The sequence below is a fragment of the Bradysia coprophila genome, chromosome IV, assembly GCF_014529535.1.
Source record: "Bradysia coprophila strain Holo2 chromosome IV, BU_Bcop_v1, whole genome shotgun sequence".
NCBI lineage: Eukaryota > Metazoa > Arthropoda > Insecta > Diptera > Sciaridae > Bradysia > Bradysia coprophila.
The window spans coordinates 12,350,427-12,494,605 of record NC_050738.1 but is presented as its reverse complement, the minus strand read 5'-3'; the positions used below and the strand labels follow the sequence as shown (position 1 = coordinate 12,494,605).

At 33.8% G+C, this 144,179-nt stretch overlaps 4 protein-coding genes and 1 long non-coding RNA gene across 9 annotated transcripts; all 5 read right to left on the bottom strand.

Annotated features, from left to right (window-relative positions):
• Positions 1–542: 542 nt before the first annotated feature.
• LOC119066305 (zinc finger protein 26-like) lies at positions 543–3,315 on the bottom strand. 2 transcript variants are annotated; one of them, XM_037168689.1, is made up of 6 exons: positions 3,129–3,315; positions 2,677–3,065; positions 2,316–2,555; positions 2,192–2,255; positions 1,976–2,127; positions 543–1,190 (listed from the first exon to the last, which is right to left on the bottom strand). In XM_037168689.1, the coding sequence occupies exons 1-6, from the start codon at positions 3,133–3,135 to the stop codon at positions 666–668; spliced, it is 1,377 nt and encodes a 458-aa protein (XP_037024584.1). In that variant the 5' UTR covers positions 3,136–3,315; the 3' UTR covers positions 543–665. The 2 variants fall into 2 exon arrangements, with proteins under 2 accessions (XP_037024584.1, XP_037024583.1); XM_037168688.1 differs by having other exon boundaries at positions 2,677–3,315.
• Positions 3,316–3,706: 391 nt separating this feature from the next.
• LOC119066306 lies at positions 3,707–6,381 on the bottom strand. The gene is made up of 3 exons (XR_005085730.1): positions 6,370–6,381; positions 3,997–4,002; positions 3,707–3,797 (listed from the first exon to the last, which is right to left on the bottom strand). It is a non-coding gene; the product is annotated as an uncharacterized LOC119066306 (long non-coding RNA).
• Positions 6,382–28,681: 22,300 nt separating this feature from the next.
• LOC119066304 lies at positions 28,682–29,463 on the bottom strand. The gene is made up of 3 exons (XM_037168687.1): positions 29,393–29,463; positions 29,019–29,330; positions 28,682–28,957 (listed from the first exon to the last, which is right to left on the bottom strand). The coding sequence occupies exons 1-3, from the start codon at positions 29,456–29,458 to the stop codon at positions 28,733–28,735; spliced, it is 603 nt and encodes a 200-aa protein (XP_037024582.1). The 5' UTR covers positions 29,459–29,463; the 3' UTR covers positions 28,682–28,732.
• A 29,250-nt stretch (positions 29,464–58,713) lies between these two features.
• LOC119066303 lies at positions 58,714–119,226 on the bottom strand. 4 transcript variants are annotated; one of them, XM_037168685.1, is made up of 9 exons: positions 119,094–119,226; positions 109,566–109,975; positions 74,522–74,642; positions 73,241–73,328; positions 66,828–66,963; positions 65,803–65,936; positions 63,373–63,495; positions 63,011–63,200; positions 58,714–61,205 (listed from the first exon to the last, which is right to left on the bottom strand). In XM_037168685.1, exons 2-9 carry the CDS (start codon positions 109,624–109,626, stop codon positions 61,093–61,095), a joined length of 966 nt encoding a protein of 321 aa, XP_037024580.1. In that variant the 5' UTR covers positions 109,627–109,975; positions 119,094–119,226; the 3' UTR covers positions 58,714–61,092. The 4 variants fall into 4 exon arrangements, with proteins under 4 accessions (XP_037024580.1, XP_037024581.1, XP_037024578.1 ...); XM_037168686.1 differs by lacking the exon at positions 119,094–119,226 and adding an exon at positions 118,694–119,076; XM_037168683.1 differs by lacking the exon at positions 119,094–119,226 and adding an exon at positions 116,657–116,810.
• Positions 119,227–130,538: 11,312 nt separating this feature from the next.
• Positions 130,539–137,126, bottom strand: LOC119066045. Its single transcript, XM_037168268.1, has 5 exons — positions 136,931–137,126; positions 136,243–136,557; positions 134,892–135,955; positions 130,851–131,288; positions 130,539–130,784 (listed from the first exon to the last, which is right to left on the bottom strand). The coding sequence occupies exons 2-5, from the start codon at positions 136,547–136,549 to the stop codon at positions 130,539–130,541; spliced, it is 2,055 nt and encodes a 684-aa protein (XP_037024163.1). The 5' UTR covers positions 136,550–136,557; positions 136,931–137,126.
• Between the last annotated feature and the right edge of the window lie 7,053 nt (positions 137,127–144,179).

The following is a 144,179-nucleotide window of genomic DNA, read 5'->3' as shown; positions in this document are numbered from 1 at the left end:
AGGACTTCGAATTGAGTGAGGCCGAAGAACAAACGAAAATGTTATCTGACCTGATTGCAGAGGAGATAACAATTTTTTCGAGTGGTGACTCACTTCCATTTAATCCATTAAATCCATTTAATCCATTAAATCCATTTAATCCATTAAATCCATTTAATCCATTAAATCCATTTAATCCATTAAATCCATTTAATCCTTTAAATCCATTTAATCCATTTAATACCATTTAATCCATTTAATCCATTTAATCTAGAAATGAGTCACCCCTCGAATTTTTTATTAAAAAAATATTGCCTTTCCGTCGCTTCCCTTTTTAATTTTTTGTTCTTTTCATTCAGATTTACTGTGACGGCAAATGAAGGCAAGAGAGGTATTTAATTGATGTTCGACAGTGTGGCAGATGATAGTTGTTTCTACAGGAATTGTCAATTCGTGGACTCTATCCGAAGGCTGCCTGTTCTCACCTTAATGTTGAAGATTTCTATGTTTTCACCACCCGAACACACTCAATCAAATCAGGAAAAAGATTAATGTTGTCCAACTGTTGAATACACTCTCTTTTGTAATTGTAAAAAATTCCCATCTCATTTCCCTATTTCAACGACTTTTTGTACATTTAATTTGTCAATTCATTAAAATATTAAATGGATACAACTATAAGTCGTTTATTTAATGTTAGATATTTCCGAAGTGAATACGACATCGTCATCGTCGTTATCACTTTCGAGTATTTCGCTGGAATCGTTTTCATTTCGTTTACCCTTTTCAGTAAAGTCGACGATTCTGGTCGCAAGCAAATTTTCAACATTTGATAGTTGTTGACATGGGTGATCGTTTCGATGATAGAAATCGTTCAACGATTTCAAATTTTCAACGAGCACCAACGGTTCATTTTGTAATATTTCCTGAGACTTTGCCGGACTCCAATTGGATAAATAAACATTCGCCGGATCAGTCCATCGTTCAAAAATGAAGTGCTTTTGCATGTGATCATGCAGGTCGCCAAACGTTCGAAAATGTTTTTTGCAAACATAACATTCGTAGGAGAAAGTGTTAGAAGCCTGGACAGACGTGGCTTCAATTTCTATATCCATCAAATTTTCACTGACTCCTTTATTGAAACGAGTCTTCATAAGATGATGTTGCAAGTTGTCATTTTTTCGGAACGCTCGTTTACTTAATCGTTTGATCTGTGAAACAGAAAATTACGCGATATTACATGGACATAAATAAGCATTCGATAAGCTTTCAGATTACATTCAATGAAGACCACACGGAACGAACTTTAAATAAAAGTGTAAGTTAACATCCCGGGTTTTTTCATAAGTGAGTTGGAGCAGGGAAGTGCTAACTTTCGATCGTGGGATAGAAGTTACTAATTATTACGTTAGTACGAACTAAAAACTCGTAAGATCGAAAGCTTAGACGAATTACACAAGATTAGTCTAAGATCGAAAGTTAAAATTAAATAAGACCCCAGTACTTCGCACGGGTCTAAAAATTGAATTTCATCAGATCGACATTCGAATATCGCGAAAGGTTGGAACAGTTTTTCGCCATATTATGCACCTTGAACAGGATATGTGTGAGTTTACCAAAGGAGACTCAAGCAGGGATTCATCAATGTTGGTGAAAATTGTGAAGAAAGATGGTCGCAGGAAACATGTTGGAACCGAAAAAATCTAAAACTAGGGGCGTCGATATGAGTTTCCTGAAGTGGTACCGGCAGGTGAATATGGCCTTGATATAATCGGCTTTATATTGATCAACGGAAAGAAAAACCAATTTATTTTAACACGATGTAGCATCAACATCACATCCAAATCGTCACGAAAAGGATGAACCAAACATCGCTCAAGATTGCAAGATTGAAAGACCAAGAAATACAATTTTGTGATAGGAGTTCAAATATGCCTCGAAAATACAGCCAAGAAAGTTTTCTTTGAATCGGAATTCACTCAAAAAATGGTTTTACCTGTCGCAATTTGTTCAATTGCTTTTTACGATCACCATTTAACACTTGCAGCTGGAATAATTTCTGATTTTTGACCAACGATATTTCGTTAAATTGAACGTTGCAAATCTTGCCAGTTTCTGCTTCAATTTTGTGGTCTTCCAAGTGTTGGGCTGAAATACAACAAAATAAAATTTAATGCGAGCGCAGGAGAAATTTGGTTGAATTTCTATGTACTTAGGTTTGTCTGAGCGACGGTTTTTTTGCAAATATAACATTGACGGTTGGTGTGCAAATGGTTCTGAAAAAATGAAAATTAAAATTTTTAAAAGAAGCGCAAATTATTCAATTAACTACTCACCGAGCCCGTATTTTCAGGATGAAATACTTTCTGATGCTGATTCAAAGTCTTTCGTGTGAACATAAGCTTACAAATATTGCAACCGTACGTTCCAAACGCATGAAATCGTAGGTGTTTAGTCATCAGACGAATAGTAAAAAATTCCTCTTTACAAAGTGAACATTGAAAATAAAGGTGGCTTTGGCTTTTATTCCCTGAAAGTGACATCGTCCCAGTCATCCGTCCAGGTGCCATCAGGCTCTGAAAATGGAAAAAATATTTAATGTAAAATTGTATTTATTTGGGGTAAATTTGTCACCATCAAAACTGAAGCATCGAAAATGAATTGAATATTGTAATATTGACATCATCACTTTCTCACCTTTGTACTATGTACCGTGTAACAATGTTTGATTGAATGTTGGTTGAGTTGGAACGTCGTTGGGTATCCTTTCCCACAATCACCGCAACAGAAAGTAGTTGTTTCCGGTGTTTCGGATATCGCTTCTTGGTCAACAGCTATTCCGACCGTTTTGTCATGAAGCCCATGAATCTCAGCACAGGATTTGGAATTGTTTTTGAGTTCATTGTTGCCATCAGTATTAGCCTTACTTGACAAGAATGGCATTTTTTTTGAGCAGTAAGATTTAGATGCATGATTTTGAAGATGGTATTTTAGCGCAGCTAAATTATGAAATTTCTCTGGACACTCGTAGCATTGCATGTAAGCTCCGACGTTTTCACGACATTTCTGAGATAACGTGAGATGTCCTTCGAAAATAATAAATTCTTTGAAATCTTTACAACACACAGAACAATGGTAGTGAGACGCACGTTCCATTATTAATTTGATATTTAAATAAATGACAATAAGATTTCACTTAATGTATTTAAGCTTTGCTGACAATTGGATCGGGTTGTTTGTAGAATTTAGAAAAATTTTAAATAATCCCCAAAATCTCTCACTGCAATCACTTTAATAATCGCATCACAAATTATTTAATCGACTATAATCTCCTCGGGTTTGCCAAACTGATGACAGTACATCACAGTGAATTGCATTACTTTGACGATTTTGTGCGCAAACTAATCATAGCCAACCTCACAAACGCGGAATTTTATTTAAATTCCAGAAATAAATTTTAGAATTTTTTTTGTCTAACAATTCAATTCTATTCTTTTCCTCGGCTCCAAATATAAACATTTCTCGGTTACTAAAAGTGTTTAATCAACGCACTTCAAGCATGAGAAGCATGAGTGGTACTCTAAATAGGGTACTAAAACTGGACAGTGTATAGAACAACTTAATTTGGCAGCTGTCATTAATAGCACTTTTGCTTGATGTGCGTTGGTTTAATTTAACGTTCCATGAGGATATTTTCTATGTAACTGTTTTCTCACAAAAATATTTCAAAAACTACCTCTCTTTGCGAAGTTGGCTGTGTTTAGCTTGCACACAAATTTTGGCATGCGATCGCACTGTCCATGGTCAACCGAAGAGGTCTATATTGGAATGGATAGGAATACTTTGACAAATAACTAATAATTATTTCCCACGTGAACTTGTGAACTTTTATGTTGCAATGTGTGAGAGCGACGAACATTTTGCATTATTGTGCTTTTAGCGTGGGTACGTACGTTTGCTAATTCATATGTTATAGAATCTTGTTCGCCTGTGTCGATGATAGCAATTTTTTTTTACATTTTTCTTCCTCTTACGAGTGATTCAAAATACTTTCTGCCCTCTTAGCAAGCATGAAAAATTTAATACATCGAAAACTGACTTTTCTGTCATTGTCCTTGTGATGTAAATAACTATTATTTTTGACACGCCAAGTGCGTGAATACGTTTATAGAGTAAGCGAATTCAATAGCGACTGCGAATCATAGGCATTATTCGGCACATTTCAAGTGAATGCGTTAAGTTTCAGTAATTTTATTTGAAATTACAATGTCGATATAATAAAGGAGTCCACTGGAAAGGGCATCCAATTTCGGTAGGCTGTTTTTATAAAAGAATCCCTCACTTGGCTAAGCAGACCAAGCGGCCGGAGGCCACATTTATAATAATTTAAACATTTCTCTCCATCTCTCTACATCAGTATTTTACCTATATGAATACAAAAAAAAGGTTGTTTAAATAAACATCATCGACTGACTGTAATAAAGTCATAAGTCACGTCGGTACATTACATGTTTTATATTGTTAAGTATAGAAATTTTGTGTAAATAACACAAGTTTCCTCATTCTGCCGCACGCATAAATAGAAGAACGCTTACACAGAGATGTGTTGAACACATCACAAAGTCTAGCTGTTCAAAAGTATAAAGGTTTGACCTTTACGTTGAGTCTCATCGTAAAGAATTTTATCACTTTTCATTTCATTACCGCACTAGTGCAGTAATATGTCAGTTGCGAAAACAAATTCTTTATCTGAATTATATAGCGATTCAAAAACGTCCGATTCAAGGTTGAAATCAAGCAAGTATCATCTAACCGGAATGAACAGAAGGTAAAAAACGTTCACATTTTAATTTGCTTGTTAGGAACAATAACGTTTTTATCGGTAAGACCAAAAACTCGCTCTTCGATCCTCCACGCAGTATAACAGTATGTGGGAGTAGAAAACAATTATATGAAGTGCTATGTTTAGCATCATTCTGATTAAAATAAAATATTCAGAGGAAATATGTGGCCTTTACAACTGCTATATGTTTAAAATTAGGATAGGATAGCAAAACCTCGAGTAAAATATCAACGAAATTGATTGGAAATGGTACTCAACTTGTTTTTTGTTGTTATATTTTCGAATTAAACCGAAGATATAGGCAAAAAAAAGACTACGTAATTTATTAAAAAGCTATCAACAAACCAATAAATTTTCTTGTGCATTAGAATAATTTTTCCATCTATTATGGAAATAGATTTTTCATTATAATTCAGTTCAATAAAAAAAATAAACAAAACCAATAAAAAATACCAATCATAATACACAATAATCATACGATAACTATTGAAACTTTTGATATATTGACCTAGAATACAATTTTTTTTGTGTGTATAGTTAGTATATACATATATTTTAGCGACTGGGAAATATAATGTTTATATATATATTAAAGCATTGTTGAGTTCTGACAAAATATAAAAAGAAAAATCCTTTTCACAATATGAATATTTAATGGTTTTGTTTTCTGTTATTTTCTTGTGTGTTCTGGTTCGGTATCACGATGGTATATGTAAGTATTATCATGACAGTTGATGTTCTAAATATGTACTCTTCGAGAACATAAAATTCAACATAAAATTGAAATAAAAGTTGAATGTATGAAAGTAAAGTAAACAAAATAAAACTGATTAAATTTGAGCGTAACATATAATTAAAATACACTGGCTCCGCCAGCCATAACACTTATTAGATTTTATCTGCCACTGCCATCTCTTCAGAACAGATTAATGAAATCGAAAGTGAGTATATACTCCTACACTGGAAACAAACCAGACATGGACTATAAACTTTGAGATTTTTTTTTATTAAAATGATCGGTATTATGATTGTTCTTGTATTGGCTTCAGGCTGTTTCACTGGTAAAATTTGGTTTGTATTGAATAAAAAGCTAAGCGAAAACTCAGTGAGTGATAAGAGCGAAATAAGAGCGAGATAATCGGTCAATCGATCTGTAATTGGGACTAACGAAAAATACACTAAAAATAGATTGGTTTGTCAAATTTCATAAAAAGAACTTAGATCGTTTTACATATTTTAGATAAATACACATCCTAGTACAAAATTTTGGCAGTTTCAATTTTCCAATATTCTCCCATTCCACGGATATTCCTCGAAAATATTCCATTGCGGCATCCTTGCCTTCTTTATGAACTTTAATGGATGGAAGAGTGAGAGAGAATATTGGAATATTGAAACTATGGCCGAAATTTTCTACCAGACCACAACAATCCCTGGAAAAAATGTACTTAAATGTACTTAAATCGATTCCAAAACACAGGGAGATGCGGGAAAACAGGAAAAGTAGGAAAATATTCAGTTTTTCTTGATTTCTCTGTTGTACATACAAACTCGATTTACTTAAAAATTAAATATTTTGTCATATTTGACATATCGCATACCATGTTTGAATCTAAATATCCAGAAATGTGCTTGAAAAACTACTGCAAAACAAGCAAACCACGTTATTTTGCTTGCATTCTGGCCAATAGCTACTGATCGACAAACTTGATTTTCATTAAAATTTAATATTTTGTTTCATCTCGTCAATACCTTTCATTTGACACACTATTTTTGAGCAAAAACATTCGGAGCTATTGGCGAGAATGCAAGCAAAATAACGTGTTTTGCTTGTTTTGCAGTAGTTTTTCAAGCATATTTCTGGATGTTTAGATTCAAAAATGGTATGCGATATGTCAAATATGACAAAATATTTAATGTTTAAGAAAATCTTGTACAACAGTAGCTATTGGTGAGAAATCAAGAAAAACTGCATATTTTCCTCCTGTTTTCCCACATCTCCATGAAACAAAAGATTTACTCACCATGATTAGCACCGTTCCATTAGCTCCCATTCCTTTACCGTTCAAGTTCAAATGTTCATTTATATGTTGGCTGGCTGCTACATTGGCTTTGTGATCAACATAATGTGATTATTTGTGATGATTTTGAAGTACCCCCTCATTCCTACTAATTGTTATAACAATTTCACAGGCAACGCAGAAATTTCAATAATACAAGCAATAAAACTGCACAGCCGTTTTTCACATAAAATTTTGATTGCGATTTCCATACATCATACAACCATAAAAAACTCAGCGGACGCTCACACCACCATTTTTCTTTCGAAAATTTTCATAAGTCTTGATTTCCACTTACGGAAAAAGCACTCCGTTATCTCACCGTTTACTTTTTATACAATAGAAAAGAGGCGCGGTCTAGCTGAACGGAGGCAAAACGGAGTAGTTTTTTTTGTAAGTGGAAACCAAGCCTTAAGTAAATGTTCATTTACCAGCAACTTTCTTGGCGATGTGAGCCGTGCAGGATTTTGGCACGTACCGTGGTGCATAAAAAAAATCTCGACCACTCACTATGAAGTTCGATATTCGGATCGAAATTCGACGTCGGAATTGACCGGTCGTACACAATTTTATGTTGGATTTCCATATATACATTGTGTGAACCCCATTTTTTAATAACAAAAAAAATCGCGGACACATTAAGTGTCTTGATGAATAAAGAAGTGTTGAGCTCTCGTTGCATTACCGTGGGTGAATCAACAAATCTGCAATATTGTTCTAAGAGTAACTTTCGTAGGTGAACTTTTCCTTGAATATGACCTAAATAGGACTGAACTGGCTGCCTGACGGCTTATTGGGTGAGTTTTTAAGAGACAACCAAAAAAATTTTTTGCTGTACCGAACTGCCCGATCACCCAAAACCGAGCCTGAACTTAGGGACTAAAAAATAGGTAAATTGATTGAAATATTTACATACTGAGTGAACCAGGTCACGTAGGGTCTAATAAGGTGTCAAAGGAATCAGGAAAACTTAGACATCCGAGTCATTCCCTCGAATCGTCTTTTCACTCTTCGCTTTAGGTAAACTTTTCGAAAAGCTTTTTTTGTCGATAAAAACCAATTCACCGGAAGTGTTGTCCCCAGGACTATACAGTTGCATAATTTAATAAAAGATTCAATTGCCAACAAAGCTTCAACTGGATTTTTTTTTGTTCAATCATCACATCGTGTAAATGTGTCATAGTCATGTTCCTAACAACCACATACATAACATTTACATATCCATAATACAATGGATCATAATTTTCAATGTTTTCGTCGAGTAAAAAAAAATGGAAAACAAAATCCGTTGAAATGAAGTGATGACATTAATTTGAATGTTACGTTAAAACCAAAATCATTCCGATGTATAAACACTGTGTTTTTCGCTTACCCTCAATTCACAACACTATTTTCTTGCTGTTGTTGGTTTTTGTTCGGTTTATTTATGTTTTTATTTAATTAAACCAAACCAACATCAGTAGAACCACATATCGAAACAATCGAAACAACAACATGTTGCAGACATTACTCAATCAATCACTTTTTAAAATGTATTATTGATAGAACTTATTGAATTTACCAGTTTTTCATTAGATTTATTTGGCATCATTTTTTCCCTTTAAATCAGTTTAACCTTTTCCATGAAAAGTGGGTGAAGGAAGAACGAAAGAAGAAAAAATCACCGTGTTGTGCGGAATAAGGGGGAATAAATCGAGAGGTTCGTTTTTTTATATTTATTTATTTATACAGGAACACACCACAAGACCGACAAAATTTTCAAATAAAGTAAAATATATATAAAGAGGGAGGTTGATAAATCAGTTTCATTCACATGTAAGTAGATCAATCTTCTTATACCTTTGCTAGATGTTTCGGTGGATAAAAGTAGATAATGCGTTCCATAGATTGAGGTAATGATGCTTAATAGTGGATATATATTTCATTTTGGGCGTTACACTGAAAGTTCTCGGTTTTGTGACGAAGAATACTCTTAAATATGTGAAACGTAATATTGTGGATGTTCGGCTGTAATACACATCTTGTCAGCGATTTTTTTTTTGATCACATGCTGAGTGGTTTATTGTCGTCATGAAGCATTTGATGTGATTACTGCGAGAGATATTTATATAGTCACGTTAAAGGTATTCATAATTGGATCAAATGCAGCTACACCTAGTAAAACTATGATGTAAACATCTTTCTTTTTAAACAAATTCCACTTGTCCCACCCACAATCCCTTTTATGTCCCTTTGAAGAACGAGATTTGTGAACAATGTAAATCTAGTGCTTCGAGGTCAAGACATATTAAGTGGATAATACTTTTGTGGGTTGAAGAGTCGAATCAAGAAAACGTTTCCAAAATAGTTTTGTTGGCTGTAGTTCTTTGATTGCAATATCAATTTGAAATTAAGCAGATCCTTTGAAAAAACCCTAACGTCAAGTGTTGCATGAGAATTTACTTGGTGAAATGTCTTTTGTTTGTTGTTTGTAAATTACTTGATGATCAATAAGAAAATGTGATTTCCACTGCCTAGAGATCCTAAAGCCACACAAACATCCGATTAAAAATACTTTGATCAATGGAAGTAATAGACCCGATAATAATACTGGTCATATGCTTGCCGTCTGTAACAGGTTAAGAAGTTCATAATAATAATGCTTATACTGAATATAAAAAGTTCGCACCGCCACCATAATCATCAAAAATGTTTATTTTTGTAATGAACTGTTAAATTAGGAAACGCTAGTAATTCTACCTTCAATGACTTTAGGTCTATAGGTTTATGGACATGCAAGGCAAAAGAGTTCGCACGGGGCTAACTTTGCAGCTATCTTCTGATGCTGTCTAGTGGCTTTGGTATGCACAGCAAAGATATGAAAATAAGGGGGTTAAACAAAAATGAAAGGAAATTTAAATCAAATAACTAGAAACATGAACATTTCCACTAAAACTGTGCAGTATTGATGGCTTTATTTAAAATAGTTGTAGTGGCATGGAGATAAAGTCAGCGGCTCTGTATTTCGCAATGATAAACTTTAAACCCTTTTTAGCTCAATTAGTGTAAATTGAGAACATTGTGGTTGAAATGGTTTTGATGAAGCTAATTATAGCCTGGTTTGAAGCATTGGGTTTTGTTGTCGGTCGTGGTAGAGTCGGTTTTAAAAAGATTTTATGTGAACGAATTTGATTTTTCTACCCGAAAATAATTGGAATTGTATATTTGTGTCGAATGATGTTGACCGTTGGTATTCACTAAAAATTGTGTCCAATATTTATTGTACTGGTGATGTTGGTTAGTCTCGTTGTCCAATTTATTGTGGTAATAGACTGAATTATTTTTCACTAACACAAACATCAATACGAAATGTGTATTCGGAAGCATATATTTGGGAAGTAACTAAAATAGGAAAAAGCAATTTTATCAATTTTATTGTTACTTTGTAATAAAATGGAGTTGTGTCTTCAAACTATCTGGCCGTAGTAGATTTAATGACAATTTTGAAAAACGTGACAAATTAGAAGTGAGTGAGCCATTAAGTGTCCACTCCACTCAACAAAAAGTACTCCGTGAGAGAGCCGTGAGAGAGCAAGCTCTCAAATAAACAAAGAAAAAATTGAAAAAATTCAATTTTGTCTCTCACACGGAGTACTTTTTCGTAAGAGGAAACTAAGCATTAGTTTCTCTCGGAGCAGGTGCAAATTAATCTCATTGTTTTCTAGTGACAATTAGGAACTTAATTTATACGAACTTTTCCACCTATTTTCCTCGTTTTCAAACAAAAATGAGATTTTTTCGAAGTTAATATCCACACGCGTGTGCTAATAGTCAATAAACACAATATTGTTTCAATTCATTTTTTGCACGCTTGTGCGAATTGTGTACATGTCCGATTTTGTGTCAATTGACTGCGTGCGGATAGCTACGACCAATGTTTTTATGGAGCGTTCGAGGAATTGGGAATTATTGATGACCTGGTTAAGATCCTCAAACCAAGGGTTGAATTGTAATTTTTTTTTTTCACTCAAGGCCTCCATTACTCCGGGAAAAAAAACCTCAAACTAGTTGCCGAACAACGTAAACATAACAGTTGAAGCACATGTTTATCCAATTTAGCTAGATTTATTCTAAAATTCCTCTATTACAAAAAGTCATCAAAACCATACAATACTGACACTTGAGTTTTTATTCGCGTCTGAACAACTTTATCATAGAATATTTTCCAAACAAAATTCTTATTTATGCTATTAATACTCGTATTTACTCTTTAGTTTGACTGCATTCACTTTTCACGCTTTCTTTCTATCGTGGAGTGGAAAGCCATCATATTTACAAAACCCACTCAATTCATAACGACTCAACCGTCTATACGTATCTATAGATCGTTTATATTTACAGAAAATCTATAGAAGTAGAACAATGTTGTGTATACTATATATACATCAGTAACACTGAAAAAAAGTCAAACGAAACGAAAATGCGCTCATGGCTCATGACTCATGTCATACATTTATTGTAACGTCGAAAAATGTGTGGTACAAAAAAAAGTTTGCAATTTAAATACTTGAATTATGGGGCCTGACTATGGAAGTGAAATTGTTTGCATTTTATATTGTAAAAGATGTCGAAAAATTTAATTTCGGGTTTGCGGTGATATATAAGTTATGGCCCTTTATTTCGGTTAAAAATAAGGGAGGATGTGTGTCGGAAAATAATAAATTGAACTAGCGGCACCATTTGATTTAAATGGTATTTGTATGTGAGTTAGAATTAGGCAAATTTTAATATCAAGACGCTTTTATTAATCGTACGTTTTTGGACGTTGACAACTTAAAGCTTCAGCAGTCTTCTGTTATTTATCTTAAAGTGAATAACACAGACACAGCCGAATGAAATGTTAAGATGTCTTGTGACAACAGTTGATAAATAGAATCATTTATTCGTGCAATTTGGATTTCAAAAACAGTTTGAGACTTATAGGACAGTCTTGCATTTTAGTGTAATTTTCTAGTACTTCAATTTCAAAATTTTACCCTACTCCAATCGATTCAGACAAAAGATTTTAGTGCGGTTGTGGTCGTGTTTTTTTATTTTTATTTTAAAGTGGTGCGGGCCTCCTCGATTTCCCTGTATGGTCAGTCCAACTCTGTGTACAGTAGCAGTAATATTTGGATTGTATCAAACATTAGCAGATTCGACGCATTGATGAGTTGTTACTCAAAAAACAACACTATAAAGTAACCTATTCCATGAATTGTCATTTAAGCACTAGTGCGATAAAGAACGCATATAGCAAACTACACTGTAGCTCCCTCAAACTGTAATTATCGAATTTGTAACGTTTCTGCTACTTACTTTGATTTAAACATGATCAACATCGAGTTCAATCGATTAAGCAAAATCTTGTACTTCATCAAAAAGAAAAAAAGATTGTGCTATGTAAGGCCAAACAAATCACATCTAATTGCTAATTTTTCGTCATTGCTGGTACTTTTACTCTCTCAAACACCGAAAGTACGACAATGTTAATGAACCCTCGAAATATCATACAAACTCCAAAGATTTGATTGCTAATTTTTTTCCATCAATAAAATTCACTTCCATAGCACAGTCACAGTTCCGATGCATTTTACATCATCCGATAGAAATTTCTTTAAAAAAGTTTCCCCTTGATATCCATTGTGTTTGTGTATATGAATATGTCTAGACTCAGTGCGATGGCACTGGTTTTATTTTCGTATCTATATGTACGAAATACACACAAACAGTTGTATTATTCCCAGCTCTTCAATATCACCCCGACAGGCGCCACTTTGACGCCACCGATCCTGTGATGCCATTTACGGGGCTGTTCTATCTCCGTACACATGCATATTTTCATAGCTATTCGAAAATTGTATGTATATACGTATAACTAATCCATTTTTCTCGCTACATTTATGGCCACATAAGCATTCAAACTTGTCTGTGTGATAGTGGGATGCTGAGTCAGTGGGTTGTTATTCGAATTTTCCTTTGCGCGTATATAGTTTTCCTCTTCTGTTTTTTTTTTCGTTCTTAATAGATTTCCCATTCATGAATAATATAAAGAATTTATTTCGTAATAAATTGTTTTACATCCAGAAATTATGCGATATTATTATGGAATTCGGAGGTATGTGCATAAATAGACTACACATCCCATTAAAAGAAAATCTGTAAAGATGAAATCATATTCGTTGAATTTAAATTGAAGCTATTTTTAGACGTTTTCATTTAATTGAATGGATATGCAATACATCCAGATTAAAAATTAAAACGTTTGAGTGCCAGCGAAAAATGTGTGTGTACCAAATTGCTTTACAAACAAACAACCGACCGTCTATTAATTCGTGAAACTTGAAAGCTTATTTTCAGTCGTAAATACCTCGTGTAGTACCAAATACGTACCAAATGTAGACCCATGCGATGATATAAGAATCAAAGTTTCAGAGTTTCGCGAACACCTTAGGCAGCGAGCTTTAGATATGGTTAAAAAGACTAGCTAATCAATGTTGATTTTCGATGCATTGTTAGGGAATATTTTCACAAGTACATTTTATGCTATTAAATTGAATGATTTATTTTAATCTCTTCAAAATTCTTTAAATTATTGGTAGAACCTGACAGTACATTTTACCATTGTATCCTTTCATTTTCAACATTCAACATTTCAACACTAGCAATTGTTTAAAATGTAAAAGGATTACTTGCACAGTGCCGCCACATCACACGGACAAAACGGACATTTGCCTAGGGCGCAGCGATTTGAGGGCGCAAAATTTTAGGAAAAGGTGCTAATGTGTCGCTTCCCTTGTATTTTAAGATTATTGATTTAGCCTTATATTTTTGCTGTAAAATGCATAAGTTTTTTAAAATTTTCTCCTGCGGTGCAAACTTCATTTAATTTAGTTTTCTGCTGTACTATGACATTATTACGATTGAAGGTTGCAAGTTGCAAAAATAGTTATTTATGCAATCGAGGTGCAAAGTACTTTATTTGGCTCTAGATGTGCAATTATGACACGAGGCCGCAGGCGGTGTGTCATAAAACACATCGTGAGCCTAATTAAGTACTTTGCATTGAGTTCCATACAACGTTTTATGTCACAGAGGCGTATAAAGTTTGCAAAATTTGCATATTATGATGCTGATTGGCATAAATATCAGTTGATGAACTTATCTACGAATATTTTTAGAACAAATTTTTAATATATGGGGTAGTCCCATTTGGAAAAATGTTTGCCAAAGCTGCAATGGGTTGTGATATAGTTTCGTTCAACGAGAGGGGAATTTAGATGGCGTTGCGAGTAACTCTATGATAAATTTGAATAATCGTATGGAGGATGTGAGATTTTGCTAAATTTAAAAATTTTGGAGTACAGAAATCGAGGTTTTTGATTTTTCTCGTTATACAGTGAACGACATCTCAAATGTCTCACTGTCATTTTTTTCAGAGAATGTCATTGTGAATTTGCAATGACACAATGAAATTCTCAGAAAAATTTGACAGTGAGACATTTGAGATGTCGTTCACTGTAATTAAAAAGTTTTCCATCGTTTAAAAATAGTTTCAGTGAAATTTTTTTTTTTTTTCATGTGGAACTATTTTTATACGACAAGAAATATTTTAATTTGAACAAGAAAAATCAAAAACTTTGATTTCCGCACTTCAAAATTTTTAAATTCAAGAAAATTTCACAGCCTTCATACGAATATTCGAATTTATGATATAGTTACTCCTAGCGTCATATGTTACTCTTTCTACGTACATGCAAAAAAAAGATGGCGAAAATCACGACCCATTGTGACTAAGGTACTTAGATAAAACGAGAAAAACCGCGAGTTAACGCAACGTTTTGACAATAATTCAATTATTAGAAACACAATTAATGGCATTAAGAACCCTTGGACGAAATATCCTCGGTTAAAAAACGCTCTTCATTGCCCCGAATTCGCAGTTGAAAAACCATTGGAATGAGCTTTCACAAAGAAGTTTGCAAACTATTTAAACCGTGACATTTATTTGTTCAAAAATCATTTGTAATTCAACTTCGGCGAAACTTGTAAGCTGTGAGGGGGCCTACCGATGCAATGCAGAGTATCTTTACCTGCTCTCCGTTCACAGGTGCGTACGAGAACTCGTCAATTTTCAGAAAATCCGACAGCTTATATTCAGTTGTACAAAAACTGTCTGTTAAAATTAATTGTATTGATGACTGGTGACTTCTTTTGTTTTTTTTTTCGTTTGAAAATAATATCAAAACATGTTTTGCAAAATCGTACTTAAAATAGAATCTCTAACCTGAACGACATCAAACATGAAAGGAACGGCTGGTTAGCTAAAATCCATTCTAAAGATGACAGACGCAAACACAATTTAGCTGGCCCAATGGGACAACGAAAACAGCGATGCGGGCTAACTCAACATGAGATGGACGAAATTGCAAACGCAAGACCAGTAACTCGATCGATGGGTAGGTCCTAGACCTTAGACCATAAAGTTAACAATTATACGCTAACCCTGAAAGTTAGTCGGACGCAAAGATAAGGAAGTAAGAAGAGTCTCGGGTAGGGGTGGAAACATTTTTTATGCCTAGGGCGCCAAAAACCTGGTGGCGGCACTGTACTTGCAAGTTCTCGGAACTGAATTTTACGTGAGCCGAGCCAATGACAATCTAGAAATTTATATATGAAAATATTATCAGTAGAACCTGTAAATCACCACGGAAACCAGCGCTTCAGGGCTGTGATTACAATATAACCGGGATGACCATTGACCATTGGACTTTGAAGATTACCATGTGACCTAGCATTATTTTGTCGATTTCAATGTGATTGCAGTGTTGTTACTCATTAACCTATTAGGTACAGTCAGTGGCCATTTTGTAGAATTAATTGTAAAAGTTCTGTTTTTTTTTCAAATTTGCAAATACTGAAAAGTTTTAAAGTTTTAAAAAAATAGTTGTTTCAAAATATGGACAGATTATCATAAATTTGATGTTTGAAATTTCTCTGAATCTTGTTTTAATACACAAAAAGTCGTCACCAAAATTTGTCTAAATTCGCCAAATTCTTGAAACTCGTCAAATTCTTCTGAAAATTTCTCAAAATCGATGGAACATCATTAATGCAATTATTTGATTAAATTATTATTTATTACGAATATAGAGGACCTCAGCTTCACAGCGATACCAATATGTAGTGTTTGTCGGGATGGAATGCACAGTTTTCATCTGTTAAGTAGTCACGTGCATGTTGGAGTCCGGGAATCTGAGACATAGATTCAGTGAAACAAGGATTTATACAGAGGAAATTTTGATCTGTCAAGTCATGAGGAACACTAAAACTAAAACTTCTTCTGATCACAAATTGATTTAATAGCCTCAATACAAACAACACACACTCTACGGATAATAGCGGCAGAGTCGAAATTTTGCTTGATTTTTGCAAGTGGTTCCAGGTGGTTCCGGGTGGTTTCCGTGGTCCAATCGAAAAGTGAAGGTGCCCCTTATTTTTGATAATGAACAAGTCGTCCATACATCATTTTGTCCAAAAACTTCAAATTTAGCTGATATAATTTTGGGTTATTTTGACTTAGACTCTGCCGCTATTATCCGTAGAGTGTGTGTTGTTCGTATTGAGGCTACTTAAAATTGATGTGGTTGCTATGTGAATCTTTAACAGTGCAGAGGTCATATTTTCGGCTATTTATCATCAAATTTTTTGAAAGTCCGGAAGTACACGAGGGGTAGGGTAATCTCGCACACCACACAAATTCATGGTGTGCGAGATTCACCTCTAAGTGGTGAATCTCGCACAGTCATGACTTTTCGTTACATGTCGTAAAAGGACGCATACTATGATCGCGTGTGCGAGATTCCCCGCCACCGTACACGACCTCACATTTCCCATACATGCCAGTGTCTTCGCCACCTTACGAAAACGAAATCTGGACTACGAAACCCCATTTTTCGACTTTTGATCGCTTACCACCAGCCAGGTATGGAAGATCTAAAATATCTGAGATATCTGGTTTTGGGGTCTGGCCAGTAAGGCCTTACTAGGCATATATAAAAAAACCGCCGATTTCGGTCAGTCTAAATTTAAAAGAACCCCTCCAGGTGTTTCTGCCTTTTACTGCTAGTACTTACTTACAACTTCAATCGCTACCTTGTAAAATTTTCTAAAATAATAATTTTTGCAGTGCAAACGAACGATAACTTTTATCATTATAAGGGATTTCAGTCGTATCCAATTCACATAAAGTATTAATATAATCATTGCATTTGGGTAGAATGAGTTGGATTGATATCACTTATGATCATAGGTTGTTTACTATAGTTAGAAATGTCTAAGCGAAAAAACAACAAGAAAATGCAGCGCTTGATTTGCTGTTTTCACCAGATGTTTTCAAATTTAATTGATTGACAAAAGTGAAGTTATTTTTTTGGTTAGTCCAAAGTAAATAAATTCACTTCACAGTGTTTTCTCTATAACAGAAAAATGCATTCACAAGTTCGAAAGTTTTCTCTACGTTTAACACTGATGGTTAAATATTTGCGAACTTTTCCAATATAAATGCTCATTCGAATGAAAGAAAAACAAAATTTTACAGCATTAGAAGTTTTCCAGCAGAAAAAAACGGAATATGAAAAAGCATAAAAATTTTTAGAATTCGCCAAAATTGCCGTATCATACATTGTTTCTGGAAATAAATTTTCATCGGGATTTATTAAATGTTCTGAGGGAAAGCAGAACTTATTTTCGTTCTCGATTGTGCGGAATATGTAAACATACACACACAGGCGGCATTAACTTTGTGGAAATATGGAGAAAAATCAAGCCATTTTAAAGTATAATACGGTCTGTGGTATATGAACCAATGCAGACAGTATTTTCGGATGATTATTTTTCATTTTCATTTCTATTTTTCATGTTTTCGTGTATGGTTGTAACATAGAAATTTTGTAACAAAGATTTTGAAGCGAACTCATGTGCACATTATATGTATAAAAAGAAGGACATAATTGTAAAAAAAAAATCATGAAAAGGAAGCAAATGATTGTGGCATGAAAGGACGCCACATAGGAATCGCATGTGACATTTTAAATCGCATAATTCGTGATGAAATTTCTGGAATTTTTTCCGGTTCTTTTTTACTGTGTAAAAATGTCAGCATATAAATTTTCTGTAATTTCTTCTGATTTATATATCACCATATTTCTGACGGGGTCCTCTAAAGAACGAAAAATTTTCATTGCTACAATCATGTTCTGGTTTCTGTTTCAGATTGGGCTATATGTTCACTTCAAGAATTTTTCAGATTATATTCGATTGTTCTGATAAAAAAAAAATCGGTTAACATTTAACTATAGCACTTTTACAATGGCCAATTAAATCTACTACTTCAGTTCTTAAACAGCAATTTTTCTATGAAATCTTTTACTTCATTTGATCTAAGTATTTTCAAGAGATTGATTTCAAATATTTTACTTCATTTTTTAACATGTGTTTTGATATATAAGACCGCTTTTAGAGCTTTAGAGCTTTTTGTTTACTCCTGGAGTGAGGTGACAGATGACAGATGATTGCCGTTCGTAACAGGAAAAATATTGATGCAACTGTTGTAGCACTGTCTTTATTCTCGAGACTCGATGAACTTCCACCATCCACCAAAACAATACTTTGTTTCTATATATAAGAACATGGTCGGCCACTTTGTACATTCATTCTAATTAGGGATAACTGTTCGTCTCGCTGATTAACATTTCATGTTCCTCGGTTCCTGATATTGCTTCGCAAAGATGTGCATACGTAATGCATAAATCACAATAACTAAAGCATTTATACTGGCTCGAGTGTGCACATTTAATTATCCATTCTAAAATATCAGAAATTCAGAATTGAAATTTGTCATAAAATTAAACATCTTCTGGTGTTTTGTAATTTGATTTTGTTTTACTGAAAATACAATTTAGTGCGGAACGTGCCATTTCATTTAGTTTTGAAAGTTTTCCTACAAACCATTCCATATGGAATGACAAGACCTGCAATACACAGACACAAAAGCGTAAAACAAAACTTTCAACCGTATTTTATTTGCTGTGTATATATGGCTGTAACTTGAACATATGATGTACGACAACGTAAAGCATATAACATGAGAATTTCATTTTCTTTGCAATAAGATTATAACATGTGAAATTTGTTTTTCGCATATATATAGACACTCGAATTGAGGGTAAAGAAATGCTACGTAGGAAATAGTAGTGGCAAATTTCGTTTGAGAAAATTATGAATACCTAAATATGAGATTGAAAAAGTTATTTGAAACATTTAATCTGTTTACATCAATATTTCTGTATTTAATTAATTTTACTGCTGAACAATGGAAACAATGACTTCAAAAGCAGTCACACAAAGCCGATGTATCGCCGTAAAATTATTAAATCAGTTACAGTTCTTTGACATATCGTATTTAACATGAGTGGAACGCGAATAGACCGTTTTCGCGACATTTAACATACAGATGAGCAACGGATTAAAGATGAGATAATGGCCGCTGTGAAAAAATAAATAATGGGATCTAGCTAACGTCGTTTTATAGATCTCTTCCAAGCGCAGCTGCAAAGTGCAGTTTACTGTCAAACGTCATCCACAGAGCCATAACCTCAACGCTTTTCCATACATTTTGTCAACAACAACAACGATTGACATTTCGATGTTGCACTTGGAAGAGACCAAAGCACTGTCAAGCACCGAAGCTGACTTTGACATCTCTCAATTAGAAGATGATAGCCATTGTATGAAAAAGAATAGCCACCTTTGATCGGTTCAGTCCTCTATTTGAGTGACGTCAGTGCGTTGAAGAGACATATATAGCAGAATACATGTTGAAGCAAATGAAGTAAAAGATTTTCTTTCAATCAGTCGAAAATAATTGAATGAAATTAAGTAATAGATTCGCTGACTATCATAACGATACATTTTCCGTCATAAAATTGGTTTAATCCAGCTACATTTGACGTCCTTCCAATTCGAAAAAGAAATCCATTGTCGATGATCCACTCACTGAAAATAAAATCTACCAATTTTACCGTTGATTTGGAATCAACGGTCAAATTGGTACCTTGTACCAATTAATTTGTGCAGCATACCAACGATTGGTACGACTCACCAAGTAAATTGGTACATTGTACCATTTTGGAATGTTCATTCCAAATCAACTGTAATCTTTAGATTAATAAATTTCTTGTTTGTTTTAATTGATAGATTTTCCAGAGCAATTGAAGTATTAGATGGAGAAAATATACATGACTGGTAATGAAATACGAAAACATCAAAACCAAATATAATACACACCGTTCAAGGTTGAACTTGAATGTATAGAAGTAGAATGAGAATAAAAACGAAACCGAAAATACGCGATATAAAGCCGATCGTTCGATGTGCATCACGCTACTCGTTGATACGGAGAGTAAGCTCCGCCTTCGTATCAAATTCCTCTCATTGACGAATAACATAAACAAACTCCACCATTAAGTAAAACATCGCCTGGATCCCTAGACCTGTTTGCAAGGTCTGCTGAGAGAGAACTAAGTGTGGTTTTCGATAACTTTTGACGCGTGATATTCAGTGTTTTCATGGTTTGGCGAGTGTAAAATAATTTTCCTTCCTAAATGATTTGCACAGCAGCTAAAATTTCAACCAGCACCACACTCTATCTAGCTTCCTTGTCGCTTTAAATGCCACACTCAGGCTTTATTATTTACATACGATGCTACTTATTGATACACTTTACATCGCATATATATATTGGAACAATCCATGTTCGACGAACATTGTTTGTACATGATGGCATGATATGTATACAGGTACGGTTGGGCATTAAACATAAATCTAGGTATTGAAATTGTAGTGACAAAGATTTGTAAAATTAAATTAAAATTAAATACGTAATCTACCTATCTACCTAACCTACCTATCCAGTTGTAGTTGGAAATCTAATTAAGGTAATTAATGCTGTTATGTGTAAGTTATAATATGAAATTTCTGGTTCGACAGTGAATTTTAATTTGCAACATGAAATTGAAGAATTTTCTGATTAAAATGTGGATGAATTATATATGCAAATACATTTGTCGTCGTGTGTTGTTAAAATTTTATTATATTATTTAGATTGAACGTAATGATTAGAGAATTTAATATTTACTAGTGGTACGTGCATATTTACGTTTCAGTTCGTATTACGTATACGAAACGTTGATTTTGGTATAGTCATACACATATTTACCGCTCCACCAAGTGCAAGATAAAGCATAATGTTATAAAACGCTGTAAACTTATAATAGCGTCTGGCATTTCTCGGGAACTCGAGGTAATAAGACTACGTTTTTCAATTTCGTCGAATAAAAGAAAAGTTAAAATTTTATCTACAACAAACTGCTATTCGAATAAAATGTTCATTTTGCACATAATACACTGTGCATTCGCCCGGGATCCATTGTCTGTCTGTGCATAAATTTCAAGATTTCAATAAAACAAAACTTTTGAATTTTGTAAAAAGTTATGGAATGCGCAAAGTGCAGTACCCAATAAAAACGTATATTTATTTAACTGGCAAAGCTATTACTTCGCAAAATGAAGACCACGTTTAAAACATCGTTAAATTTAAATTAGAATTACTGAGCTTCTTTATATACGGTATGTGTGCTAGCTAATGTTGTTAGATTTAATTGACATGTTCGCTATACGCGTAGCCCATATTTTCCGTATTCCCACATATTGTGAGTGCCTCGTTGTCGTTACCATATTCGACAATAACGGTGTAAAGTTCAAGTATCTCGTATTCCAATCCAATATACCGATTCACATTTCGTGTATTTTATTCAATTCTAAATAATCTGTTGTATTGGTGATTCGTAAGTCTTGTCACATTACATCGAAAACAATCCTTTGATGGTTGGAATGTGTATGTGTGGAAGCTCAAAGCTTACAAAATAAAAAATATTCTGTAATTCAGCGCTATCGGATGTAGCTACCAATTAGAGATATGAACAGAAAAAAACTCGTTTCCTCTAACCGTGTTCTGTTGAAGTTAAATTTGATACTGTAGAGATATTTGGTTGGTATGGTAGGTACTCTTTTGTAGTGGATTTTTTTGAGTTAGAAAAGCGAACGTTGTAGTAATCCTCAATTACGGTAAATGGATAAGTTTACATGTATTTTTGATATGGAATGTGGAAGCTTTGTATAAAGATGCAGTTTTCATTCTTTGAGATAACGAACCTTATCAGCCATATTGTCGAACCCATATCGAAAACTTTTTGTTTAGAATAGTTAGCACAGATAGCGATGTAAAATAACGTTTGCATCCCCATTTAATGAACTAAAACTAAAAGAAAACATCAATCTGACTGTACGACAATATTATTTTTTATCGTGGGGGAGCAAGTTTCTTTCATGCTTTTATGTTCTAAATGGGACATTTATCATCCTCTCACACATACATACATGACATCAACATATAAATCATGCAGAGCATTATTTGCGTGCTTGAGCTTTATTGTAACATGGGTGCTTTGGTGCTTTATCAAAGGATCAAAAGTCATTTTTTAATTTATCGTATTAATGTTCACAGTCACAACTCTTTCCTTTTATAAATCCGGTTTCGATGCAAAGTTTTTCGGTGGCTATTGCACACAATAGATATTTATGCAACAAGTATCGTGTAAAGGTATATTAACGCACTAGATGTCGATTGTGAACCAGAGACGAAGCCGATGTTAACCAGACCAGATAAAACGCCAGCATTAGGCCTACGAAAGCATTGGTTAGAAGAGAGGAGAATGATGGTGTATATCTTTTTTACTCTTCTAACCAACGCATTCGCACATTTGAACAAATGCTTCGCTCCCCAGATCTAAACTATTTTTTAAAATTGTAAAAAAAATACGGGTCCAATATTTTAGCCTTCCGGACCAGATAGACACCATGCCAGATGAATTTGAGACTATTTCTATAAAATGAACAGGCCTAGCCAGCATACGATTCGTATGCATACGACGTTCCTATAATCAATTATTTATTTTGTCAAAATACTGAACCAATGAAGAGATCCTCGTTTTTGTAAATATATTTGGAATCTACATGCCACACAAAACCATGTGGCTATAAGACGATATCAATTTTTTCCCGGTGTTTTTAGTGGTAATCGGGAAAGTATTCAATTTTCCATACATTTTCCGATTTTCATGTAAAATACTAAAAGAACATTGACAATGTTAGGAGGCTAGTCATAGATTTATTCATGTGAATGTTAAGCTAATCATGATAAAAATCTAACTGTATTTTCAATGAAAATTTTCTATAAAAAAATTTGTTAAATTTTTCTTATGATTCGCTTAACATGCACGTTCATGCATCTAATCTTAGTATATTGGGATTATTTTTCACACTGTCTGTTAAGACGTTGATGTTGGTTGTTACGTTGTTACCAATTACATTGTACTTTGGTATTTCAGAGTGTGAACAGTGGCGAGTGGCCTATGTGAATGAGAGATCACTGATAAATTAAGAGTGTAAAAAACTATTCTTTCGCACTAGTGCACATTTTTGATTTTTTTTATATATCTATCGTGGACGGTAAATCACTTACTCACTTCGTTCAAGCTACAACTCGCTAAATTTCCTGAGATCTTTCCGCAGCAGATACGTATAGAACTTTTGCGAGGGCCTAAATTACGAGAAAAATTTCTTAACTTAATAGTTATTTGTTCTTTGTTATTTCTTGAGGGGAAAAAGTAGAAAATTTCATATCTAGAGTTCTTTCTGTCCTGAGTGTAGCGAGTCATCCGAGAAAATAAAATTGCCTATTTTCCCGACGATAAAACAAAAATGGTTCCAGAAGTTTCAGCTGAGATGAAAAAATGACTATTTTTTGTTGTGAAAACATTTTTTATACATGCTACATACGTCGAAAGTCGAAACCATACTTTTCATGTTTCAAGCACTATTTTTAATGCCCTCATTATGTAATGTATATATTATCACATACGCGCGGTGTTCGGATGTCAAAATTACTTAACTAGAAGAATAATTCAAAAATACTTCAGGTCTATGTTGTTGTCTCGTTTTCGCTTATGTGATAAAATAGAGTACACACTTGTCACTTGTCACGAAGAAGTCGAGGCTTGCCGAGACTGATAGTGACAAGTGAGTACTCTATTTTATTACGAGACAACAACATAGACCTGAAGTGTAATTTTTGAATTTTTCTTCTAGTTAAGTAATTTTGACATCCGAACACCGATAATATATATTACACACTTGTCACGAAGAAGTCGAGGCTTGCCGAGACTGATAGTGACAAGTGTGTACTCTATTTTATCACATAAGCGAAAACGAGACAACAACATAGACCTGAAGTGTAATTTTTGAATTAAACTTCTAGATAAGTAATTTTGACATCCGAACAACGCGCGTATGTGATAAAATCCATTACTATAGATAGCTCGGGATAAAAATTAAAAGTTTCGTTTCCGTGTCTCTAATACGCCTCGGATCAACAAAATCACATGAACACAACACTTTTCATCTTTATTCGAAAGATTTACTCTTTTTACCGTATAATAATCTGCAACTTTACGATACTACAAAGACGAAAGAAATAGTTCAATTCCGTCACAGAATTGCATAAATGAATTTATACAGCAACACATGTTAATATCACACACAAGAGAATGAACAAGTGATATTTGTGAGTTATAACTGAACTAAACAAATAAACAAGATTATGTCCAATGAAGCTACTGTTCTTTTTTTACGTTTATTGATTTGGGTTATTTATTTATCCTTCCTGAAACAGTAAACGCAGTAAACAGTGCCTATATTGTGGATAATGCGAAAAATTGCCCGCGGTTTATTGACACACTTTTTACAATGGCAACAGTTTTATTGCGCGTTTTTTTTTCGAACTCCCAGGTAACGATTAATGAATGTCGCATTCGAAGTATAGTTGTGGATTTCTTTCATCAGTTTAACCAGGTTTTAAGTAATGCAATGTAATTCGTGCACGTTATTTCCCTTGAATGTAACTTTTTTCAAACAACTAACAAAACAAATACAAAAATTCCCCTTATACAATGGATGTATACACAATATCCGCATCATTAATTAAAATCTTTCATTGTCAGACGTTTTCCGTATGGATTTTTTTGTTGTATTTATAATTGGATGGAACAACTTTTAAGCTCTAAATAAAAATACTGAATAAAAGGAATACAAATGGGGAATCTATGTTTGTTCTTCGTACGAAAAGTTCGATATGGATTTTGTGTGCACATTTTAAATATTTATTGGAACATTTGGAAGAACATCTTCATTTCACTTGTTTACACAAAATCCCAACGTCAACAATAATAATTAAAATTCATGCATAAAACAACATCAAACTTTTAGTCGTTCGGTACGGGCGTTCTACCCAATCTAACTAAGTAATATTTAAAGGTATAAAACCATTATTTCAATTTCAATGTAATCTTTTCTGTTTTATACCTTTAGGCTTATGAATAAGTAATAAGTAAATTAAATTAAAAATGTATACCTTACAAGAAGCCTCAGTTACAGAAGAATATTATATTTTTCGGGGTATAGTATGCACGCATATACTTATTATATTTTAAACATAACAAAAATGTTGTCTTTAGCATTACCGTATATTATTTAAAATTAGGCGAATATTTCCTTTCGAAAAAACATATTTTCCTCCTCCTTTTTTATTTTTTATCTTAAACGATATAAACACTAAAAAAAATACGGATCCGAAACGTCTCACTTGCAAAAAAAAAAAAAAAACGAGAACGTTGATTCTTAGTATTATCCACATTGTTTTGATTCAAATATAAATAATCTGCTGCTAAGTTGTTGGTTCATTTTGCATCTTCTTTTTCATTAAATCTCTTTGAAAAATGCATGCACTTGAGTATAAAGAATTTATTTATAAATCTTCTCTTACAAAAAACAAAGGTGCATTTTTAACATGAAAACGATTATATTTAAAAGCAAACGAAGGAAATAAAACGGCAACGGCAATTAACATAGTTAGGGCGCTAGGGGTAAGCCGCTCCTAAAATCTTGTATTAAAGCTTTCAATACACAGTGGAGCTGAACAACTTTCAATGTACATGAGAGCTATTCCCTTCATTTTATTTATACTGGATATACGAGCGTATATCCAGCATATCAAGTATATATGAATATATCGAGTATAATCGTATTAGCTTGACAACTGCCACCTGGAAGAAATTGATATTTTTTACGCGACGGATTTTGATCAAACAAAATGCCAGCGTGTAGCGCGAGATCTCAGGAGTCCGGCAAGGTAATTAGTTTTTTAATCAGACTAATTATCTGCTGAGCGATAAGACTTTGGAAATACATTGTTTTCAATGTGCAAAAAAGATTTTTTCCAGCAGATGTTGGTCTGATTAAAAAACTAATTACCTTGCCGGATTCCTGTGATCTCGCGCTACACGCTGGCATTTTGTTCGATCAAAATCCGTTGCGTAAAAAATATCATTTTCTTCTAGGTGGCAGTTGTCAAACTAATACGATTATACTCAACGCACTTCAAGCAAAATTGGTACTCTAAATAGGGTACTGAAACTTGACAGCGCTCCATACAAAATTTTACACTGTGAAAAGAGTGGGGATAAAATTTCATACAAAAAGTACTCTATTTGGCTTGGCAGCTGTCATAAATAGCACTTTTGCTTGAAGTGCGTTGTTATGAAATTTTATTCATGATTATGAAAGGACGTCACCTCACGATTACTTTAAGCTCACATTTAAAATATTTTATCGGGAGAGTTTTCCGAAAAAATTGTTTTCTTCTAGAGCTGTACCTGTATCTGTACTTTGATGAGCTCTGGCGTTTTGCAAATACTTCGTCCGGCTCTTAGCCTTTGAAGTTTGCAAAAGTTCTTGCAAGAAAAGTTTTCCTTTAACGAGTTTTGCAACTTCTTTTGCGACTATTTCAAGAGCAACCCGTGGTGCAAGCAAGATATAGACTGAAAAATTACTACTGAATATTTGAGTCACAAAGTTGGTAATAAGTAATACATTACATCCACCAATATGCAGAAAATACCTTTTGAAAAACATCACATAGAAGTTTACAGTGATCCAAATGTTCTCTCTGTTATTCGACCATAGTTGTGAAACACAGCGACACCTAACTGACAATTTTTCGCAACCAAACTGCTTAGTTTTGATTTGCTGCTAGTCTCAGCTTTCCATCAACATAACATTTGCCGTTCTGTTGAGGGCCGTTCTATTAAGGACCGTTCTATTGATAATCTACGACGAAAATTTAATCATGACTACAAAACAATACTCTGAAACATCATATTTAACAACGCGCAACAAGTCGCGCAATGTAATCCAGCTTTACATAAAAACGCAGAGAAACAAATAAATTTTCGATTCCGTATTAGTATTAGTATCAGATAGAGAAACGAAATTGGCACGAACGAACGGAAGTTCTCACACACACATTTTTTTATTGTAATTGAACTGTGTTAACGCTGGCATGATCACGAAATCGGAAAAAGCTGTCCCGCGAATCTCAAGAACGACTTACCCCTCTCTCGCTATAGATAATACAAATCAAAACATTTTGAATCAAAAGTCAAGTCGAGAGATTATAGTTACTCCAAATGCAAGGAAAATGTTGAATAAAATTATTGCCTATGGACATTAATCCAACATGACTTCGATTTACGAAATTAAATAAAAGTGAATTGGATGTTGGAATGTAAAAAAGTTCAAGCTATGTCGCTGTGACTTAGAATGTCAATATTTGTACATCCGGCAGGAATATTAATTAAATTTTAAATGAACTGAAAATATTAGAAAGAAAGAAACACGTTTCTTAAAGCACCCAATGGGAAGTCATAGCAAAACAACGGCGGTGGATTCGAATCGTTTCACTGCTGTACTGCTGTATATATTGCGCTATAACAAAAGCCTGTTTGAAGTTAAACACTGAATTTCCGTCGAAGGCAAGGTCGAAGGAATCTAGACCGAAAGTCGTATTGACAACAGTCAAGAACTTTCCCTTTGATTTTTCTATCTCCCAAAATAAAACCTGAGTGGTTATTCCAATATTGCATTTGGTGATTTTTAAACTGTTTTCGAAACTATTAATTTGCGGAAGTTAGGTACAAAATTTCCATAAACATTCCGTGGATTCACTTTCAATTGACCTCCATTAAGTGATTATTTTGTTGTGTGAAAATTCTTGCCAACAACAAATTAAATAGATTAACTGTTTTTTGGTGGCATTTATTTTACCATCCAAATTTGAAGTGTCCCTGATTTAAAATGATTTGAAGTGTCCATGTGCTAAATGCTTTCATCTCAGGTTGTAACGTTCGCCACTGACTTATCTTTTAAGAGTGACGAACCGGATAGGTGCTCTAAAATGACATTTTACTCTCCTGATCTTATAATTCTAAAATTGTTAATTGAACAATGTTAGAGATGCAGCACACAATTTAATACCTGTGGCGATTATAGCAACCAAGAGTTAACCTTTTAGAAACGACATGCGTATCGCAACAAAATCATTAAATTTGTTACTTTATTTGTGTGAAATCTATTACTTCGCTTTTTACGTCATACATGTCATACATAAAAAATACTAGCCGGAGCTTATCGCATATTCTTATCGTCATTATTGATAGCAGATGACTAGCCGGTTCTATAAAGTTAACTTCCCCTTTGCTTGTTTATTTGTGATTATAGAGTAGTTCCTTTAAATTGACTGACAGTGCTCAGCGTTTGTCTAATCAAAATTCCGGTTCCTATTTCGATTGGGTTTTCTTGGCTTTGTGGTTCCGTTCCTTTCATGCAATCTTTCAACGCCAAAATGTACTTCGTAATAAACGAGTAGCGTCATTTTTTCATTTATCGTCGCTAAATGTTTAATATTCAAAATGGCTTTCTTTCCTGCCATCATCTGGGGTAGATTTTTGGGATCGGCTTTCATGTCTTTGATGTAATAGAGACCCTGGAAAAATAGAATTTCATTCGAACAAAACATTTTGTACTAACCAAGTGTACAAGCCTACTTTCCGAATAGGACATTCTCTTGGAAAGTTTCCACTGTTTAAAAATAGTTTATACAAAAACTGGACGACAGGTTCATACGTCGGTTCACTGAATAATCGACATGTGTTGATCGTTCGTCTCACAACATCAAAATCATAAGTATTTCTGTCATTCAAATCAACCATTAAGCTCACGTCAGTCAACAGTTCGGCAAATTCTTCGAACACGTTGAGGTAGACAGTTAGACCCGTCAATTTACTAACGGTAGCATTGACCAACACCTTATCCGTTAAACTTTCATACACTGCCTTAGTGGACTGTATCTGATATATCTGCAAAAACAAAGTTTATTTTTAACTGCTCAAATGTTAAATGACAATCTCATTGAGAGTACCGTGCCTGATGTCGGATTTATTAGCAAAATCATCTGAATGCCACTAACAAAAAGCCAGGTTATCATAGTGAAAGCTTCGCAAAAAGACTGAAAGTAGGTGACTGTTACGCGGTGCCATTATTTTACGAATTTGCGATGGCTGTCTATTTCCTGTTATTTTGTCATAGTATGAATGAATCATTAAAACAAAATTTAAATCTCCAAAAAGATAAGCGGCGTATTTATTACGTTCATTTGAACTGGATTGATTATTGATGAAGATAATGCATTTAGAATAAAACGGATTGAAACGGGAAAAACATTATCTAAAATTGAGGTTGATACATTTCCGTTATTTTCCTTAATGCAAGCAATACAGAGGATGCAAATTTGAAAAATCGACAAAATAATTGACCATTCAGCGGTGGATATAAAAGCTTTTAAAGTAGAGAAAAATGATGAAAGAGAATTGATCATGAACCTAATTATTGAAATCATGCAGAAAATAGATTTCTTTGCTTATTTCAGAAGTTGCTGTTCGCGTATAGTCGCCCAAATGGCTACATTTAACTCTTTTGGAAAATAAAGTAACTATTTACATCCATGTAACATGGTAAGTAAATTCACGCAATTCAATGTGAATTTCAAGTGAACGAGTTGATGAACAAATGAACCGAAAAATACCACGCTTCCTTGTATGAAATTGACGCGGCGTTAGAAAGACTTGCGTGAGAAAGATTTTGATATTCGACCGCACTTACGGCGTGAATTGATTTTTCCTTCTACAAATTGACCTGAGAATTCGGTGGTAGGAAAAAATTGTTTTTACTGACTGTCCCATGCGAAAGTTGAATATTACATTTCAATTCGCGTCCTGCGAAAATAATCGATTAAATGTGGAATATTTTGGATTCATTTATCGTGAATTTTTATATGAAATTCAACTTTCACATGTTATCCGCATTAAAACAGAATACATTGGATACAATCATGGCCCTAGGTTAGTGAAGGGCCGTGACGCAAGTCCGTTCACACTAAAAAATTTGACAAACATTTTTTCCGCAGGACGGAGGAACATATATACACGAACTTTTTGACTTTTCCTTTATCTCGTTTGCTCCTACTACCCCCTATCCGATATATTAGATTTCAAAACTTGGAAATTTGTAGAAATTTGTATGAAGAAATGGATTTTCATAGATTTTTAATTTGATGAATTTTACCAACCTTTGTCACTTTGTTACTCTGTTACTTTGTTACAACGAAACTTTTGAATTTACCGGTGAATTTGGCTGAAATTTTCAGCGTATGTTAAGGACGTAATTCTAAGAAACTAATTTGAAGGAATTTTTATAAAAGCTTATAATTTCGGAGTTATGAGCGTGTTAAGCTATTGAGCTATGTCAGCTATAACTTTTTGATTTTCGTCAAATTTTCGTTTTTCGTCAAATGAAATCTGGAAGGTTCAGATCAAAGAGAAAGTTATAAAATTTTGTAAGAAGAATATTTTCGTTCAAACTGCACAATTTGATTGTCTATTATCTGCGACCAAATTCTAAAAAATCACAACTGACAAAACAGCTGAACGAACAGCATACCTTTTTGCGTGTCGAATCTGTAAGCGTCACCTACACCGATATCAGTTCTTTTGTAAGTGGATAGCAGGACTTGCGTCACACCTCCACTGTAAGTGGTTTTGGGTGATTTTGTAATACTCGCAAACTCCTTCGTGCATTTTGAGCTACTCTTTTTCGCCAAGTGTGGTTGTATGTAAGAGCCCAGGGCGAGAAATATAAACCGAACCCGTTAATTTCTCTTTCGCACTCATTGTAAGATCTACACGTTAGTAAGTGTAAGCGTTGCAGTTGCAAGTGATGTATTAAATTGGTCAATTTCTAAGTGAATATTTTAATGTAAACATGATATGATAAATCGTATGCTGTCAATTATGCAAAGGAACTAATTTTCAACTCGGTATTAATGATAATTCGGATTAGTTATCAGCCAAGTATGTTCGACATAATTAACCTAAGCTCAAATAGGCAATTTATAATTTTTCCGATTTTCGACTATTCGGTGTATTAACTTCATACAGTATCCAATTCCAATATTTACGTTCGGCATTCCACACATATCCACCGATTACCCTTTAATTTCGTTTAGGATATCATCATCCTAAACATTTGGATTTGAGAAGCAAGACTGAACAATCTGAATATTCATTTATGATGATTTTGGGGTTTTCGTATGCAAACAACGCCAGCCGAAACGTTCATTCAAAATCACAGTGTATGTTATTTACAAATTGCTGCGAATTTTCCCATAATACACAATATTCTGCTAAACCACACCGATTACAAGGAAATTAGTTAATTCAACAATTAATGAAACAATGTTGTTATACCACCCCTTTCGATCAACGATAGTTTCCATAATTCGGAAAGAATTTAAAGTAAAATCAAGCCCTAGGATAGGATGAACTTTAAAATAAGGCATCAGAAACAACTGTGTGTATCTGTAGTACATGTTGTTTTCATTTACTAGCACTTTAAACACGTGTGGGTGTAACCATTCATTTGATCCTTTTGAAGTATCGACATTGAATCAAAAGCATTAAATTCCGGTACCATTATTAAATTGTTAACAATTAATTACAAAAAAAAAAAATTGAAATTGAAATCATGAGAATGTATAAAGGTTCAACAAGTGGTTGAGCTACGTATATGATCTTATATAACCACTCCATCAAATACGTATTTTATGTGGAAAAAATTCGAAAAAGGGTAAGTATTTCTAAAGAAATTTTCATACTTTTCTATGTTATTCATCGATTTCGGTGCTGCTAAATTTTATATGAACTTCGACATTTTGGGGCAGGTCATTTTTCAAGGAAAAAATTTTCTATGCTTGGTATGAAAACATTGCGTTAGAGATAAGATTAGAGCGATAGCAAAACAGACCCAGTTCAAAGATCATTCTTACTCGTGGCATTTCTTATATATGATAACATAGACTAACAAATTAAGAGTGGTACAAAGGGCAATGCTTGAAATCTCGTTCAGCGACCAAATGACAAATGATTAGATTAGCAAACGAAGGTAACGGACGTACGTCATGGAACGAATAACGTCGCTTTGGAATTGAGCAGGACATATTGCTAGAGTTACCGACGATCGATGGACTAAAACTATTATGCAATGGCTGGCACTAACAAAATGATCAACTTTGACATCTATCGGAAAGGGGAACCAACAGCATCAGATTAGATTCATTTTGCTTAGAGACCTCACTAAGAGCCACTTACTGCCAATAACAAGTACAGTCTGGCAATGTGACTTCCGAACCACGCCTCGTAGTATGCAATGCTCTCTGAGGAAAGTTAGGTGTTGGATGGATATCTAGCCCTATTGTAGGCTAGACATATATAAACAACTTCATCGTAGTTGGGCTACGTCATACGAGTCATACGATCTTGAGTGAATTTTAGGACGTTATCAATGTGATGTTATCGCTAGAAAAATTCTGAATGGAATTATTTGACATGGGAATCGCTCACTTAGGTGGAAGGCTATTACGTAACCACAGAGCAATCCCGTCCGTAAAAGAAAAGGTGTGAAGCGAAGACGCAACGTTGTAGCAAGTGGCAATGAGCCTGGAGAAGTGATGATCTGTCACGGAAAAGGAAGAAAGTACGACCTCGACGGTATCGCGATGAAACCGCATACACAACGATGAAAGTTATAATTCTATAAGTGTAAAGATTTAAGATGAAGGCCAAAGATCGGCATTGTAGAGCAAACAAGTTCATTTGTACGAACCGATGCTGTCGCACTGTGTCGTTCTTATTATTTTTTTTAAACGCCTATCGAGACGACATAAAAGAGAATCCAACGCATTGCTTAATCTTCTTCAATGGGTATGGAATAAAATGTTTGATTTATTTATCAAACCGATATCTTTAACCAAGGATATTCTTAAATAATTGATGATGTGCTTCTCGAACGAAATATCTTGTCTACTTACAACCCCTAAACATGTTAGACGTTTGGCAAATATTCGCGTCGACATATATTGTATTGTCGAAAGATTTAACCCGATACATATAGTTGCTGTAGTAGAACGTTATTATGTAAATGTTTTTCCAAGTCAAACATGGAAAAGCCACTATTTTACTCGCATTCACAGTAAATTTTTTAGTACTTAGCGCAACAAGTTAGCACATTATTATACGGGCTGCGATAAAATATACGACCTGAGGGGGTGACGACATTATGAATATATATAAATCTAATGAATATACAATTTTAAAATGAAGTACATGTGAGCTACACAGCTATGAATCGATTATGTGATTCTCTATTTCTTTCATGCGTTTTTTTTCTCTCGTTCCTTTGTAAAAATAATCTGAATGTAGAGCTGAGAAATATTTTATTTCTGTTGCTGGTGTAGATATAAGATACGGTGACTAAAATGTCCCATTCGAAGAAAAAAAAATCTATAAAATGTTGCACTTTTCTTATTCGTTTCCGCTATTGAGTCGGTATATCACCATGAAATTACTTTTATATGTTTTCGTTGTTGCTGTGAGTCTATTTTATATTTTAATGCTAAAATAGTCTCACAATTTTTCCATTTCATTGGCTGGCATTGTATAGGATATATAGGATGTATTATATGTATATCTCCACAATCGTACTGTACCGGTTGTACTAACCGTATAACAAAACACAAACCAATCTGTCCATGTTCGTTATTAAGTACGATCTTATGCTACCTCAGTACAATATTAAACATATTTTTATAAGTTTATTTTATTCTTAGCATATCAAACCGTTACAGATCGTAACTCTTGGGAAATCTTCTTAAGATGGTACACACGGTGTTTTGTTGGTCGCTCTATGCTCTCTTACTTTCCGCTTATTATTATCATCATTTTTTTTTTTTGCTTTCTTTGCTGTGGCTGTTCATATTGGAGAATTGTTATGTGACGCTCCCTTTTTGTTCGATTTTCGTTTTATATTAGCTGTCTTTTCGAGAGTCTCCAACAAAATGATAAACTAAAGCCCAGAGGAAATGAAAATTAGGTTTTATATAGTTACACATTAAACGTGATTGTTTTCCTAAATGCTTTCGTTATATTCCTTCGCATATATATCATATTGTCCGGAAAAGTTACAGAAGTTTTATTGAATTCAATTCATGAAGAACGAGAAGCACACACACACACACACACACACAAAAATTGCCGAGGAATGTATGTGCGGTTTTGTCTTTCTAATGTTTATTTTATAGACTATTGGTCATTGTCATTGTCTACTTTACGGACAATAGTATACGTAAACGTAGAGTTTTCTTGTTCGACGAGGACATATTATATTATTGTCGAAAGTTACTTTTATCAACGTCCATTAAAGAATTTCCTGTTTGAGTGTATGTTGCACAGAGTTCGTTATGGTTTTCATCGAATAATGGCTATGATTGTTTTCAATTTGATTATACGAAGTGAGTGGATGTATAATGAAAAAACTTTTCTCCGTTATTAAACGGCAAGAAAAGAAGTGAAATTAATCTCGATAATTTCAAAGATCACGAAGTTGATATGATACGCGTGTGCACTGAATGAATAAACTAGGAAAGTCAATTCGATGCTGTCAACGAACATAATTGATTTGTTACCTTTCCTGATAACTGAAATGTTGTTATAGGGAAAACGATGAAAAGTTTTTCAACATTTTAGCCGGGAATATCTAGATGTCTGGTGCGGGTTCAAACGGTAAAATAAAAATATTTTGTCGCAGACGGATTTTTTTTAAATTATTTATTTTTAATGCAGACGGTCCTCGTCTCTGGGTAAATAATTAAAATTGTAAAATTAATTTGGTACCGATGTCTACCATCTGATACCAATAAAGACTCAGAAATAAACGACCAAAAATTTCACTAATGCGAATAGGATGTTAGGAATGAAGTAAAAGATTGCAAATCCATCTCTTGAAAATATTTAGATCAAATGAAGTAGTAGATCCGGTAGGAAAGCTGCTGATATAATTCCCTTCTATGAATAATTATTATTGCCTGTCAGAACATAATAGTAGACGCTTGGTTTCCATCAACCGCTAGACATGGACCAGAAATCTTGCAAGTGTTTTCCGAACAATTTTAGTGTTCTCCCTTAATTTAGTGCCGAAACACAGAAAGTGTTCTCCCAAAATTGCAAAATCCAAAATGTTCTCTGAGAAGTTCTAGGTTGCTACACAAGATTACTAACCTGTGCTCCTACAAGAACCTACAAGAAAACTGCAAAATTTTTGTTTCTCAGAATACTCTTAAAATTATAAAACTAATGAATGACATTTTACGTGTCGATTTGCTACAGAATCTGACGTATTTACTAGTATATTACTTCCGAGGTTGCAAGTTGTGTATTTGATAAGTGGGGTGTTACAGCCCTACCCGAAGGGTCAAATCACGTAAAGATTAGGCAATGTAAATGAAAATGAAACATGCCGTAACACGTACGTCTAGATTTTTGTTGTTTCAAGATAGGAAGTTTGTTTCACTAAAGTCTTCAGTGTTAAGTTCGTAAGAAAAAATAGTTTTTGAATGATGCCATCTCTTCCATATGCAATTGTGATAGATTGGTGATGGTGATATTGTGGCGACCAAAAACCGCATCTCACTTGGACTTGTACGGAATGTTTTCGTGCGAAATCATTTTGAAAGTGGATGAGGAAAGAGAAACAAGAACAAAATTTTTGAATAAACTCTACTAAATATTTTGTTAGACATGTACTAGTACTGTGCAGTAAATAAATCTCTATACGAACGCCACTTTTATTATGAGCAAATGTAAATAGCCTCAAAATTCTTTAAGAACTGTATTTCGTACTACGAAATTCGTAGTAAAAGTTGTAACAAGGTAGGCAACGTGATGATGATAAAGTTTATTTAAAAACTTTCATATCAACTTAACAAAAGTGTTAAAGTTCAGTTTTGTCCATGTTCTTTGTTTGACTTTTCAAAAAGCTTTCAGTGCTGTTATATTTCCCGAGTACACTCTCACCAAAAACTTCGCATACTACCATTACTGGATGTGTCTTACGTTTATACAATTTTGTATTAAGAAACAACGGACTTGAACTGAATTAAATTCTCAATTCAAATCTTGATATTATCGGATGCAAGATAGAAATAGGGGAAAAAACTTTTAAAGTTTCCGTGCTGTTTATAATGTAAATTAATTTGTTATTTGAACCAAGAATCGTAGAGTGAATGCATGCCGTGTTGGAGTGAGAAGGAGAGATAGAGAAAGCTTTAAAGTGTATTGTTAGATGGATAAACAATTTTCGAAACACTTTAAAATGTTTTGCCGCGTTTATATTTTCTTCATTTAATGACTTGACAGTTTTGTTTTCTTTGGCATGTGTAATCAAAATGATTTATTGTTCTGCTTGAGTTTTATGTCTAAAGTGATATTAATTGTTTGGTGGTAAAGTGTTAGAACGATTCACAATTCATGGAATGCAAAATTAATTTATCTCTTTCGTCAACAATTTAACCAACTTTGATTATTTTTGTCAGCGTGCAGACTGGTAACAATTACTTTTGTTATTGGCCAGGTATACTTTAAATTCTTACACCTGATTTTGTTTAATTGAAGCATAACTTCGAATTACGAAACAACTTTTGATGCGAACAACAACAATAACAACAATCCTTGGAAGTTCCGGACAAAAGCTGATTTGAAACCAATTTCCAAGTTTCGAAGAGATTATTCACGTTTTGCCAGTTTATTGAAATGCATGTTTAAACTACTGAAATAAAAGATTTCTAATAGAAGAAAGTAGAAGACTCGTTAAATGTACTGGGTAAGACATCTTTCGAAGGGTGGATATTTATACATTTCGTTGATAGAGGATTTGCTGAGGATTCTCTAAGAATTTTAATTGATTTTCTGAGGATAAAAGCTTTGAGAATTTCCAAGGATTTTCTTGAGTTTTCTGAGGATCAAAGAATTTTCTAGTTTTCAAAAATTTTCTCAGGATTTTATTTTGACAACGGATGTCTATGAATATCTGCCCCTCAATGGTTAAGTGGGTCGGATGCTAGACGCACCAAAGGTTGCCTTTTCTCTCTTCTCAAATAATTTTACTTTACTTTAAGCAAAAGTTTAGTAGAATTAATTCTGCAATAAAATCACAAAAAATCGTTCTCTTTCGAGTAGCACAATTAAAGTCCGATAAATAATGATTTTGTACGTTGCTGATGGTGTCTCAACAGCTTCAACTGTCTTCGTTATATTATTTTTGGCATCATCACATTTTCGATTTTCGTCGACGACAACAACATTTTGCCAAGTGGTAAACAGATTGTTGTTCACATTTATTATGCCCACTCCAGCATTAGATTTAATCTAATTAAGTCAGGGTATGAATAACACAGAAACGAACAAAACTTCGATTTCCAGAATATCGAAAATAAAATCGACTATGGAATTTGTTTAATTGGAGTAGAACAATCATCCACTCTTCCATGGTGCTTCAAAAAGTTTTCAATCATAAATACGCTGTTAATTTACACTCGCGCAAGCATAAGAGCTAAATCCATAAATAATTGCTTTATTTCGATATAGCAAGAATGAAAGTTAATGCCAACTCTTCAACAGCCAGATAACAACAACTTAATTGTTAATTCCTGTTCGACAATATTCTATTAATTATACAATCTACAAAACTGTACGATTTTGTTGTTTCAAAAGAATTTCATAATTATTGTATGATGATGATGATGGCATGTCTAATTAGCGTTTTCGTTTGCCAGATACATTATGTTTATACGGTTTATACATTTAGGCGCATATTTTTGATATGATTTATTATACGTATCTCGAACTGACATAGTCATTTATTTGTAATTAAATATCTGTTTTGCCTGTAAAGCAAAATGTATTATTTTCGTCAAATTGATAGCATCGCTGCTGATACGTTTGTAGACTGGTGAACAATATAACAATCGGTATGGAGAGTCATATTATCACAATTTCAGGGCTTATTTTGGAGAATTTTAATTCTGAAAGTTCCGAATATTCTAAAAAAAATCCGGAAAATTATTTCAAAAATTTTCGGAATTTTCACAATTAAAATTCTCTAAAATAAGCACTGCACAATTTATGTAGAATTACCCATGGAACGATGTTCAAAGTGTCGTCTTATAGACATAACCTTTTTATAAACGTTATTCTACGATTTAAAAAAAAAAACTCAGCATTGTAGATGTGACAGGAGTGTGTATTGTGTAATCAATGGCCTTCAACAAAATAGAGCTTGAATTGGGTAACGTTAGAGAGATCAGTGAAATCTTCTGAATCAGTTCGAAATGAAGCCTGTTGAAGGAAAACGTTTAGTACATAGCACAATCTCATATTGTTTGTGGATAAAAACTGTGGACCTAAATTTTTTCCGTTTGAGAAAGGCGTTTAAGTGAAAAGATTAAAGGTTTCGAAAGAATCAGTCGGTTTCTGTAAAAAAAATTCCTGGAAAGGTTAATCCTCTACCAACGTTTCGTGGAACAACATTTTCTCTTCTGTAAAATGAAGTGGCGTCAGTAATGGAGTTTCCTTAAAAAGTGAGTAGGAAAATTTCTTGGGTTAATAACCTGGCCAATTCTTAATAAATATTGATGAGTGGATATATTATGGAAAGCTTTAGGTCCAATCTATGATTTCTGTCCGAAGCACACACGGATAAGTAGTTCCCAAGATATAACCAGGATTCCCACAAACCTACAGATTTGATTCCTTACCTGTTATAGAACCTAGAGATTTGACGAATCTTTGCCAGATATTTTCAGTAAATGCCGATATCGGGATATTTCTTCTCTGTTCCAGAATCTAAATTTTGTCACTTTTTTCTTAAATAAATGTAATTATTGAGATGGTTGGGGTCGATTCATATGAGTTGATTACTCTCCATCCCGATATCTAATAGAAATTTCTTCCTTGTTAGAGAACCTAGAGACTTTACGCGTCTTTACCAGATTTTTTTCTATTTGAAATAAATGTCATTATTGAGATAGTTGGTGGTCAGTTCACATGAGTTGATCACTCTCCTGATGTCTAATAGATATTTCTTTCCTGTTCCAGAACCTAAGGATTTAACGATTTTTTTTATCTTTTAACCTGTTACAGACGACACGCATATGACCAGTATTATTATCGGGTCTATTACTTCCATCGATCAAAGTATTTTTAATCGATTGATTTCAAATCTTGTACTTCAATTTTTTTAACATGCATTTTACAATATAAGGGACCGTGTTACCCAGATCTTGTCATTATTTTTGTCGTCGTTATCGATAACCGATGAATAGCCGTATGTCAGTTGCGATGAGTCGATCACTCTGCATCCCGATATCTAATAGATATTTACTCCCTGTTAAAAAAAACTCGTACGATCAACAAGTAGATTTTCAGATCCTTATTTCTCATAATGGCTTTTAGGATTCGATTTTAATCTGGACAAACAACCAATAAATTTGTACGAATTTTCTCATAGCAAAATTCTACATTTCAATGGAATGTATCTATTCACTGCGTGTTATCATATATGTACCAAATAACACGCCGATTGAAGCATGGGTGACAAATTTATTTAAACATCTACAACTTCCTACTATTATAATATTTGTGTGAAAAAAAAAAATCGACAAATAAAACCAAGAAAATAGAAAAATTTATATTTTAAGGCGAAAAACATCAGTTTTGATATGGGTATAGGCAAGACTACATCAAAAATCCGTATAATCGAATAAAATGATTTGTATTGGGCTTAATATGAATGGTGTATATGGCAGTCAAGTTTCATACGAATATAATATAGAAAACATCGCTTGTTTAAGGGTTGTAAAAGAAAAGTGTCAATATTATTGACAAGACAAATAAACACAAGCCATATATAACAAAAAGTTGAAATATTTGTCTGGCTATATGGGTTCATGTTAACAAGAAAAAAAGCGAAACGAAAATTTTATTTGGCAATGAAACAATGAACTCTTTTGCAAACAATATTTTTCATCTCTGGATGTTCTATTGAAATATGCGAGACTGTTTTTAGAGTTAATATGACAGTTTTGGTTCGTTCGGAGTTTGTTTCATCGGTGAAATGGTAATAGATCAAATCAGTCAAACGGAAGTGGTTTATTATTGTTTACGATTCTTAGACTGGTAGATTTTCGGTTGTCTTAGCATGTAGGTTTCCTTTTATGTTGCGGAAAAATTTTCCGGGAAAAAATTCAGAATTTAATTGAAGTCAGCCAACAATGGGAAGATGATTTCTTTGTGTCTCGCTTATTGCTTAAGGCAAAAATTTCGGGGGGAAAAAGTATGAATAAACCAAGAGAGAGCATTACAGCTTCCGAATTAGTCCGAAAAAAAATAATCGTAAAATAAAAAAGAAATTCGTTTAATCGAACGTTAAAAAACAGCATAATGTTATTCATCGTTTGTTATTCGGTTCGCTGCATATTTTGATTTAAAATAAAAAGAAAATATGTAAATTCAGTTATTGCAATACACCACCAACAAAATGCAGGAAACTCTCTCCGAACTGATTTACATACTCCATCAAAAACCAAACATTTTTATAACACAGTCATTTTCAGATTTGCTTAATCATACACACACAAAAAAGCGCCGTAAAAATATACAAACACAGCCCAAATGCCATGACATAAATGCAAATCAATCCACCTAATTTCCTTTTTAGCTTCAATTCAAAATTTATTTAAAAATATTATATTGACAAAACAAAATATTTTTATATTTCCTATCCACTTCGATAGACGTACACAATGATCGACTATATCTACGAATAGTATAGTTGTATCTACACTAAAATGTATACCGCTAGTCACTACTCCGTATGGTTACTATAACAAACTTGAAAGCATACATTTATTTTAGAGTCGAGTACATGAATTTATATTTCAAAATACCGAGTAAAAAAGCTACACATCCAATTTTCCCTTAACCAACTCCAAAAATGAATTTCAATTTTATGCATAACTGTTGGGCCGGATGGAAGTGAAAAAAAAAGAAGAACAAATATGAAAAAATGCTGCTACTTTCGTGTGAAATGTTACACACTCCTCAGACTAAAATATTCTTCTCGCTTATGTGGACAATATCAAAAGTTTATTTAAAGTTTAAACGAATCCATCTGTGCTCAGATCTACGAAAAAAGAGTTTGTCAGAGTGTGTGTGTCCCATTAAATTAATGACGACATGTTCGTTCAAATAACTTTACAGCAAAAGTTTTGCAGAACATAACGTCTTCCAGGTGGCGATGCATCGCGATGGTCTTGCACCTTTTTATTACTACGTAGGTCAGAACATAACTGAAAATAGTAGTTTACATGCTACATGCGTCAACAATTGTACTTTTCTCAACCCAGTGACGAAAAGTTCAACTTTCGTTGTGAAAATGTTGTATTCAAATCGATGATAAATGCTTTTTTGACACACGACCTGGCCTAAAAAGCATTAATTATAACCATTATTTATGCAGTTCGTAGGTATTGCACTAGTCTAGACGTCGATTATCAACTCGAGGTGTAAACAAGTTTTTGCGCACTCTGTTATCCGTGTAATAATCTTCCTTATTACGATCTCGGTGCGCCTTACCCATGTTTAAATGGACGTGCATTAATTACACTGATTTTACAAACAGCATTGTTCAGAAAAACGGCTAATTTTTATTTAACATTATTGCTAGCAGCTAGCTCCCTAAACTGCAAAACAACACCAAAATCATTTAAAATAAAAAGAGAAACTTTCAACTTGTAGTATTCTATGCTGAAGTCACACTACTCGAACGTTGAGCGATGTCGAGTTATTTGGGGTCTTATAAATACAAATAAGAAATAATATTAAAAACGATAATATTTGTGTGACTGGGTCTGCAGGCACAAAATAGAGAGTATTGGTAGGCATCGTTCTACACAATTCTATAGTCAGTCGTGTGGATTCGGGTATACAACTCAAATTTATAAAAATAATTTTCTTTTCAATTCTATTTTACCCAATTTTTTTACCAATATTTATTCCAGAACTTAAATGCGTTCTTCAATCGACTCTTTGACATAATTTGCAGTTTAGTTTCAAAAATACGGCATACAGACATGTGTTTGCATATTTCTATTTATGTAAGAACAACATGACGCAATATTACGGTATCATGTTCAGAAAATGTTCATAAAAGTCCGATCCTATGGGAAATCTACGTTATATACGTATACAACTCTCGCTTCGAAATATAGTTGAACGGTATAACTTTTGTACCAAGTATTTTCATTTGTAAACATTGTTTGAACGGTCACGTGGTTTGGAATGAGTCTTATATTTCTATACACGATTTTAACTTTAACCGCTGCTGGTTTCGAATGTTCTTCACAAAAATATTTTAAGAAGTCGATTTTGGGTTGAAAAAGGATAAATATTTCGGACAAGAAGGCTACGTGAACTTATTGTAAATTTTTTTTTTACTCTCTCTACCCGAACAGTATTCTTCTTTGTTATTCAAATGAACTGTATGAAATGTGTTTGGAGTACATAACATAAGTGGAAAGAAACATTGACATGTAGACGGGTTTTTGATTGATTATACGAGGGATGCGAACAAATTCTCGAAGCTTCTAATATTATAAAAGTTGCAAAAGTTTTCTTTGAGAGTTAAATATTCAAACGAAAACTTTGATATAAAATAAATACGTGTGGGATATCGTTTAAACCATATAAATTCCAGCATAGAAATTGGCCGTTTCAAATACCAATTTGATATGGATGACTTCAACGAGAAAAGCTTTAATCGAATTTCAACTTTAATGAAATGATCATCTTCAATGCGACCATATGGTTCAGAAGATTTTTGGTTTCGTTAAGAACAAATCAAATTTGATTGTGTAAATGAGAAATGGTTTTCATTTTAAACGTCCTCCAGGTAAAATTAACAAATGGTTGTAATTTTTGTGTGTTTTTTTTTGTTAGAGACAAGGCACGGTCTGATAATCTTGAACTCCATTGACGGAAGATTTCAGAAAGTCTGTTGACTATTTCCTGAGGATTTTTCAGGATTTTCCGACGTTATGTCAAGGATTTCCGAATCATTGTGGAAGGATTTTTTGACATTTTTAAAAGATTTTCTTATTTTTCAAGTATTTTTGTACTCTTTTAACCCTAATCAGACGTCAAGCATATTGAAAGTTTTCCTACAGAATCTATTACTTCATTTGATCTAAGTATTTTTAATAGAGTGATTTCCAATCTTTTACTTCGTTTTTTCTAGCGCGCTTTTTGCTGTAGAAGCCCGCATTGCAGCTTGTCGTTTATTCCTGAAGTCGTATAGATAATACCAATTTCTATTAATTTTTGTACGCTTCTCAGTTAGAGAAAATATAGACTTTAAGATATAAACTCTGATATGAAAAACGTCAAGATCACCCTTACAAGAGAAGTGAAAGTCTGATTTGAGTATGGCATTTATCTAAAATTTATTGAGGAATATTATTTTAGGCGAAGCACGGTTCTATACTATGGTAAAATTATGAGAATTTATATTTTTAATTGATTTTGTAATTGATTTAAAAATTCTGTCAATCACGAAACTCTGCTCTCTTTTCTTTCTCTTGTAACTTAAATAAATGTTTTCAATTACAAATTTAAAACTCTTCCTACCATAGCCAGCTATTTCTTGTTAACAGTAACATTCTTTTCTCACATAATAGCCATGGTTCATTGTATTTAACAGAAATCGATTTGCAGCTGAACCGTGGTAATGAAATTTTTCTTAGACTCATCTATTCATCGGAATTGTTTCAAGTAAATCTATTGCGAAACTTTTGCTCAACAACGCATACCCATATGTACTAGAGATGAACGGGCTGCCCGATTTCTCGGACCCGCAACCCGACCAAACGATTGAGTTTTGATCGGATGGTCAATTTCACTGGTTAACGTTGGCCTGAAGTTTTTTGGGGTTTAAAGATTCTGGCTGGGGTGGTCGATCAGTCTTTAAAAGCAAAATCTGAAGCCTCCCAACACATTTGAGACAAACACTCTAGTTAGAAATAACTCATATTGATTTCGATTCAAAGGGTTCATATTTGTGGATTCCGCATTTCGTTTGATAAAAAGTAAACGGTCGAGAAGGAAAGTAACGGTTGGGAAGGAATGCACCAACACACTCTCACTATTACAGAAAAATAACTTTCAAAATACCCCAATACACACTCGATGTGTGTTTTCGCTTGGGCTTCGCTCGCGCGTGGACACACATCTTATGTGTATTGGGGTATGTTGAAATATACTATTTTTGTGATCTGATTTTGTTATGAAGAGAGAACGAAACCGGTTCGCCGGATCTAAGATTTTGTTGAAACACCAACTATAAATTGGATCAGAGGGTTAAACTCTTACTGATCGGGTCCATGCGGGTTTTAAAAGAGTTTTTCAATTATACCTGAGTCAGACGTGTTACGATTTTGTTCGGTTTTAGATTTATCAGGGTGACACGATCAGTTAACCGATCTTAGTTAGGTTTATTCAGTAAAATTCGTGGTCGGGTCAGGGTTGATATTTCTTAAAAAAGACCGTCAATCCACTCATCTCTACCCTGCACACAACAATGTGTCCGAATGTATATCCATAAAATATTTCAATATTTTCAATAATTTTTTCCCTTAGAATTATATCAATTTGAGACATTTTATTGAAAAACTTTTTTTTTTCGCCATGGCAATAACGAAAATCCTGTCCCAAAACATGATGTAACTTTACGGCTCTTCTTCGGATTGGAAAAAGGCAAAAAAGGACGATAATAAAAATTGTGATTTTACTGTCAATAAAGTATATAAGTGGTGGTACAAATATGGGATACATTTATAAGCCAGAAATGTATAAATTGTATTCATACAAAATATGAAGGGAAAAGTGTATTGAAAAAATTGTATGCAAAAATAAATTGAGTCATACGTTGCTATAAAGTGAGGCATCCACCTCACTTGACATATATAACGATATATACATACAGCGTTATTGGCATGCGTAGCGTATGAAAGAATGAACCTATATATTCACTAAAGTATACCTAGTCCGAAAAGGTACTTGAAAAAAAAAATTCACGGCAGATGAATCAGGATTTGTTGCTGTTGAAGTGATATACTTTAATACCTCACTTTTTTCGTATTGAAATGCATTTTAATAGTCTGCAAAGAGGATTAGGTTGTTGGTAATAAACTAGTTGTTTGGAGATGAATATGAGTGGATAATATAAAAGAAAAAAAAAATATTAATTAAATTAATTATAATTAATTAAAATTTGGTTGGCAAAATCGGCTTATATTCTTGAAAATATAATGAGCAAATGTTATTTATGTTGTATGCTGTGCAGTCTTTAGGCGACATATACCTAAGTGTGTTAGTTAAATTAGCTATTGAAAACGACTGCCGATACAGGATGTTATTTTAACTCAGATGAAAATAGTATGTAGAATATGTATCTGCTTAGAATGGCTTAGAAGGGTCATTGCAGACTTACAATTTTACGGACGGTTATTATACCATCTGTTATCGGTAACACCGGCAAAACAATCACTGTACTCAAGATAAGACTGTCTGAAAAATGTATGTTACACTTGTTACACAGGCTGTAACCTACATCCAATGAAGTAATTTTGTTCGTTTGTTCGTTAGTCAAAAGAAGTAGTAGATGCAGTAATCACGACAGAGTAAAGTTAACCATGCAGTAGCGCTGATTTGACTAGGGACCTGAATAATCTAGTAGTGTATTAGGTCCCTTATTTGACGTTTCTAAAATGAACCGCTCCTGCCTGGTTTATTTTACTCTGCCGTGCAGTAATAATATTGACATGGTTAAACATACCATGATCGGTTTTAAGTAGTTGATAAAGTGTTCTTGGTTTTTAGGCCGAAATAATATCAAACAATTCTAGCCACGATAGCACGATAGAACACAAATAAATTTTTAAACTAGCAGTTTATTAGCATTCCTACCAATTACGACGACAAAATAATTCACTTGATTACTTTGTTTAACAAAACGAGAACGGATGCACTTTGATTTTTCATTTTTAACGGAAATTAAACTTCTATAAATTTTATTTCAAAATTGAAACAAAGGATGTAGAGCGATACACGAATTGAATATGTTGTTGTGTGAACAAGTGTAGGTAGACAGATTAATACATCTTTATTTGAAGTTATTGAAGCAAAACGTAGATGCACAATTAGGTGTTTTTCACATATTTTCTACGGAAAAATGAGATGAGACATAGCTCTGCTCCTAGCATGAACATAATAAATGTTCGGAGGCTTATGCAGTCAAATTCAATGAATACTAGATACTGGTGCGTCTGCAGTGCCGGACTGGCTCAAAAAAGCCCTTCGGGCGTTGTATGGAGAAATTTTTCAAAAAGCCCTTCGTCGTCATTTATACATACAAAAATCAAAAGACCCTTCGGGAATCGCCCGAATGTCCATAGGGCCAGTCCGGCACTGTGCGTCTGCTAAGGCTGGGAAATATACTATGTGCAAATTGAAGTAAAACTCATTTTATGATTTTATTATGATCTGTATGAAATGCTGGTTCATCGGGGGAAACGCCGACAGCTCACTTGTTCCACCGGGTGCGGCCGGTATGTCACTTTGGCATCACTGAATTTTCATGTCAGTTCCCTAACAGATTAGGAATAAGCTGTAAAATATTCTTAAATGTTCAAAGTTTTTTTTTAAAGAATTTTTTGTTGACAAAAAATTTCAAAATGGCGAAAAGAAATGGCGGAAGTTGAAGGTTCATTTTTTTTTTCTACTTAAAACCTTCAAATCCGATCGAAATACTAAAAAATCACGAACAATTTCTTCGGGAAGTTTGTAGCCAATTCAAAATCATATACTTTACGTTGAAAAAATTTAAATCTCCCAAAAACTTCAAGAGATATCCCGCCTAGCACTTTTCCGCTTTTTTATAGAATATTTCAAAAGTGTCAAAAACAATTGTCATTTCTTTTGGTTATTTCGTTTTTAAATGGCGTGTACTGGTAAAATAAGTAAATCCTGATCCGTAATGTTTACCTATTTTTACCTATTTTGAAGAATCGGCCATACGAAAGTGTGGACGTAAGCTCGAAGACGGGCAAAAAGAGTATCATTAGTACATAGTGTCTGTGTTTAGAACGAAAATGAAGGATTTTGAATCGAATTGTGAAAGTCGTCATATTATTAGAGTTCTTGAAGTAGTAACCAATTTTAACCAACTCCAATAATTTTTTCTTCTTTCAATTACCTTTCAGAATAGCAATCAAAATTTGAAACGATCTGCCCAAATTAGAGAATTCTATGGAATTTATGAGAATTTAAGAATTCTGTTGGAGTCACAACATTTATTTTTGTACGAAGAATAAGATTGAATTAGAAACAGGTGCACGTTGAATTAGGCTGCAGAGAGCTGGCATGGCATAATAAAGTTTTTTTTTTAAATCTTAAAACAACTTGCATTTCAAAAATATTGATGGGATGTCAATATAACTTTTGTTTCAACAAAGTTTTATTGGCATATTTTGTCAGCGCTGCCTGCCTTTTTTTCTTTTTACCTGTTCCCCTTACTTCCATTATCCGTTTATGTACTAAACATTATAACAAAAACTTATTATTTATATCGAGAATAAATTCCAACTTAAATCTATTATCCAATTCAACCTTCGTATTTACGTACATACGCAACTCATAAAATATCAAAATTGGTTTGTTGTTATATTTTCGTGTATTTATTTTGCCATTTTCAATAACTTCCTTCACCGAAATTCTACCCAGGTATTAACTTATATAAATACCAAGCAAATATTTTCCCATGTCCCGTGTACGTTCCATGTCCTTCGTTCACATTTCTGCTGGCACAAATCGCACAACCAACATCTAACTGCCCATTTTTATTAGTATTTTTCTCTATGCTTCTTGTGTGCACATATGGTTGTGAATCCGTACAAAACTATGCTAGAGGAATATCTATATATCAGTGCATGCATTGCGAATCGGAGAGGAACCCAATTCCGTATTTTTTTTCTCCTCTACATATATTTTGAAATGAAGAAAATAACAGCATTCGCTTCGGAGGTGAAACGGTTGAACACGTAGCATTTATTGTGGCTAACTAAACCTTATGTGGAAGCACGTGTTCAATTAATTGAAAACAACGATTATCGAAATTGGCACATGATGCTATTAAATAGATTCATGTTAAACGTTTTGACCAGAATTTGTACCGAATTTTTTTGCACTTTGAGGTATATCCGAAAATGGAGTTCAGTAAAAACCAATAGATGGAATAGGTGCATCAGTAGATAAGATTGTGTGGAATGATAAGTATATCTCAAATCGTATATATCATTCATCTTCATCCGTAATACATGGGTGATTTGATCTATTCCCTACGTTACATCGTCATACGACATTTAATTACATTTCTGACTGCGAGGGGGTTTTGACTTTACAAAATTGACTTTTATGTGAAGTTGGGAATGCCCAGCTCAACAATTTTTTGTGCACAGAATCTCTTGATAAGAGATATCAGTGTTTGGATATGTATTTGCTTCAGCTGGTCTCGCAGCTGGTCCACACAAATAAAAGTGCTTTATACTGATAGTGGTAAGACCCGACCGTATAAAGACGTATGAACAGTATCGCTTTCTGAGTGGACTAGCTGAAAAACAGCTGAACTAATTCAAGGTTCCGAAAGAACAGATTAAGACACTCACGAAGGCGTGTGGCATCACATTTATTAAAATTGCTCATTACATATTGTGTGTACTTAAGGCCAGGTTATGGTCTCATATATCTAGGGTTCCCATTTTTGAATTCTGAAAAAGAGGACATTTTGGCGTCAAAAAAGAGGACAAAAAGAGGACGCTGTCACATTCAAAAAAGAGGACGAAAAGTGAATCTATGACGCGGAATTACAACGACTGTACATGTACTTTGTACAACTATTGCGTAACTTACACCATAGTTCATGCTGAAAACAAAAATATTCAAAAATGCTCTGTTCAATATGCACTGAAGTCGTCCTGATATTCTTTTGGATTCCTTCTCAGTGATAACATCCACTCCATATTAACTGAATACAGCCTTCGTTTAACCTTATCCTTTCGTGATCTTTGGTATCTTACACAACGCTACACTATTTTATTTCTTGTAATGCGAGCGGAGCGAATTTTTTTTTGAGATTAAGATTTCGTTGTATTACCTTTCAGAGAATCTCTGACAGAGAAGATTATTAGTTAATGCCGCGCAGCGAAAATTTTTCGTTCTTTAGGTATGAGCTGCATCAAATTTACTTAAAAAAGAAGAAGACCTGATAAAAGAAGGACATAGAGGATTCGACAACAAACCAGGGTCGTTGATGTCATGGAAAGAATAGCATCTCTGAAATGGAGCTGGGCGGGACATATTGCAAGAAGGACAGACGAACGTTGGACCAAAAAGATCATGAACCATATAAAAGACGAGCTATAGGTAGACCACCAGAGAGATGGACAAACGGAATTAAGAATATTGCAGGTACAAACTGGCAGCAAATGGCAATGGATCGTACGAAATGGAAAGAAGTTGGAGAGGCCTACATCCAGCAGTGGATAGAAACAGACTGAAAAAGAAGAAGAAGAAGAGATAGAGGACGTTTTCATCAAAAAAGTGATGTTCTTAGAATTTTTGTGAAAAAGAAGAACGAGACCAAAAAAGAGGACATGTCCTCTAAAAAGAGGACGAATGGGAACCCTACATATATCGCACAGATGTAAGCGAGCATAACCTGGCCTTAAAAAAAAAAAAATATTTTGTTCCACAGTGGCGGAGAGGTAAACCAAGATAAAACACTACCTTTAGTATCGAACGTAGTACATTTCCCATCGTTGAAACATAGAGTCGATTGCTTAATTTTCAAGTATTTATTAAAATCGCAATAAATGTAGTTAGTGTTACGGAAACATGAAAATGAAAATTTTGATCATGAGTTTTAGTTCAACATAGTCAGTCTCGGTATTGAGAATTTATCACCATTTTTTACGAAAAATCCTCTTCTAGCACCAACTAGCAGCGAACGCTCCACTCCATTTTTGACCTTTCCTGCAGGTTGTCCTGTGAAATAGGCGACGTATCTAACCACATCAGCCGAAGTAGATTCCACACCAAGATCATTGAGGGCAGCCATAACAGCTCGTCCGTAATATTTTCTTTCAGTTGTGATTACCTCAACTGAATTTAAATGCGGTTCCATTATATCAGACAAAAATGATTGGATGTGTAACGCAGAAATTTTTGTATAGATTGAAATTCAATGTTGGGGCCTACTATATGTCTACACGTATTAAATTGATGGAATGAATCGGTAAATAGTACATTAAGTCTGTGAAGAAGGTGGTCTTCCTACTCGTCAAATTAAAAATTTGAAACCACGCACGTACTGTACTTTACGTGATTAAGGAATGGAATACTGTAAAGCCTGCGTAAGTTGACCATCGTGTATGTTGACCACCTGCGTAAGTTGACAGCTTTTTTCAGTCCGAACGATTTTTTTATATTTTCTTATATTTTCATATTGTTGCCCTTAATTAAGTTATCTAAACAAAAGAAATATAAAAAGCTACCTTTTATGTTGACCTCCTGTGTAAGTTGACGAATTTTCCGGCCCCTTGAAGTGGTCAACATACGCAGGTTTAACAGTAGTTATTTTCCTAAATCATGCTGATCCTAATGTAATGATGAAAGATTTTGTTTTGTAGAATGAGAGGTTTCCAGTACGAATCGGAGGTGGAGTTAGGAAAATCATATGAGCGAAGCGCCATTCAGAATGTCGAAAATTGTTTTATACAACTCGAGATCATAATATTCGAAAACTACGAACTTTAGATCACTCTGTTACATAAAATGTTGTATGCATCTCAGGGAGCATTTAGAGCCTAATAAAGTACTTCGCACGCGATGTCATAAATAACTAAAATAGCTTGTTCTTCGTCCCTCTTAAGAATATAAATTAACTTTCGCCAACCTCGGCATGAAACGTTTTGAACGCTAACGTGAAATGTACGTACATAACTCGGTGAAAGTGATTTTTTTTGTGAATATCCAGTCTTGCAACCTTAGCCAAATGTAAAGGGTTTCATGCCCTTGTTATGTAAACAACTATACTATGCAACAACAACGTGTGTCTAGCCTACAAACCATAGTATCATTACCAGAAAAAGTCTCCAACGTTCCTTTGATGTGTGTTTCATCGTACCTGTCTCCAATGCACTTATGCATAATTGATTAACTGATTATTCCTGATTACCATTTACGTTCCAAACAACAAAACCACGCTTGTTCATGAATCTTCAAAGTAATACGGATTTCTTCGGCTCAAATATTATTCAAGCACCCTCAATAACGAGTAACATTTATTTTATTCTTGATGTTTATTGATTTTCTGATTAATAAACAGAAATTCGAGTCGTATTTATAGTGTGCTCTCCTATTATTTTCGGATTAGAAAAACAATCATCCAAAAGACATTCGGATTAATGATTATATATAGAGAAAATAGGAAATTATTGTTTGTGTGTTGTTTACGTTGGATGACTATCGAAAATGCGGAGAAAATATAAAATAAAATTCCTGGATGTACTTAATAGTATTTCATTATGGATTTAATGTTACTTTTTATTAGATTTTCTGTTTAATTTTATACGCTTTTACAGCAAACATGTCTATATACGCGCTTATAAGGGGGTGCTGCGTTAATTTTATTAATTATTTTAATATTTTCGATTCATACAATGTACAATGGATTGATTGATTGATTGAGAAAAGCCATCGAAAATATTATTCTACCCATTCAATATTGTAATTGTGGTGTCTCGGCTGTCGCGACATCTCTTGAACTATATGGTAATTCAGTGGTAGTTTCAGAAAAGGGCAAATAACCATGAGGGACAACCACTGCATGAATTTCAATTAGATTTTTCGCGTAATTGTTAAAAAATACTTATTCCAATTTTGATGTTGATTCAGTAATTATAGCGAGCCGCTCGCTGTGAGCGTGGTCTTGAAATTTTTTATTGGCGAAGCGCCGAATGTTGAAAGGTTCTCTTATTGGAAATTAAATTTCTATTAACGAACTCATTTCTTCCCCTAATTTCGAAAGAAAAAAGTGTTCGCTTGTCCTATTAGATCTAAAAATTAAAACCCTCATAACACTTTTACCTTTCAGTAAAACGACATCATGAGTCTCGTCGTTAGTTTTCATTGGTATATCTCTGGGCATGAATTCTCATGCATTTAAGAAGTCATATATTGCTTAAGGTAATAATTATACAAAATGTAAATGCCACTCTTACTCAGATACGTAAAGTTACGATGTTGGCATGAGTAATTGTAGAGGAGTAACTAATCCAACGAGGTATTAATCCACACAGAAGCATTCTATTCCCGTGACTGAAAACCAGGGTATTACGGATGAAAATGTTTCAGCGAGGAGCGTCTATCGGTCTGAACAATTAAAAATTCGAAATCTGATCTCACAGTCCCCATTTTAATTCCTCCTCCTAATTTCGGTTTTGAGTTTTTCTGTGTGCCTTAGCAACCATTCCAATATTCTTCTGTCCATAGATAAACTATAGACTTATTAACATAAGCGAGCTTAACTAGCCGTAAAATTATCAACAACATATTGTTGATAAATTAGATTGAAACGAGCGTATACCTTACTTCATTAATCTTTTCCGAATTCACGCTTGTCCGAATTTAAACAAAAATACAAATTTATTATATTACATACACGCCAAAACAAAATATAAATCAGAACATTGCAAGTCCGGTTGTGCTCTATATTTCATCCCCTTAAAAACATTGCGTAATCGACAAAATGTATGAGCTACAAAACGTTGTGTATGTGAAACTTTATATGATTCATTTATGCAGTCATTCACCTCATCAAATTTTCCGTCATACATTAAACATCAGCAGAAAAGGGAGGCTGACGTTACATCTATGTATAAGTTGCAATTTTTAAGAAGAATTCTTCTCAAAGGCAAAAGGAAGTTCAAAAAGTTTCTTGATTAAAATGGTAGTTGTGAAGTGCATCTGACACACAGAAAAGTAAGATTCTTTCATATAGTACGTTACCAGTAGGCTGTTGATGTCGTTTGAGTGCATATGATGACTCACTTTTATGTCTGTTACCGTCGATCTATAGCTAGGAAGTCATTTCAAGTTGGTATAAGATAACAATTCAGAATATCAATAATTACTAAGTTTCAAGAAAGAATATACGGCTTTTGTCATCTGATAGCGATAAAGACGACCCATCTGTTAGCGATAAAGACGACCAAGATGTGGAATGAGTTCTATTTCATATATTATCTTTTATAACTGAATGTTGAACTAATGAAGTAACAGAATTGCTTTTCAATCTGTAAACATATTTTCCTCAGTGTCCTTCGAGCGTTCAAACTCATTTTCCAGGGTCTTAGTGAGTAAAATATCTTACGTACTATCTTAAATCTTTGTATTTTGCCTTGTTCGGTTACATCTTACATAAAATGGCGAAGAAGGAGAATAAATGAAAAGACCAAACTCTTTATTTACACTGGGTGTAGAAGGATAATTCAGTAGGAGGAAACCAAACTCATTCCTCACACAAATTGTAGAAGGATGAATTCAGTAGGAACAAACAAAACTCCTTCCTTACACAGTTTGTAGAAGGATGAATTCAGTTGGAACAAACCGAACAACATCTTTATTCAGTATGTAGAGAAATGAATTCGGTAGGAACAAACAAAACTCTTTCATTGCAAAGTTTGTAGAACGATGAATTCTGTAGGAACAAACCAAAATCCTTCCTTAACAGTTGTATCAGACTAAACTCCTCCCTCACACAATCTGTAGAAGGATTAAGTAGGAACAAAAAAAACGCCTGAACCATATGATTCATAAAAGGTTAATATAGCCGACTACTTTATCTAATTAATATTCTGATATAAAGACGTTAAGAGGTTCCGAGCCTACGCTGAAATTGTAGCCTACATTTCTGCGTTTCGAAATTTTTGATCGCTGATATTTTATTACGAGAGCCCTTTTTGAAAAATGTACGACCACATTTTCGAGTAAAAATATGTCAGCTTTGAATAAAAAATAAAGTTGTCTGTGAAAGTTCCATGTGCTTTGAGAAAACTGTACCGATGCCCCAAATTTGCATCAAAGGTACACTTTTCTCAAAGCACATGGAACTTTCACAGACAATTTTATTTTTTATTCAAAGCTGACATATTTTTACTCGAAAATATGGTCGTACATTTTTCAAAAAGGGCTCTCGTAAAAAGATATCAGCGATCAAAAATTTCGAAACGCAGAAATGTAGGCTACAATTTCAGCGTAGGCTCGGAACCTCTTAATAATATTTGGTTTAGGAAGCTACCAATACGTAATTTTTCTGACACGTTGTGCGAATAGCCAAAGTATTATAAAGTGACTATTCGCACAATGTGCGAATAGCATTTTCCTACAATTAATTTTTTGGAAAAAGTCAAGATTATGTACATCAGACGTAATATCCATACGTTCGTTCCTGTATATCTTTCTTACCTTTATCATAAAAAATGTATTGTTTGATAGAAAAAGATAGTTCAAAACACTTACAACAAATTTTTGTTTTTTTCATTCTTAGAAACCCAAAATCAACATACTCTCCATAATAATCGGAGAGTTTATGAAAATTCTTCATCATCAAAATTGCATTTCTCACAGTCTGTCTGAATTAATGCAAATATAAATAAGTTTCACTATACTCACCGAAAAGTTTTCGTATTCCGACAAACTTCAATAACTTCCGTTTAAACTCAAACACTACTGAACCGATTTTAACAAAAAAAAAATATAAAAAATATCGTTCATTAAGTTCGGTTTCGATCAATCTACCACCCATCGTACATTGAACGGGAAATAATCAATACCAATATCAGATTCATAAATAGTAGATTAAAATCAAATTATATACCCCATCGATTTTTTTTTGTTACACACTTCGGGGTTTGATATACTCTCATGATGAACCAATTAAAATTTTTAAATTACAATTCCAATTACATATCAGAGTGCAATTGCGAATTTGTTTTTTTTTATTGTTGGGTAATTATTGAAATTTTACATCATGCGTTATTGAGTGTTTTTTAGTAGAATTGTGACGGGAATACACGCTGCGCTGAATTGTATGCTAGGTGAGTATTTCCGTTAAATTAGTAAACAAAAAATATTACAATTTTAAAGTGAATTATACTTACACCATTCACCCTCATAGGAACGAAAAGTACGTACCTAACTGATGTGCTATACGATGTGTTTCAGATGGAGAGAAATTATGCAGTTGCTGTACCCAAAACGTGTATGGTCTTATCGTACTAGTAGCAAGTTTAGGAACTGTTAAACTAAACCAAACAGCTAACACAAACAATTAAAAACGTTAGCGAGAACAACAGAAAAACCCACGATACCATTAGTCGTTTGAACCAGGAAAATATCAATTCGTTGTTGGTTGTCATATGTTACTTCCGACATTGTATCATGTCTTTGTTAATTTAACATCCCGCTGTGATGTAATTATAATGTTTCGAATTAAATTTTGTTAGGATGTCGGTGATATGTGAAAATGTATACTCTCTGCACAGAACACAGAAAATCATTTTGCCGAAAAGATTTGCCACCACAATTTTTGACACAATAGATAGCAATGTAGTTTTTCGGAAAATATGGATCAAATGACAGGGAAAAGGCATTAAAATAACATTTTCCCATAGAGTCTAAGTTTCCACAAATTTTCCAATAATTTTACTACTTTTACTATTTTTTTTTTAATTGGTGAACATTTTTCTTACTGTTTATGGATGACGCTACTAAGGTTTTCTCAACTTATACTTACCTGTTGTACGCCGACGATCTAAAGATATTCAAGGTGATTAAGAACGTGCTTGATGCTACTGCTCTCCAACGTGATTTAAACTAGTTCTTGCAGTGGTGTGAAGTTAACCAACTCTATTTAAACTTTAAGAAATTCAATGTGATTTCCTTCACTCGTAAGAGATCCATAGTCGAATTCGGTTACTCTGTTAACGGTGTTCAACTCACTCGTTCAAAAGTAGTAAAAGATTTAGGAGTTCTAATGGACGAGAAGTTGACGTTCGGTTAACATGTCGAATATGTGATTGCGAAATCTTACTCGATGCTCGGTTTTGTCATCAGAACTTGTAAGGAATTTAAGAGCGTTAAAACATTGAAAAGATAGAGTATGCTTCAGTCGTTTGGCATCCGTGCCAAGCCACCTTTGTTGATAGAATTGAATCGATTCAGAAGAAGTTTCTGATGTTCGCGACGAGAACCAATGACTTCCACCGTATATCGACAGGTGTGAATCGATCAATATTGAACCACTACCTCGACGTAGAGTTAATGCGTGTGTTCTTTCCACTTCTGATCTTCTAAATGGAAATCTTGACACCCCTCAGATAGCTAGGAAGATTGTTTTTAATCCTCACCCAACTCGTGCTGATGATTTTCTTGTTGTTGATGATCACAGGCCAAAGTATGGATATCATGAACCGACAAAAAACATGTGCAAAGAATTTAACCGTGTCTCACCAATGAAAGTGTAAACCAGGTATGGTCTATTGTCCGCCCGGAGGACATAAAAATTTGATTTTCGTACTTAAACGCACTCATTTTCATATTATTTTGACATAAAATGTGAGTGCGTTTAAGACGAATTCGGCAATCGACCATACCTGTTCTCTACTTTCATTGTGTCTCACAGCTTTGGTTCCAGGACATGCCGCGTGAATCATTCAAAGCGACTGTAAAGATGTTGACGATTCCAATCAAATTGAACGGTAAGACCAAGATATCATGATTTACACTGATTTAATCCTTCAATTGTGCAATTTGAACCAATGGTTCTCTCTCTAATCCGTATCGATTAGTCTAATCTGGTCTCACGACTTCGAAATGTTAAATACCAAGTCTCATCGACTTGAGCAAAACCGAACCTATCTAGTCGATTGGCTCTCGCTTTTTCAGGTGGCTCGTTGACACGAATCAGAACTACCTACTGCTTTTAAACGTCATGCTCTTTTTTGCGTTATATAAATCTTTTCCTTTTTATCTTGTAATGTAAACAATTGAAAATGTAAGTAGTCAGGGGGCATGTTGCCATTGATGAAATGAATAAATAAATAAATAAAAAATCTAGGAAGTTTTTTGAAAAATGTTTTCCGAAAAACTTGTACCCATGAAATAAGCGAATGTCGATTTAATGTGAAGTTGTGATCGTTAGAGTTACTTACCTCTTACAAAATCTTTGCTATTGCCTTATTTCTTAATTTTTTCCAAATCCTCAGCACTAGGTACACAATTTCTATTATTTTCTCAATAAATTACAGTATGCAAGAAAAAATGAATGCACCACAAGTTGCCATATAATATGTTAACTCTCGGTCCTAGTCATGACAGTAGCTGTTAAATTTCTACCATTTGAAAGTTGTTGTATTCCTCCAATAGTTTTTTTTTACATTTTTTGTAGAACTGTAAGGTACTTTTTCATACAACAACAATTAGTGCTGTAGGCAGGTACGTTGGTATATTAATGAAGTTAAAGGAAATTTGAAAATTTACTCTTCATTTTGCATAAAACATCTCATCAAGTACACTATGAGATGTTCTGTACGTATGTGTGATGAATGGCGTATTCTTATTTCCGCGGTTTTATATACCTTGGAAACTACACTTCACTGCAAAATCAAAAAGTTATTTAAAATGCCTTTTTATAGCTTTCAAGAGCATAAAAGAAAAATGGTTACGTACGGGAGCGCAGAAAAACTCAAGCTTTCATAAAGAAACGAGAAAAAAATACATTTATTTTCTCTTATTACAACATCGCGTCTGGATGCTTTTTTTCTTTGGTTACATTATACATAAAATTGTTCACAAAATCATAATTTCCTTGTGACTAAGTCTTTTGTGTGCTTGTATTGTGGGGTTTTGTGATTTCACTGTTTATTCCCCCAACTAATTAAAATTACATGTAAACTTTTGATCGGATAAATTATGGCTACAAATGGTGTGAGTGGTAGATTTTGTAATACATTTTCGTATTTGGAAAAATCACCAGAGAATTACTTCATTTGTAATATTATGGGAAAATGGAGGAAATTTATTTTATTTTTCTGGCTACGTTTGTGTATCATCAATTTGTTTCTGTTTTTTTTTGTTCATTTCACAAAATTTTAATTTCATTCTCACTTTCGAAACTTTAGCTCTTATTTCTCTTACATATCCGTTATTCTTTCGTTAAATGTTTACATATCATACATGTCACAGAGACTTAATTATAGTAGTTTGTTTATCTATGGGACAAATCATGCACAGATGATACTTCGGTCTGCCGATCCGACTTATAGATAATACGGTTTCAATGGTCACATGCAATTCGTTTCTTGTAAATCGCATAGAAACGGAAATTATTTCACACCAGAATTCGGGCGAAAATGTTGTAACCTCAAGGTACGAGGGAACATTTCCAACCATTGTTGTGGAAAAAATATTATTACCACCAATGGAAATGTAATGTGTGTATATATAGACATCGCATGCAACAATTGGTTGTACTTCTGCTGGTATAAATATTACGAGGTGGTTCTCACATTCGTGCGTGTATGACGAGTATGCTGCCATATAAATACTAATGAATGCAAACAATGTAATAAAGACCAGCTGTTGCAAACGATGCCTAACATTTCCTTTGGCTGATTATCTCTAATATTTTTGCGTCAGTTCTTGTAGCATTCGCTTGACAATTGCTGTTGATCGTCATGTTATTCTTTACAATTTTACGACAGTTTGAGAAAACATAAAAAGCTTCGTTATGGTTTGTTAAGTAAAAGTGGTTCGGAGTTCAGTTTTTTTGTTTTTTATACATCTTGAGGTAAAGTTAAATTTTGTCAGCAATGGAAAAACTTTACCTCATTTTTTTGAGTAAAATACCTCACGTATCAATGAGAAAAATGATGGAATATTGACCTCGGCTTTGGTTCAGATCAGCTAAATTTCATACGACAGTCATCGTTGCCATCATTTGTCCCATTGATATGCAATGTGCCATTTTTCATTATTCATATCTTAAAAGTAACTTTAATCTGTTTTTCATCGGTTTCTTATTTTTTTTTTTAACGAAATAGTCATCTTCCCAACTTTTTTCGGGGATCTTTTTTTCAGCGAAAGAGATGTTTCTAGCACGAGCCGGAGTCGAGTTTTAAAATGGAATTCGCTAAAAAAGCGCTTTCTCTCACACTATGTTGGAAATGACTCATTTCAAATGAGCGACGAGGTCGGAATACTTTCCCACTGGATGGTGAAAGATCTTTAAAAACAATTGTATCAACCCATTTCGATTAATGTTAACAGGATGCGAAATGAACTATTTGAACTAAACAAATTGAACCAAGCCTTGCATTGAATCACATTTAATCTTTATAAAGATTTTCATTGTTTAATTCCCGCTAGGGAACTGAATCGTTAACCTTTCACTCACGGCAAGGATCATGATATCATTATATCGGATCTGCTACTTCTTTTTACCTAAGCATTTTCAAGAGGTTGATACAAAATCTTTTACTTCATTAGTTTTACTGTATGGATGTATGGACTGATATATATATATCAGAGCACAGCAGGATATCTCTTATTAGTATACTGATGACATAACCCGTCTGTGAAAAGTTCAATGTTTTCTTGGTGTAGCTTGGTTTTTGTACGTGAGAAGTTTATGTGAGTAGATATTTTAGCTGAACTGAATGAGCAACGCTACTACTGAAACAACAATTTAAAACTTTAGTATATTCAATTCACTGATGTTGGCATAGTACGTTAGATGGGGCTAATGTCTCTCGAACGCTCCACAAACATCAAGTGTGTAATTTTTTCACTTCGATAATGAACTAATGGAGTGGTTTTCTCAACTGACAATTTAAACTGCGGAGACTAGGTCTGATGAGGTCCGACTAGGATTAACGAAGATGTGTTTCATACTCAATACTCATAGCCTCGGGTCCAGTCTAACAGACTATGACACCTCACCAGTTAACACAAAGTCTGTGTTGCCGTGTGAATCCGGAGTATCCATTGGATATAATGTTTTGTATAGATAATTCTTAAAGTAATTTCCAACTAATCAACAAGTTTTGCCTTAACAATATTTTCCAATGTCTTTTTACAAAATAAATTTGTTAATTTTATTTAATTTTTATATCTAATTATGTTCATCACTTGCCACATTTTGTTTTCCCAACTTTGACATGAAAAGTGAATTCCATTCTTTTACATAGTTTAGCATCTCTTAAATAGACGAAGTTCTATAGATTTTTATATATTTTCTTCTTGTCTTTTTTTTCAAATATTTATTTACATTTTGGTTTTTCAATTTTTTTTTGTTCTATATTAAGCTTACATTTATTCTATGTACAAGGTTATATAAGAGGCTTTTGGTTGATAAATACTCAATATATTTATTTAGGAAGTTGTCCAAGTTCATTCACATAAACGAAATGATAAAATCGAAAAATCGAAGTAAAATTTAATTAAGTCACGAACCAAACGAATAAAATTTAGACAGAAAAATTGAAAATAGCAGCGAATACATTAGGGTGGTGGTGGAAGCTGCATACGTTTTGTATCCACTCAACGAAGACATATCACCTGGAAATATCGAAATGATGTCTCAAAGAATGTCTTTACTAATTTGCTACAAATGACTATTTGATCAAATTGGCTTGATAAAAACTGGGGATGAATAATTTACTGTTTGCTCGGTCCACATTTCCGTAAACGAATTCGCACAAGGTAAGACCAGGTAAAATATCGAAAGTTACCTACTCAAGTAAACACACTACTTATACAGTTAAACCCAACCAAATATGTAACGCAATTTGCTTCAGCTGTTTTTCATACACCACTCCACTCATACAACCTCACGCGTGGTAAAACAGTGTTAACGCGTACAAGACAAGGAGGTTGCATGTGTGTACCAGCTGAAACAAAGTGTGTCACAAGTTAGATTGGGATTCACAGTGTACACATGTTACTATCACACATAGTTTAAGTAAATTTCGATATTTTAGTTGTATGAAGGACCAATTCACGCCGTAAGTGCGGTCGAAATTCAAAATGGAAAGTGCGGAGGTCCTTCTAACGTAGCGTCATTCTCATAAAATGAAGCGTTGTTGAAATGTATTTTTCGGTTCAATTTTTCGCAAATCGTTCACTTAAAATTCAAATTTTAGGCTGACTTATGGCGTGAATTGGCAAAGCAACTGAAGTATATTTCGATACAAGGAGTAGATAATTTCGGTATCGATAATTACCCGTCACACATACAACCATATAACGATTACTGAACGCACTTCAAGCAACAGGGCTTTTAATGACAGCTGACAAATGTATGAAAAGGTTTTCTTTTCTAGATCATCTTCAAGATACGGTACTTTCACACGTTACCTCACCTAAAATTCGTTAAATGTTGATGAACATTCATTTGTATGAGATTTTTTTTAACGTGGATGGCATTTCTTAACGTGGATGGCGTTTCATCAGCTGATACAACCCCATATATGTTGCTAAATGTGTGCATACCTAAATTATTTACTCCGAGAGGGGCAGATATTTGTAAATTTCATTGATAAAGGTTTGTCAAAAAGATTCGTATTCTGTGGATTTTTGAGGATTTCTATGTCGTTTTTCGAGGATTTCTCTATCATTTTCCAAGGATTTTCAGACGACTTTTTATTTATTCTTTACATATTTTTAGAGAATTTTTCGTTCAATTTTCAGAGAATTTTCTTCTTTTTATTTGATTTTCTAGAGCCTTTTAAAGAATTTTCTATGATTTTGTGGATTTTCTTGAATATTTTCTACGCATTTTCTACGAGATCGAGGAGGATTCGTAACATATTGAAGGATTTTCAAAGGATTTTTTTTAACTGACAGGTTTTTCTAGGAATGTTCGCTATGCAGTTGACATAACATTTCAAAGTAAATTTTAGCGATTAGGAAGTAGCATTAAGGGCTCGATAAATAATATGATGAGATAATCGTCATAAGTTTCGTGCATTCAAACGCTGTAATTAGCCTGCTAACCATCGGTTACTTAAATCAATTCATTGGATCAATCATGGTTTCGTTAATCAGTTGTCATTGACGAAATCATGGATGAATTGTAAAAATGAACTAAAATTCTGTAGAATTAATTTGCAAAATTTGCAAAAATTCACAGAAATTCACAAAAATTTGCACAAATTTACGCTTCATTTTCCGCACATTTTGCAAGTCTTTGCGTTCTTTTGTCTGTTTTAGTACAATTTAAAGTGAATAAAGCAATTAATTTGACTTTGAAGGTGTGTAGAAGTTATTTTTTGAAAAATTTTGCAAATTTGTGGAGAATTTTGTGGGAATTTTTGCAAATTTAATTCTACATAATAGGCCCTGATTCTGTGTCAATCACTTACCTTGAATTTGCGTCATATACGTGTCTTGTTTATCGACCACATCGCTATCATGCGGCTGATAATCATACGGATTGGTATTGATGTTATTTACACTGTTACTGGCTGATGCGGATGGCTTCGGTCGATCATGTTCAATAGTTTTCTCCGTTTTTTGAAAATAAATGTCATGAATTTGGGATACACAGCGTATCTAAGGGATGGAAATAAATCCGTATGAAACATTTGGCAAAGTAACTTTCGTAAAAAAAAAACGTTAGGTTAAAGTGTAATTAAAATTGGCAAATTCAATTCAATCTAAATTTGAACTAGTTGTGTAGCTCTGCAGCTCTCCGTGATTGTCACTATATTGGCTAAGTAAATACCTTTAATTTTCCTTTTATAAAATGTTGATCCGTAATTACAAACTGAATGCCGGATAGTGAAGTTTCGAAATCATTTCGGTGGTCTTTGGACGTTCTGTAGGTTCTCACATATAATGGATTCGGCTGTAAGACGATTAAAACATTAAAACAGCTTTAGATGCAATTAATTTCAAATGTGGAAACTTTCGTACATAAAACGGGAAAATATATACCAGGTAGCAGCATCCTTAATGTCACCGTATCTATATAATTACGTATTTGTATAGACACGTCTTTAAACCTAACTATATACAGGTCGTACATGTATAGTTAATGTGACTGGATACAAAGTGAATTGTGTCTTTATGTAAGGTTTTAAACAATGTGTAGTTTCAATGTTGCGGCATCGTGTACATCAAGATATTTTATCTTTTGTAACATTCCGTACGTATGTACGAATGTAGTATAACGAATACTAAGAAATCACATAACTAATAGAGATTATCTAATGTAATTAATTACAAATTGGGCTTGAATAAACGGTTTGTTTTTTCGGGGGAAAAAGAGAAGTGGTACTTGCCAAAGTCGGTGTTCTTTATCGTGATATTCGTAACCCTGTTGCGCTAATAAAACCAAATTCACCTTTGAGGCTTTGACGGTTTTCGGGGAAAGTAACGTTGTACAATGTATAATTTTCGATAAGATCTTGAACGATAAATTATTCTTAACAAAGATAAATTCGGACGTACAGAAAAGTGAATGATTTTTAATGATTCCAGAGAGGCTCTGAAAGTTTATTGATTTGATACAGTAGATACAGTGAGTGGCATTCAATTTTATGTTTTAGTCTGCACACACTAGCTGGTACTTATTCCTACAAACTTTTAGCTACGTACTTTACTTATAGCGATATAGCATAGGTAACAGTAGTTTATATAAGCTCGTGTCCAGGGTAGAGATGAGTGGGAATACCAAATTTTTGTGCCCACAGCCCATTGCCGCTTTACTTGTAGAAGTTTGTTCACAAGTAAGAGGCAGTGTAATTTCAGCATAAATCTCCAGATGATTTTCAGCTGATCCACACCAATAATCAAAACTGTTTATTCATATTTATACGGATTTGCCGCTATGCATGCGTGTGAGTGTAGCAGCTTCGATCGTATAAACAGTTTTCATTTTATTTGTGGATCAGCTGAAAAAGAGCTGAAGCAAATTCATATTGTTTCACTGCCCTTTGACTGTGTAATAATAAATTGTCAAGCATACTGCCACAATTTGAAGCCCATACACATACGTAGGTGACAGGCGCTGCGGGCAGCCCACTCATCTCTAGTCCAGGACCTATTATTCAAAATTCTGTTTAATATGCCCTGCACGTGTTTTATCATATATAGGAATGAAAACGTATTGGTTTGTTCAGCTGTTGTAAATCTCGACAAATTATTTACCCCAGCTAGCTGTATTCCAAACAAAATTTGTTTTTGTGGAACTCAAAAATCTATATGCAAATTTTCCGGTGATACTACGAATACAGTTGTCGTCAGTAAAATTTCGTCACGAATCGTAAACGGTAACACGTTTCGTTCGCCCTTCGTTGAATAAATGAATTTTTGCAACAATTTGGTCAAGTCAAAGGAATACAACACTTCGTCAATGTTGAATTACTGACCAAGCAATACAACAATTTTATTCAGGGCCTATTTTTGGATTTTTTTCTGGAAATTTTTCCAAAATTTTCAAAAAATTGCCAAAAATTTCCAAAAACTGCGAACGTCCAAAAACCAAATTTTTCCACCATTTCGAACTCTCGATTATTTCTTGATACTATCAGGTTTTAAATGAAGACGAGCATGATTAATTTGAAAGATGAGAGCGTCAATAATCAAACATAAATCATTGAGAGCCGGCTAAAACCTAAGGCTGAGCTCCGGAGTTGCCAAAACAGTTCGAAATTATGGAAAAATTCGGTTTTTGGACGTTCGCAGTTTTTGGAAATTTTGTAAAAAATTTCCAAAAAAAATCCAAAAATATGCCCTGATTTTATTAGTAAAATCTAGACATGAACTTGCTCCATCAGCATGAAAAAAATTCTTATTGGCATTTATACGGATCGCAGGTGGTAGATCCGTGTAAAAACGTTTTTATGAGTGGGCCAGCTGAAAAACAACTGAAGCAAAATCATCTCTTAATTTCACTGACGTTTCCTGTTCTGATTTTGTGAGAATTTATTGGATTTTTTTGTTGATCTTATTTATTTAGCTACCCTACGCTTATTAAGAGAATATACGAAAAAAATATGGAAAACCCTGCAATAATCTCTGTAAACCCCAATAAACCGGAAAGTAATTGTCTGGCTGAATTTTCGACTATTTGTATAGTGTACCTTCACGCCTCTATCAATCAGAACAGAATAGAAATCTTTTCAAGAAGAAAGTAAGTTTATAATCTCACCGGTAGATCATTTACAATCCAAGTTAAATTCGCCGCTGGTTTCGAATGTTTCGACGTACAATTTGCCCTCAAACTATCGCCAACTCGATAACGTGGCCGTATACCAACAATAAACGGACGATGTTCAGGAACTTCTGCACAGAGGAAGAGAGAATAACAAACAAAAAAAATATTATTTAATGTTCTTTTCATTAGTTTCCTGTTCTATGCGAAAACTAATTTTCAATTGCTAAATAGTTGCACAAGAAATAAAAGTTGCTTCCTTTAAAAAAGTTTTTTTTTATGTATCTAATCAAAATTCGAAAATAGTGCATTTCCATCCATTAATCTTAATTCATAATTTTCAAAAGTTGGATGGGAAAGTTTTTCAATGGAATGAATCTATATAATATGCATCCCCCTTTTCATACACAAAACAGACACACCCTAAAATTGACTTGTTTTCAAAACTTTTCATTGATTCCGTTCTGTGTGTCAGAAATTTCACAAAACATATTTTGTACACAAAGAAGAAGAAGCAAAAAAAATTCACAAAATTGATTTGTTTCATGTATATGATTGGGAATGTTATTTCTGTAAAAATATGTGAATTTATCAAAGATAGCAGTGTGTTTATTGCAGCCGAATATATCTATACGTAATGTACTGTACGGCTACACATTGCATTTATACCATGACTTGGTAAACGTAACAAAAAAACGTCTACAAAATATATTGGAATAAGGACACACAACACATATATAAATGTGTAATATGGGTTTCGGATCCATACAGTAGAATATGTTCGGGAACTTTATTCGTAATATTAAATTTTAAAATAACTTATCAATTTATTTATAAAGTTATACTGACGTAACTCTAAATCATCTCTCTATTTTCGTAAATATGTAAGTGCAATATGTGGTTATATCGACATCAGTGTGTACATGCATGCCATACATACCATGTGTGGCATTGCACACGTCTAACCACGAAAATGATGTTATGCAAAAGTTTATTTTTGTCGTAAAAATTTTTCCACTTACCCACTACTTCCAGATCTCCAGATTCGATTAGGGTATGAAATGATGGTGCATCGGCACTGACTTCACACGAATACTTTCCAGTTACCGATGGTTGAACGGATGACAGTGTTAGGCGACTTTCATCGGACAATGAACGCTGCAATATTTGTTAAATTGATTTAACATGAAAATCGTTTTTACAAACGTATAGTGCTTGTTGTATAGACTGGGGAATAGATATATCGATGTATATAACGCTTTTCGATGTTCTAGATTAGTTTTGTTGTCAACAGTTTTTATTCGTTTAGAATATTCAGACTGAATACGCAGCTTTTAGACTGATATTTGAGGCAGACAAATAATTATAGATACTCAGCCGGATTGAGTGGAAAATCATCAATTATCACAATCAAACAGTTTTCGAGTCAGGCTAAGAATTATGTGATCAACAACATATTTATTATCGATTCTGTTACTTCTTTTCCAGTTCTAAGTGTCAAGTGACGCTCGAATCATTTACTCCTTACATCAAATCTACGTCGTGTCTAAATAAGAGATCTAACCAATATCTTTTTGCTTATTTTGGTTGGTTTTGTCGATAACAGATGACCTTCAAAAAGGTTGATAAAATTCGTTAATGGTAATTGCCTCAGTCGATGGAAATGCGAGTGGAAATGCACGTCAATGTATGCAGACAAAATCTTCAATCATTTGCTTTGAGGTGGTAACCCACATGAAATTCCTTACACTTAATAAGAGTGTCAGCAAAGATGCCATCCAAGGATCAAGACAAATATTTTTTCAACGGCTCTTTCAGCATCAGCATAGACCTCCAACCTAGACCGATTTTAACACACGTATCAGAAGCAAATGAGTTCTTGTACGACAGGAAAGGGCAATCAAGTTTCAGCCTAAGTATGTTTCAGCTGATTTTAAGTATTTTTTGCATGAGTGAAAGCACATTTTGGCTGAAGTTTGATTAACCTATTAACCTTTACTGTAGTCTACCTAAATAATTCAAACGTTATATTTGAATTTAAAAAAAAGTCAATTGGAGCTAATTTTGATATGAGCGGCCATCGGATGATATTTTTAATTTAAAAAAACAAGTAGATCTACAACAAAATACAATTTAAATTTTCCACTTTTTTGGTTCGAAGACCACCAGGATTGAGAGACATTATCTAAAATTAGTTACCAAGGCCAAGGCCATAACATGGAAATAAGCTTAAAATTAATCGAAACTCATGAGCTTTTCCATTTCCTCAAAAGTGTATGTGTAATCGAGATGTGTTTCAATGTGATTTCATATGGTTTGTATTTGTGAATTGAATAATGTTGACAACAAAAAACAAAACAAAATAAAAAATCTATGCTAAGTTCATCGTCGCAATTTTTAATTTATAAGTCGACCTAGAATTGCGCTTCTGTCGTTGATATCAGATAACAGCCGTTTCTGAAAGTTTGGTTAGATGGACAATCGTCTATTTTCAAACTTCATATCGGAATTTCATCCAGCTTTAAGTAAAAGAGTAATGAATTTCCTGGTGAGGAATGGGATTCTTAGAATTGTATAGGCTTCAAAAAAACTTTTTTTACACTTGTTGAAACTCAATTTTCTTGAAGGTAAGAATTTTTCGTTGAATGATTAAAGTTGGAACACATAGCCATTTTTTACGTTGACAACAAAGTTTCTTCTAATGGGATATATTATAAAAAGAGTTTATCAGAGTTTGTTCTTGATGAAATTATGAAATATTTAAACTACTGTCAGATGATGTCAGACTCCGTTTTTGAATGTTAATGGTCTGAGTGTTTACTGCTATCGACAGCGACGACAAAATTAAGTGAATAGATCTGATTAGCTAGTTTTTTTTACAGCAAAGTGTTTGTTCAATAAATGAAGTAAAAGATTTTGTATTAAACATTTAAATGACACTCTGAGCAAACGAAGTAATAGATCTATTTAATCAGCTAAAAATCCTTACATACTTCTTCAACACGTCACAAGATGTTACGAATAAAGAACCTAACTTGACTAATATGGTAAGTTTGGAATGTGTAACTAAAGAATAAGGTAAGTCAAAAACGGTTTTTTCCTAAATTTTTTTTGATGCAGAAATGGGTTAAAAAATGAAAATAACGATACTCGCGTCTCGTCTTTTGACGAAAAGCCTTGAAACCGAAAATATTTTTCACTTTACAAATTCCTAAAATATGTGATTTGCGCCATTTTCCACTCAAATTCCACATACAGTATGAAGTTTGCCACTTTCACCTTTTCACTCATTCACCCATCGTTCAATGGATTTTTGTTTTGACAAATGTCAAATCGCAACAGTTATTTTTTAATTTTAATCCAGGTTGAGTTGAAAGTTTGTGATATTTCGGTAAATAGGAAGTGATTTAGTTTAATTTTTGGACAGGATGCAGTTTAGTGTGTGCATTAATTAGTGTCCCAAATAGAAGTGACGAGAATTCTCCGAAATAATTTTAATTTCAAATTGATTTCCTTAAACCGTATTTGTGATCAGAAAATTTCATTTTTACTGAACAATTTAACGTTTTTTGTGCAATCCAATATTAAATCTTCGAGATTCATGTGAATAGCAGCCTCCTGAATTAAATTTTTTGAAGAAATCAAGTAAAAAATATTTTGCAATTCAGGTAAACAAAACTTTTGACAAGACTACTGTGAAGCTAGCCGTAAGTTACACAGGTTTGACAGGTTTGCGGAAATGCTTTCTTTTATTATTGTGCACGTTTCCGGTAAAATAAAATAGTATCGAAGCAATCACTCTTAGATGGCATCATCATTTTATATACATTAGCATACCTTAATAAGGTATGAAAAGTTGTTTTTAACCGACCTTTACACATTAGAAGAAGAATTATTACAAAATCCTTCAAGTACACTCCGAGCAAAACAAGATTCGAATCAGTAGAATTGTCGTTCTACTTGTTCAAAAATCATATCATAGCTTATAACCTTATTTAAGCGTAAAACTGACTACTCTTGAAGTAACGAACGGTTTTAAGAGCAATGTGTGGTCATCTGAAATTATAGCTGATTATGACTTTTTACAAAAAAACAAAAGCTAATAAACTTTGAATAAGAAATTGCATTTTTCTCGTTAGTTTAATGAAAAAGTGAAAAGTCTAGCTCTATGTAAATTTCACTTTTTGCCAAGCTGGTTCAACTATTACAAAAACTCAATTTTTAAATCCTAACTAACACATTTGTGTACGAGAAATGCGCACAAATGTAGGCTATAATTTCAGATGACCATCCAATCTTAATCGATTCGTGAAATTATAGATTTTACTATTGCTTCATTGCCACCAGCGTTACACTGGCAGTGTCAATGTCCGTAGAAATAACAAAGGTACACACATTTACATGTTCAGTGAATTTATAGCATTTCCTACTTCCTCAACAAAAACAAAAAAACACGACGTTGTTTACAGAATGGACTGTTATGAACCGAAATAACAAAATAAAAACAAATAATTTAACACCGAATTCATTTCGGTTGAAATTATCCAAAAATGAATACAATTTGTTTACTTCTGAAAACTTTTAGTCTGCAACACATCAACTATATTGCCCACAACACAACAACAACAACAATAAATAATATTCCCATTTTATATCTTGTTTTATATATTATTCTAAATGTCATAAGCTTTACCTTATACCATAAATAATGTACAACTATATTGTAGAGCGAGGGAGATGCTTTTATACATACACATACACACAGTGTAATGTATCAAACTCGCTTTAAACGATTCACAACATGAGTATCGTTCCACGCGGGGTTATATGGTTACACCTTACTCACCTCTTTATGAGTGTTCATAGATATTTCCTCTTCATATGCACGTATGAACGTATAAAACGTACTATCCAGAAAATATTCGCCAACGTACTTACAAAATAGCAAAGATGAGTGTTTATTGTATAGTACTCGGTTATCCTCGAGCACTACTTTTCTATTTATATGAATACACCAGTACCAGCAGTATAATATCCTATGTGTAACAGTGTAATCTTTATCCTATAACTATAACGACCGTAATAGTTCCCAAGGCAGCTTTTTGCTCGATTATTTGCCAGAGAATATACATAAAAGTTTTCAGGTGAATTTGAATACACATTTTTCGTTTGAACATTCTTGATATGTTTAGTATGTTTATCATACTAGTATAAGACAGAAAAGAAATTTCACCAGCTGGTTGGTGTAACGCTATTTGGTATTGTTTTCAACGAAGAAACTACTTTATTAGCATTATTAGCGTTAAGCGTCTGGAGAACTACTTCAAAAGTATTTTCAGATACAGGTTTCAATTCAACATTGATGTTAGTAGCACAATGTAGTCAGTAGTATATTCTCCTTGTTACCCAATTTGCCGTTTTTATCAAATTCATTTAATTGTATTCAATTAACCTTTCACAGACGGAAAAAATATCATGTCAAATCGATTGACTTTACTTAAATTTTTCTGACAGAAGCGAAATTCGACATATTTTTTGATTTGGTATTTGTTTTGGTTTGTAATTGATTGAACAAGAATTTCGTTGAACAAATAAAAATTTAGATTTTAAGTGATAATGATTAATTGGATTAGTTATTTAGATTTTAATTTTCTGAATTTTTGTTAGGCACGAGCTCGCAACCAGAATGAGATACTAAAATAATCTTGATTTTCATTTGCTACACAGATTTTGTGTGGAATCATTTACAAACCACAACAGATCCCACATCAAATAACAAGTCAAATTTCACATTTCTCTCCCTGTAGAATAAACATTTTCACATTAGTTGCTCTAACACGTACACTTGCGGAATTTTGAAAACCGACACATTTTCTGTTTCGTGATTTACTGTTTTTTTGTGAATTTTGCATATATTTTTATATGGAGAAATCAGAAACTCAAGTAAAACACAGAAATAGAAAATTTGTCGGTTTTCAAAATTCCGTGTGTGTATGTTACTATATAAAAGGAGAGTCCAGGTTGAGTTCATGATTTATTTTTGTTGTTGTCGGCCGTAAAGTTAGAAGTACTTATTATATCTATTCAGGACTTGTTTTTGGAAATTTAAATTCTAAACAATTAAAAAACAATCCCAATTTTTTCACATTTTTTCGAAACCTTTGAGAATTTTTTTTCGAAATTTTTCGGATTTTTCAGAATTAAAAACTCACAAAAAATGAGTCCAGGTTCAACCAGACACTGTCTAGTTGTAAGCAAATTGTGCAAATATTTTATCTCCAATATCGTTTGTATTGTATTAGACCGTGGAACCATGGCGTACACGGTCGTCTCTGAGGACAACTGGCACTCTATATCATAAACTTACTCGTAAAAACTTGCGGTTCACACTGTCATTACAACACACACACACACTTTATATCGACAATAAACAAAATAATTAGCACAAAAGCTTACTCCAAAAACCGTTTTACAGTTGTTTGAATAGCTTGCAGATGACCCCAACGAAAATAACTTCCAATGTGTCCTAGTGGAACACTTAGCATTGTTTTTTTATATCAACGACACTTTGCGTTGCCAGTATGAAGTGGTATTTTGTTTTATGGTTGCGATAAAACCTAGATTGGAAAAAAATCGTCCCAACTTTTCTTGCAGAAAACAAATTGCATAATAGGTTTCGGGTCGATTTTGAATAGTCGGTTCATTTATTTGTCTGATGTTGCGGAATAAAATTCGAGTTAATATATTGGTGTGCTTCAAGATGGACTGAAAAAAAAGGAATTTTCCTAAAACTGATGAAGTTTGCTATTTTAAAATAATCTGCAGCTAATGAGACGCGGTTGTATCGTATCTAAAATAATAAAATATTAGCAAACTCATCTCAAGTTAATTGATTTGGTGCTCGATGCTATTCGCTATTAAATATAAAAAAAGTCACACGCCACACGGCACGACTTTCCGATGTCTTACTTACAATCAAAAATCGTAAAAACAAATTCAATTTCTTATCGAACGTGAACGAACACAACCTATAATTGCATTATGTTTAATCCTCACGTAAAACGAAATAGAACCACCTCTGTCATTACGGTAACGACGCAAGTCTCAGCGTCGTATATATATATATATATATATATATATATATATATATATATAAACAAAACCGCAATGAGTTTACAACCCTCCATTCGGACTGTGTGTTGTTTCGAATATAAACATAGAAAACAGAAGCCATGTGATTGGCCATAACATAAAAGAATAATAAAAGACGATGGATAAAAAAAAACATGTGGTCAATATAAATGTAGTCATATAAAGCAAATAAAAATAACAACACACTGGTCGAGTACAAGATTTTACTGTACACATCACTGTTGTGTTTAATACGTCTATAAGGGTACTTCAATGTTAATACATACTTATACTTCACACTTACCTCAACAATTATTCCATTAACGGAAAATGTTTTCATGGCCGGATTCTCTTTGGGCGTGTAGCGATAAAATTCGCGCCGACCCTTGTACCTGAAAATCGTAGAAACGATTTTTCGTTAAATTACAACATTAAGTGATGTGCTTTGGTGGTGCGGCTAAAAATATATACAAAAACCTGAAACCGACGGCACTGTATTTCTTTGAGGATTTTCCAAATAATTTTGAGCCTCTTTCCACCATACAGTTTTTCGATATAGTTCTAGTTTCAACAGGTTATATACGTATAGGAATTGATAAAGTTAAAAAAAAGTTTAGCACTTGTGCAAACCTCGCTCGAACGATGGATCGACAAAGACGAATTTGAAACTAAACTAAACAAGAAACTATTGATCGGATGGATTACTTTCAGGGGATTGTGTATCTTAAGTAAAATGTACTACCGATATCATCGTGTTGTAACAATGAACATTTTTTTGGTTTCGAGCAATCAGAGGGTTTTTTTAAAAAATAGGGTAATGACACCGATTGTAGGTCATTAACGAACAATAAAACAGAGGTCCTAGTGATGTCATTGTATGCGTGACTGTGTGAGCAAGAGAAAACAGGAGCTCGTAACTAAAATAAAGGGGGCTTGTAACCAGTGCCGTTACCCTAACGAAAGCAAAGGTCTTTCAGATACACCTCTATAAAGTATCACTAACATTCATTGCATCTATCTATTCAAATTAACGACATATTGTTCAAGTATGTGCGAAATTGACGCGCAAACATTGTGGGATATCCTTACAAAGGTAAGACTTACTACATTCAAGACATAAGTGTTAAATTTGCAAATAAAGTACATCGTGTTGCAACTTTTCCATTGTGGCGTCACCTGCCACTAAAAAAGAGAAGAACAAATGACTATATCAGGGTTCGGAGTAAAAGCTCATTAGTGTGAGGTGTGAAAATCCTAGATTTTTCGAGATATTCTTATTTCCCAAAAAATGTTTTTGGGAAAATTTGGAAAATTTAGATTTAAAAAAAATGTTTGCCAAAAGTAGTCCCTTAAAAGCGCTATTCACTAAGTACTTAACCTTAACAAGTTATGGGCCCGAAACGATCAAAGCTTTTGTAAGTCATAGACTATTTTCTTAATCACAATTATTCCAACCACAATCAGTGGTAAAACGGTAGCCATCGTTTCAATTTTGTTTGTGGCATAAAATACAGCTAAGCATTTTCATGAAATGGAATAACGTGCAATAAAGAGACTGTAATAGAGTAAAATAATGTGTACCTACCATTTCACCGAATATAAACTATCGCCTTCCATGTCATAAAGACAAATTAATTCAGCATTATCACCTCTTTTAACGGCTGCAGGAACCGTCACACGGACGTCACGTAATCCATTAACTGTAACTGTAAGAAAAATATATATTATTTATAAAATAAAAATAAAGGAACCAAATTAACAAATTAATTGTTGTCGAGAGAGAGCGAGAATTCACGCTATAATTTTATTGCATTTTTTTTTATTTTCCGAACGAATTAAAAATGCTGGTCGTTTTTCAATTAAAATTGTCTATGGATACGTTATTTAAATTGAATGTTATCCAGTTTTATTTTTACTGCAGCTTATTTTTTAATGGGTCGCATTTGATTAATTCGAGACGCTTTAAATTTATTTTAATTTCCGTTTTGTTTTTATTCGCCAAACGTAATTTACATTTCTGTGTATATTGACTCTAATGATGCATTAACACGACTTCTATCACATAAAAATGACAAGCAACCTTAATAATCATTTGTATATGATGGCGAAAAATGTAAATGGATACCTTGTGGCATGGCGGCACTTTCTCGGATATTTTGCTCATCGCATTCATTTACAATATTTGGTTGATAAGCTTTGCTGACTTTAAGATCACATTGAAGAACTGTAAAGTACACTTTACAGACCACTACATAGGTAGTATCTCCAGCTAACATGTAAACGGAGTACCCACACGCCAAGCAGCTGTATAGTGTATATGTACAGTGTATAATGTACTATTACTACATTTTTTTTTGTTAAAGCCGATTATTACGGATGATTGCAATCAATCGATGTACAAAGAGTTTTTTATTTGCATTTTGTTACTGCAATATTGAAAACGCAAAAAAAATGAAACAAATTGTTCAATGGTGAATAATTAATAATTTCTGAGTTTATTGGTGTTGATCCATTCATGTAATTATCACTAAACGAACTCACAAATATTTTGTTGACGGAAAACGTTCCCGGGAAAAGCAAAATTTCAGAGTGGCTTTGACACTTGTAAGGCCCGCCATAGACTGTGTGCCCAAATTGTGGATCATCGAAAACTTTGTCCAGTCCCAGGCATGTGGTCGAGGTGTTCGGAGGTTTTGCGGAAAATATCTCGAAAAGTTGAGAGTATTTTTGCAAAAGATGTTCTAGTGCAGAATTGTAGAATGTAGAGCGTTAAAAACTCTACAAAACAGCCGAAGATGCCGTTGGTCGAAAAGGTGTCCCTACCCAGATTGCCTAACATCGAAAATTTGACCTTTCAGAATTTTTCTTAAATTACCTGATAGACAGTGGATTATGTTTAGCTTGTGGTGTGAGGTTGTAGTGGAGGGCAAGTACTACCAGCATACCAGGCGTGTCCCTATCGGCGAAACCTGGGCTGAAACCACTTTTTTTTAACATTTTTGAATGGATGATTTTAGTGTAGCCACGTCGACCACAGACATTTGTGGCGAAAAAGATTTTGATTCAATTTATCATCTTTCAAATTCAAAATTTTCGCTATTTCCATAGAGATTTTTTCACAATTTTTGGCAATTCATAGATTCATAGCAAAGTCTGTCTCTCTCATTCTCATGATTTTACCGTAATTCAATCAGTTGATATAATTAAATATAAATAATTGGCGTTGAGTAAATAATTGAAGTCGAGTGATTGGTTTTCGAAGCACTATCAATTATACTTTAGAGCTGATTTGCAGTGACAATTGCTGATCAACTTTAAAAGTGAGACACACAAGAAACGTTGATTTTTTTCAATTATTTAATTCATTTATTTATGTTGAAATTGCAGTCTCGCCACTAGCGTAATCAAATAATCAAGAAAAAGAGTTCTCTATTCCCTTCTATTCACAAGCCTTTATGTTTTTAATGTAGCAGAATATACAAAACCAAAAAGAAAAACGTTTGCCATAAAAAAAGAAAGAAAAATAAACGAAAGTGGACACCAAGGAAAGCTTGTTAAATCAAAACGCAAAACCGCAATTAAAATTCAAATTATGCTTAATATTACATTCTAACCAATTTACTTTATTTTGTGGGAACATCGCACGTATAATTAACTGATTTAATTGTACCGTGAAAATTTCGTTTATTTTACTAGTTATCACTGTCACTATGTAAATAAATCGAGCTTTTAGCCTGTGTGTATTTTAGCATTTCAACTGATAAACATCAGGATATCAAATGATGTGCGAGAATTAAAACAATACTGAGTTGAATACGTGAGCGTGGTAGATAGATTTATGTGATTATTGCATGATATGCATGAACATTGAACAATACTACAAATAATAGTCTCGAATGAAATTTTTTTCCTCGCAATATTCGATTGTATTCTATTGAACGATTATACTATGTGCACGTACAGTGTACATTCATCTATACTCCATAATATTTGACAAATATTTTTAGAGTTATTAACAAATTGGAGTGGACGGGATTCATTATCCAACATCGGGGTATATCGAGTCGAAATATCTCTCATGTTATTTGTGACACAATTTATTGTATGTGAGCACACATTTTCAGTGAAGAGGGTGTGAGGGGGAACTGGGGAGGAATAACAAACGAATTAATTTATTTTACATAGTCACAAATAACTAATTTGTGTTTAATGTACTCGAATACTCTCATCGATTTATCGCTATCGCTATCGTAATCTTGAATTATTAATAAAACCGTCATTCATAGAATTTAAATGAGTCATTTTCATTTCAGTTTTATATCTTTTATTTAAATCAGTTGACTAATTGATATTCCGTAATTCCGGCTAAAAATGTGAATGCACTGATATTGTGATACGTGAATTATATGCGATGGGAAATATAGTATCAATCTGCACGTAAAAGTATTTATCAATAGGACAAATTATGGATGTGGAGACCCACCAGAAATAATTTCCTTTCATAATTTGTCGTATTGTCAAACGACTTCTTTTCAAAGAAAATAACTGAAACAACTAAGCTTTGCGTTGCCTACGTAGAATATACGTTATATTAGAATCTGTTTTTAGTTCCACTTTCTTCCACAAAGTAAAACGGTTGTAACGAAATGCAACTCGCATAACGTCAAAAACAAAGCAAACTTGACGTTTTCGTGTTAGTGGTGTGTATGATATAATTTTTCAATGAATTTCGGGTCATAATTCCTCTAGGTACCTCTATGATGCAACTACACAAACTACTCATCAAAAACAATTTCTGGACAACAAAGAAAACTAAACACAATTTTTAACTACGCACGGATTACACCTGTTATCGATAACACCAAGAAAAATAACAAGCTCCAACTAATTGGACCTTCTTAATATAGTTAAGGACATGTTAAAAAATGATGTAAAAGAATTTAATGCTAGCTCTTGGACATCAGAACTAGATTTCTGACAGTTCATTGTTTGGAACCCTGTACTTAGATCAAATGAAGAACTAGATTTAATAGTAAAACTTAGTCTGCTGATATCGTGACATCATTCATAAATTACGTACAGTTAAAAAAAAAACAAAATCGAGTGCCTACATTCTTTGAAAATGCCCTTGGCACACCAATTTTTTGAAATAATCTCTTTGCAGGCAAATTGTTTAAATGCTCATAGGGTATATGTGTGTCCTTTTATCTATAGTGCCATCATTGTTGCTTTATTCGCAAATTTCTTTCGATTTCTGACGACAGTACTTCAGCACACTAAAAATACCTTCGGTGTTTCTTTCCCCTTGTAAATATTATCCGTAGAAACATACAGCAGATATTTTCTTATATCAATTATTGATGGTTATTCATGTATGAATCCATATATAATGTGTGCATAGTGTTTATTGTCTGGGGACATTCCCAAGGAAACATTCAAAATCTGACAATAAATGAAGGTGAACATCTAACACCAAAATAATAATAAGCTAAGCACCATATCAATCAGCACATGGATGTTATCGTACATTTTCTTTGACATCCGTAAATTGACGTTTACACATAGATACACATTTTGCCAGGGCCTAAATCCAAACATAACGTGTGTATATATATAGAGAAAAAATACGGAATATAATTCTTGCCGAAGATTTCCGTTAACCCCCATTTTCAACTAGGTATGTCATTTCATCAGAAACATATATAAAATAATGTGTTGCTGAAAGCGATCTCATTTTTGTTTTGTTCCCACGAGATTCCACGAAAATATATCCACATTTTATAGGTAAGATAGATGTGGATGGAGAGACGGAAGAGGAAAACGAAAGAAAAACCTTTTCTGAAGTAAGTTCAAAACTCGAAGGAATGTGCTGTCTGTCAATCCAATTTTCGTTTCTTTTATATGAAGACGACACATACTTTCAATAACCCTATTTGAGCCGTACATATAGAGAGAGATATATATGAAAATTCATGTTATTTTTGTTGAAGGAAAAAGTTAAAAAAAGAGAAAATTTTAAGCATTATATAATTGTAGAAGTTTGCAAAGTGTGAATGGTTATGGAAAAAGGAAAGGAAATTTTTATATCGAAAGTGCCATACATTCTCAATCGCTTTTTTTTGAAGTGTGTGCAGGTGGTTTTCCTCAACCATTTAACGATGTTTGGTAAAATTTATTGAAAAAACTTAAAATAATAAAATCTATTCGTCCGTATACAAGTTTTGTAGACGAGACCTCGTATCCTCATATCAAATTCACATACTAACCGATTTTCCTCTGAAACTACAGTTTTGTATAGCTTACGTCTATCAATGGTTTTAAAACGGAAACATTTATCCACCTGTCAAACAGACAAGACAGATAGCATTGTCACTGAATTATAATATAACTGAAATGTTGATACCTCTTTCATGATTGACAATAGCACACAGAACCAGGCACATAACTTGAATCGTCCCAGATACTAATGACGAACGTTTTTGTTCAGATCCGTGCTAAACGAGCAAGGATATTATAAGTAGTTTAATGTTATTTTACACTCGTCCCACTGAAATCCTTTCTTCAGAGAAGCATTGAAAATGGTTCAAAATGGAACACATACTAAGTTTATTATATGTGTATGTAAGCAACGAGTCTAGAGGTGAGTATGCGGCTCGAAATTTCGGATTGCCCGATGCAAGTCCTCGCTTGAAGTAAGTGGAAATCAGGGCTAAGGTATGATATTGCGCCAAGATTTTTCGGGCACTTCATCGGGCAGTCGTTTTTGGGGCGCTGTGTTGATATTTTATTTTTAAATCATTGCTTCTTGATTTTAATTGTTGTAAAATGTTGCGTTTGTAACAGATTTAATTTGTTAATTTATGACGTCAATGCGTCTTCGACTTAATTTATAACCAACGCAATAAATCGCGACCAACTGTCCAAATTCGGAAAGGAAAAGTATTTTCCGAATTTATGTATGTCGACGCCATTGAAACATGAATATTTTCATCACTTTCCTAATATAATATTCAAATCATTGTGAACATGGTGTAAGTTACTTTTAAGCCACATCAGAAGAAATTTATTTCCATTTTTTTTGTGTGGTTTTTAATGTCGCCTTATTCTCTTATTCGCTTAAAAGCAGAGAAATATTTATTTGAAACCATATCCTTGTTGTTTTTTTTTATCTCCATGAACTCACTTTTTTCGTTTTTTTCCGAAGCTGCGACATTTTAATATCAAAATATCCAACAGCGCAAATAGAAGTTTTTCGCCACAGGGCTCTACACCTTCGCCACCTCAAACATTTGTTATAACAATAAATCTCTTTATATTACATTTGTTGGCTGAAAATATTGGTCCGAATCAACGGCAGAAGAAAAAAAAAATGGCAGAAAATATTTTGCATGAAAATGAAATTTATTTAAGAAAATATTCGAAGTACTTTTAAAATGGGGTGAAATTTGTGGATTATATGTATATTTATATGAAAGTTACTTTAATATAAAGCGCGTTATTATTTATGTTTGGCTTTTTTTTTCTCCTCTTCCATTATATTGGAATGTTTGGGGAAATTTATTCATTTATCCGCGCGCGAACAACTAAAAAGTGTGTAGGCGTTTTTCTTTTAATATTCAATCATCGGCAAATACTTTAAAAGTTAGCTTTAACTCGGGTAATTCCACAATTCCACAATTGACTTAAATTTGGAAATTGTTTCGTTTTATGTTTTGTGTTAAAATCCATCAAAATGTTTCGCAGATTTTATCTCTAAACTTTTGTGGAGAAACTGTTCTTGTTTTCTAAAAATAGCTGCGAAAACATAAAAACGAATTAGATAGATACCTGGCCCGCAAATCTTTTAAAACATTTACTTTCGCAAATTTAGAAATTTTTGCATGTACCAAGGCATTTACTTAAAATTATTACTCTTTGTGGCACTTGAAACAAAGAAAATTTGATAATGGATAATGTAACCAGTGTTGAGAATAATGACTACGAGTTCGAGTAGTGATTATTTAGTGAAGAACCCCAAAAAATCTATCTCGTGAATGATAAATCATTTGTTATGACAGGGGTTCTTCCTATGGGGATTCACAGACTTCAACCTTCGAAAGTTACTCAGATTGAGGAAAACTTCTGAAAACTCAGCAGCTTCTAAAAACACCTGAAATAGCAGAAGTTCAAAGCACTTATGCGGATAGCGGAAAAGTCCATACAAATCCGTTCCTTCTAATAGTTATTTCCTCAATCCAACCTCTTCCTCATCTGCTACAATTCTTAATTTAAAACCTCCGAGAGTTACAGTTTTCTTGTATAGTTGAGTGTCTGAAAATCAAGATAAAAGTGTTTCAGCCACTAGACAAACGATCATTATAGTGCGTGGAACCCACCGGTTTTCTGGCTTTTCGACCATTAGAGGTTTTTTTACAAGTTCAACTTGGAATGATTAGGTCATTCTAAAACAGACGCCATTTATTCTTATTCTCATCAAACTCAATGCAAATCAAATTCAATTTAAACTTTAGTACAAATTGGTGTCCGAAATATTTTATTCACATTGCGGTGGATTCTTGTGATTTACTTATATTTAAATAAAGACAAGCACGATACTCCCACAAAAGTAGAGTCTTGCAGAAGACTTTATAGAAATATGCATACTCCAATTAAAGTCCAACGATCTATAGTTAAGCAATTCAATTGTAACGTCCACACAAATAACGAAAACATTTGTAATTACATCGCACGACAACTGAAATAATAAACGTTGATGGAAGGAAATATACTCCGTCGGATGGTAGATATACACATGCCATGTGCAGAGTATCAGTTGCAATTCCAGTCATATTGACAATGCATTGAAATTTTGAATTGGGAGATGTAATCGAAATGCAACAGAAAGTGTAAATAAATTTACAGTCGAGAGAAGAAGCGTTCTCGCATTGTGTTTTGTGTACAATTTAATCACGTTGATATAAGGAAATAATATCAAACAGTAAATTTAAATATTATGTTGCGGCGTATTAAAGACTCGAGGAAATGATACGGTAAAATTATTTTCGTTCCTGTGTGCCCAACCCACACTAATTCAACCGACAAAATAACTAAAATATTAAACGATAAATAAATCATCAGCAAACCATAAAGTAATAAAACAACTTAACTTATGTTTTTGACTGAAATAAAAACCGATAAGCCTTATACACCAGCTTTAAATTACAAAGTCTCTGCCGAAAAACAGAACATAAAATTTCTAAATGGCTCGTAAGATTTTCCTTTTTTAAGAAACACTTAACTCTGCTGAAGGTACTTATGCGTCGCATATAATGTTGTACCAGAAAAGTGTCTATTAAATGAGCGTAAAATTTTGTTGGATTTTCTTGATAAAAATATGTTCGCTCGTTCATGATTTTATGGGCTGTGAATTTAAGCTATGAGAGAAAAAAAAAGTGTGGAATTTATTTTGATTATGAATATTTTCTTCATTTATCAATTATTATATGATTTCGGTCTGCACACGTCTCAATATAGACTATTTTAAAGCTTTTGGAGCTTTTAATACCGATGAGGATGGGATGATTTTCCAAAATATATCAGGTGACAAACAATGTACAGTAACTTCTGTTCAAATTTTTACTCACTGAAATAAAGTTAAATTTTGCGTCAAAATATATAAAATCAGAAAACGTAATTCTTTTAAAAAAAGAAAAAAATTAATCCTTTTATCTTATTAAAGTTGTTTACTCAGGTAGCAAAACGTAAGTATGTTCAAACAAATGAAGTAGAAGATTTTGTAATAGTTTCAATAGTTTCAATAGTTTCAAATATCAGATTTTATGATTTATATTGTGGTGACGTATTTTACTAAGGTTAACAATAGACGGACTAATATAATCGAATTCAGGTGGCGATCGTGATGATGGATCTGTTGGAATATAGGTAAGCATTCGTCAGTCTGACGTTTTACAACTGGGAATTCCGATCTTGAACCTAAACAGAAAGAGTCAGATTCTTTCGTGAACAAAATGTATCTACCTACATCATGTCACAACTTCAATTTTTTTCAGCCCTGATGATGTTCTCGAATTGAGAACGAAATATATTGGCAAAAATGAAATGAAATGTGTATTGATTGAGTTATTCCGACAATCTGAATATCTACATCATCTGTTGCGGACGGTGAAAATAAACACTGATTTGTTCGTTAAAAGACCTCGCTAACAGCCTTTTACGGCCAATAACAAGTACAGTCTGGACCCCCGGCCGCCTAACGTGACTTCCGAACCACGCATCGACATATGTGAATACTGTCTGAGGAAAGTTAGGTGCTAATTGATATCACGCCTAAATGTAGGCTAGAGACATGTGTTCACAAATCGTATTTGGGTTACGTTTACGTCATACTACTCATTCTGTGTATATATCTTTGTAGCCACCAAACACACTGTACCTACCCAAATTATGAAGCTTGAGTGAACTTTAGGACGTGACCAATGCGATACATAATCGCTAGAAATATTCCATGTGGAAATGTCTGACACAGGATTCGAGCCCGGATCATTCTAGAGGAACGCTAGAACGAAACCGTTGAGCCATCTCGTCGGTAATGTAGTCAAAAATAAATGGTAAAACTTATGAAGTAAAAGATTTTGATTCAATACGATCGCTCTTTGTAAGAAAAAATTCGCTTGCTGTGTATAACGAACTTTAAACTTTTTTCAACCGTACCAATTGAGGGATTTTCAGATCACGTATGTATCTCATGTATCTAGTGAAATTTATCTACCATTTTAACTAGTAACCGGACGAATAAACATACGGTTCGTTGCAATGGTAAGGTTCTCAGCATTTCATTGCAAGGTAATTTTTTCTTGTTTTATGATTTAAAAAAAATCTGTTGATTTCTCCAGCGGATACACACTTCAACATTTTTCATTCAGTAATATGTGCTCTGCGTTCAAAATTAAAATGATATTTGATTTAACCCAAGTAAATTGAAATTTATTTAAATGAATTCAATATCAATATTTTCGCAGCATGATGATTACATATGGGCGAGTGGAGCTTTTTATACATGAAAATACGTAATCCATGTTTGCAATATTTCGATAACGGAATGAGACTATTATGCACTACTTATTATGGCATGCCGAAGTGCATACCATAAAGCTGATTCACTGTTCAAAATTTTCTACTTTTCATATTTATTTATTATTCTAGGAGGTATATATAATGTTATATTTACAAAATGTTTGTTTTCTGTGTGCATACAGTTGTGTACATACGATCTTCCACAAAGCGGGATATGTGAAGAACAAACATAAAATATACAAAATCATGGTGCTGTAGTTATACTACTGTAAACGAGAATATAATATAAAATGCTCTGCTATTCCGTGTACATAAAACCGAGCTACTAAAACATCTCATATATGCCCCATCTCAAATCTCAATGGGATTTTTGTGGTGTCATAGTCATAGTCGTAGAGAAATTCCATTCCAACTAACTAAAATAAAACTTACTACATATTTAAGCATCACCATGTTATGTCTGTTGAAGGTATATATGTGCGGGGCAGTTTCACTGGTATACATGTTAGCAACACTTGAAGTCCTGTGTTACAGTGCTTAATATTAGTGCAGAAAGTTCAGTGTTTTTGAACACTTCAGGCGTAATGAAGAGGGACTGCGGTGGGGTTTGTACCGGTTGATGTCCATATAGGGACTTAACATATGTGTTTTGGTTCTATTACGAGAATTAACAGCAGGAAGACCAGTCGTTGGAATATATGTTCGATTTTCATCTTCTTTTTGCTTGATTCTAAAAATATTTATTCGTCTCGCCTCCACACAATGATGCAGTCAGGAGGAGAGAAAAAAAACATTAAATATGAAAATAAACGGTACACTTGAGATCACTGTGCAACTTATTGAAAGGTTTTATTAGCATTGTATGTACTGTAGTACCATGGGTTCCGTGGATATAGGAAACATTTTCTCTTCTGTACAGTGTAATGCATTCGAAATTATTTTGATTACAATTACACTAAACTTCAGTGGCAACCGTACACACAGAATCTCTTGTGTCACACAAATATTATATTGTTAAAGCACAACATTATGTTACGACGATGCTTCTGTATTGTTAATTAGGATATCACATGAGGGAGCGATTTATGTGTGTAATATGTGAAATTTACTCAAGTAAACAAACGCATTATGTATCCCTATTTACTTGTGGTCATTTATCTGTCTCTGGAGTCATATTTGTCTAAATTCATTTACTTTATTCGATTCGGTTATTTTGTAATTTAAAACCGTTTCTTTTTGAAACGGAAATCTTTCATCTGTAATGGGTGTTAGTACCATCTAATTCAATATGCACCCTAATCATGAATCAATCACAGCTGTTGGGTAGTTGTTCATTTATTGAGTTAATCGAATAAATAAAGATGTTGACAGCTTTTTGTGAATAATTTTATTGGATGTTCGTATCGTTTTTTTAAGAAGTTTATTTGAAGAGGTTTTGCAGTTGAAGTAAGTTTTAATAAAAGTTCTTGTGATTTCCTGGAACATAAACTTGAAGGTCATCTCATTTAAGAAAAAAATCTTTTTGGAAAACATTTAAAAGAACGATCCTTCAGAAACTATTTTTCGTCTTGCTACAACAACGGCAAGAAAGATTTTATTTACTATATGGTGACCCATAGATGGAACCAACCAAAATGTCAGTCTGTCGTACTAACTAATATTACATTACACTGTCATTGCTAGTGTACCCTCTCGGTATATTTTAATGACTAGAATATATCGAGAGCATTTGGCAAACAGAGATCACTCGTTTCTTGCTCGTCTTACAATATAAACACCAGGTGGTTAGAGCAGCAATAAATTACAATGTTCGACAAAGCATTTTATCTGCTAGCGCGAAAAACAGATACATAAAGTAGACTTTATGTATCTGTTTTACATGGAGATAAAGTGGTCTTTCGCGCTAGCAGATAAAATATAGAATTCAACTGCTTCTAAATTGTTATTTTGACACGTGGTATTATAACCTTTGCCTTCGGCTCGCGTTATAAACTTCCCACTGGACAAAATAAAAATTTGGAAGCAGGCACATAATGTACTATTTTTTCTATGAGTATTTACATGTATTTTAAGCCGTAGCGCCGGGAGCGCACTTGCAGGTATATGTAAACGTATAGTATAGTTAGTCATCTGTTATAGAGAACGATGACAAAAATTAGCGATTAGGTTTCGATAGTGTTCTCTTATCTAGCAAAATGTAGGTGAAAACAAACGAAGTAAAAGATTTTGTGTCAAACATACGTAACAGAAGTAACCGATTTAATTGCCAGGAAGGATAGAAATATCAAAAACTTCATAGGGTATCAAAACTAAAAGATCGTACAACAAACCTCGAATATTAAAAAAAAAGTCACAGAAGTGAGAAAAGGTCAGTTCTGATAATGTTTCATTCGTTAAGGTTTAGCGTACATTATATTAAAATAGGATGTTGTTCAATGAAGCTCATCCAGTGCCTTTATTATGATAGTCCAAGACTATTCAAAAACACTCGTTACTATCTGAAATGCACAGAACGTTTCAAATTTATAAAATGTTTTCATTATGGAATAGGGTGCCAAAAAATTTAATTAAAAACCGAAATCGCAACGCCACTAATGCTAATAATACAATGCTAAAATCTAATTAAAAGCAAATAGAAATCGACCAAAATATTATTTTTCCATTAAATTTGGGTTTAGCTTTTAAAATTGAATGACTCTAGTGCACACGAACCGGTATATGTGTACATTTTCATTCATTCATATCGGAATGTCGAACATATTGTGCCACATCAAATGTATGGCTGGCGGAATATTCACAGAATTTTAAATATGTTTGTAAGGTTATCCTGTGAAAAACACAAAAAATAAAAAGCAAATAAAATGAAAATCTGTTATTTTCATCTTCTGCACGTTATACAGTTAACAATTTTAATTGAGCCAATAGCCATTTTCGTTCAATCTTTTAATTATATATTTAAAATGTTTTTGTTTATTATGCAAAAAGCAATTAATAAAAAATCGTTTTCATAAACATTTTTGCACTGATAAATTGCTTTTGTTACGAATAAAAAAATATAAAAGAGACCTATTTCATGCATCGAATAAATAGAGAAAGTATGTAGACGCCGCTGCTCGTTGCACGTTTCGGTATTTATAATTCCCACTCGCTACAATACTCGAATCTCTACCGGCGAGTCTAAATAAATATTTGATGACAATCGAGGAATCTCGAGCAACAACTTTTAAATACCGTGGACGTGTCAATGAAATTTACATATGAATTTGCTTGAGCCACAGCCTTTCCTCCTAGCATCAACATAAGAAGTATTCGGACTCCGAATTTCGGAGGCTTATGCAATCAAAATGGGTCTTGTATTCCTTTTGTAATAGGACAGTGGTTCTAAGTAGGAGCAGTGCTAATAAACAGTTCCAACGGCTCAACCGGTCAGCTGAATATTGAAAACTAAAACTGTCAGGTCACGATCTTATTCAATGGCAATCCTATTCAAGCAAGTAAACTTGTCTGCAGAGACTTCCGACGGCCGATAAAATGCATTGGATGAAACGTTTATTCTTCTCCTACCAATTTAAGTCCCTTAACCTCAAACATCATAGATAGCACTGTGATGCTACCTACGTTTTTTTTAACCCAAGTTCAATCCACATTTACTAATGTTCAGTAGCCTTTGAAGTACTTGATTTGTGGGACTTTCAGATATCATTCACAAATTACTTAGCCCTTTTTTAGTGCTGTTATCAGAATTTAATCCTTCATAACTCCAAAATACGAAGAGAGTATTGATCTTGTTATAAAAGATTCAATTATGATGACAGCACTGAAAAATCGTTACCAAATTTGGGAATAGAAAATGTTCGTGTTATGCACGGTATTTAATAAATCCAATAGCTTCGGGTATCAAGCCCCTCTGGAGTTGGTAAGGCATTCCTCATATAAAGTAGTTTATTTGAAATCTAACTAATTTTGGCTACAAACTCTATTAAAAATACATTTTTTTGGGCGAAGAATGTATGACCTGTATTTTGTTCTGACCATGGAAATCTTGCAAGTTTTCTCCAAACAATTTTAGTGTTCTTCCTTATAAATGGACCTAAAATTGGTCCCCAATTTTTTGTATTACCCTAAATTTAGTGCCGAAACACATAGTGTTCTCCCAAAATGGCCAAATCAAAAATGTTCTAGCACTGCTAGGCTGCTGATAAAACTTGACTCGATTTCAATAGTTATTTTCATCATAAGGAGAGAAACCACAAAATTACAGTATAACGTGTGAATCCGCATGCCGAGAGAATTATTTTGCATAAGTATGTATATTTCGTCGAGACGAAGTCGAGACGCAACATACATACGTATGCAAAAATAATTCTCGTGGCATACGAATTCACACACATACTGTGATTGAGTGTGTTCTCTCCTATATGATGAGCACAATTTTACACGCTTTTTGATACGAAAAACAGAAAAAACAAAAAGAGCAAAAGAAAGTGAGAGAGTTAGCTCCGCCTTCGTATACATCAATTCTCAAACAGGTCGCATGCGAGTAAAACATCATCTATATCCCTAGACCTGTTTACAAGGTCTACTCAGAGCGAACTAAAAAACTATGGTTTCCGATAACTTTCGGCGCGTGATTTCGTCTGTTTCGTATCATGAAGCGTGTAAAAACAATTCTCCACTGCAGGACATACTGCAATACTTCGCTTATGGTAACAAGGCTAACAAATAAATGCAAAAAATCGTTGGAGCCGTAATAATTTTTGTGTTTTTATTCGCTCATATTTACAATGTTGAATATTCATACAATCGCATCGAAAGTACAATGCGACAACAAATTATCTCTGATTGATTGATTTTGATTGGTTTTGTTGAACATGCTGTTTTGATGATGATTGCAATTTCACAGATAAATATTTTTTATTATTCCAAAAATTTATTCTCTGATTAAATAGCCCTAATTGATATAAAAACCAAATTCGTTTACTTATTTTTCTTCGCGTTGGAAGCTCGAGTATCAGAGCTTAATCTGCTGTAAATGTACAATCAGAGTACGGCAAGATATTTAGAGACTTCATTTGCTTCATCGAGGATATTGACACTCCATTAAAATAGTCAGCTTAAATGAAGCGAATTTTCATGTTTTATATTTATACCCAAAAGAAATTAATTGTATTTAGTAAACATGGTAACAAAGACGTGCTATTATGAACGACTCAACAATAGGATAAAGAATTTGAAAATTATTTTTTCTAAGAAATTTATTTTTTGTTAAATATCTTGGACCTAGATTAGTAAGCTGAATTAAGCTGGCCGAATCTTTGAAAAGCTAAAATCAATGTCTAAAATACCAAGTAAATCTGATCTGCAATGTCTGACTGACCTCTAAAAAGCGTTTTCGTGAGTTTTCTTGATTTTTAAGATTAGCAGAGTTCGTCGAAATTCACGTAAACGTTTTCAAAATTACACGGCCAGTTCAACTAGGTCAGTTGATCAAAATGTTCATCTGTTATTGACAAAATCAAACGAGAATAAATATTGCGGGCGGGCTCATATGGCAAAATGCATGGCGAAAGAAATGAAGTAAAAGATTTAGTACGAAAAAGCTGTGAAAGGCTTCAATATTGCTTTTTAATCTATCATAATTCGACCTAGACCGTTAAAGATTCAGTTTTTTCGTACAGACGGTCTGTAACAGACCCGAAATATTCCACTTAAAAATTATGATCATTGCAGCGTGTATTTTGTCTACGAAATAACAAAAATGAAATTAAATGCCTCCGACATTAATTTAAATTCAAAACCATCATTTCTTGGATTTTCATCTGTTAAAACAATATTTTCATGTTATTTTAAGCATTTCAATTGTAACACAAAACCCCTTGCCATACGGTGTACTGATAAAAAATTCAAATCCATTTGCAGTTACTTTTAAAAAGAACAGATTGTGCACACAAGAAGTATACGAAATAGCTTAGAATTTGTGGAAGTTTCTTTTTCGTTCTTCGTTTCTTTTTTCTTCTTTTTTTTCCCGACTGAACTTTTATAACCCCATATTATTTTCTCCTCTTTCAACCATACAAAAGTTCTTTTCTCATTTATCTTGAAACTAAAAACAATGTACTCGACAAAGCATATGAAAATAATCGTTATATCACTCAATTGCATAATACACCTTCTGTTTTCTTTGCATTAAAATCTGTGATTTTGTTTTTCCTTATTCTCTGTCGTCTTAAGTTTATATCATTCATGAGATGAACTTTTTCCGAAGGAATTGAAATAGAGCGTGTGAGGATATACGAAATGAGTTGTGGGAAAATGAAAGGAATTGTCGATACGTTTCCATGAACAAACCAAAAGATGCTTCCTGTTTTCATGTATTTGAAACAAAGGAGTGTGGAAAATTAAAAATTAAAATTTTTGCTCGACACAACTCGACAGAAATACGTACAGTTTTGAACATTCGGAAAATGGAACTGTTTGTTGTAAGATACGGGTTGATCTATCCGTAAATCACAACTGTCTTTACTTTCTCTTAAATTGTGTCTCATCCCAATGAAGATTTCATTATCTCAAGCCACATTTAGCAAAGAATGTTTTTTTAAAATTTTGAATAAATTTTTGGGAGTGTCCATCTGTTTGCAGTTCGTTCAGGTAAAGGCAAATGAAAATTGAAATTAAAAATTTACTTCCTTGAAAAATTAAAGTAGACATTTTCTGAAATTCTACATTAGGTCAGGATGTCAGGCAGTGATGTGGGTTAAATACTAACATTTATTACGAAATTGAACATTAGGGTGTCAATGAAAAAAAAAACATCTGTTGCAATAGAGGAAATGCATGAAAATCGATTTTTTTTAAGTGTCGCTCCGAACTGATTGGTTGGATCTTCATCTGCACCGGTCGGTTATGGACTAGAGATCTGTGGGTCAAACATATATATGGACTAGAAATATCTTCCAGACACTTCACGGTGACACAACGTAAAACAGAGCTATTTTAAAATAGGATTTGGGTCCTAATAGTCAAAATCTTCCCGATTTTGAATAAAAAAAAAAAAAATACCGAATCGGAATGGGTGGAGCCTTGCTCCTTGCTCAAGTTATTGTTAAAAAAATGTTTTGACCATCCCCTGACATTAAAAAAAAGGTGAGATAGAAATCTTGTGCTAACCTCAGGCACATCAATATTTCCACAACAAGCATATCATTAGGATAGCTATTATAATAACCTGTCACTTGATTTCACCGGATTATTTATTCCCTCGACTGTAAGTCATGGCTTTTATAATAGAAAATACACCGTACGCAACACGTTCACTATTATTAAAAATGTATGGAAATGTGATGAAAAAACGTTAAGTGTTGTGCCAAGATAACTTGATTTTCAAAAACTTTTTTTTGTTTGACGAAGTATTGAAATCCTCAGGTCAAGTTCGAAAACGGGTGGTATCGGTATTACTGGAGTAATTCTCAATCGATTTAAAAAAAAATGTTTGGTGGAGAATAGAATTAATTCCTGATGTTGCTAACAGAATTTTTGAATCTATTTCAATAGTATTTTTCTTGTATTGTGACTTTGCCTTGTAAACAAAACCGAATAAATAGAACAAAAATTAACGAGTGTGAGTGAAGCGAAGCGAAGGCCGCAAATCACACGAGTTTAAAATTCATTGAAAACATGTGTCATTTTGACAAATAGATACATTTTGTTGAGCACTTTCATTACAGTTTCTTTGAAATGTCAACTTGAAGAAGAGAAAAAAAGGTTTTGATCATAGGTTGACAATCCAACAATCTGTAAAGAGTTTGTTCAATAAAAAGCATCTGCGTGTCACCCTTAGTGATCAACTCAGAAGTGTCTCAACCTGTTCTTTCAGAACATTGCGAAAATGGGTGGTATCAGTTCAACCATTCGGGAGCCTTTTCTACTCTTTGTTAAAACGATCTGGAGTCTTGTTATTTGATTTTGCCTTGTAAACAAAACCAAATAAACAGAACCAAAATTAAAGAGTGTTAAGTTTCACACGAGTTTAAATTTTATTGAAAACATACGTCATTTTTTACCGGGGCATTTTATATACAAAGTTTCGAAGATTTTCAGTGAAACTAAACAGAGAATTACATCATGATTGATATTTCAAATCATCTGTTATTGTCTGCAACAAAATAAATAACAGATGACATACGATTGATGTGGCGTTATATAGTAAAATTATTAGTTAAACAAATAAAGTAAAAGATTTTGTGTCATAAAATAGCACTATAAACAAAAGAAGTAAGAGACCCAATTTACAGTGAAATACCGCATGTTCCGAAAAGTTTCACCGCTTATATTGTTGATATAGTTTTCCTAAGATCACAAAGGTAATTTTGAGATGAATTGGACATCCTTTGGTACTTTAGAGTGGATAATAAAAATCCAGTTGATCTGCCGAGCGGTCATTTCGTTAGCGGCATTTTGACGAGAATTTCTCTGTTCATCCAGTTTGCTTATTATTCATTCCTCATGGTGCATTACATATTTTAGTTACTGTTCAAATTACAGAAGCACTCTGACCCGAAATACACACATTATACAGATACATATTCAACATAAATTTAGTAATTACTATCCGGATAATTGTTATACATTTCACTTCCTATGTTGTTATGTTCAATTTTCCTAATCCCTAACCGAGCTAAAGAAACATGCATTCAAACAATCGTCCCAATTCACTAAATGGGAGTATAATGATAAAGCAATGACTGTACACTAAAATGTCGATCTGGAAAAAAATCAATAGCAAATACTATGTAATCACCCAACTTCTTGTAAATATACGTTGTAGTGGCATTTTCAAAATACACCGTGTGTATCGTATTCACTTTTCTTGTAGAAAATGTGGTGTTACTTCAGAAACTAGGAAAGCAATCCCCGATTTTCCGCATATACCATGTTCGTATGTACATCCATGCCAAAAAAAGAAATAATAATGTTTCGTTCCTATACAGTATGGGGATGCTTTTATTGAATACACGATTACCGAATTCGTTCTATGTGTATACACAGTTTGAAATGAATATATATTCGGTTTTCGGGGGGTAGTTTATGGAAATGTTTATCTTTCAATGTCTTATTTTTCGTCAATTTATCTTCACATTTAATTGATGTTTTGCTATAAATTTCCATGCGATATTGATTTTTATTTCGTCGTACATACAATATACGTACGTATATGATTCCTTCTCAACATCATAATATATCTATGCGATCACATTCTATAATACAAAAATGTGCTGTATGTCTTCATATATATACTATATAAATAGCCGTAGGGGTAGTTCAATACACACAAATTATTTTTACTCCCCAAAAGATGTGTTGCCATTGTGAATGATTTATTTTCATTATTTATATTTTCGTTTCCTTAACTGTTAAAATCTACATCGTCATAAGTATTAGGGATATGCCCTAGCATTGAAAAAGAAAGAAAAAAAATAGAAACAGAGAAAGTATCTAATTAGGGAATACGTTCAATGCAATTGTTTTTTCCTCGTCTATCCGAAATTGGTTATATTGATAGAAAATTACGGGAAATTAATCTTACTTCTTGATTTACTTGATGGACCCATTATTATTTACTAATTTCGAGAGCAGTAATTACGGAATGCTAACACACGTGTTTTTGTTTCGATTTTAACGTAGACAAGTAGTTGCTTAATTCCCACAATGAATATAATGTTCGTTAAATTGTATATTACGTAACGATATAAACGTCCATTTAGAGTTCGGTGGAAAAACATATGTATAACTTAGACATACATAATGGTTCAGCTTTTTTGAATAACATCATCCATTTCATTTACGTTAACAATTTATATAGAATATAGAATCCAGCAGCAGGGAAAATGGCAAAATTTTCAAATTTATTTACAAAATGAATGTGAATGGAGGCAAAAGTAAAGATGTTTATTCTTATGCCGATGTTTCACTGGCGTATACACTACACTGAATGGCTCATTGGGGCTAGAAATGCTGAATGCAGATGAAAAGATGGCCATATAAAGTACATTAGTTGGCTGATACATAATACACATTCATGATATAATTGCGGTCTTCAGATAGCTAAATAATTTATGGTTCGGACGTAAAACTAGTCTGGGTTATATGGCAATTATTGCACATACACAAAAATAGAAAATTTTCCATCTCGGAAATGTTTTGGGTTAGTTGAAAGGGTTGAACGATTCAATTTAAATTGTAAAATACTAAACTCTCTCTCGTATAGTTCTTTTTCATTTCACTGGGAACTTTTAAATTTATTATTCAAGTTTTCGGTTTTGTTGGTTCACACCCATTCGACGATTTAACGATTTCCTTCAGCTTCTACTTAAACAAAAAAATACTGAGAAAATATGAGTTATTACGTTTGGAAGCTCAATATAAGTATCTTGATATTTATTATGCAGAGACTGCAGACTAGGGTGGTCCAATTTTAACAACTTCAAAATCCACATCAAAATCCCTATTCGTAGCTTGCCTGGGCTAATCTAACTAAATCATTATTTCAAGTTAGTCAAAGATATATTTACTAGACGCACTTTCCTTCACTTGTCCAATAATACGTCGATGACAACAAGATTGAAAAGAAATCATCCAAAATGGATATGGGTGACAGACTCAACAGCAAGCACAGATTCAACGATCATAAATATGAGACCACAAAGAAATGCTATCAACTAACTGGGTTCTTGTTCCGGTCTACGCAGCAATTTAAGCGACCAGCGAGTCTCATCAAGCTCTACTATGCTTATGTATGCAGTAGGTTGGAGTACTGCAGCACCGTCTGAAATCCATATTATCATAAATACTGTGAGCAAATAGAAAGAGTCCAACGGAAATTTACACGAATGCTATATTATAAGTTCAACTGGCCTAAACAAGACTTTCCGACAAGACTCAAACGGTTAAAAATGAAATCACTTGAAACTCGGAGAATGGAGTTGGATGAAATGGTTTCGTTCATGGTAAAATCGAAAGTAATCTGTCGTCACGACTGTGTGTATCTCAACCGCAACGATTCACAAGCCGGAGTGCTCATTACCTATTCTACCTACCAACACCAGCGTCGAATATTCAACTTAACTGTCCACTCCACCGTATGCAGAACCATCACAATATCTATTTCAAGAGATCAGTTCTAGAGAGTGACTGATGCCTCTAGTGATGGGATTTCTATCCTGTATTTTTGAAATTTTTGCTTTATATTTTCTCCTTTGCATTTATTTGAACTTTTTTCTGATGTTAATTTAATTTTTTTAATTATGCTCTCTCGATCATTGTATAATTGGGCGATAGCCTGTACGTTTCTGATCGTTAAATAAACATAAACAATACCCAACATTCCTTTTGCTTATAGTTATACAAGATTCAAGACTAATTTGGGAAACTCAATACTTGAATCCGAATTTTTTCAAAATGTTGAGTTTTTCTGGCTTGAGTATATCGTAGTATTCGTTCAAACAGCTGTTCGTCCCTCAAAAATAAACGGTCTACGAGTCTACGTTATTGTGGCTCGCTGAGGCTTTTCAATTTGTTAAAATCGATCCACCCTCCTTCATGCTCTGTTAAAGAAAATAAAATCAAGAGACAAGCTTCGACTATGGCTCTCTAATATATGAAAAATTTGTTAAATTATATGAAGTACTAGATGGCAGTACTGAATAGTTCTCAAGATTTTCAGCAAATAAAGTAACAGGATTCTTTGAGAATACCTATATCCAATAACATAAAAGCGCGGTTATTGCTGCTTTGATTTTCAATTGATTCTGATTGGCAAATTACACGATTCAATATCGATAATTTGTTTGTTTTTTTGTAGAAACTAAAAAAATTCAAATCAAGAGATTTTTTGTCACTATCCATCTCTTTTGCCTGAATGAATTTTCATTGATGAACAACTCCCACATTTTTTTTACAGTTTTACATCGTATTTGTATATGTACATGTGCCGCCGCAGGAAAAATTATTGAACATTGTAAAATGCAAAATCAACGGATTCTACCGTTTTGAGATGAGTGAATAAAAGGCAGGTCTGGTGGCCTTTTTCAATTTTTGTATAAAAGTTTGAAGTTTTTAGAAATACTCAAATTTTTTGTTAGATACATCGCCCAGTGGACTTTTTACTTGTCCGACCCTGGGGAATGGGAAAAATATGGTACTTGGAAATTTGCGAATTACCATAGCCAGCTAAGTCATTTCCACTCCTAAAATCTATATTTTCATTAGCGATCAAAAATCGCATGATATGAACTCCACATGCATCTTCAAACCTTTTTTTTACCGCCACGAAATAATTTCGATTATTCCGTGCACAAATATTGATTATCTTTCCAATCGGACGACGGATTGCGACAAATGATTAGATTATTTATTGTTAGCGTTCATTCGAAACCTAGATTATTGTTTGCGCACCACCAGCGCAAATATATGACAAATATGCGAGGCAGAAAATTTAATGCATTCCCCAGATATATTTTGTGAACGCGTTGTTTATAATTATAAATCAAATATTTCTACACATTTGATTGACATAAATACGAATTTGCGACCACTAATGGAAATGGTAAAGCCGGCTGACCGCCCAACCAACCAACCAACACAATGAAATTAATTTCGCAATATTTTGTGAAGCAGCGATTCAGGTGGAGATTTTCAATGTAATTTTGGAAGCTGCAGTAAGTTTTCTCGCCTGACTATTTACATTCAGGTTTTTGTTATTTTCCATAAGAATTGCAACGAAAAACAAAGAAAGGTAAGAAAGAAACGAAGGAATTTTTCTTCAAGTTAAGTTTTTTGGTTGCATGAAATATGTTCAGCAGTTGAACTTCCAAAATCATGGAACAAGAGAACTTTAAACAGTATATCAAATAGTTGAGCAGGATACACCTTAAAAGCCATAATCTAGGACGTCTGTCGACATCAACATTTATCACAAACGAAAACCATTTTCGAACCATATAATTAACGATAGTTCTTTGCAAGTCGGTGGATGTCACGTGAAAATGTCTGATTTAAAAAAAAAAATCCGAAATGAAAAATGAATCCATTGAGTCATTATAGCAATAAGTTTGATAATGTGATTACAACGAAAGTTCCGAATAAAAAATTGTCCTTTTTCAAATGTCGAAAGTGTACGGTGTGGCTGCACTCCCTCTACGCAAATTTATTCTGATTGTTAGTGACCATTTTATGTTAAATCGACACTCGATTCCACTCGCAATTGCTTCAATATTCAATGCATTATGCATACAATAACCTTCCACGGAATTTTTGCATGATTCGACAAAAATAAAATGTGAAACGTTCCCTTGTGTAAACTTAATCGACTTTACAGCATTGAAGATATGTCTTCCATCATCATTTCCATCCGGTATTCTTTCGTAAACGCTTCGCTTGATAAATATAATAAATTATTCGTTCTCTCCATGTTCCGTCCCAATTCATATTATATAGCGAAATAAATGATTGCCATGATTGGGAATCAAGAAATTATAATGATGTGATCTGGTATCATTATTCAGAACTAATCGGAATGTGTGTTTCGATATCTCTATATGCCAGTAAGCCTAAAGTACAATAAACATTTAATTTTATACCTTTATACACCAATCAATCAACATATGCTTCGTCCATTCAAGAATAAAATACCAAAGAACAGATTAATGACATCCTAATCAATCAGACAAATAATAAATTAGAAGACTAATTTCCCAATCGTCTCATCCTCTATTTTCTGTTTTTCTTTCCGTCCGACACAGTTTTTTCCACCGATACTTTTAATATGTACTGGACAGTTGAGTTTTTTTCCCTTTCCTCGGGAGTATGTATATACGCCTAACCGTATACTATACGTTTATATATAAAGTGAGTAATACCGTTGTTATTCGAAAGAAAACCAAAATCTCGGAACCAATATATTTCGCATTTCGTTGCTTCTTTTCGTGGTGTAACTGTGTTGTATAGCAAAAATTGCTATATGTATATGACTGGCGTTGGTTCGACGGGAAATCTGACCCTTCAACAATTTTCACTCCCTTCGTAGAAAAGACGGATGTACACATTCTATTCTTTTGTATAATATTTTGTCTTCATATATTGTGTATAAGTTCATTTTGTGATACATTTAATTTGATGCATTAAAGTGGGGGAAGTTTTTGTTTATTGTTTCGGAATTTTGTTTACAAAAAGGGCACACAGATTTCGGAGTTTCGGTGACTTTTGAGATATACAATTAAGATAAGAGTTAAGCCATTTTTTTTTCTGTGTCGTTGCTGAGTCATTTACGACCATCATGGTGGATATATTTTATGTTTAGTCACAGAGAAATCGATAAGTTTTTATTCATTTTTCCTTTCCATCAATTTATGTTGTTGAGGTTTAGCACGAGGGTTAGCTCAACATTGAAATGTTAATTATTCTGATAATAGTAACAACACTTTATACGAGACCAACAAATTGCGGGCTCAAATGAAGCGAAACAGTCGTGAATCAAAGCCAATCATTCTTTAAGTCTAGTTGAATTAGTTGAATCACCAAAGTAAAAGTAAAAGACTTTAAATGGAATCTTATGGTGAAGGGAGACCGTTCCGACATGAAAAAATAAGGCTAGGAAGAAGGTCGAATTCAGCGATGCAAAATTAACTCAATCACCTTACTGCAGTACCGATATGTGTAACTGAAAATCAGTGCTGTTGACTACAAATCATACTAAATTCGATGAACTGCCTAAGTTATGGATAAGGCGGTTGAGGTAATTTTACACGACGAACAAAGATTTAGGGCGTATTTCAAAGTGAAAAGACAGTTGAAAATAGTGAGATAATGAAAGAAACGACGTCTGCTTCAACATAAAAAAAAATCCATTTAACGTAGGTCAAATTGAGACAAACGAGTTTGTTTGTGCTTAATGGGAGCATCACCACTAAAAATAGAAATTTTTCATGCCATGATAAGGGACCAACGTATGTAGTAATGGTGTCAAATATGTCTTAATGACAAGTATAGTTTTAGTACAAAAACAGTTTATACTCATAGAAAAGTGCAAATCAAACAGACTCGGTAAATTCCATTTGAAAAATTGAGTCCACCAACTCACTCTTTCAAATATGGGACAAGTGGGTTGGCCAGTAGAGGCGCCACATTTTTTTTCATAGTACTTCATTCTCTGTGGCTTATTTTCATGTGAACCAACTTCACATTTGTCATTACAGAACAAATGTCACCATATGAAGTTGGTTCACAGCAGTAATTTTATGACAGAATGTACTAAAATATTGGAAAACTCTATTACATTTCTTCTTAGTTTCTAAACATCATTCTCCCATAGGAAAATGTAGTTTAGAAACTAAGGGTAAAATCTATTACAATTTAGTACTTTCATAAAAAGACTGCTGTCACTGAATTATTTTTACATGAACAAACTTCACTGCTGTGACATTTCATGGGAATGAACCAATGTGAAGTTGTTACGCAAAAAAAGAAAAGAGAAAGAAGTACTAGATAAAATTGTGGCGAATTTATTTTAATTATTTTTTTTTTGTTTTCGTTTTCTGTTACGGACTGACTTTTGTGAGTTATGTTTCGCTATGAACATTAATATAAGGTGTTTCCTTTTGTTCAGTTGAGTCAATAAATTTGAATTTGAATTTGAATCCGCAGGCTAATGGAGGTTTCCTGTGTTCTTGTTGTACAAGTTTACCAGGGCCTATTTTTAAAAACATATTTTTGGAAATCTTGGAATTTTATAAGAATTTTAGAAATTTTTAGTAATCAAATTCTCACAAATGGGTATACCATATACCAACATACTAATGTATATATCAAATCTGTTACTTCTTTTGATGTGAGTTTGTTTTCGACGTCATTTTGGATAAAACATAGTATAGTCTACGAAAACATTGTTTTTTTTTAACTTCTATAGGGTTGTTATATGGAACACCATTCCATTTGTGCAATTACTTATTAGCCACTACCCTCACGTATCGAAAATAGGCACAGTATTGCACTTTTCCATTTATACTGCCGCTTTACTAATGAATGTAAATTATGGCTAATAACAAACGCATAATAAAACGCCCTGAATAATAACTCATTTCCGTGAAATTCAGATCTCCACTCACCTGTAACTCGACTTCTTTTATTTATAAATGTCGTTTCCAGTGTAGGAACATTATTTTCAAAAAAATCGCAGTAAATTTCTTAATTATTCATACCGAACAAATGATTTTATAATAAGTGCTCGAATTATAGTTGTTTCTGTGCTTTATCTTGTATTGTATTTCAAATTATGCGGAGTTGTACGACGGCAACGATGGTGTAGAACTGTTGAAATAGTCTACATAAAATCCGTCCGACGTTATAGCAATAATAATGTCCTAAAAAGCATATATCAACCAATACAGAACTTATAAAATAGCTGAAAGTGTAAAGTGTATTTTCGTTCCAGTGAAACATTGTGGCAATAATTTTTCGTCGTAGACTCATAAAAATATAATGGGAAATTATTCATTTTATAAGACCAAATGAAACTGTAGCCTGAGAGTGTATAGGTTGTAGTGTCATTGTTTTTTTTGTCTTTTCTTCTCTTCATTCAGCTGAATGCTGTGAAAATAAATGGAAAAGTTTCGTCTTTGTTGTAAAAGTCATTTTAGTAACCGCATAAACAAGCATTTTAGCTTGTTATCATGCGCTCCATTTTGAGTGAAAACAAAGGTCAACTTGTCTGACTAGACACTGTTTATTTCAAAAGACTTCAATGAGCTTTTAACTTTGCATACATTTATACCGTCACATATGGTATAGGCAAAAACAACTGCAAAAACAACTAGAAAAACACATCACAAACAGCCAAGCATAGTGTGCACATAGGTGCGATGAAAGGAAAATTTTGTTGTCAACCGGAATCAATAGACCAAAATTGATCTAAAAAAAAGCAAAATGGGAATTCTTCGCAGAAGAAAAAGAATTGATCACAGGAAAAAGAAAATTTGATCGTAGCATATATTTTCCTTGTAAAAAATGTTTAAAATTGAAAACTTGAGCAGCAGTTCCTGCAATCCTGAGAACAGGGAACAATTTTCCTTTGACAAAATTTTAAAGAAAGATCAAACTCTCTTTTCTTTTCAATCAATTCCGATTTTTCAATGATCAATTCCTTTTTTTCTTGCAATCAATTCTCCTTTTCCTGCGATCAGTTTAAATGCATGGCTACTTGAGAAAATGGATGCAGTCATCAATAAAAAAGGTGAAACAATCAGCCTCAAAATCTACTGACGCTAAATTTTTTCATCGAATTTGTCTTAAAATTTGTTCTCAGTTAAAATCTGTCTCCCAGGAGTCTCGACGCCTACTCCTGTGAATAATATACATCAAATCCATCGAAACGTTCGATGGATTTAATTATTATTATAAAAATTGATTGTAACTGGCATACATGGACTACAGTACTACAGGGCTAACCAAACTGATCCGGATTCGAATTCTGTGTCAGACAATTCCGCATTGAATTTTTGTAGCGATTTGTCGCATTGGTAACGCCCTAAAGTTCACTCAAGTTTCATAATTTGGATAGGTGCAGTTTGTTTGGTAGCCCAAATGCGATGAATTTGTTTGCATATATCTAGCTTGCATTTAGACAAGATATCAATTACTATTCGGCAGTTATGGTGATATACCATCTGAACTATTTTTATTTCGTTTGCGTCCATTGTTTATTCCGATTTTTTTCATCCGGTGTATAATTTTCATAAATTATTCATGTCACACTCGGCCAGATCCCCAATTATGAGCGTCATCTATGGACGACCCCATAAACAATAATAATAATTAGTGTATTTTCAGAGAGAAATTGCCATCAATAACTCATTGAACAAAAATAGATATTATAAATTTTGATCAGACATTACCATAAAAACGGTAATTAGTTTTACCCTCTACGATTTACAACATTATACACATTTCTGCAAATGGCCAGCTTCAATGCTGATAGGAGATGAATGTATGCCATCATACATATTTACCACATCAAACTTCAACTTAATTTATCCAGTCACCTGAAACATACACTCCAAAGTGTGCTTCAGACTTTGGTTAACGTAAAAATATTCTTAACAAGCAAAAACAATTTTTCCTCGAAATTTTTGTGTTGTTTATTTTCTTTTTCGTTTCCCTTTTTTTTTCATACAAATTGATGCAAAATATTCATAAATTTTCAGCTGAACTTTCTTGATGAAAAAACTTTCTTGGTATGAAACTTCTGAGACAAGATGCTCACAAAGTAATATTTATTACAGTTATCTGGGTGATTTTTTTTTCTCTTACATCGATTAGCTGTGGCAAATAATATGATTAACTGGATTGTTAGTGGAATGCTTTAAGATTTTACTTAATACCGAGTGAGTGGGTTGGGTGTATAATATGAGCTGTGGGCATATTTACATATTCTAATTATATCTTTAAGTAAAAAGGCAAATAGCCGAATTATTCGGTCCGAATATATGTAAGTAAGTGTAATTCGTACAAGGGGCCAATTTTCCATCATTAAAAACAGTGACAATCAAATAATTGATGAATGCAGTGACGCTATGTAATATATCAAGACGGTAAATGTATTAAATTACATTAGAGCTGTGCAGTGTAATCGTATCGAAATGGTAAAAAGGTTCTATGAAAAAAGAACAGCACCAGATAAGCTTTCCTAGCGACGGTTACACTATAAACTATTTTCAGGTGGTTGGTTATTGAATAGAAGACTGTGTAGTGTATCAAATAAAGGTAAAATGTTCTCAGCCAGGAAAAGCCAGGCTCGTTCGAGTAATTAAATTTTATTAGCAACTCTGAGCACGAACATATCTAAAATGTTATCTCTTGCAAATAGTATAGATAACGGTTCTTTTGATGTGCTTTAGATTGCTACAATTAAACGGGAAGGAAAGTAATAAAAGGGCAAAAGTTGGAAAATTCTTCATGCGATATATTTGCTCATTATTTGTTTTTGTTTTTGATTAGCTTTTCAGTTTCAGTTTATATTTTCGTTGCGGCAAGCTATTGTCAAGTTTACGGATCTCTTTTTCCGGATAAAAAAGGTTGAATTTTCAATTACTTTTGTTCGTTTAAGTGACATTATAACACTTGAAAAGTACACATTCTGGTATATTATCCAAATTGATTTTTTTCCTCTGTTTAAATCTAATGTTATTGCCCTAATTTGCTTCCTAAATTTCCCCGTAAAATGTGAACAATATTTCAAGAAAATTGCAATCTTTTTCTTTTATAATGTTCGAGATAGTTCATGAAACAATTTCTATTTTCCGTCCGTAAATTAACTTTTGATGGAAACTATTGTTCCAATAATGAGCTCCAAAAATAATCGGTATTTTTAACCCATATTTATAGCTTTGAAGCTGAAAAAACTGAAAATGTTTTTTCTTTGATTTAAAAACGACGGATAAGCCCGAACGCACTGCACGGATTTATAAACAAAATGTAAAGGAAACAATACAGTCAAAGTCATTTAGCTCTTATGAAGCGAATTGTTTGAAAAGAATAATTGAAGTAATAGATTTGACATGGAGAACTATGCATTACTTTACACGCAGATTAACTGGCTTAAACAAACGATGACAATTTGTTGGTTGACTTGACGACAATTTGACGATTACTGTAAAAAAATCCAATCGAAGTACTGCTGAATATTTGGTGGACAGCTTGTTAGTATGTTGGCTGTGTTTAGTGAAGTTTAAAATATCAGTGAACGTAGAACGATTAATTCATAATAGGACATTCGATTATTTTAACGTTGCGAATTGGCAACGGACTATTAGAATATCTACGAGTAAGTGCTACATAGAAAGCGAATGAAGGAAAAATCATCTTGCCCAAATGTAAGCGTATTGGGGAACGTCAGAGAATTCCATGTTAAAACCAAATGCGGCAGAGGCCTAAAACGGGGGTTTGCAGAAATTTTCTCAGGTTTTCAGCTCTTTACATGAAAATTTGAATGCGGATCTAATGTGTACAGTTGATTTTAAGCACTTTCGCCTGCCACCCTGCTACAACTCTCGAATTTTCCTAAAATCTACCATCCACAACAACGTAAATAACTATTATTTGACGAGCGATCAGACTTTATAAAGAAATTGGTTTTCAAATCTTATTGTACGGCAGATATAAGTTCGGTTGAAAAACTAATTACATTACCAGAGTCCTGAAATAATAAGCCACCCACTGGCATTTCGTTTGATCATCATACAGTGACATACATTGGTGGACTTAGCGTTACCTTATTTGGATTTCGTGGAATTCTCTTACGTTCCCTATTCATAAGCCACGTACATTTTGTGGCATTACTGGCGTGATGATGTTTTCAAACGACTTTATTAATTTCGGATAAGGACTTACCATGCTGAACAATTTCTGTGTGATACATACGTCCATGTTACGTCTATATTTGTTGTATAGGCTAAGTAAACATGTTATCGCACCGCCAATTAACAATTCATCAAAATTAGCTACATTATAAAACGACATCGTAATCACATACGACCGTCTCAATTTACATAACTTCAATTAATTAATTAATCTTAACGTTGGCGTCTTAAATATAGCTGATATTCACCGAACACATAAACCGAATGAACCGTTTCACAGCATCACCCAGGCTAATAATTGGGGTACTCCAGCTCATAATGGAAATTTCATGTTTGACCCATAAATTTAAATATGTTTACGAAAAATGAAAGCAATTTATGCATCGGATGGTTTTTTTTTCACGGAAAAATAAATATTTTGTTGAAAATTTTCTTTGATATTTCCAATTCAAATTATATTTCATTTTGAGCGGCTTAATGATATAAAATGGTCGATACGTTACACATGATGTAATACATGAAATTAAATGGTATATCGCATTTTGATTGCAAAACAAACGAAATTTATTCATAAAAAATTGTTTAAAATGCAAAACTGTTATTTTGCATTCGTAATTCAATCCGAATAAACATTATATTGGTATATGATGCTAGGGGCTTACGATACATACATATATGTGTATGTGTGTGTGTTGGTGAACGGTTCATCTATTCGGGATATTATGAATGGATACGTTTCATTAGATTGAAGATAGTCTTCAATCCGAACAGAGAACAACATGGTATTCGAAGGATTCGCGTTCCATACACAATATATATTCGTGCGAACCAAACGTATATATATTATATTGAACATGAGGTGGGTTATACACAGGAAAAGTTATTTGTTTTATTTTAAAATTGAACGTCATTGAAAATAAAATTTTTGAATTTGATTTTCTACAAATATTGGAAGCTTTTGTGATTTGTCATGCATGAAAAGTTTGCTTTTCTACTATTTAAATTGGACATCTTGATATCGAAGCATAAAATTGAAATAACATTATGCCTTTCTGCATATAAGTATGGATCGTGAGCAGAGCTAATTTTGTTTTATATAAATATGTATTATTTGCATCGATATGATGCAACTGATACTTTCCATCAGAGCAACCCTATGGATTACACTTCAATTTTGAAATAAATTAAATATTTCCAACTGTTTTTATGAAATGCTGCATAAGAATCATTCTTATGTATTGATTACATTCTTCACTTCCTATGTAAACTTAATCAAACAAATGTTAAGTCAGTGTTGCACCTCGGGCTCCTCTTACTCACCTTTTCAGAATGGTAGGGAGTTTTTTTTTGCATATTGTCCCACAAATTGTACCAACGAGTAAAATCAACTAGAAAGTCATCTGCTATTGATAGCAACGACAAAAATATGTGGCTAGTGGTCTATTATATTGTGGAATGCATGTTAAAATTATTGAAGTGATAGATTTTGTATTATATCGTATTAGTCACAACGAGAACGAGTCTTTCAGAGGTCTAGGGGTCTGGTTTTTTATTAAATACTAGTTACCCAGATTTAATGATTTGATTTTACACAGATGTGAGGATATCGATCGAAAAATGTTGACAAATATCCGTTGACAACGAAGGAAATTTTTTCGTATAAAATGCAAAGTTTTCCGTATTTTTGGCAACAAGCATTACATTTCTATTTTTTGTCCACCGAACATTTTTGGGATGTTGTAAAATTTTGGCAATCAAAAATTTTGAAGCAAATAAAATTTCGATCGTTTAAGAGATCCCATAGAAATTCTTCGACAAATTCTCTACAGGAGATAAGATGCAATATTCTTCTTTGAATATTAGATTCTATGTCGTAAAAAGATTCAGCTCTACAATATGATGCAAAAGAAAAGTGTAATCGAAAATTTTCCTTTGTAAGCGGAACATCGTCTGCAGTGCATACAACACTATCCGTTGAATTAAAGATGAAAATCAACATTGTTGTAAATGCATTCTGAATGATTAATTTCGTAAAAGCGTTGTCCCTCTTACTACGATTGGAATTTTATAAACTGGGAATCAAAGATTACTAACGTCTGATAGGTCAAAGTGCAAATCATATAAAAATACGGAGAAGCAAATTAATCTAAGAGTTCGTTGTATCTATGAATATGTTGAAACCTTAAATTTGAAGTGTGTACACAATGTGCAAACAGTCAAAATATATTCGTTCAGATAATTTCGAATACATAATTGGCCCTAAGACTTGTCCCGCTTTTCACTGCAAATTGTATGGGCGAATGAATGGTTCATTTGTGTGGGCGTCGAACAGCACCAAGGGGTAGAATTTGCGGATTGGATAGGATTACTGTAAAGCATACAATTTAGTAAAAACATATTTTCTATCTCCATACTTTTCTTTATCCTTTTCATATTAATAAATTTTCGGGGGTATTTCATTATGTATTAACACTAGTCCCGTTGTGAGATACGTTTAGACCCGCTGATGGGTTTATTAATTAAATACTTGCCAATTACGTAAATGAAAAGACAAAAAAGTTTATTAAAAGTTTAAAAACTACATTTAAGTATGAATGAAGTCTTTAATGTCTTAGAAAAATATTGATTTCAACGCGCAATAAACTAGAACAAATGTTATGCCCCTGTGTCCAAATGTTTATTTGGACGAGTTGGTGATTGTGATCTTAAGACGAAGGGGCGGATCATAATCCAACTCGTCCAAATAAACATTTGGACACAGGGGCATAACATTTGTTATGTGTCGATGCAAAGATAAACACAAACTCCCTATCCGAGCTGATGAATAATGCTACCACAGGAGACATATAAAACGAGCCGTCAGAACAGTCGGAGCGTTTGCTGCGACTGAGCCCCGTACAAACCCGTACATCTATTGTGCACGTGACCCTACTTCGTCCGTCGCCCTACTCTTACCGTAAGCCTATTGCGCCCGTAAACGTCGTAAAATTCTTATGCAATGTGTACGTCTTAAAAATTGCGCATAGCGCAATTACGAAGCCCCGTACGACGTTCCTTTCAAAAGTAACACAAACTACACTTCCCACTGATCAGTGATTTTGGAATTATCATTTTCACCTATTTATATTGATTTAAAAAAAATCCAAAATGGCGGCCGACGGCCATTTTGTTAGGAGGTGGAAAGTACAACGGCTGCTTTACATTCGTTAGTACCTTTCAAACAAAAAAAAATTCATGAAATTCGGTTAAATTTTACTCGAGATATTAACAAAAAACACCACCTTCACTGTACGGCCGAGTAGCCACATATAAGCTCACTCCAAGAGACCTAGCTCACGCTCCGGTAAACCGAATTTCATAAACTTTTTTTTCCCTGATTGGTACGGTCAATACCTATCTAATAAATCAAAATCCATCTAAATCCGTTCAAATTTGACTAACCTACAAGCAAAAACGGATTGCCGCCCTGTACCTAGTTCACACCAAGGGGTCTAACTCACGAGTCGGTCATCCAATTTCCATAAACTTTTTTTTGTGGATAGGTATTGTAAATACCTTTCATTTGATGTATCACTTACAAGTGTAGCCTTTAAATGGCCAGAGAAATCTTTGGAAAACGTTAAAGCACTTATGGGGCCCCAGCTCTGGAGGGGTCGACCCAAAATCGCCCATCTTCGAACTTAGCCTCACTATTTCAACTACCTTTCAGGGAAAAAAAAATTTTTTGAAATCGGATTTGATTTACTCAAGATATCGACGTGACAGACGGACAGACGGACAGACGGACAGACGGACAGACGGACAGACGGACAGACGGACAGACGGACAGACGGACAGACAAAATTTTTATTGCGGATTCGTTATCTATGAACATAGGCAAACACTTTGCCCTTACCGTCTGCTTCGAATTCCATCAATTACACACGGCATCGTAATCCTATAAGCCCCTTCGTACTTCGTACGGGGCTAAAAATATTGCTGAAAAAGGATAGTGATCATTTGTGCTCGGAGGAGTCGACGAGGATGGTCCGTACATGGTGTAGATGTGCCCACACCACACATGTCCTAATCAACTAATGCACTAAGGTAATTAGAAATTAGAAATACATTCGTACTCTACTCGCTAACAAGGAATGTTTGCATAAAAGTTTTTAGTTTCATTCAAATTAGCATAGGCAGAGTGAATGGAAAAATATGGATTTATTTTGTGTTCATACACACTGAAATTGCAGTTTTAATGATGTTTCTTCTCGGAAGTTTTATTAATTGGAATGCAGATACGATTTGTTTCATTTCTTTTTTGCTATTTTAACGTCATATAGATAGGGCCTATTATTTGTAAATTTAACGAGGTTTTGTGAAATTTAACGAAGTTTTGTGAAATTTAACGAAGCTTTGTGAAATTTAACGAAGCTTTGTGAAATTTAACGAAGTTTTGTGAAATTTAACGAAATTCTGTGAAATTTAACGAAGTTTTGTGAAATTTAACGAAGTTTTGTGATGTTTCGCGAAATTTATGAAATTTAACGAAAGTTTGCTTAATGTTACGAAATTTTAAGAAAGTTTTAAGAAAGTACACATACGGCAAGTATATTACCAGTAACTGATTTACTGATCTAGGTATTGCCGACTGTATGTCTTTGAGTCTACTACACCAGTTGGTTTAACTGCATTGCGGAGCTTATTTCTAATTCCTGCCGTGTCTATAACAGGTGATAAAACCGTTCGTTTTATAGTTGAACTCCTTGATCGGTTTGTAATGTTCGTAAAATCTTTGTCAGCCAATGAAGTTCAGGGTTCAGTTGGTGAGGAAATGCACGAAATTTGGTGAATTCTTCAGTGAATTACTTCGCAAATATTAGGCGACATTTCCCTTATTTCTTCATGTATCGAAGTCTACTTTATTGCTCGATTCAAAGTACCTATTTCAACATGAAAACCGAAATCTATTTTCATTTAAACAATCACCGTCAACCCTTTCAAATGACAAAATCTTTTACGTAAATAAGAGAAAAAAAACCGTCAAAATGGAACAACTACATTAAATTGAAAAGTTTTAACAAACTTATAAATTCACAAAATTTTCTATAATATTCAAATAAAGGTTACACTTTTTCTTCTGTTAACGAAAAATATATATTTTCCACTTACCCAAAAAAAACAACCAAGGTATCAAAAGTCTAATATCCATTGTTTGATGTTTTAACAACATAATTCCGTAGTGTATGTACAAAATATCAGCTTAGCAAACAACACAGTTTGAAAACATTCAACTTTTACGAAGCCGCTCAAAACAACTTCCGAAAACATTAGGCGGTGCTGATAATCTCTTCATAAAGTTTCGTTCATGTTTTCATTTGGTTTTTCACTTCTGTTCACATCAATGGATTCACCGAACCGTATTTTATATCCAGCAAGTTTTTGCACCTCTAACTTTTGTTTGGCGAGTGTTTCTTTGTTTTGGGCTACGTTTTTTTCTTCTTCTCCCTCATTCACTGATTAATTATTTTTCTCATTAAGCTCTTACGCTAGTCTGCTTTGCAACTTAAAGAATAAGGTTCCTGTAGAAACAATATTGAAAATTTGTGTGTTGTTACAATGATAGGATGGCTTATTTTCAGATATGAATAGAATTTGAATAACACTGACTCTCACTGACTCTTCATCCTTTACTTCACATTTATTCATTCATAATTTATATTGTTAATATTTTCCCTTTTGCGGAAACCTATACGTTCTACCTTGCTCCTCACCTTTATTCAGTTTCTGTATGATTGCATCAGTCTACATTTTATGAATTTTATATGCGGTTGGTTTTGGAAGTGATATTATAATTAAAGTCTCAAAATAATGCCGAAGATTCTTGACTCGATAAGCAATCTTTTAATAATGTAATCACCATGTTATACCTATTGTTGCGTTATTGAGAGGTAATAGAACTTTCCGTTTAAATTTAGATGGTCTTGATAAATTGCAGAGATTATAATACAATTGAATGAAATTTAAACTGTGGAACAGTCGATAAAGGGATACATATTAACGTGTAAACACTTCGGTGCACACGGGTGTTCAAAGAAAACATAATTGAATTTTAAAGGGCAGATAGATTTTCACTAAAAATAAAATTTCGTATTTTCTGTCCGGAAAAACTTAGGTAAGGTCAGGTCAGGTATTAATATGTAGCTCAAAAGTTTTTCTTGTACAAACTTTCAACGGCTCAAAGAGCCTTTCGGTATCCAGGTTCTAACACAGAATAGACGAACGAAGTTTATGAATGGTGCCCGTTAATCACTTGGCTCATTAAAAATGCTGTAATTGATGGGAAAAATAAAATTATTACTGAAGATATTATCAATTACAAATCGGTATCGTATTATTCCATTTTTTTAAATAATAATGCAGTGTAGTTTACTAAGGCTATCGAACGTTCGTTTGAATGCATTCATTATACTATTACAGTCATTGGTTTGGTATATGCTTAGAAATTTTTATTTTTTCGACTTTCCTATAATGTCGGTGAATGTAATTAATTTGAAATTTAATTTTTAATAAAGGTTTTCTGGTGAAATGAAAAATAATGCGGAAAGCTTTAACTTTAACTGCATGCAGGCACGCAATTACAACTACTAATTTTCTTAGTTGTTTAAGATATAAGTAAACAAGGCGAGTCATACTCAAATATTACAAAGCACGGGCATATGTGTACTTTTTGGATTATAGATTTTTCACTTCAATGATTCCAAAGGAGTGTCTCATTCAAAAATTTCGAGTACAAATTAGTGATGAATGAATGAATGAATTTATCTCAGAATTATTTCCTATCAATCGAGTTACTATAAACAACCGATATACATTTATTTAATCAGTATCAGTAAATCTATTACGTCTGTTGTTAATATTATATTTTCGTGTGCAAAATCTTGTACTTCATTTACTTTTACATACTTTTCGCTATATAAGAGCATAGAAGACATAGAGGAATGCATTTTATTGTCGTCGTTGTCGGTAACAAATGACTACAAGTTCCTAAAAGTATTTATCTACTAATCCTCTCAATTTTTTCGATGCACATCAACTCAAAATCCCACTACGTTGACCAACATATTAAAAATTTGCTAAATATTTTCCATTTTTCTTCTATTATGGAAGACTTTTTTTTTAAGTGAACCAACCACAATCTCATGCGGAACCGCCTTAACTTAGCTTTATTTGTTCGTTTCCAACAGTTCAACTTAGGCCACAAGATGATTCGAACTGATAGAATGAACAAAGCCAATATTATGTGTATGCTAATTCTTTAACCGTGAAATACGCCTGGAGTGTGGAATAATCTAATACCGCAAACATTAGATACGTATACGGTTTGTTTTAATTTTTTCCCACTTAAACTTTAGCAACTTACCAATTACCCTATGGTTTTAATACTCAAAGAAAGGAAAATTAAACTTTCGTGTGTTTTTGCACGTAAAAGGGCATTCAAGATTATGAAAATGCCATTTGAAAATGTACTTTTGTCGCTACGGGCTGTTGGCTGTAATTTTATACTGTTGTTATGTTACTCTTCGCGAGTCTTGCTGCGTTTTCAATTTAGTGTGCATGTTAGAAAATGATATAAAATTGGCGATTAAAACTTTTTCATGCTTTACCGACATTTACTAGAAATCGTCTATACGGAGAAATCTTTTGTTCATCTAACTCTGAACAGTACAGAGCCGCATTCTTTCTCTAAAAATTTTCTGTTTTCCTTAGTTTTAAACGCCCCGAGCTCGAGAGATCTTACTACGTTTATCACTAAATCATAGGCATTTCATCACAATTTATGTCATTAACCTAATACACAGCTGGTCTCATAATCCAAAGTAACTGGGCGATGTGTAATTCAAAACCACCGACTAGTAGATAACCGTATTCATTATACATCGGTCGATAGAAGCCCACAATTTCTGATGTCATTGCCTATACCTGATAAAGGAATCAATTAATTTGATTAATTAATCGTCTCCGGGAAAATTATCTTTGAAAGAAATTCGGTGAGCTTACACTGTCGAACGTTCTGTAAACCAAATTGTCTGCCTGTCGGTTCTAAGCATCAAATTGATTATGTGTGGGAGTTATTGAATGAGATTGCTTCTACGATGTTATAGGGTAGCGAGTTTTCGGTTGTAAAGAGGCGTCGTTTTCCATATTGTTACCACATATAGCAGGTATCAATGTTTTCAGTTTTCGAATGGCTCTAATTTAATCAGCAAACAAAAAACTTCAGATTTATTGTTATCACCATTTTCTTAAATAATTCGATTTTCAAAAAAAAACGTAAATTAAAATCGAACGTGACGGACATAATTTGAACTTCATTTATTTTAGCAATTTACTGCTCTCTCTCATTCAGAAGTTTACAGAGCCGCGGTTACACGTATTGATGCGTTGGTGTTCAAATTTTTGTTAACACGATCGACGTTTGTGCATTTTTTGAACAAAATTCCTAAAATATTTTCGTACACTAAAAAAAAAGAATTTCGATAATCTATGTGTATATTCAACTGGAGTAATGAAAATCTATACTGTCAGAGGTATCACTCGATCTTTCGTGCTTATGTTATTATTCTCATGCATGAATGCACCATAAAATTGTTCATAATATTTAAATATGTCTCAGTATGTGAGCATATCGGATTTTGCTGTTAATCACCATAGTGAGAAATCTGAAACTCCCAGATTATTATGTTAATTCCTAGTTCCAAGTATAGCAAACTCGGATTTTTCATTGAAATTATACGTAAAATGTATGGTCTAATGTCAGAATTTGCAATGAATATAAACCATATAAACTTAAACTACCAGGTATGGTCTAATGTCACTGCAGAAGACATAACTATTTTCAAATCGGATTCAAACGCAATCATTTTCATATTATTTTGACAGATTTTGAAGAGCCTGCCATGAAAGTGATATGATTTTCATTGAGAATTTGTATGGAGTGGAGGACGTAGCGATTTCGCTTATTTCGCCCTCAGACGTACACATTTTTCATTTAAATTGAAACTATTAAATTCAACAAATGAAAAAACGTAACCTCACTTGCAGAAAATTGCAAACAATCAATAAATTCTTTCAGCTCACGATCTCACTGTCTCTACTTTCAGTTACTTTCAGGCAAGGTTCTGAAAGAACCAGGCTAAGGCAACTCTGAGTTGATCACTAAAGCGGTGACACACAAATTGAGTTCAGCGGCTACGAAGTATATATGAAAAAGGAAACGTAACGAAAACAAAATTCCGAATTTTCCTAAAAAACATTTTCTCAAAGTTGATTTCACACACAATCTGTACTGAGTGCGTTTATCGATTTCGGTGTCACCCGCCTTCGTGGGTGTCTTCACCTGTTCTTTCAGAACCTTGCTTTCAGTAGCGTACGCATTATCGATTTAAGTCAAAAGATTGGAGATTAAACTGTTTCAAGATGTGCTAATTAAAAAAATGTTTAAATTTAAAAAAAAATTTAAAGTGAGGCTACGTTGTTGAACTAAAAAAAATTGGTGAAATTTAAATAAAAATGATTTAGTCTGAGGGTGAAATAAACGAAATCGCTTTGTCGAAATTTCTCTGTGGCGAAACATATAGTGAGTGAGTATAACAAATCTGATGTCAGCCGTGGGTGTCTTAACCTGTTCTTTCAGAACCTTGGTTTTTATGTGCAAAACCACACCAGGCTAAAATCCGTCGGCGCGTTTAGTACTTGAGTGAGTAACCGGAAAACAATCAAATTGGAGGAAAGGATGTGGCTATAACTTCGTAAGTTTACGCATTGCGTATCCTTCAATTGACTTTTCATCGAACTATTACCACCCAGTTATTATACGGTACACAACTACGGAACTACAGATCATAATTAGTAATTAGGTTTCTGGCAATTTTTCTAGAATGTATCGCACAACCAATGTCGAAAAAACAGATTAAACAGAAAAAAAGAAGGTGCTACAACCTTTGCATTTGCTAACGACAACGACGTCAAAGCTAAGAGTTCCAGCTATTGTCCTCTTATATTGCAAAACGTATGTTAAAACTAAGTGAAGTAAAAGATTTTTTTTTCACACAATTCGCAAAAATTTTAAAGAAGTAACAGATCTACTCTTAATACACTGTCTGCCCCTGTTTTGATGGATTTTGCTAGTTAATAGAAAACTCTTAAGTATGTTTAACTTTTAAATGCTATTCTCAAACAAATCTAAATTTCAGCATCGATAATCTACGAAAATTCATGCCAAACTTATAGTTGAACTTAGCAAAATTTACTTTAATCATTTATTAAACGTATACTGTCTGTGTATGCATATCACAGAGCGAACTCAGTTCACCTTCTCCTCATCCATCGTAACAATGGAAAACTCAGTCAAAATTATTGATATCCCAGAACTGAATATCGAATTACATTGCAGATTGAACCTTACTTATAAACTAATCGATCAATTGACCTAATGGCATCTCATTGAGTTGCCGTCCCAGAGTAATTGAAATATTCATCGCTATACTCAATCAATAATCCAGTCAACGAATTTCACTTTGTAGATGAGTAACTTAAATTTATACGTCATGTAACATGTATATAATGTGCCCGTCCGTATCAGCAGTGAATATTATGAATAAAGAAATGTTTAGCAACGAGTCGGGATGTGTTTCATGTTGGATTCGCTGGTTGAATTGAATTCAGAAAAAAAAAACGGAACTGAACTGAACTGAACTGCATATCATTACCGAAATATACACGTACAGGCGTTAGATAGAATGATTTATCAGATCGAATTTATTTATAACGGAAAGAGTCGTATAATTTTGAATAGTATCACATGTAGCTATCACATTTTACATTACATCACTTCGATGGTAGCAAAGCGAAAGTTATGTTAAGGCTTAAGAGTAACACGACTAGAATTACTCTGAAGGAGCAATTTGTTTTTGGTTAATAAGTTCACTTGCGGAACAATTTTATGGAACTGGGAACGATTAAATAATTAATACCACAAAGACCGTGTTAGAATTCTATGTTTGAAGAATTTTGCAAAATCTGTTTGTTTAAATACGAATTAACAAAAAAAGAAATGAACTCAGCCACAAAACGTTTTCAGACTTTTACTCAAATGGAAATTAAATAAAATTCAACAAGGAATCGCTAAAAATTTTTGCCTGTTAACAGTTGAACGTGAGTTTTACACACATGTAGATCATACAGGCCAATTAGTATGTTAAAAATCAATTTACTCGTTCTGCTGAAAATTAGTTGAAGAGCTCGTTTAATTTCTGTGCGCTGTGGCACATGAACTGAATAACATTAAATTAGAATATGGCCTATGAATCACAAGTGGTTTGTCTAAAGAAGTATTTTTCTTTGAAATTGTGCAAGTAACATTCTAAGATCGATATGCACGATATAGACTATACTCTCAAGATTTGTTTCATTGCCTTTGAATTGTTAAATTCGACCATAAATGCGGCATATTCAAAAACCTGTATAGTCAATTTTTATGGCACTGTAAAATACCACATGAAGTTAAGCTTCATGTCAAATGCATTTCCATGTTACGATATATGATTCGGTTAGGATGGAAAATTGTACAAAAACATTTCACTTCAAGTGTCTCGGAAAGCACGTGTTTGAATTCTAAATAAATAAGTCTTTGACCGTTTTTGAGAATGTCTCTTAGTGGCAGTTTGAAGTTAGGTTTCCCAAGACAAAACTTTTACGAATTCAAAGATTATATGAGTTAAATTTTGAACGAACTAACAACAATCAATTAAGATGCACATCATCTATCACTACATAGAGTTTAACAATTCAAAACAATACACAACCTAAGGTAAGAATACTTATGGGTATCAATTCAATTACCGTATAGGCTTCGAGAGTGTCCTATTAGAATCTATCATAATTACTGATATTTACTTTGTTGATCGCCTTATTCCGATATTATATCTACCTTAAACTGTTATCTCTTCTAAACCCATCAAAACTTTTATTTTAGTCAACACAAACGAAAGAATCACATAGTAAAACTCACATATAAAACCTCAAAAACAAAACAATAAAATCCTCTTCCTTTCTATGTTCGTAAATTATTCACATGGCACCATAAACCAAACAAAACAACTCACATCAAACAGGAAAACACTACGCTCACAAAAAAAAAGATTTTTGTATACAGAAGAATTTCCCTTATATTCCGAAAATAAAAACAACAAAAAGTAAACTTTTCGTCCATCAAAGAACCTAACCACAGAAAAAAGCACCACGTCGACCGAATTAAAACCGTATACGATGATTTCGAAAAACTGTTTGTTTATATGGAAAGCAAATCACCTCTTGGAGGGTATTTTTGATACTAACTGACTGTAGCAACGATGAGATCTGATTTCAGGATAAAGCGTTAAGGCTTACATATACACATGTACAACAAATACCCACATAATCGAATCCTTTCCGTGTGTATCCATATAAACAAAAAATAATACAAAAAAAATAAGATTTTATGGTGAGCATGCGCTATGCGTACACGGACCGAATGTGTAACGTAAAACAGAAAATATTTTGCAATTAAAAGGACATTATTTGTAACTCTTTAGCATTTCTATGCTGCACTTTGAATGTTATATTCAATATAATCAGACTAAAGGAGCAATAACCAAGAAGTTTAGCAATTATTTCCCAATATCGAGAAGTGTGTGTATTATGGTTGACGATCTGATTGGGTATATTTATCAATTTCAACATTTCAAAGATTTGTCAGGAAAAAGGCGCGCTTTTATCGAAATTGTAAAATGTATTACACTCTAAAGAGATGTACCGTATTTATATGTGAGCTTCCCATTTCTTTTCTTTATTTCGAATCTTTGCACAGTCAATGCTATACGCTGTCAGTGGGTGGTAGATAAAACCATACCGTGGAACATAAAAATTTTATCGAATTTGAATATGTATGGATGATTTGATTGAGGGTTGAGTGCAGAAGATTAAATTAATCTAATGGAAAATTCACTGAAGAGAATTTTGCCAAGTTAGTAGATTGAGAGCCCGTATGCATTTCAGTCCATCGTAAGGCCTCGGCTTGAAATTTGTGCCACACATACGATAAACATCTAAGTTCTACAAACTTCATTATTATGCGCTAGGAGGACCCTAACGAGAGTGTATATCAGTATAACGTAGAACGTCACAATCGTAGAGAATCCATATTGGTGTCTAAGGGACGTCAATTAGTGCCAAGCGACGAATGAAATTTCAAAGGAAAATATTTATTGAAAAACTTGTCGTGCCACATGGTCTGGCGTGTGAAGGCTCGGAATAGGAAGGTCTTTAACAGACCTGAATCTGAAAATCAAATAACTTGACCTGAACTTTACGTGACCTTATTAAAATTAGACCTGACCTGGCCTGTTTCAGCATTAAACTGAAATGATCTGCATATTCATTTTGTAAGTTGTAATAATAATTTGTAAAACAGGTCAGGTCAGGATAAATTCAGGTCAGGTGAGGTTTCCGATTTTTAGGCTCAGGTCAAATCAGGTCAGGTCAAAATCTATAAGTTTAGGTTGAAGCACGTTCAGGTCGAATCAGGTTCAGGTCTTAACAGGTTACAGGTTATTCAATTCAGGCTTTAGGTTGACCTGACCTGTTCCGAGATTTAATTCAAACTTTCATTAGACCATTGGCTTTATTTCGACACCAGTTTGGATATGTAATGGTCGAGATACCGCAGCTCCGTGAGAGATTGATGTGTATGTGGGCTTTCAGTCTATAGGGTAACCATAAGTTATTTATTATGTTTCAATTGACACATACATTGCATCTATTTAATTGGTTGTTTAACTGGATTCACATGGTTGTGATAGAAAAAGAAAATAATTTAAAAACGAAAATCCACCACATACGGATGGTATCAATAATGTTTGCCTAACATGTTCTACATAATAAACTTGTTCTTTCCATTTTCGTTTGAATCATATCCTTCACGTTTTGCGGATATAAAACTATAAATAAAAATGTTTCTGTGTATGTAAAGTGCATTGTCATGTCTTTGAGATTTGCATGAAATGTCTTCATTTATCATCATTATACTGTTTGAGAGGGTTGAAGAATGATCTTAGACCGTAAAGTATTTTTACTTGTAGACTTTTATATGACTTTTCTATATTTAACCGACTTCTTGAGATTTTTAAGGAGAACATTTTCAAATGAACTTATTTTTATATGTTTTGCAAAGTTACTGCATTTGGAGCGTAATTACGTACATCTTTTTATCATTATTGCTGTGCTGGATTGAATAACGGATAAATGAATATAATTTGCTGATGTGTTAGAGTGTTTGATTGAATTCAATTATTATATAAATTCAGTTTTTTTATATGTCACTGCGTTATTGGAGTGCGTTGGTCCCGTCCTTTATCTGTTATATTTTAACTAGCATAGGTCTAGTGTAATGAGCCGCATCCCATTGCAGAAAAATTGAAATTTGTATTAGTAATGAGCAAGTTGTAAATTCACACTTTTAACTTGTTGGGGTCGTAAGGTCTTAAGCGGAACTTATATTTCTCGCACTTTTTCTTGCACTTAAATTTCAGTTTTTAGGAACTTAGTTCACAAAATCATTTTTATTCACTTATAGAATCTTCATTTCCATGTCACATTCACTGATAGCGTGTATGGTGCTCAGAATTTTCACTCTTCAATGTCACTTTCACAATGCGACTCATTATTATTGCCACAGTTTATAAAAGACATTATCTATTTGAGGAGCGCGTGTGCCAATTAAACAAGTTATTCTCTTGCACTGAATTCAAATTTATTTTATTTTGAATCTTACTGTAATTAATGAATTGTTGTTTTTAAATGTTAGCATGTGATAGTGAATGACCCATCTTTGGACGATTAAATTTTTTATTATATTCGAATGCTCGTATTTATATGCACAACTGTAACACAACAGTTTGTCGATGTTAATCGTTAATATTGTAAATTGGTAGATGTCTCAGAAGATGTGTGTATTATGTTATGAATGGGTGAATGTTTTTAATTTAGTTATTTTGTGTTTAAGTAGATTGATGGAGACGAGTCTGAATCATATCTCTGTCTATTCGATTTTTAATGATTTCCGGGTTTGAATCTTTTTCGTTCGGTATGCTGTCGTAATTTGCATACAAAACTGTTTCGAAAAATAGAACAAAGTACCTTGGCCCAGAGTCAAAAAATGTTTAGAAAATACAAAAACCATCCCCAACCATCCATGAATTTTTTCGTGTTTAGTATCAATCAAAAGGTAATTTCAGTGTTCAGCTTTCAGCTTTCAAACTAACTGCGTGTTGCTATGCTTCGACTTCTCTTTGGACGTTTTTCGCGGTTCAAAATCAGTGGTTTAACATCCAAAAGTTATGCTTCAAGTCGCTAGTAGCTTTCAAATATGACGATATTCGTCACTTAAACTGGGCTGAATGTAAAATGTTTGGATGTTAAACCACTGACTTTGAACGGCCATAGAAGTCCACAGGGAAGCCAAAGCATATCAAGATGTGGATCGTTTGAAAATTACCTTTTTGATTGATACTAAACACGATAAAATTCATGGAAGGTCTAAAAATGGAGATGGTTTTCGTATTTTTGAAATATCTTTGATTTAAAGCTAGTGCAGGTGCCACGTGAGGGCTATCGGACTTCTTTATACTCTATCTTATACTCCCATCTATTTTGTACTTCCATCTATTTCTTACTCTACAAAAAAAGAATCACGAAAAACGGTTGATTTTCCCCTGACGCGGTTGTTTCGGATTTTTTTAATATTGCGTCATAACTATTGAAGTAGCAGATTTTGTGTCAAGCACTAGACAATACTTGAAATAAAATTTCATGATGATCAAACACAAAGATAATTATTATGAAAGCGTATCATCTAACTTAGATGCGTGGTGGTAAAAGACGAAAAGTGACAAATCAAGATCCTAACAACTGGAATAAAAGTAAAACACAAAACAAACTTCATGCTTCATTTAATCTCATTTATGTATGTGAAGCTTGTTTTTATCTATATTTTGATTATTTTATTAAGAAAATCGGTTTATTTCGCACAGGTGACTGATGAGGCTCGTTCAAAGGATTTATTCGAATGGAAAATCAATAATCATATAAAAGCGAAAATATTTGAAAATTGCTGGGCGAATTATGAATAATTTCCAAACAAAAGAGTGAAAAACATTTGACACAATAAATAAACGCCTTCCGACAAAGTCACAATTTACAAAATAAACAAAATAATATCGAAACTGTACACATCGATGGTATATAAATTGCGCTTTTTCTGAAATATAAAAAAAAGTAAAATAAAAAATGCTAAACATTGTAACACCTTGTTTAATCAATTGAACTGGTTTTATTTACTTATCGCATAAACACAGTTCGTTTTGCTGCTGTAAATTTTTTTTATTTTTTTATTTCTATTTCGTTATATTTAACAAAATCCTTTGATTTTCCCGTCGTTTTTTTCCTTCTTTTTTTCGGAAAAATTGTATTTTTCCACTCTCTATGTGTATCATCAGGGAATATTTTCAATTCGAAAATATTTGCATAAAAAATTTGTTAATGCAGACAAAAAGTATTCTGGCACTGAAAATGTTAACATTTTTTTATTGATTTAGAAATTGGAAATGTACGATTAACATATCGAGGCCGTGTTTTAAATCTCATTTGTGGGATATTTTAATATTGATCTTCGAAACGCGGGCACTTATTTAAGCATATTTAGACATACCATGAGTTTTTAACCATCGCTAGTCATGGACATTTATGGAGCTGAGATAGTGTAAGACCAATTGAAATTTCTGTGGGACGAAGTGTGTTGGCAACTCTTCTTTCATCAGTGTAGTGTCTCTCCGTATAGTGCATCGTCTCCAACAACATTTGTTTGTCAACGATACCAACCCATAAAACAGAATAAACATTTTCGCAATACAGTTTACGATTTAAAGGGAACGCGGTCACTCAATTCGTATGTACTGCGGCGATTATAACTTGCCACACAACTTGAAAACACTGTAAAAATATTTTCATGTAAAATATAGTCTTTCTGCAGCTGACCACTATGATCAGTTCTGCTTGAAATGCGTTGGTTTCGTCTAAGTAACTGTAAACACGAATTATCACTGACCGAACGAACACGATTTCATCCACAGAAATCGTATTTCATATAAATATTGATGAAGTTATGTCTCTATGGATGAATGTTGACAGTAATTTAACAATTCGAATGGCCTTGGAACAGACCTATACAAGTAAATAAATTTGGTGTAAGAAGAGCAAGACTTTTTCATACATACGAGTCTATTAAATGGGATTAAGCTAACAGATTAGTTATACCTTGATCTGAAGCTGAAATTCAAGTGGTTCTGAAAATATCTGAATCTGAACTTACCTGAAATCTGAAACCTAGAAAAAAATTCTAGATATACCTGATATCTGACTTGATTTATCTGAATTTTATTGGTTTTCAAATTTCAGATAAATTCAGGTCTTGATGGAAACATTTTCATTGTAATTTTGGTAGTGTAGAGAAGCATGCCGTAATTTATGTTCAGTTCTAATCAGATTCAGGTAGTCTGAGTTTTAGGTTTCAGGACGATCTGATATGTTCTGAGCTTTATATTGGATCATGGGTACAGTACCGCTGGGTCCTTTTTTCTTAAATTTTCTTCTAAGTGTGTTACCTTCCTGATCTGATCTGTCTAATTGCCATTCATCTCTATCAACATAATTTATGTAATTTTCTCCTAATTGTAGTTAATTGTCTCCATCATCTTCTCATTCAAGGTTTCTGTTCTATATATAGTATTTAGGCAAATTTCCATAAGTTCGACTAATGGGACAATTTATATAGCAGCAAATATAATGAACTATTGGAACGGGTGAAATATAAAAAATCTATTTATTACACGCTTTAAATTAAAATCAAATTTGAATTTAATGCGTTAATCAATGAATAAAAGCGATGGAATCAGTGATAAAATAATAAAAATGAAATATATGCAATTTCTCGGTTGTTTTGTTGCTGTTCAAGTGATGTGGTCAGGTCATTTATTCAAATTTCATTGCAAATATAAATTGAAAAAATAATCAATTGTTGCGATGAATAAATTTTTTGAAACAAATACTATTAACAAAAAAAGTAGCATCACAAGGAGCTCCCGTTCGATACAATCATTGTTCAATTAAATGCTCATCAACCACGAAGTAATGCTGATGATGACGGATAGAGGTCGTTGACTACGTAATTTGTTATATAATTATATAAGTCATCTGTGGGAAAATTTGTCTAACTTTGAGCCGAAGGCGTAGGATATAATAGTCCCTCTCAAAGATAAGCAAATTTTCCCATAGATGAGTAATAGTTATTTATGTCTCGAGTGATAAAACCTTTTTTAAAGTGTTTCAAAGTGTGTCTCAGCCAACAACTTCAGAAAGATCTGGTATACAGATTTCATCAACAATGTGTACACAGTTTGTAGGTAATAACACTAAATTAAATGATAGATCAATGGTTTGACAGTTCTGTCAATTTAACATAAATTCATATACGAAAATAGTTATTTATTCATAGAGGGGAAGAAAAGTTTGAAATTTCATTTTGACTGTCTTGATTGTGACCAGAGTGAAGCGAGGGCCACAAGTCATCTGAGAAAATGAAATTTCTTACTTCTGTCCCGGGGTTAACACAAAGTTTTTCACCACATAGACTTCTAAAAGTTTTAGCTGAGGTGAGAAAATGACCATTTTCTCGCCTGCGTTGTGAAAAATATATTGTAACCAACTGTTTATGTAAGCGATATACTGTAATATGCTCGAATATATCAAGTAACGGAGAAAGACTGGAATTGGTCCAAGATATATGAGATTGAGATACAAAACCAGCAAATCTCAATTTTACACGTTTTTTCTTTCTTTCAGCTGTTTGGCTATTGTTCTAACGGCAAAACAGCTGAAAAATATGAAACGAGTGAACGTTTAAAATTGAGATTTGGTGACCGTATATTTGGGCTTCATGAATTCCCTTATTGTAGGGTATAGGGTCACGATATGTTGGTTAACTCAACCTGTGGCCTCGGTAGCCACAGATTTAGTGAAAATTCATAATTTCGTCTTATCTAAGATAATTGCCTCTCAACTTTATTTTTAATTCAAAACATTGGTATTCGGGGTCAAATACTGATAACAGGGATTATTGATGTTCACTAATGCATAAATTAGATGAATGTGTACGCAGCCATACTATCTACTTTCACCTACGTGAAGTTTACAACATAACATAAATTAATCAACTTAACATTGTTATCTATAAATACTAGACGATACTCAACCGAGAAGTCAATGTTTTCTTTCGCTATACTAAAATCATAATAACAATAAATTATGATACGATAATTGATGAGTCGATTGGTGTATTTCAGAGCCAATTATTCTGTTATAAAATCGGGCACACCACTCAATGTGTCTATCAGTCGATATGAAATTGATTTAACATTAGATTATGACAGGTTCAAGTAATTAACCTTCATACAAAAGTAGATCATTCAGTCCTATATCCACCCATAATGCATTTCAAAATCACTGCACGGAAATTAAGCCCAGCTACAGTTCGTTGTAATTGTCCAAAATTGAATTAAAGTGTTACCGTATATAAATGACACCTTAATTGGAACAGTGACACACACCATACCATGTCATAGAACGTAGAACTTTACCCATATAATTAAGAGATAATTATTTAAACGGGAACTTATAAACAACATGTCTGCACGCAACGTGTGCTCTCTATTCGAACATTATATCAAAGCATTGTGTAAAAATTTCTACACTAAGATCAGGGGTTGGTAAACTATGTAACGTATTTGTGTAGTATTAGAGTCATAGTACATGCACACTTTCACTCCGATGAAACTATACAGCAATACCTTCAGAAATGTGGACTGTGTTGAATATGTGAACTGATTTAACGGCATGCTTCCCAACCATAACCTTACATATATCACTCTCACCACGTATACATTGAGGGTAATATTTTTTTTTCTTTTAACACCACTAATGAAATATGCAGGCAATTTTGTTGAAGGGTAAAGTGATTTCGCTAATTTATTAGCGGCTTGATCTTAATTGAACATAAGATTAGTATGCAAGGTTTAGTGTCGCGGTTACACAATAATTGTTAATTTGAAATGTTCTTTGTTGGCTTGGCTTGAATTCAAAGCTGCGTTATCCTTTATTATGTCAAGGTGATAATGTCATAGTCGTGATGAAAAGGCGCGATGATAAAATTGATTGGCTTTAATGGGTACCTCATTTGATACATGAAGTGTGATAAAATACAATTTTGTAGGAAGATAGTCCCGTCCCGTCTATTTTCGGCATAAGAGAATTGACAAGAGTAATATCGTTCGAAGATTTATTGAGTAGGGTGAGGATGGGTGCGAATGGGAGCGAGAAAATCCTTTGCACATTTTTAGCTTTTAAATTGAAAAATTCTTTCAACAAAATTTTATTCAATTGGTGGAAGAGAAATTGTTTCTCGTAATTATGTCATTTCGTATTTGAATTTGAAAAAACGGCATGTTCTTCTCTAGAGTATTTTCAAGTAAAATTGGTATATATAGTTGAATTTTTCATGAAATTATATGACTGAAGAGCAAGGCCCATATTAAGGGAATTAAATCTCTTAAATTACCGAAAATTTCGACATTTTATTTGCTCGTAAATATTAAGAAATATCATTTGAAATTAATTGTCTGGGTTGCCGATGATCAAAATCAACTAAAAATCGCTAAAAATGTGCAGGTTGTATCCTTAGAAGTAAATAAGTCAGAAAAGGTTAAAAAGGTAAAAAATTTTAGCGAATTTTCGTAAAATATACACTGCTGAAGATACTTTAGTAGCCAATTTTGCCCTGACCTGAACCTGAAACCGTCGATCTGAAAAGATTCAGCTGCTCAGGCTGCTCATTAAAATTACCTGAACCTGATCTGAGCTGATTTTATTTACGGTGACGTGATATAACCTGACTTGATTTAATGTAAATTTTGATTATAAATTTGAATGGAAAAATTTGAAATAAAAAGTCAGGTAACCTGAAAACCTGCCGGGTCAGGTACGTTCGGGTTATTATTTTTCAGGTCAAATGAGATTTCAGGTTAATTCAGGTAAGGTTAAAATTAAACCAATTCAAGTTCAAGTATCAAAGAGTCGACTTAAGTTTTTTTATTGAAAAACCTTGGAACCTATCCATATCCATAAGTGACATCAAATTTGAGAGGTGTTTCTGGAGAAGAAAGGGGAGGTTACATGTATAGGAACATCGTGGACGATCCAGATCGTTCTTTAGAAGCCAATTTAGTCTCAATTCAACTTTAAGAGTGAATAACAATGAAAGCATAAAGTAGATATGGCCTAATGTCGGCCTAGAACTTGGGTTCCCATTTTTCAATTTTGAAAAAGAGGACATTTAGGCATCAAAAAAGAGGACAAAAAGAGGGCGCCTTGACATTCAAAAAAGAGGACGAAAAGTGAAATTCTGACACGAAATTACAGCAACTGTACATGCTCTTTGTGCAACTATTTTGTATTTTACACCAGTTCATGCTAAAAACAAAAAATTCTATGTACAATATGCATTGAAATCTTCCTGATATTCTTTTGGATTCCTTCTCAGTGATAAGATCCACTCCATATTACCTGAATACAGACTTCGTTTTACCTTATCCTTGCGTGATCTTTGGTATCTCACACAACGCTATGCTGTACTTGTAAAATGACTAACTTATATTTTAATGTATGAAAAAATGTGGTGGTGGTGGTAAAGAATGAGAGCGGAGCGAGCGAAATTTTGTTTGTGATGAAGATTTCGTTGTATTACCGTTCTGAGATTTTATGACAGAGAAGATTATTGGTTAAATCCGTGCAGCGAAAATTTTTCGTTCTTTAGGTATGAGCTGCATCAAATTTACTCAAATAAGAAGAAGACCTGAAAAAAAGAGGACAAAGACGACGTCTTCTTCTTCTTTGTAAAAAAGAAGAACGAGATGAAAAAAGAGGACATGTCCTCTAAAAAGAGGATGAATGGGAACCCTACCTAGAACACTAAAATTTTGAAAACGCATTCGTTCCTCTATTATTTTGACATTAAAATGGAATAAATCTATCACAAACGAGACATTATTTTCAAGCTGAAAGTTTTAAAAGAAGAAGAAACAAATTTATTGCTTATACGAAGACACATTGGTTGTTGTTTGTGATAGGTTATATTCGCGTCTAATACAGTACCTACATCATCTTCATATAATGGATCTTTATTCATAAAATACTTACCAATACTAGCAACTAGCAACAAATTAGAACAGTTCCTATTTACCACACTAAACACATTGAACTGTGGAAAATTGTAAACTTTTGAAATGAGACTGACTGAAATTCAATACAATGATTCTACCATTTTGTAGGTCTACAAAATTTGAATAATTTATGACATTAATGTCTGCTTTTATCTTTAGAGTTAGGTCATTCAAACCTAAAACGTTCATTACATTTTATCAAGGTTAATGGTAAAATGTCATGATAACGTCATTGTTTTTGTGTTATTTTCTCTGTGGCTTCAGTATTATCATGGAAACTATATAATTACGCAATCATTAGATATTTAATAAGAAAACATCAGACAATTATCGGATAATATTTACAGTCAGATTGTAAAATAAAATTGGAGGATTCATTTTAAAAATAGATCCATATCTTATTATTAGACTGATTTGAGTGGTATAGTGGTGTACGCATTCAAATCAGTTAGCGGAAAATGTAAAATTCGTATTAAATCCACTTGATTGATATTTGGGAAAATGGAATTTCCGTTTATTTCTATCTCTTTTTCCATTTTTCCAGTGTAGTTACATCATAATGACAATTTAAGGAAGCTCACTTTCAGAAAAGAATGCATGTCTGTTATCGACAGCGACGACGACAATAATGAAGGAGGAGCAATCCATAAATGAGGGATAAAATGGATGACTAAGATGCATAAGGAAGGGTGAAAATCCCGTTTTACAAACTCAAAATTTACTTTACAGACGACGGGAAAGGAAGGCATTTTAAAAAGCTGCTCGGGTTGTCGTCTCTTCGCATGGAAAGTTGTATAATATACTTGTATGGGACGGTTCATTTGAGGTAATTTCGCATGTAGCCCATGCTCCGTTCTTAAATTTCTTCCCTCCGTAAACACAACGTTTTTCATGTGTGCGACGTGGGCTTTCTCCAGTGGAGAATCTCCACGAAACAATAACATCAATTTGTTACACAATTCTTCAAAACAAAAACAATTTCTATTTTCCACCCTTTCAAAACAAGAGGGGAAAAAATAGACATTTTTGCGACTCAGCTTCATAATGCCTCTGTTGCATAATAGTATGTTACAGCTACATGAAGTATATAACGATACATTTACGTACAAGAGAGCTTGACCGAGTTGTAGTTACATTTCTAGTTATATACTTCATGCAGCTGTTTTGTATTTTATCTACCTTGGTGAAATAATAGCAGTGAAAAAGTGCTATTATTTCGCCGTCGGTAGATAAAATAGCGTATTCACCTCTGTCCAAATGTTTATTGAGACACTTGGGGTTATAACATTCGCCTTCGGCTCATGCAACAACTCCCCAAGTGTCTAAATAAACATGTGGACAGAGGTGAATAATCTACTATTACTTTACACGCGAGAGTGTGCTGGTGCAAACGCCAAGTAATATTCATTCCCTACTAATGTGATGTTCATTCACACCAATACACTCTCGCACTCGACGTTTCATTTAGAAATAACGTAAAACGCCACTGACTAACAATTTGGTAGTTTTCCTGCGGTATCCTGAAGATAATTCTGAAAGGACCTTTCATCTTCTTTATACTCTTGAAACAACAAATTTCAGGTTCCATTTCCTCTAAGTGAATCATTTTTATTTTATTGAGTGTCCTCTCCACTCAACAAAAAGTACTCCGTGAGAGCCGTGAGACACCGAGCTGTCAAATAAACAAAGAAAAAATTGAAAAAAATCAATTTTGTCTCTCACACGGAGTACTTTTCTCGTAAGAGGAAACTAAGCATTAGAATCAATTATTGTTGTGAAAGTAGAGCAAATAAATCGTTTCACACCAGCATCTTACATGGCGCTTAGACGTAGAATAGTTGGCTGGTCTGTTATTCAATTAAGGCATGTAATATCGGATACAAATGTGTTTAAGAATCGAAATGATAAATCAGAATTTGAATGCGAGAGCTGTGCCGGGTTAATTTTCGGACGTTGTGGGGCAATAGACATCCCAATGTTAAGTCAATGAAAATGTTAAATTCATTGTCACCGAATGATCGACTTCATTTGGAACTTCTTATTTTTCTCACGAAAAAGAAATTCAAATGAGCAACATCAGTCAGCTAAACATGAACGGAAGAGCTCCACGTTGAATTGGTTTTTCCATGTGTGCCCGTTCTCAGTGCTATGATTAATGAAAAACCATTGTTTCTTATGCACATACAATGCGTGGTTCGCAGTGTAGCTAAAGAAATTTGATTCCGATTCGGCACCGTCCGTAAAACAATTAAATCAAATAAAGGAATTGATCAAAATGAGGCATAAATCATTTAGTTCATTACATTTATGGGAATTCGAAATGTTATACGTGATTCACGATATGGGTTTACTATACCATACAGGTAGAAATTCTGCAAATATATTACACATTATTCCTAATTGGAAAGCATGAATGCATTTATTAAATGTTTTTAAGTGAATATAATTCAAATTACATTTTATGCTGTTTACACTCATTTTTTACCCCCGAAAAACCACAAATGGAATATTGAACATGAATTATAAATTACGTACGAGCTTTTGCGAAGCAGAAAAACAAATACAAGAATGAGCTTGTGTATAAAACATGCATCTGGATATGTTAAGCACATAATACACATATATTTATATATAACATTCGGGTGATATTCATTCAATACCGATTTAATCACATAATTGTGTTTAATGTTGGTTCAAAATTGTTTCGAATGGAAGTGTACAACGGTGTATACACACCTGATAAATCAATTGACGATTGATTGACACGCATGTTTGCTTCACATTTATTTGATGAATAAAAACTCTTTTGTCACGAACGGGAGACAAACTAGAAACAATTTTTTGGTCATCAGGATATTTATCGAAGCGACCAAATAGGAGATTATGTCCTTGTTGGGAACACTTTTCCCTGCTGAGAACACAAATCGAAATGTAGAGTTACTAATTTAGAATCCATTTCCGGCTGAAATGTTACTCATGTGAAAGACTCACTTTCCGGGGATGCTGAAAAATTAAGTTTTGTGGAAAGGTGTTCAATTTGGACGAAAATTGTGAAGTATCTCTTATTAACATCTTAAATTCATTTAAGGTGAGGCTAAATTTTCAATGGGTGGATATTTTGTCAATAGATGGCGCCGCTGTCATGCTTCTATTTGGCAAATAGATAGCGCCACGAGTTTATTCTAAACAAATCGCGAAAATTTGAATTGACAAGAATGGTCAGTTATCTTTGCGTTGCAACAAAGCAATATTTTCGTGAAACAACCCTACGGAATAAAAAATATTTTCAGATATTTCTTCTTTGGAACCAACGTTGATCGGAAAAGTTCCATATAGTTAGTACAGATATTACGAGACAAGTACGACAGACTATTCGTTTTGCGATAGATTGAACTTTCCTAGTCTTATTTATCTAACAACATGCAGCTCAGACAAAAAACGTTTCATGGTCGAATGTTTTTCTTGCGAAAGATTGAAGTTTTCTGGTCATATTTTATGCTGGGTACAAGAAAGGCAAATTCAAGTTTATTTTCTCTTTACTGACATACACTCAATTACTCAATCTTGTAACAAGTTACCAAAATAACCCAACAGTAGCAATGGTAAAGATGTACCAATATTCGAGCTCAAAACTTCATAACACAACACTCAAAACAACACGAATACGTTTTGAAATTTTGCCTCGAATATTGGCTCAACCCCCCTTCTCACTGTTGGTTTATTTTGGTACTGTTGAAGGTCCAGCTTTTTGAACAATTTTATATGCCCGCTTGTTCTTCGTAGCGAGGCGGTAGTTGAACATCTTTTTCTTATAAAGAAATTTTTTTGACAACAGCTTCAAGTACTTTTTCTTGACCATCACTTTGGCCAAAATGTTTACGTTGGCATTGCGCCCCTCGATTGCCACATCGGATAAGTTTTTCTTTTGCCCTTCAATTTTCAAGTTTGATTTCAAGAATTCGACCTGAAAATACGAGAAACCAACTGTAATATTGTCCCCATACCACTCAACGAAAAATCGTATGCTTACCAGTTCGTCCACGCTCAAGTCCACTGCCGCTGTACAATCTATCTGGAAGCGAAACCGAATAAAGTTTTTCGATTTACGAGATTTTGATTTTATCGAAGCGGTTGAAGGTGAGCCAGCAGATTGTTGAACCGTTGTCAATGTTGTGGCGCACGGTGGAAAGCGATTCGATGAGACAGAAACCGGAATGCTTTTCGTGTCTGAAACAAATACCGGATCGCTTTTCTTCATGGAGGTATCTGACTGGGCACTTTTCGGAGTCTTCGGAGAAACTGCGGCATGTGGATGAGCGCATTTCGATGCCGAGACAGACGTTGGAACAGTATTTGATGTTGAGACAGTCGATGGATCACTTTCTTGTGTACTTGATGGTATTGTATCCAAAAATCGAATTCGTTTTGTTGCGCGGATCGGATTGCGTCTAACAGTTATTTTTCGTTCCTATCACGTTTGAAGAATTTTTTATTTTTGGTTTATTTAGAGAGAACAGAAAAAGTTACCATTTTCTCGAATACCGAAAATTACAATGAACAGACAACTCTGATATACAAAATGTTTACTCTGTTTCAGAGACTACTCTTTTCCTACTAAATTTTTTCGATATAGCTATGGTAGAGTGGTTTTCAAGTAAGATTTGTAAGTCAAACTCACACCTCGACATCCAAACTGCCAGTAATTTTATGGGTCAGATTTCTTATTTGACATATTTTTGCCACTTTTCGAGTGATATTAGTTATTTCAGACTGCAAGGTTGAGTTGGCAGTACGCATTCAGTTCAAAAAATAGTTATCTACGTATTTGTGGTGGACGGTGGAACGAAGTGCCTAAAAATCAACGGTCCACAACAGATACGTACGCAGATTTTCATGCTGAGAGATAATTACAAGAAAAATTCTGTAGTTTTATCCCAAAGCATGAAAACGTTATTATCACAGATTTGCATACAACGGTTTTCTTAAAAAATACACGTCACGTCCGACGGTTGAGAAAAAAACCCTTACTAGTGAAGCAATGAGGTTTTTTCCTAACAAATGAAAACCTTTTACCTCGCGCGTAAAGTAAAATAAATCTCTCGGGTAATTTTAGTCATCTGGATACGAGATATCGCTTTACTTCACTCATATAGTAATCAACTATCAGTCGCAAAGAGATAAAAGGTTTGTTCCTCTTTCAAAAGTATCAATACTATGTGAATGGATTGGTATCGCACAGAACGTACTGTGGTTTACTCACCGTTTACGCTATCACAACGGAAAGAGAGAACAGTTGTCATTGTTATTTTGAAAACGGCGATCAAAACGGAGTGACTACGAATCGGCCTTTAAATTATAATTACTTAGAAAATAGCTAAAAGGGGCTCGCTCTCTTTATTTCTCTCCTTGGTCTTGCATCTTTGTGTAACATTACACTTGTAATGTCACCGAAAAAGTAATATCAAAATACAAATACAGAGTCAGCTTTACGAAGGCAAGAACTTTTGTAGTCTGTAAGTCGATAAATTTAGAGGTTTCCTTTATCGGTAGTGATGGCTAACTACATGAGTATATCTTTTGAAATATAACTAAAATGAATTTAAATGTAGAACCATTATGACTTTGTCAGAATCATTCGATTCTAACTGACTTACAACACTTGTATGTAAGTCAACTATTTTTCAAGTTTAGTCACACTGATTGTTGAAATTGTTGAATTGAGTAAGAAACTGTGTGTAGTCTTAGTTTATCTTTGGAATGTTTTACACTGGGACTGGAATCGCTTTTAGTGCCAATGTTCAATAAAAAACGAAATTGTTTGCTTCAGCTTCAACAGTAAACACGTACTTTGACAACACGATCGACAACAATTTCATCCGTAGCAACATTAACCTACACGATTCTTATACAAAATTCTGATGAAGAAAAAACAAAAATTGGTCCGAAAGGCAATTTTGAAATTTGTTCGAATATTATGAGGAATCCATGTTATTGTAAAATCGCTGCGTTTACGGTTAACTGCAACATTATGTGTATTACGTAAAATTATGTATGCTTTGAAAATAAAACTACCGATGCAAGTCATTGTAAATACGGAACAATCTTTGGGTTTTGACAATTACAAGAAGATTTCAGATTGATAAATTTGTTCAGAGGCAGCCTTCCCGTTACAATCATCCTCAGTTAGTATAGAAAATCCACTACACTATCACATACGAGAGACAGTAGTATGAGATGTCTGGGAACATTCTTCAAAAATGTTCAATTTAAAACGAAGATGTAAGTCTATCCCTGCCAATTTTCTAGTTCGACATTTGCATCGGCTTGTAATTGTCTAGGCTGTATTCTTACGGGTCCTTCGTAAAGCTGACCCTTTAAAATAATGAACGCGAAAGAATAGAAAAGTTCAATCTTTCGCAAGAAGATTAGAAAAGTTCTACCCTTCGTAATTCAAACTCTGTCACTTATACGAATTAAAGTGTATACTATATAAATTGGTAATGGGAGATTCTTGTGAATTATAGAAAATATATTTTGTAAATTGTACACTGGGTTAAACATTATAAAAGATTTATTTATTTTTTGAACGTTTCCCAATGTTATTGTTCTCAATGAAACATTAGGGTTTCAGTCAGGCAACTTTTACGCTGACGTTTACGTTTACTATTTAACAGCTCTCTTTGAGTAACACTCTAACTCTAATTCTTTTTAAATCGAGAAGACAACACTAAATAGTTGTAGCTATTGATTTACACTACGTTATGAACAGTCACTCCGCATTGAATATGGTAGCTTCATAATATGTAAATTTGTTTATATGGCTCAGTGTGGTAAGACTAACATTATGCATCAGCTCGGAGAGGGAGTTGGGTTTATATTTGCATCGACACATAAAAAGTGATATGCACCTATGTCCAAATGTTTATTTTGACGAGTTGGATTATGATCCGCGCCTTCGGCTTAGGATAACAATCACCAGCACAGCAAAATAAACATTTAGACACATGTGCATAATATTTATTATCCACAAACAATGCCTCTGTACTGCATAATGTTTGCTGTGAGCCTCGACACATTTTACATTGAGTCAAATACATAGTACGTGAGATTCTGTTCTTATTCAACTCTACCACACACTAACCGGGCTATGTTTAGTCCAGAAAAATTTAATTTTACACATAAAAACTAAAAAAGCCCAATGGGCGATGCTCGGTAGGCCAGTATGGCTATGCCGGACCTGACCACGATGACCGATAATAATTAATTTTTTGATAAATTCGATTCCGAGTATTTTTGATGTTAATGTGTTGTTTATCGTACGTTTAATGAATAGCGTCATTACAATCAACCGTAACACTCCGTTGTGAACAGTCATTGAGCGAGCATTTGATACGATAGATTCAGCATTCTGTTTTTTCAAGCCGAGTCTATGCGAGCAAATTATTTGATTTAAATTTGTTATATCAACTGTAATCAGCGATGCAGTACCTGTTTATGTTTTCAGTTTTAGTTTTGCAAACAGATGTCTACAATAAAGTGTCAGTTTTACGAAGGTATGCACTTTTGTAGTCTTCTACACAGTACAGTACCAGTTTTAAAGGCTCAAGTCAGGCCAAAAAATAATATCCAATTTTTGAAAAACTATCGAAATACTTGCTTTTGCTTCTAAACAGTGAACGTAGCACATATTCATGCAATTAAAAAGTAATTAGCAATTTGGCATCTCTTTAGATTTTTGGTACCAGACACATTGCAGCGCATTCATTAAGATGTAAGACTGTGTAGGTTGAAGTAGTGCAACATCGTTTTCTCGCTCTACTTACACTTACAGATAGAGAGAGAGAAAGAAGTTTGTATGACAGTGTTAGATGAACAATTTTGTATTCAAAATAGCGCAAGCGTACCAATCCTCCGACAAGGATGAGTCGTTGGACACTTATTGTTCTCTATAACTATAACTGTCCGATGACTCCTATTTGTCGGAGGGTCGGTACTCTTATCCTACACACGCATGAAAAATGTCTACAAGTGAGCAACAATATTATAAAACAGTCACCGAAAACGTTCACACGAATATTTTATTTTTTTCATCATAATCGCGAAGTTCCATAAATCTACTACTTCGAGGATCAACCAATTCCTTCAGCATAGCTTCATTGAAAAAGTACAACAGTTCGGGTTCCATTTTTATCTTCCAATACTCATCATCTCGATCAATTTTTTCAATTTTAAATTCAGATGGCCCCAGGTACACCATCAAGTAAGCAAATTGCTTACCAGATACGTGTAATTGTCCTTGAATTTGCATGTACCAGTGACTATCAACATTCACAGTGATTGTATCTGATGCTTTCGATTTCGACCAAAACGGAATTTTTTTTTTATTAATAGCTTCACAGATAGTGCTCTTGAATGCGTTTCGAGGACATTTTATGACAAGAATACCATGACGTCCAATGAGTCTATACGGAGAAGCCCCCAGAAAGCTATATTTTTCGTCTATAAAAATACCACATAATTCAATGGGTTCATTTTTGTACAGATCAGAAAATATTTTTAGGGCTTCTGATTGGTGCAATCGTTGATGGTTTTGATCGGCTGTGTTTGTGTATAACGCGTTGTGATACAAAATATCCTCTACTATCTTTTTGTAACTCTTCCTGCTTCTGGAATGCAATATTCGGCTGAAATACGATGAAGTAAGCAAATCTTGCTTGATTTGACAATATTTTACGCTGTATTTTTGTTGCTGGGTCTCGATCAGTATGTTGTGCCGATTATGTCTATCCTCGTTGAGTCTATTTAGGAATCGTTGCTTTGCAATCTCAAATTGTTCAGGAGTTAAGTCTACATCTTCGTGACCTATACCACCGCTAGCATAACTTCTTTTTTTGTTTGTTTTTGATTTGGGCTCTTCCACTCTGCGCCTTTTGTTGTTTTCCTCGTTGTGGATCGTATTCATTTTAACTTTTCTTTTTCTGCTATTTTCCATTTTCACAGTTTCGGGTAGGGCTTTACCATATTTGAATTTTTGAAATGTTGAAATGCCGTGGTAGCCCGAATTCAAATGCACGGATGCCATCGCAGTTCTTGACTTGTACGATCCAGCCAAAACATTGTTGACACGTTTACCACCTAAGATGTGAAATGGGTGTTTATAAGGTCACGAACCATAAAAAGTCGTATATTTATATGGATAAATATGAAGTATACGCGAATGCAACATATTGAAAACAAAAAATGGATTAGTAAAAAGCGGGCGTTCGTTAAGATTGATCAGGAAATAAATTTCCAAGAAGACAAATAACCCGACATTTCTGCGGTTAGATATCTACATGATATGTATAAGAAGCAGTCTTAATGAAGCTCTTCATTCAGGCCTAATCAACTTTTCAACGACAGATTTTCAAAACGAGCTTTACCTAAATGCTTAGCGATTATGCTGTTAAATCCTTCCACCACATTTGTGTCGTATCCAGCAAGTAAACTCTTTGCCTTATTTGCAAAATAATGTTGACACAAACCAAGTATCTCGTATAACAATCCCTCGCTTTTCAATAAAGTGAGATTATCTCGTGCTTCAGGCGATGTAGTTTTTGTACAAAAGTATTCAGAACATTCGTCATGAACTCCCAAGCAGTGGAGGGGGGCATTCATACAATCTTTTTCAAGATTTTTACATTTCTCACCAAGGCTTATATCTGCAGCATTCCAGTGTTTGGCTGCCATTCGTACACCTTTACCTATGTCTAAGCCTATGAAATGAATGTTGATTTGTTCGTATGCTTATAGTTTAGACTATGCTAAATTGAAAGTGTGCTTCAATTTGTGTGGCAAAACATCCAATAACTAGCCACCAGTGAAAGAGAAAACAGATACGACTGTAAACTTGACTTGAGACTAGTCATGGCCCATGCTGCATGGGCTCATAATAAAAATAAATAGGCTCATAATTGGATTTTTTATCCCACAATTTGATGATGAGATTGCGTTTTTACTTACAATTATAAGTTGACGTACATATTGGAGTATAACTGCTAAGTTGTACATCAACGTGTAAGTAAAAATTGCGATCTAGCTATTTAGATTACTTATGCTCACTAGAATTACCGATTTTGTCACTTATAAGTTTTCGGCTGTTCGGCTTGAATTTCTTGCTGTTCTCTAAAGCGACGAACTTTTTATACCAGTTCTTGTGCAAATGAGTTGTGCAATCAAGCCTATCGATGTACACCGTTGGGTCCTGATACAACCTAAGGTCTCTCAGAGTTTTGTATGTAGACGAATCGCCATCCCCAATGAATTTATGAAAACGGGCGCCCTTTTGAGCACAGTCCTTAAAACCCTCTACGATAATTGCATTTTCCATCGCAGTCGATGGACCAGTCCAATTGGCATTGCACTCGTGTTTCGTCACGGGTGAACATTTTGAAGCAGCAATTTTACATGTGTTGGCAATATTTGTTTTTGACATCGGAGAAAAGTACTTTATTCGTTTTTTACACCAACTATAGCAGCACAACCAGCAATGAAGAAAAATTGTTGCCAAAAGATCGCTTTGGCCAGCTGCCGTCAACTTTCACAGCTATCAACGCATTTCCTGATGTATCAACTTCATTGCATCCCTTTGCCAGACGAATTTCTTCCCGCTAGAGATTTTGATTCTAATTGTTTAGCCAGTTTCCACCAATCTTTTTGTAATACTTTTTCAACATTGTAAAATGTTTGATAACTCATGCAGGGTAACATTGAAATGTGTGAGGAATTCTTGGAGTGATAGTACCAAGTCCAATCGATATTATTCTGTTACAGCTGCTTCATTGTTGTTGGCTATATTTTATCTTTGGGACATGAGTCAATCTGTTTTCTTTGGAGACAGGATGAGCATACAAAGTGAAACTTAGATATTAGCGCTCTTCTTGTTTCCTTTTGAAAAGCAATGTCACCACCACACTTCTTGCATTTTATTTGAAAAAATTTGTGCATTCGTGTAAGAACGTACTGAATGTCAACTATCCGGCGGCTACTCTCCTGAATCTGAAGATATTAGGAAGAATTCTGTTTAATTGCTGTTTTTCGGATGTGCGAATGAGACAACTGTGTTTACATTAAAAATCTACCGAAGAAAGTACTTATTTCTATCATACTACGAAATAACTATCATTTGTCGACACTACTTTAGCTTGCAGTCTGCAATGATGTGAAGTTCCAAATCAAATGAACAAGTGCAAAAGAGAGATTTAGAAGTCATTCAATTCGATTTGATGTGACTTTAAAATTTACAATTTTTCCTGAAATTCTTTCGAATGAGTCACAAACAACGTATCACTTCGTTGTTGCGTGCACAAATCACCGTTCGCTACCTTACTCTCTTTTTCTATTGTTGCAGTGCAAACAGTGAACAAACGAAGTGAAGCGCGTTTCATGAAAACCACTTTCACATAATTATCAAACTAATTGTCAAGGCAAAAAAGGGTGGGTCACCATAGGTTTAACTCACAAATCCATATGTAAAATTTATTTTCAAGTTCTATTGAAACTGAACCGTAAGCCCGCATTGTCATTTTACACAAATGATTGTAAACCATGGTCAAAATTAATAAAATCTACTCCTAAGTCGGTCTACTATTACTATCCTACTGCTCTGTTTTCTTTAGAAGAAGTTCTAAACTTTAATGTATAACTTTGTATAAAGAGAATATAACCGAGACTTCCCCGTCGTTAACAAATTGTGGATTGTCAGGTCAGGTGAGGTCAGGTCAGGTGCGTCAGGTTTCATAAAATAAAAGTGAAAAGTGAATTACAAATTGATAAACATAAAAAGTAACGTCCTCGAGTATAGATTAATTCTAGTGTGTGCTCCCTTTACGGTTTGTGTTATTAATTGATCCTAATTAATATTTACGTAAACGAAATGGTTTAGTTACGAATACCTTCTCGGAAGGATTACTTCCTTCACTAAGGCCGTTGACCACCTCTTCAATGACAACTTCCTCTTCGAGGTATAGACCACTTTCCTAAAAAAATGTTTTTTGTTCAATTTATGATACTATACTTCAAATTCTAAACAATGAGATATGTGGATGCAAAGGTACGTGTAATAACAATTTTGAGCAGATAAGATGCGACCCTCTTTAGTAGTGAAGTTATTTTAGTAAACATTTATATACCTCGTTCGAATTCTGCAGACCAACAAAAACATCATTTGTAGAAACATTCGGTGGAAAAAATTCATACTCGTCGTCGTCAATCCAATCTTCTTGTTCGTCAACAAACGTTTCCTAATGAACATTAGAAAATTGTGAAAACTGCATTTTTTTACTTATATCATGCAGCATTCAGTGTTTGGCTGCATTCGTGTTAACCTGTTTACCTATGGTCGTAAGCCTATGAAATGAATGTTGATTTGTTAGTATGCTTATAGTTTAGACTATGCTAATTGAAAGTGTGCTACATAAAAACTAAAAAAGCCAATGGGCGATGCTCGGTAGGCCAGTATGGCTATGCCGGACCTGACCACGATGACGATAATAATTAATTTTTTGATAAATTCGATTCCGAGTATTTTTGATGTTAATGTGTTGTTTATCGTACGTTTAATGAATAGCGTCATTACAATCAACCGTAACACTCCGTTGTGAACAGTCATGAGCGAGCATTTGATACGATAGATTCAGCATTCTGTTTTTTCAAGCCGAGTCTATGCGAGCAAATTATTTGATTTAAATTTGTTATATCAACTGTAATCAGCGATGCAGTACCTGTTTATGTTTTCAGTTTTATTTTGCAAACAGAGATGTCTACAATAAAGTGTCAGTTTTACGAAGGTATGCACTTTTGTAGTCTTCTACACAGTACAGTACCAGTTTTAAAGGCTCAAGTCAGGCCAAAAAATAATATCCAATTTTTGAAAAACTATCGAAATACTTGCTTTTGCTTCTAAACAGTGAACGTAGCACATATTCATGCAATTAAAAAGTAATTAGCAATTTGGCATCTCTTTAGATTTTTGGTACCAGACACATTGCAGCGCATTAAGATGTAAGACTGTGTAGGTTGAAGTAGTGCAACATCGTTTTCTCGCTCTACTTACACTTACAGATAGAGAGAGAGAAAGAAGGTTTGTATGACAGTGTTAGATGAACAATTTTGTATTCAAAATAGCGCAAGCGTACCAATCCTCCGACAAGGATGAGTCGTTGGACACTTATTGTTCTCTATAACTATAACTGTCCGATGACTCCTATTTGTCGGGGGTCGGTACTCTTATCCTACACACGCATGAAAAATGTCTACAAGTGAGCAACAATATTATAAACAGTCACCGAAAACGTTCACACGAATATTATTTTTTTCATCATAATCGCGAAGTTCCATAAATCTACTACTTCGAGGATCAACCAATTCCTTCAGCATAGCTTCATTGAAAAAGTACAACAGTTCGGGTTCCATTTTTATCTTCCAATACTCATCATCTCGATCAATTTTTTCAATTTTAAATTCAGATGGCCCCAGGTACACCATCAAGTAAGCAAATTGCTTACCAGATACGTGTAATTGTCCTTGAATTTGCATGTACCAGTGACTATCAACATTCACCTGATTGTATCTGATGCTTTTCGATTTCGACCAAAACGGAATTTTTTTTTATTAATAGCTTCACAGATAGTCTTGAATGCGTTTCGAGGACATTTTATGACAAGAATACCATGACGTCCAATGAGTCTATACGGAGAAGCCCCAGAAGCTATATTTTCGTCTATAAATACCACAATTCAATGGGTTCATTTTGTACAGATCAGAAAATATTTTTAGGGCTTCTGATTGGTGCAATCGTTGATGGTTTTGATGGCTGTGTTTGTGTATAACGCGTTGTGATACAAAATATCCTCTACTATCTTTTTTGTAACTCTTCCTGCTTCTGGAATGCAATATTCGGCTGAAATACGATGAAGTAAGCAAATCTTGCTTGATTTGACAATATTTTACGCTGTTTTGTTGCTGGGTCTCGATCAGTATGTTGTGCCGATTATGTCTATCCTCGTTGAGTCTATTTAGGAATCGTTGCTTTGCAATCTCAAATTGTTCAGGAGTTAAGTCTACATCTTCGTGACCTATACCACCGCTAGCATAACTTCTTTTTTTGTTTGTTTTTGATTTGGGCTCTTCCACTCTGCGCCTTTTGTTGTTTTCCTCGTTGTGGATCGTATTCATTTTAACTTTTCTTTTTCTGCTATTTTCCATTTTCACAGTTTCGGTAGGGCTTTACCATATTTGAATTTTTGAAATGTTGAAATGCCGTGGTAGCCCGAATTCAAATGCACGGATGCCATCGCAGTTCTTGACTTGTACGATCCAGCCAAAACATTTGTTGACACGTTTACCACCTAAGATGTGAAATGGGTGTTTATAAGGTCACGAACCATAAAAAGTCGTATATTTATATGGATAAATATGAAGTATACGCGAATGCAACATATTGAAAACAAAAAATGGATTAGTAAAAAGCGGGCGTTCGTTAAGATTGATCAGGAAATAAATTTCCAAGAAGACAAATAACCCGACATTTCTGCGGTTAGATATCTACATGATATGTATAAGAAGCAGTCTTAATGAAGCTCTTCATTCAGGCCTAATCAACTTTTCAACGACAGATTTTCAAAACGAGCTTTACCTAAATGCTTAGCGATTATGCTGTTAAATCCTTCCACCACATTTGTGTCGTATCCAGCAAGTAAACTCTTTGCCTTATTTGCAAAATAATGTTGACACAAACCAAGTATCTCGTATAACAATCCCTCGCTTTTCAATAAAGTGAGATTATCTCGTGCTTCAGGCGATGTAGTTTTTGTACAAAAGTATTCAGAACATTCGTCATGAACTCCCAAGCAGTGGAGGGGGGCATTCATACAATCTCTTTTTCAAGATTTTTTACATTTCTCACCAAGGCTTATATCTGCAGCATTCCAGTGTTTGGCTGCCATTCGTACACCTTTACCTATGTCTAAGCCTATGAAATGAAATGTTGATTTGTTCGTATGCTTATAGTTTTAGACTATGCTAAATTGAAAGTGTGCTTCAATTTGTGTGGCAAAACATCCAATAACTAGCCACCAGTGAAAGAGAGAAAACAGATACGACTGTAAACTTGACTTGAGACTAGTCATGGGCCCATGCTGCATGGGCTCATAATAAAAATAATAGGCTCATAATTGGATTTTTTATCCACAATTTGATGATGAGATTGCGTTTTTACTTACAATTATAAGTTGACGTACATATTGGAGTATAACTGCTAAGTTGTACATCAACGTGTAAGTAAAAATTGCGATCTAGCTATTTAGATTACTTATGCTCACTAGAATTACCGATTTTGTCACTTATAAGTTTTCGGCTGTTCGGCTTGAATTTCTTGCTGTTCTCTAAAGCGACGAACTTTTTATACCAGTTCTTGTGCAAATGAGTTGTGCAATCAAGCCTATCGATGTACACCGTTGGGTCCTGATACAACCTAAGGTCTCTCAGAGTTTTGTATGTAGACGAATCGCCATCCCCAATGAATTTATGAAAACGGGCGCCCTTTTGAGCACAGTCCTTAAAACCCTCTACGATAATTGCATTTTCCATCGCAGTCGATGGACCAGTCCAATTGGCATTGCACTCGTGTTTCGTCACGGGTGAACATTTTGAAGCAGCAATTTTACATGTGTGGCAATATTTGTTTTTGACATCGGAGAAAAGTACTTTATTCGTTTTTACACCAACTATAGCAGCACAACCAGCCAATGGAAGAAAATTGTTGCCAAAAGATCGCTTTGGCCAGCTGCCGTCAACTTTCACAGCTATCAACGCATTTCCTGATGTATCAACTTCATTGCATCCCTTTGCCAGACGAATTTCTTCCGCTAGAGATTTTGATTCTAATTGTTTAGCCAGTTTCCACCAATCTTTTTGTAATACTTTTTCAACATTGTAAAATGTTTGATAACTCATGCAGGTACATTGAAATGTGTGAGGAATCTTGGAGGTGATAGTACCAAGGTCCAATCGATATTATTCCTGTTACAGCTGCTTCATTGTTGTTGGCTATATTTTTATCTTTGGGACATGAGTCAATCTGTTTTCTTTGGAGACAGGATGAGCATACAAAGTGAAACTTAGATATTAGCGCTCTTCTTGTTTCCTTTTGAAAAGCAATGTCACCACCACACTTCTTGCATTTTATTTGAAAAAAATTTGTGCATTCGTGTAAGAACGTACTGAATGTCAACTATCCGGCGGCTACTCTCCTGAATCTGAAGATATTAGGAAGAATTCTGTTTAATTGCTGTTTTTCGGATGTGCGAATGAGACAACTGTGTTTACATTAAAAATCTACCGAAGAAAGTACTTATTTCTATCATACTACGAAATAACTATCATTTGTCGACACTACTTTAGCTTGCAGTCTGCAATGATGTGAAGTTCCAAATCAAATGAACAAGTGCAAAAGAGAGATTTAGAAGTCATTCAATTCGATTTGATGTGACTTTAAAATTTACAATTTTTTCCTGAAATTCTTTCGAATGAGTCACAAACAACGTATCACTTCGTTGTTGCGTGCACAAATCACCGTTCGCTACCTTACTCTCTTTTTCTATTGTTGCAGTGCAAACAGTGAACAAACGAAGTGAAGCGCGTTTCATGAAAACCACTTTCACATAATTATCAAACTAATTGTCAAGGCAAAAAAGGGTGGGTCACCATAGGTTTAACTCACAAATCCATATGTAAAATTTATTTTCAAGTTCTATTGAAACTGAACCGTAAGCCCCGCATTGTCATTTTACACAAATGATTGTAAAACCATGGTCAAAATTAATAAAATCTACTCCTAAGTCGGTCTACTATTACTATCCTACTGCTCTGTTTTCTTTAGAAGAAGTTCTAAACTTTAATGTATAACTTTGTATAAAGAGAATATAACCGAGACTTCCCCGTCGTTAACAAATTGTGGATTGTCAGGTCAGGTGAGGTCAGGTCAGGTGCGTCAGGTTTCATAAAATAAAAGTGAAAAGTGAATTACAAATTGATAAACATAAAAAGTAACGTCCTCGAGTATAGATTAATTCTAGTGTGTGCTCCCTTTACGGTTTGTGTTATTAATTGATCCTAATTAATATTTACGTAAACGAAATGGTTTAGTTACGAATACCTTCTCGGAAGGATTACTTCCTTCACTAAGGCCGTTGACCACCTCTTCAATGACAACTTCCTCTTCGAGGTATAGACCACTTTCCTAAAAAAATGTTTTTTGTTCAATTTATGATACTATACTTCAAATTCTAAACAATGAGATATGTGGACGGCAAAGGTACGG

Coding starts and splice junctions, on each gene's coding strand:
- LOC119066305 (XM_037168688.1), bottom strand. CDS start 3,135: ATGGAACGTGCGTCTCACTACCATTGTTCTGTGTGTTGTAAAGATTTC. Junction 2,128..2,191: donor CGTCGCTCAGACAAACCTAA/GTACATAGAAAT, acceptor GTTGTATTTCAG/CCCAACACTTGGAAGACCAC. Junction 1,191..1,975: donor AATTGAACAAATTGCGACAG/GTAAAACCATTT, acceptor TCTGTTTCACAG/ATCAAACGATTAAGTAAACG.
- LOC119066304 (XM_037168687.1), bottom strand. CDS start 29,458: ATGATAACCTGGCTTTTTGTTAGTGGCATTCAGATGATTTTGCTAATA. Junction 29,331..29,392: donor TAAATCCGACATCAGGCACG/GTACTCTCAATG, acceptor TTGTTTTTGCAG/ATATATCAGATACAGTCCAC. Junction 28,958..29,018: donor GAGAATGTCCTATTCGGAAA/GTAGGCTTGTAC, acceptor CTATTTTTCCAG/GGTCTCTATTACATCAAAGA.
- LOC119066303 (XM_037168685.1), bottom strand. CDS start 109,626: ATGTTGTTAAAACATCAAACAATGGATATTAGACTTTTGATACCTTGG. Junction 73,329..74,521: donor AGTTTATATTCGGTGAAATG/GTAGGTACACAT, acceptor TACGATTTTCAG/GTACAAGGGTCGGCGCGAAT. Junction 65,937..66,827: donor TGGAGATCTGGAAGTAGTGG/GTAAGTGGAAAA, acceptor TCCTCTGTGCAG/AAGTTCCTGAACATCGTCCG.
- LOC119066045 (XM_037168268.1), bottom strand. CDS start 136,549: ATGGCAGCCAAACACTGGAATGCTGCAGATATAAGCCTTGGTGAGAAA. Junction 135,956..136,242: donor CATAATCGCTAAGCATTTAG/GTAAAGCTCGTT, acceptor TTCACATCTTAG/GTGGTAAACGTGTCAACAAT. Junction 131,289..134,891: donor ATGAAAAAAATAAAATATTC/GTGTGAACGTTT, acceptor CAAACGTGATAG/GAACGAAAAATAACTGTTAG.